At 46.8% G+C, this 144,179-nt stretch overlaps 2 protein-coding genes and 1 non-coding gene across 5 annotated transcripts in view; 1 reads left to right on the top strand and 2 right to left on the bottom strand.

The window, feature by feature from the left end:
* The first annotated feature begins 35,733 nt into the window (after positions 1–35,733).
* hdlbpa (high density lipoprotein binding protein a) lies at positions 35,734–107,395 on the top strand. Of its 2 annotated transcripts, none has more exons than XM_078209196.1 (28): positions 35,734–35,824; positions 53,920–53,995; positions 55,923–56,035; positions 57,292–57,446; positions 57,962–58,177; positions 61,048–61,254; positions 61,955–62,170; positions 63,002–63,208; positions 65,303–65,410; positions 66,052–66,156; positions 71,213–71,291; positions 71,982–72,121; positions 74,272–74,376; positions 74,477–74,590; positions 75,226–75,312; positions 78,103–78,234; positions 79,714–79,932; positions 84,417–84,638; positions 85,339–85,557; positions 86,676–86,814; positions 88,861–89,000; positions 90,482–90,586; positions 95,665–95,799; positions 96,782–96,925; positions 98,027–98,206; positions 101,589–101,705; positions 103,088–103,216; positions 104,107–107,395. In XM_078209196.1, the coding sequence occupies exons 3-28, from the start codon at positions 55,960–55,962 to the stop codon at positions 104,194–104,196; spliced, it is 3,786 nt and encodes a 1,261-aa protein (XP_078065322.1). In that variant the 5' UTR covers positions 35,734–35,824; positions 53,920–53,995; positions 55,923–55,959; the 3' UTR covers positions 104,197–107,395. The 2 variants fall into 2 exon arrangements, with proteins under 2 accessions (XP_078065322.1, XP_078065323.1); XM_078209197.1 differs by lacking the exon at positions 35,734–35,824 and adding an exon at positions 35,888–35,907.
* Positions 95,252–95,324, bottom strand: trnaa-cgc (transfer RNA alanine (anticodon CGC)). Its single transcript has one exon. It is a non-coding gene; the product is annotated as a tRNA-Ala (tRNA).
* Positions 107,396–118,498: 11,103 nt separating the features above from the next.
* The window catches only part of LOC144491410 (anoctamin-7-like), a 138,392-nt gene continuing 112,711 nt past the window's right edge, over positions 118,499–144,179 (bottom strand). Inside the window, exons 22-24 of one of the 2 annotated variants that reach the window (XM_078209198.1) lie at positions 136,805–136,895; positions 125,319–125,438; positions 118,499–119,584 (exon numbers count right to left, since the gene is read on the bottom strand). In XM_078209198.1, coding sequence (XP_078065324.1) covers positions 119,462–119,584; positions 125,319–125,438; positions 136,805–136,895 — 334 coding nt within the window. In that variant the 3' untranslated portion in view covers positions 118,499–119,461. The remainder of the gene's footprint in view (positions 119,585–125,318; positions 125,439–136,804; positions 136,896–144,179) is intronic. The other variant, XM_078209199.1, reaches the window with a different exon arrangement.

Here is a 144,179-nt window from a genome sequence, read left to right on the forward strand (position 1 = left end):
TAGAATTATGTTCTGTTATTCACTAGCTTCCCCCAAGAAAACTGGATCCCATTGTTGCAGTGGACATTCTAACCCTCGAGCCTATCATTTGCGAAGTGTCCATGCCCCATGTGGACTTATATCCATCCCATCTAGAGGCTGTGTGCTCTTTTACCTCCAGAGGTGGACTCCCCATTCCTGGTATTATGTCTTCTCTATTCACAGGATGCAGATAGCCCAGTCACCATCACAATTCCCTCTGCAGCCCAGTAGAGGCTACCAAGCCCACCGACTGTAAACAGCTGTACATACCAAGCTGTGCTTTTATCCGATGAAGTACACAGCCCTTGCTCCTCCCAGCAGCTGGAGTACACCATGCTCCCAATCATTGGTCCTGCTGCATGTCCTCCGCACTGTCTCCTATCTCTGACTTCTGACTATGAGGGCCATGCAGCTCCCAGGCTGCCAACCATCCCTGATTCCTGGTTGCAAACCTCCGAAAAAAAATGGAACCCTTCACATAGTTAACCATTGCTATGAGGACTATGGACAACAGTGATCCCCCCAAGCTTCCCCCCACCCCACCCCCATTCCCCCCTCTTCACCCTCCCCACCCCACTTCGTGCCTCCACACCACCTCCCCACCCCAGTGCCCTGCACCCCCATGCCCCCCTCTCCACCCCACCCCCACCCCACCCCATGCCCTCCTCTCCACCCCCGTGCCCCCCACCCCCGTGCCCCCCTCTCCACACCACCCCCACCCCACCCCCATGCCCTCCTCTCCACATCACCCCCACCCTCATGCCCTCCTCTCCACCCCCGTGCCCCCCTCTCCACCCCACCCCACCCCCACTCCACTGCCCTGCCCCCCTCTCCACCCCACCCCTGTGCCCCCCCTCTCCACCCCACCCCCACTCCACCCCCGTGCCCCCCTCTCCACCCCACCCCACCCCCATGCCCCCCCTCTCCACCCCAACCCCATGCCCCCTCTCCACCCCACCCCCACCCCACCCCCGTTCCCCCCTCCCCAGTCCACACTCCCCACTCCACCCCCATGCCCCCCTCTCCACCCCACCCCATCGCACCCCCGTGCCCCCCTCTCCACACCACCCCCACCCCACCCTCATGCCCTCCTCTCTACCCCTGTGCCCCCCACTCCACCGCACCCCACCCCCGTGCCCCACTCTCCACCCCCAACCCATCCCCATGCCCCCTCTCCACCCCACCCCCACGCCCGTGCCCCCTTGCCCGCTCTCCACCCCAACCCACCCCACACCCACGCCCGTGCCCCCTGTGCCCGCTCTCCACCCCACCCCCGTGCCCCCCTCTCCACCCCACCCCCACCCCGTGCCCCCCTCTCCACCCTACCCCCACCCTTGTGTCCCCCTCCCCACCCCCGTGCCCCCCTCTCCACCTCACCCCCATGCCCCCCTCTCCACCCCACCCCCGTGCCCCCCTCCCCACCCCCGTTCCCCTCTCTCCACCCCACCCCCGTGCCCCCCTCTCCACCTCACCTCCGTGCCCCTCTCTCCACCCCACCCCCGTGCCCCTCCTCTCCACCCCACCCCCGTGCCCCCCCTCTCCACCCCACCTCCGTGCCCCCCCTCTCCACCCCCCCCACCCCCGTGCCCCCCTCTCCACCCCACCCCCGTGTCCCCCTCTCCACTCCGCCCCCGTGCCGCCCACTCCACCCCACCCCACCCCCGTGCCCCCCTCTCCACCCCACCCCCGTGCCCCCCTCTCCACCCCACCCCCGTGCCCCCCTCTCCACCCCACCCCCGTGCCCCCCTCTCCACCCCACCCCCGTGCCCCCCTCTCCACCCCACCCCCCTGCCCCCCCTCTCCACCCCACCCCCCTGCCCCCCCTCTCCACCCCACCCCCCTGCCCCCCCTCTCCACCCCACCCCCCTGCCCCCCCTCTCCACCCCACCCCCCTGCCCCCTCTCCACCCCACCCCCCTTCCCCCCCTCTCCACCCCACCCCCCTGCCCCCTTCTCCACCCCACCCCCCTGCCCCCCCTCTCCACCCCACCCCCCTGCCCCCTCTCTCCACCCCACCCCCCTGCCCCCCCTCTCCACCCCACCCCCCTGCCCCCCCTCTCCACCCCACCCCCCTGCCCGCTTCTCCACCCCACCCCCGTGCCCCCCTCTCCACCCCACCCCCGTGCCCCCCCTCTCCACCCCACCCCCGTGCCCCCCCTCCACCCCACCCCGTGCCCCCCCTCCACCCCACCCCGTGCCCCCCCTCCACCCCACCCCGTGCCCCCCACCCCCCCATCCACCCCACCCCGTGCCCCCCACCCCCCCATCCACCCCACCCCATCCCCATGCCCCCCTCCACCCCACCCCATGCCCCCCACCCCACCCCACCCCAATGCCCCCCACCCCACCCCACCCCATGCCCCCCACCCCACCCCATGCCCCCCACCCCACCACCGTGCCCCCCACCCCACACCAGTGCCCCCCTCTCCACCCCACCCCCGTGCCCCACACCCCCATGCCCCCCACCCCACCCCCCTGCCCCCCACCCCACCCCCGTGCCCCCCTCTCCACCCCACCCCCGTGCCCCCCTCTCCACCCCACCCCCGTGCCCCCCTCTCCTCCCCACCCCCGTGGCCCCCTCTCCACCCCACCTTCGTGCCCCCCTCTCCACCCCACCTTCGTGCCCCCCTCTCCACCCCACCCCCTTGCCCCCCTCTCCACCCCACCCCATGCCCCCCACCCCACACCAGTGCCCCCCTCTCCACCCCACCCCCGTGCCCCCTTCTCCACCCCGCCCCCCTGCCCCCTCTCCACCCTGCCCCCCTCTCCACCCTGCCCCCCTGTCCACCCCACCCCCGTGCCCCCCTCTCCACCCCGCCCCCCTGCCCCCTCTCCACCCCGCCCCCCTGCCCCCCTCTCCACCCCGCCCCCATGCCCCCCACCCCACCAAAGTGCCCCACACCCCCATGCCCCCCACCCCCCTGCCCCCCACCCCACCCCCGTGCCCCCCTCTCCACCCCACCCCCGTGCCCCCCTCTCCACCCCACCCCCGTGCCCCCCTCTCCACCCCACCCCCGTGCCCCCCTCTCCACCCCACCCCATGCCCCCCACCCCACCCCACTCCATGCCCCCCACCTCACCCCATGCCCCCACCTCACCCCACCACCGTGCCCCCCACCCCACACCAGTGCCCCCCTCTCTACCCCACCACCGTGCCCCCCACCCCACACCAGTGCCCCCCTCTCTACCCCACCCCCCTGCCCCCCACCCCACCCCACCCCCCTGCCCCCCTCTCCACCCCACCCCCCTGCCCCCCTCTCCACCCCGCCCCCGTGCCCCCCTCTCCACCCCGCTCCCGTGCCCCCCTCTCCACCCCGCCCCCCCTCTCCACCCCGCCCCGTCCCCCCTCTCCACCCCGCCCCCGTGTCCCCCTCTCCACTCCGCCCCCGTGCCGCCCACTCCACCCCACCCCACCCCCGTGCCCCCCTCTCCACCCCACCCCCGTGCCCCCCTCTCCACCCCACCCCCGTGCCCCCCCTCTCCACCCCACCCCCCTGCCCCCCCTCTCCACCCCACCCCCCTGCCCCCCCTCTCCACCCCACCCCCCTGCCCCCCCTCTCCACCCCACCCCCCTGCCCCCCCTCTCCACCCCACCCCCCTGCCCCCCCTCTCCACCCCACCCCCCTGCCCCCCCTCTCCACCCCACCCCCCTGCCCCCCTCTCCACCCCACCCCCCTGCCCCCCCTCTCCACCCCACCCCCCTGCCCCCCCTCTCCACCCCACCCCCCTGCCCCCTCTCTCCACCCCACCCCCCTGCCCCCTCTCTCCACCCCACCCCCCTGCCCCCTTCTCCACCCCACCCCCCTTCCCCCCTCTCCACCCCCCTGCCCCCTTCTCCACCCCACCCCCCTTCCCCCCTCTCCACCCCACCCCCGTGCCCCCCTCTCCACCCCACCCCCGTTCCCCCCTCTCCACCCCACCCCCGTGCCCCCCCTCTCCACCCCACCCCCGTGCCCCCCCTCCACCCCACCCCGTGCCCCCCCTCCACCCCACCCCACCCCGTGCCCCCCACCCCCCCATCCACCCCACCCCATCCCCATGCCCCCCTCCACCCCACCCCATGCCCCCCACCCCACCCCACCCCCATGCCCCCCACCCCACCCCACCCCATGCCCCCCACCCCACCCCATGCCCCCCACCCCACCACCGTGCCCCCCACCCCACACCAGTGCCCCCCTCTCCACCCCACCCCCGTGCCCCACACCCCCATGCCCCCCACCCCACCCCCCTGCCCCCCACCCCACCCCCGTGCCCCCCTCTCCACCCCACCCCCGTGCCCCCCTCTCCACCCCACCCCCGTGCCCCCCTCTCCACCCCACCCCCGTGTCCCCCTCTCCACCCAACCCCGTGCCCCCCTCTCCACCCCACCCCCGTGCCCCCTCTCCACCCCACCCCGTGCCCCCCTCTCCACCCCACCCCCGTGCCCCCCTCTCCACCCCGCCCCCGTGCCCCCCTCTCCACCCCGCCCCGTGGCCCCCTCTCCACCCCACCTTCGTGCCCCCCTCTCCACCCCACCCCCTTGCCCCCCTCTCCACCCCACCCCATGCCCCCACCCCACACCAGTGCCCCCCTCTCCACCCCACCCCGTGCCCCCCACCCCCATGCCCCCCACCCCACCCCCTTGCCCCCCTCTCCACCCCACCCCCCTGCCCCCCTCTCCACCCCGCCCCCCTGCCCCCCTCTCCACCCTGCCCCCTGCCCCCTTCTCCACCCCGCCCCCCTGCCCCCTCTCCACCCTGCCCCCCTCTCCACCCCACCCCCCTGCCCCCCTCTCCACCCCACCCCCCTGCCCCCTTCTCCACCCCGCCCCCCTGCCCCCTCTCCACCCTGCCCCCCTCTCCACCCCACCCCCCTGCCCCCTCTCCACCCCGCCCCCTGCCCCCCTCTCCACCCCGCCCCCCTCTCCACCCCGCCCCCCTGCCCCCTCTCCACCCTGCCCCCCTCTCCACCCCACCCCCTGCCCCCCTCTCCACCCCACCCCCTGCCCCCTCTCCACCCTGCCCCCCTCTCCACCCCACCCCCTGCCCCCTCTCCACCCCGCCCCCCTGCCCCCCTCTCCACCCCGCCCCCCTGCCCCCCTCTCCACCCCGCCCCCCTGCCCCCCTCTCCCACCCCGCCCCCTGCCCCCCTCTCCACCCCGCCCCCCTGCCCCCCTCTCCACCCCGCCCCCCTGCCCCCCTCTCCACCCCGCCCCCGTGCCCCCCTCTCCACCCCCGCCCCCGTGCCCCCCTCTCCACCCCACCCCCGTGCCCCCCTCTCCACCCCACCCCCGTGCCCCCCTCTCCACCCCACCCCCGTGCCCCCCCTCCACCCCACCCCCGTGCCCCCTCTCCACCCCACCCCCGTGCCCCCCTCTCCACCCCACCCCCGTGCCCCCCTCTCCACCCCACCCCACCCCCGTGCCCCTTCTCCACCCCACCCCCGTGCCCCCTTCTCCACCCCCACCCCCGTGCCCCCTTCTCCACCCCACCCCCGTGCCCCCTTCTCCACCCCACCCCCGTGCCCCCTCTCCACCCCACCCCCGTGCCCCCTCTCCACCCCACCCCCGTGCCCCCCTCTCCACCCCACCCCCGTGCCCCCCTCTCCACCCCACCCCCGTGCCCCCCTCTCCACCCCACCCCCGTGCCCCCCTCTCCACCCCACCCCCGTGCCCCCCTCTCCACCCCACCCCCGTGCCCCCCTCTCCACCCCACCCCCGTGCCCCCCTCTCCACCCCACCCCCGTGCCCCCCTCTCCACCCCACCCCCGTGCCCCCTCTCCACCCCACCCCCGTGCCCCCTACTCCACCCCACCCCCGTGCCCCCTTCTCTCCCCCACCCCCATGCCCCCCTCACCATCCCAAACAATTCCTAATGTGCCACACTAACAATCCCTCTTCCCCCTATTCAGTCTACATGCATCCCCTTCCCGTAAATCACACAATATCCTTTGGGCCCCCTTGTTTGTCAGTGTTTAATGTACCCCGTCAAGGCTTCAGCTTCCCATCCCCTGGTCTTTCTGCCTTTCATTTTTCCCATCGCATCATGTTTCCTGCCCACCCTGCCCTTGCACACCCCTCCTTCCCCATTGCCCCCCTTCTCTTCATTGGTCCCACCCTCATCTTACCCTCAGTCAAACTTTGAATCAGCCATAGTGGAGGCTGCATGAGTCCGCCAGCATATGGGTGTCCAAACAGACAACATTGTCAGGCACTGGGAATAGAAGACCCCTGCAGTCCCCAACCCTGGGTACAGTATTAGGCAGAATCTGAAGTGGAGGGTCCAGCATAGTGTTGTCCTGACAGACATCAACAGTGGTTGGTGCCTCCTGCTCTTTCAGCTCAACATGTTACTCACAATAAAGGGCTACAGAATCAATCCAGTCAGGTCTTTCCAGTTCAAGCAGGATTATTGTATGACACTTTCTCCCTCTTTTTGGGCCAACCAATTAAACCAACTCAAATTAACTCAGAGACAAATTAAAAGGGTCAGCTCCCAAAAGGAGGGGGACATCTTATAGTGTCTAACCTAATAATCGTAGGGACAACTCAAAAGGGGCAGTTCCCAAAAGGAGGGGAACCGCCCAAAACAAAAGACAAAGTAGAAAGGAAACTTAAAACATGAAATCAAAATGTGATTAAGGGGGTCAATAATGCACCCCAGTCCCTGCAGTGCTCAGCGGGCACAGAATAACACTTCCTCAGTGCTACTAACCCACAAGAAGCTCCCCAATTCCAAAGTGTTCCAGCTGTCTCTCTTTTGGGGGAAATCAATGTCACATGCTTAACTAGCAATTCCCTTAACATGGTAAATGCCATACAGGGTAGTACCATTGACACAGCAATGTGATGTGGAATGCAACAAAAACAATGCAGTGCTATGGCAGGCAGGCTATATATGCTGCACTCCCACCTCAAAGTCACAAGTGAACGGAAGTTTAACTTGTACAGGCCACTCATTTTCAAATGGGTTTGAGGCTGACATAATTTCCTGCTGGTAAGACAGAACATTGGCAGGCATGGGGAAACTCTGGTGAGTTACTACTCCAGGCTCTCTGACTCCTGATATAATTATATCATTAATATCACCATGGTCTTATTAACATATCAATTAACCCATTACTCTACATTCACTGTGTCTGGATGGCCAAAAAGCATCTCCCCTGCCAGATTCTGTTTTCTCAACTCTCAAACAGCCAGTCTTCCATGGAAGGACGAAGAAAATGTTTCAAAGACATTCTGAAGCTCTCCCTGAAGCATAGCAACATTGACATTAATGACTGGGGGAAGCTCACTTCCAATCATTCAAAATGGCAACAAATTGTTAAGCTGCATCATGCTTTGAGTCACAATTTCTTAATGATACAGAGATTTGGTGGAAGACCCTGCCCAAAGATCTGTGGGTTGAGAATTGGTCTTTTCAATCAACGATGATCCATGGCAGAAACTTATGACCTGAGCAGATGTCATCCTTGAATCAAGGGATAGCCAACAACCAGAAGGAACTATGTTCAGGGTTTTGATTTTAATTTTAAATCATTACATTTTGACAAGAGTTAAGGTTGTGGTGTCACCAGGGGTTGTGTGCAGGAAGGACAGTCTTTTTCCTCCTAGTGTTCTCCAGTTTCTGGATAACAGCTTTTCCTACCAAGGTGGCCACAGGAAGTCACATGGTAGACTGTTGAGGAAACTGTGCAACTGAAAATCAGTTGTGCAGCCTTATCAGACTATACAAGCAGAGTACTGACAAGGTGGGAAGTTCACTTGTGAATGAGAGGAGGCTGTCTTGGAGAGGGAATGACTTATTGTGTGCATAACTATGTATAGGGTTCGACTCAAGGAAGAGCAAAGTATCTATTTCCATTTTTGGTGAGTGTCTGAAGACCTGTAAATAAACATTCATCTTTATATTGCATCTGGACAACTGTGAGTTATTAATCTGAGAGAACTCCATCTCACCTAGTGCAATCCCTAGTGACATTACAATGTAAATTGAAAATGAGTTATTTACAGAAATGCCACTAATAAACTGTAACAAACAAAAATAATGGAAACTTGACACATTGTATTAAAATTCAGTTCTGGGTGTTGATGAAGCAATTCTGTCCTCCCTGGGTTCAGAGCTTTGGCTTAGTTCTAATGCTGGTGTGGTTTGCTGCAAATGGTTTGTGTCTATGAGAAGGCGGTCTCCTTTCTGTGGAGATTGATTCCAATAAATGTCCATCTACTAGCAATCCTGTTACTGCGAGTTGCGATGTGGAGATGCCGGCGTTGGACTGGGGTAAACACAGTAAGAAGTTTAACAACACCAGGTTAAAGTCCAACAGGTTTATTTGGTAACAAAAGCCACACAAGCTTTCGGAGCCCCAAGCCCCTTCTTCAGGTGAAGAAGGGGCTTGGGGCTCCGAAAGCTTGTGTGGCTTTTGCTACCAAATAAACCTGTTGGACTTTAACCTGGTGTTGTTAAACTTCTTGCTGCTAGTTGCAGCAGGACAAAAGAGGATAAAACACGTTTTTTTTCACTATGATTTAAGTTCTCTCAATTACATTTGGATTTTTTGGTCTAGTTTCAAGTTTGGGGTAACAACTTTGATCAATGAATGAATGACCGGTGAGAAACCTCAATTTAGTAAGGAAGCTAGATAAGCACAGTGTTTAATGATTTTAGCTGGACTATGATCTACAGGGAGAAGCACTAGTGTGTGAAATCACTTGAGGCCAGGAGAAAGAGAATTCTATTTTCTATCAAAATAACACAAGGCAATTGGAGGAGAATAGTTCAAACGATTTGCCACTAAGAGGTTTGTGATCTCTGATATTGAAGTAGCACACTTCTGTTTGGGCATTCTGTGTTACATAAAGACACCCTTCCCAGAGTTCTCCCTCAGTTATATACACATGCAAACACACATCTCTCACATTTGCCTTATCACTTGACTTTGTTCCTTTGGTAGTTTTTACCTTCCTCATAGAATATCTGACACAATGTTGTTAACTGGTTATTAATTTTCCTACTGTTTTGTATCACATTTGCTGTGGTGTCAGAATTAAGTTGTTGTAAGTGAATAAGTGCATTGAACTGTTTCAATGTTATAATGTGTTATTCTATAATGGCATATTAGCTTCTTCACAACTCCTACCTCTTATTTCTGTTTCAAGTACTTTCTGTAATTGCTTCTTTCCCAGAATATCGTTGGCTGTCCATTTATTTCCACCTTGCTTGCTTTTTGGGGTTGTTTAATCCCATGTCTCTTTTCTCTGCCAGTGTTCCTTTTACTGATGCTCACTTTCTATATCTTTTTGTCTTTTCAGGACGAGGGTTCATGTGATATATTTTGACTACCATCTCTCATCTGGTGTTGATTTCTTGGGCTGCTTGGAAGCAGATGCAATATGCACAGGTGATGGAGAAACAGTATGTTGGGTTCTGAAACTGAGTGGAAATAAGGTACTGGGGCCAAGATTGGATAGATGAGTGTGAAGATGTGAGTGGTGTAGGATGCATATGGCATATGCGTGAATTTGGCTGTAATAACAGTTCAGAAGGGTGTGAGATACATAGCGATTGAAATGAGGCTGGATTGTTGAGTATGGCTGTCAGTTGGAAAGAAAGCTATTTTCTCAAATAAATGTTTTTAATTTATGGAATGCAAATGTTGGTGACAAGACCAGCATTTATTACCTATCCCTAATTGTCCTTAACCCGCCATTGAATCTTTACAACATAGAAGGAGGTCATGCTTAGAAACAATGTGTAGGGGTATGGGGTAAAGGCAGAGGAATGACACTAAGCCATAATACTTGTTTGGAGAGCTGGTGCAGACACGACGGACCAAATGGTTTCCTATGTCACGGTTCGAAATCCATGTTGGCTCCCTGTAGAGCAATCAGTTAGTTCCATTGCCTCTATCTTCATTGCCCTGCAAGATTATTTCCCTCATCACCCATCCAATTTCCTTTACAAGTTGTTGATCTTCTCTGCTTCCACCAACCTTGTATGCTGTGGTGAAGTCAGCTTGCAAGAATGTGGTAGATAGAATATGTGAAAATTTCCACTTTGGGAAAAACAATAGAATAGAAATAAAAAGAATGCTTTGTGAAGGTGGGAGATTGGAAAATATTGGTGTACGAGGTGCTTGAGTTGATTGTTCTGTTAACTTGTTAGCAAGTACAAGTAATTACAGAAGCAAATACTATGTTGATTTTTATTACAGGAGGATTGCAGTATGAGTAAAGAAGGCTTATTGCAATTGCCAGGGTCTTTGTGAGATGACACCTGGAGTACAGTGTAATTTTGCACTTACTGAGGGAAGGATATGCTTGCATTCCTGGAAGTTCAATGAAGATTCATTAAACATGTTCCTGGGGTGAACGGTTATCCTCTGAAGACGTGAGTAGACTGGGCCTGTATTACCTGGAGTTAGATGAATACAAGATTATCTGATTGAAGCATTGGTTTCTGAAAGGATAAATGCTGGAGGATATTTCTCCTGACTGAGGAGCCTAGACTACGAGATCATAGTCTCAAAATAAGAGGTCCACCACTTTGGACTGAGATGAGAAATTTATTCACACAAGAGGTTGTCCTATCAAGGTAAAGAAACATAAAATAACAAAAGTCAGCCTCTCAATTGTCACAGTTGATTGAAGTTTGTCTTTCATACCCATTGGGCATGCATGTCTTGTATATAGATGGACGTGGCCCAGTTGGTGCAGATATGGACAAAATGGTTTGGAAGATGATACCAGCAGCTCCATCTTAATGTTTTGTTTGCAACATTAAATGGCTTATTGGCAGAAGGGCTGTGAGAATTTTGAATCAATTCAGACATCAAACTGACACTTAACAGCACAATTCTAAATGGATGCTCATAACAAAAGTAGATCAAGTAATCCTCCTCTTGAATAAAATTCAAGCCACGTTTATTTGGATTGAGAGTCATTCTGGACACTGAAAAACCCTTCCCCTCTCTTCCCTTCTTCCATCAACATCAACCACATCCAAAACTTCTTCACACCACCTGCACAATGCCTGCTTTACCCGACTTTTCTCCACCCAACCAACAAACCTTGACTTTAAACCCCATCTTCCCCCCCCCCCCCCAAACTTTGGCTTTACCCCCCTTTCTCCTACCTTTTTGGTTTTTGTCCCTCTTCTCCACCCTCTTTCCCACCCCCCCATCCCCGCCCCTCCCACAAGCATTGGCTTTATGCCCTTATTTTCTCCAGCTTCTTGCCTTGGCTTTACCCCCCCACCCCTCCCCCTCCACTTAGGCTTTACCACTTCCCATTGCTTTACCCACTGCTCTCTTCTCCCTCCCTGCCTTTGGCTTTACCCTGCTCTCCCATTCCCAACCTTGACTTTACCCCCCTCTTCCCTCCTCCCCATTGGCTTCACCTCACTCTTTTCCCACCCCTTGAATGTACCCCCCTCTTTTGCCCTCCCTACCCCAAACTTGGCTTTATTCTCTTCCTTCCCCCTCCCCATGCCTTGGCTTTACCTCCAACTTTGCCCCCCATGTTGAATTTACTCCCTCACCCCCATCTCGACTTCACCCCTTCCCCCTCCCCTTGGTTTTACCTGCTTTTCTCCACCACACCTTTGGCTTTGGCCCCACTTCCCCTCCCTGGCTTTGCCCCAATTTCCCCTCCCTGGCTTTAGCCCTCTTTATTGCCCTTGACTTTACCCCCTTAGTGTCACACACCCATCCTTCCCCTTTTCCCAACCTTGGCAACACCTCCTCCCCCACTTTTCCCACCCAGGCTGCCCAGGGTATCGCCTGGTCCTGGTCCCCCGGGTGTTGCCCTCAGGCATCACCTGCCCCCCCCCCTCCCTCCCTCCCGGGCTTCGCCTGTCCTCACCTCGACCGTTGCCCAGCCTCCTTTTCCTGCCTGTGGTGTTACTCCCTCCAGCCACCCCTTCTTTCTCCCCTTTGGCTTTTTTTTGGTTTATTCAAGGGATGTTGGTTTTCGCTGAATTGACCAGGATTAAGTGCTCATCCCTAATTGCCCTCAAAAGTGGTGTGAGCTGCCTTCTGAAACTGTTGGGTCCATGTAGTGTAGGTACACACACAGTGCAGTTAGGGAGGGAGTTCCAGGAGTCTGACTCGGCGACAGTGAAGGAACGGCGATATATTTCCAAGTCAAGATGGTGAGTGGCTTAGAGGGAAACTTCCAGTTGATGTTCCCTGGTACCTACTGCCTTTGCCCTTCTAAATAATAATAGTCATGGGTTTGGAAGGTGTTCTCTGAGGAGCCTTGGTGATTCCAGTAGTGCATCTTGTAGATGGTACTGTGCTGCCACTGTGCATCGGTAATGGAGGGTGTGAATGTTTGTGGATAGGGTGCCTATCAAGCAGGTTGAACCATAGAATAGAATCATGACAGTGCAGAAGGAGGCTATTCGGTCCATCAAGCTTGTGCGGACAGCAATCTTACCCAGGCCATATATATCCCCGTAACCCACATATTTACCCTGTTAATCCCCCTGACAGTAATGGGAAATTTACCATGGCAATCAACCTAATCTGCACATCTTTGTGACTGTGGGAGGAAACCAGAGCAGCTGGAGGAAACGCATGCAGGCACAGGGAGAACCTACAAACTCCACACAGACAATCACCCAAGGCCGGAATTGAACCTGGGTCCCTGGAGCTGTGAGGCAGCACTGCTAATCACTGTGCCATTGTGCACCCCAAAAACAGTGCTGAAACTGAGAAGTCTGCAGCTACTGGACCAAAGTAGTTATTGATTAAAATATTTTCAAAACTGAATATGAGAACCATTGCTTTTACCCTGGACGGTGTCAAGGTTCTTGTGTTGTTAGAGCTGCACTCATCCAGGCAAGTGGAGAATATTCCATCACACTCCTGACTGTGTCTTGTAGATGGTGGCTGGGCTTTGGGGAGGCAGGAAGTGAGTTACTTGTCACAGGATTCCTAGCCTCTGACCTGCTCTTGCAGCCACAGTATTTATATGGCTAACTCAGTTCCATTTCTGATCACTGGTAACCCCTAGGATGTTAATGGGGGAATTCAAGATTGGTAATTCCATTAAACATCAAAGGGCAATGGTTAGATTATCTCTTGTTGGAGATAATCATTGCCTGGCACTTGTGTGGCGTGGAAGTTAATTGCTACTTGTCAGCCAAGCCTGGATATTGTTTGGGTCTTGCTGGGTTTGATGTGGACTGTTTCAGAATCCAAGGAGTTGTAAATGAACATTGTGCAATCATCAGCAAACATTCCCATGCCGACCTTATGATTGGGCCTAGAACACTACATTAAGGAACTCCTGCAGTGATGTCCTGGAGCTGAGATGACTGACCACCAACAATCACAGCCAGATAGTCGACCTGGGTTTGATTCCGGCTTTGGGTCACTTTCTGTGTGGAGTTTGCACGTTCTCCCCGTGTCTGCGTGGATTTCCTGCCAGTCGAAAGACGTGCAGATTAGGTGGATTGGCCATGTTAATTTGCCCTTTAGTGTCCAAAGGTGTGTACGTTAGATGGATTTGCCATGGTAAATGCACGGGATTACGGGGAGCGGGCTGGAAAAGATGCTCTTTCGGAGAGTCAGTTCAGACTCGATGGACCGGATGTCCTCCTTCTGCAGTGTAATTCAATGGGTCAATGGTTCCTTTGTGCAATGTAAAACTCCAACCAGTGAAGACTTTCCCTTTGATTCTCACTGACTTAAATTTTGCTGGGGCTCCTTGATGTTGCACTCAATCAAATGCGGCTTTAATATCAATGGCAGTGATTCTCACTTCATCTCTGGAGTTCAGGTCATTTGTCCATGTTTGACCCAAGGTTGTAATGAGGTCAGGAGCTGAGTGACCCTGGCAGAATCCAAGCTGAGCATTAGTGAGCAATCATTGCTAAGTAAGTGTCGCTTGATAGCACTGTCGATATCCCCTTGCATCACTCTACTAATGATCAAGTATAAACCGATGGGGCGGTAATTGGCCTGGTAGGATGTGTCCTGCTTTTGTGTACAGGACACACCGTGGCAATATTCCACATTATTGAACAGATGCTAGTGTGTAGCTGTACTGGAACAGCTTAGCTTGCGACGTAGCAAGTTCTGGAACATAAGTCTCCAGTACTATTATCGGAATATGGTCCGGGCAGATAGTCTTTGCAGTATCCAGTGTCTTCAGCCTTTCTTGATTTCACGTGGACGAAGTTGAATTGGCTGAAGACTGTGATGCTGGAGACTCCAGAGGAGATCAAGATGGATCATCCATTCAGCTATTCTGGCTGATGATTGTAGCAAATGCCTTATCTTTTATTCTAATGTTCTGGGCTCCTGCATCATTGAGAATGTGGGGGGTGGGTTTGTGGAGCCACGTCCTCCAGTGAGTTGTTTAATTGTCCATTACCATTCACGGCTGGATGTGGCAGAGCTTAGATCTGATCCATGAGTTGTGAAATTGCTTAGCTCTGTCTATCACTTGCTGTTTGGCAAGCAAGTAGTCCTGTGTTGTAGCTTCACCAGGTTGACACCTCATTTTTAAGTATGCCTGGTGCTGATCCTGGCATGCCCTCTTGCACTCTTCATTGTAGCAGGTTTGATCCCCTGGTTTGGTAGTAATGGTAGAGTAGGGGATATGCTAGTCCATGAGGTTAGATTTTGTGGTTGAGTACAATTCTGCCCACAGTGCCTCATAGTTGCTCAATCTGTTCAAAATCTATTCTATTTAGCATGATGGTAGCTCCACACAATGGAGGGTACCCTCAATGTGAAGGTGGGATTTTGTCGCCACAAAAACTTTGCAATGGTCACTCCTGCTGATACAGTCATGGATAGATGCATCTGCGGCAGGTAGGTTGGTGAGAATAAGGTTGTATGATTTCCCCCATTTTCTCCCTCTTTTGGCTTTACCCTCCACCCCCCCTCCCCCAACATTTTTACTCCTCTGGCTTTACCCCCTTGCTTCAGCTTTACCCCCTCTTTACCTCCCCTCTGGCTTCCCCCACTCTCTTCTCCTCTTTTGCTTCTTTCTCCGTTCTTCTCTCCCTTTGGCTTTACCACAACCCCCCACCCTCCCCTTTGGCTTTATTCTCTCCCTTCATCTTCATTCTCCCCCTTTGACTTTACCCCCCCTTTCTCTCCCTTTTGCTTTAGCCCCACCTCTTCGCACCCTCCCTTCCTGCCATCTAGAGTTAACATGGGAATGTGTGCAGTACCACCCACACAGTGATAAGAGAACACATGATCTGCACCGAGGTGTTAGTCTAGTGTTGAACAGAGCCATGTGCAGAAGAAAGCATGGAGATAGCTCCTATGTTGAATCCTTTACTATATATATGTACATTGTTCTTATAGTTAATAAATACAAACTATTAACTTACTTAAAATAAAAGACTTTGTTAAAACATACCAAATAGTATCTAATATCCTGACAGCTAATGGAAAAACACACAACCTTGCAAAAAATGATGAGGAAACTAAGATCTAGCAGTACTGAAGAAAAATTTGAATAAGCATTCTGACCTGAAGAAAAGCTCAAGAAGCATACGTGCAGAGGAAAATTGTTAGGGAAAATCTCAAAGAAAAGTTTGGAAGCTGAAGGCAGAAATGTAAAATCCCTCACTGCAGCAGAAGAATCCTTACGAATTCTTGAAAGTGAAAATTCAATTCCCAGAGTACAGTCAGAAGATCTAGCAGGAGTGAGCTAAAACTGTTGTTAAATTCCAGGATACACCGAGTTCTGAAAAACTTTTAAATGGTTCAGGTGTCAGAAATTGGCCTTTTAAAAACTGTCAAAAAAACAGATTTGTGAATCAGTACCTGAACACATGGCTCACTCTGAAAGGGGGAAAATATATTAATTAATTCAGAAGAATTGCGACAAAAGAATTAGCTTTAAAGACCAGCAAAGATCAGGAATCAAAGTTTCTGCGACCCTAAAACATAGTGCTGAAACAGAGGAATCTGCAACTACTGGACCAAAGTAGTCAGTGTGTAAAATATTTTCAAAACTAAATATGAGAACCTTTGCAGTGTGAAACCGACGAGCAAAGAAAACCCTTTGTCTTTGAATAAATGGTAGCACTATTTTGAATTTCAGCAACTTCTTAAAGCTGAACCTACACTTGAAAATGTTTTAACCATGGATCAAACTTACCAGGTCAGTTTGGACTCATCCAAGGGCCAAACCTAATGGAAAATTAGGTGTCCTGGAGAAGAGAATTTTTAAACGACCAGAGTACATTGTGTCGAAGTAGAAAGTCAGCAAAAGTCCCAATTAATACCTTTTCATACAGAGTTAGTGAACTTGCTGATGAAATAATCTTAATGCAGGACACTGAGGCATCATCAACCAGCTTTGAGGATATAGTAAGAGCCTTTGATGGATATTTTAATCTTCCAAGTTGTGGAGTGTACAGAGCTTAACAAAATGCACAGAAAACCCCCAAAGTGAAGCCGAGTATATACTCTTAGAAAAACATAGAACACTAAAGTCATCAATGAACCAAACTGTTCAAATTGGAACAAACAATTTTAGAGATATTAGAGGTGGAAGAAAGACATGACAGAGCTTAAGAAAATGGTTGGCTATTTGGAAGAAAAGTTGGAAAAAGATTGCATTTCCCAGGAGATATATGAAGAATTGAAAATCACGAATCCAGAATGACAAGAGAAAATAGAAATTCTTACAAAAATATATGTTTCTGATACATCCTCAATTGCAGAATGCCATCTTAAATGATAGCATGGAGAAATTATACTCTGTTTAGTATACTCTGAATTATACTCTGAAATGCTGATCAGTATAGAGAATTAACTTGCATGTACAAAACATACGCTTGCCAGTGAAAAACTAGAACTGATGGGAACATGAGTTGTGTTCACAGGAAGTAGAACACTTAGAAGATGACAATTGCTTAATTGATTAACTTGTTGAAACAAATTAAACAAAAATGTATCTTCAATTGAAACTTGATGAACTTCAAAGTATGAGAAGTCTCTAGTGAGCATCGTGCAAAATGCCTCAATCAGAAGGAATTGCTCATGAATCAGAACAATTGCTTGAAAGCACAATTAACAACCAAAACTGATTAACTTCTTGTCCTTCGGTTGAATGAAGGATGAGATGTATAGTGTAGAAGAGCAAATCCAGACTTTAAAAGCAGAGAAGGTGAATTCTGTGGCACAGATTGACAATCTAATGAATGGATTGAGTGAGTTTAATGAGCAGTCAGTGACCATGGAAGAAAGATTCTGAACAGAATGGAATGTCTGAAGTTTAGTTTATATAGAGTTTGGCAGATAATTCTGGAACAAAAACAATGCAACTTAGAGTTATTGCTGAACTGAATGAAAATATCCATAAGCTTGAAAAACAACTGGAAAAGAAGTAATCAAAAAATGGCTAAAATTGGGAAACAAGTCATAGAATCATAGAAACCCTACAGTGCAGAAGGAGGCCATTCGGCCCATCGAGTCTGCACCGACCACAATCCCACCCAGGCCCTACCCCCACATATTTTACCCGCTAATCCCTCTAACCTACGCATCCCAGGACTCTAAGGGGCAATTTTTAACCTGGCCAATCAACCTAACCCGCACATCTTTGGACTGTGGGAGGAAACCGGAGCACCCGGAGGAAACCCACGCAGACACGAGGAGAATGTGCAAACTCCACACAGACAGTGACCCGAGCCAGGAATCGAACCCGGGACCCTGGAGCTGTGAAGCAGCAGTGCTAACCACTGTGCTACCGTGCCGCCCCAAAGTGGCAATGAAGGTTTCATTTTTGAAACGTGAACTTCAATATGTGTTGCAGTGAGCTGCACAACGAAAGAAGGTAAAATGCTATGGAGGTGGGCACAGTGTTTGTACACTCCCAAAAAACTGGATAAATCAACTATCTATCATCACAACTGTCAAATTGACAAGAGCAGTTCAATACCAAGGAATGGAAGAAGAGGATTAAAACATACCCAGATGTCAGAACAAACTCCAAATTAAGTTTACAGCAGCAGCAGAACCTGCCATGTTCCACCAATGGTGTGAACCAGATACCAAAGGTTCAGGTAGTCTGAAGACTTAATAATTCTATGAACTCAGAAAATTGAACTGGGAGGAGATGGGATAGTAATAATGATGTAACTACATGGGGTAAACGAGAATAACTTGAAATACATTGGCTAAAGACTTGAGATATAGTACAAGGGCCTGGCACATAGACAGTTAATGTGGGATTGAATATAATACCACTCGCACAGTGATATAAGAGAACACATGACCTGCACCTAGGCATCTGTTTAGTGTTGAACAGAGCTGTGTGCACAAGCAAATATGGAAATAGCTCTTGGCTTGAATCCTTTAAGAACTATGTCATTTTTTATTTATTAGTGTCACAAATAGGTTTACATTAACACTGCAATTAAGTTACTGTGAAAATCCCCTAGTCGCCACACTCTGGCGCCTGTTTGGGGACACTGAGGGAGAATTTAGCATGGCCAATGCACCTAACCAGCACGTTTTTTGGACTACACATATACAGTATAATCTCCACTATTTATCATGCATGTCATCTGGTGCAGTAGCTTCACCAGTTGGCACCTTATTCTTAGGAGTGCCTGATGTTGCTCTGGACATGCCTTTGTACACTCATTAAATCAAGCTTGATCCCTTGGCTTGATGGAAATGGACAAGTATGGGATATTCTGGTAGTGAGGTTACAGATTCTTTCTGAGTACAATTCTGCTGCTGCTGATGACCCATTGTACCTTATGAATGCCCAATTATGACCTGCAAGATTTATTCTGAATCTATCCTATTTTGCAGAAATGAGGGTGTCCTTCATGTGAAGGTGGAACTTTGCCTCCACAAGACTGTGGTGGCAGCTCCTACCAATACTGTCATGGACAGATGTATCTGCGACAGGTAGATTAGTGAGAAAGAAGTCAATTAGGTTTCTCCTTCATGTTGGTTTTCTTCTCCGATCTGGCAGATGTTGTCCCTCAGGACAGCCTGGTCAGCAGTGGTGTTACTGAGTGACTTTTCATGCTGAACATTGAATACCCTAGCCAGAATGCGTTCTGAGCCATTGTAGCCCTCCAAGTGGTGTTTAATGAGGAGATGCACTGATTCAACAACTGGGGCAGGAGGGCAGTGGATGATATGCTCAAGAAAATGTGAGGGAACTAAGACCTCACCCTGTATATTTTCTGTAAATTAGATAGAGGCCGGGATTCTCCAAGCTCATCATTAGTTGGGATTCTCTGGTCCCACTGCTGTGAATAGAGATTTGGCTGAGTGTGGAGCATAAAATACCAGAGAATGCCGGCCATAGCGTCTCGTCAATAAATGCATACAGTAGGTTATATTTAACATGAGAAAGACTTCTTTAAGACATACTGAACAGTATCCAACTGTTGCAAAGTTGAGTAGAGTAATTGTAGATTGGTTTTTTTAAAATTGTAGAATGCTAGGGAAAAAGCATTTCATGGTCCCTTCAAAAGGTGGTGCTTTTTCTGTGCTTAGAAAGTTTTTTAAAAATGCAAGTACATATAGCATGCCCAAAATGAAACATTTGTATTGAAAGGCCAAGCAGCAGTGTTACCAAGGCACCAGACTTTCAGGTATTGAATTTTTTTGAATACAGCCGATCAATTTGAATTAGGCACTTAGATTTCAGGAACATAATAAATTTGGCAACCGAGCACCAATCCTATTGTGGGGGATATTGGTATGTCATCACGGATATAAAAGGAAGGAGACAGTGAGACAAGGAGGAAGAGCAACTGCCACAGATCTCAGCTCAAAGCCTCGTCTGGACAGCAAGGGTACCAAAGAAGAAGAATCAACAGAGAAAGTCCAGAATATTCTGGAAGAGACAAAACTTGGTTGTAATTTAGAGAGTGACTAAAATTCTATTTTTTTGGGAATGAGTGGGAAGTGTACTTGTTGGGACAGCATTCCATTAGAATCCTTTTTAATTTGGTTTGTTAATAGTTTTGTTAACTTGTTCACTGTTAGATAAATAAATTGTCACTTGTTGATTTTAGAGAGTGTCAGGGAGTTATTTTGACTTAACTGCTAAAAGTTGCTGAAGAGTAGATCATAGCACTTGACCCTCTTTTTACAGATTATAGGGCAAGGTGCTCCTCTTTGAGTGGTTGGGTGTAGTTCTCCGAGGGGGGAACCTACCTCTGCTTTATAACACAGCGCTCTACGACAACCCTTCCCCGACCATCCTGACCACTCTTTCCCCCCCCCATTCGGAACCTCACTCTTGCTCTTTTTGAATTTGAATCCTCACCCTGTTCTATTCAAATCCTCCCCACTGTCCCCATCCTGCCGCCTCCCTCCCCCGCTCCATTCCATTGTCTCCTCTCCCCGCTCCATCCCATTGTCTCCCCTCCCGCTCCATCCCATTGTCTCCCCTCCCCGCTCCATCCCATTGTCTCCCCTCCCCACTCCATCCCATTGTCTCCCCTCCCCGCTCCATCCCATTGTCTCCCCTCCCTGCTCCATTCCATTGTCTCCCCTCCCCCACTCCATTCTATGATTTGATTTATTATTGTCACATGTATCAGTATACAGTGAAAAGTATTGTTTCTTGCATGCGATACAGAGAATACCGTTCATAGAGGAGGAAAGGAGAGAGTGCAGAATGTAGTGTTACAGTCATAGCTAGGCTGTAGAGAAAGACTGAGTGCAATGCAAGGCTGAATGCAAGGTAGGTCCATTCAAAAGTCTGATGGCAGCAGGGAAGAAGCTGTTCTTGAGTCAGTTGGTGTGTGACCTCAGACTTTTGTATCTCTTTCCCGGCGGAAGAAAGAATGTCCAGGGAGTTGGGGTCCTCAATTATGCTGGCTGCTTTGACGAGGCAGTGGGAAGTGTAGACAGAGTCAATGTATAGGAGGCTGGTTTGCATGATGAAGTAGGCTGCATTCACGACCTTTTGTAGCTTCTTGCGGTCTTGGGCGGAGCAGGAGCCATACTGTGGTAAACCACTGTTAGCTTATCACCTGTATATGTGACATGCCTGGACACATCCCTGCTGGCCCTACCCGAGACTCCTCCCCCACCCCCCCCCCCCAACCCCCCCGGTCCAGGTATAAAGGCGACTGCTCCCCACCCCCCTGCCTCAGTCTGGACCAGTTCATCGGCATGGGTGTGCTCCAAGTCTTTTGATAATAAAAGCCTATTTGTTCTTGCATACAAACTAGTCTTTGCTCGATTGATGGTGCATCAATTTTATTAGCAAAAGTTTTGGGATGGAGCAGATACTAAAACCCAAAAAACTCGAACTGGACCCTCCAGCTGTAGGAGCCTCTAACAGCTTCGATCACTGGCTGCGATGTTTCGAAACTTTCCTCACCACCTCCTCCGTCGTCCGGACCGAAACAGACAAGCTACACACGCTCCACACCCGGGTAAGCGATCAAGTATTCTCGATGATTAGAGACGCTGAAACTTACAAGGATGCGATCGAACTTTTAAAAGGCCAGTACAACAAACAGTCTAATGAAATCTACGTCAGACATCTTCTGGCTACTCGCAGACAACAGCCAGGAGAATCGGGTGATCAATTCCTGCGTGCGTTGCGAGCACTTGGCAGGGCCTGCAACTGCAAGACCGTAACAGCCGCTCAAAACACTAAGGACTTAATCAGAGATGCCTGTGTCATGGATATCAGGTCAAACTATATCCAACAACGACTGCTGGATCAGGGTGGGCTGGACCTACAAAAGACTGTGGTGCTTGCCGACTCGTTAGAGGTGGCCTTCCGTAATCTCGAGGCCTACACCCCCGGCCACGGGGGCGCATTGTGGACACCGCGGCTGCCGCCACCTCTGTACTCGGGAGGGCTGCAGGCCTACACCATGCCTCGTCCCACCAATGACCCGACCGCTGCGGCAGTCTCCAGAGGCCCGAAGTGCTACTTCTGCGGCCTGGGGAAGCACCCCCGACAATGCTGGCCGGCGAAGGATGCAATCTGCTCCAGGTGTGGAAAGAAGGGCCATTACGTGAAGGTATGCAGAGTGAAATCGTCCTCCAAGCCCAGTAGCGCCGCATGGGGGCCGCCATCTTGGGGCCGGTAGCCGCGTGCGGGCCGCCATCTTGGGCGCCATCAGCCACGTGCGGGCCGCCATCTTGGACGCCATCAGCCGCGTGCGGGCCGCCATCTTGGACGTCGTCAGCCACGTGCGACGACTCGCAAAATCCAACGGTGGCTTCGATTACGCTGGACCAATCCAGGCCTCGCCAACTCGCCAGGTCCATGATGGACATCGAGGTAAATGGTCGCATTACAAACTGTTTGACTGTGGGAGTACGGAGAGCTTTATTCACCCGAACACAGTGAGTCGCTACACCCTTTCAGTACTGCCAGTGAAGCAAACGATCTCCATGGCTTCAAAGTCCCACTCGGTGGATGTCCTCGGGTACTGCATGGCGACCCTGACTGTACGGGGCACAGTGTACAAAAATTGCAGGCTCCTCGTGCTGCCACAACTCTGCGCTGCCGTACTCCTGGGGCTAGATTTCCTGAGTCAACTTAAGAGCGTCACCATGGAGTATAATGGGCCTTTTCCCCCGCTCTCCGTTTGCAATCAGCAGTTCTTAGATCACTCACCGCGCACCACCTGCAGCCTCTCGGCCCTTAAAGTCGCTCCTCCCTCACTGTTTGAAAATCTCACCCCCGATTGCAAGCCCATCGCCACCAAGAGCAGACGGTACAGTGCTGAAGACACAGCTTTTATCGGGTCTGAAGTTCCACGGCTCCTAGGGGAGGGGATCATCGAGGCCAGTACCAGCCCCGGGAGAGCCCAAGTAGTAGTTGTTAAAACTGGGGAGAAACATGGCATGGTCATTGACTACAGTCAGACCATTAACCGATACACGCAGCTGGACACGTACCCCCTCCCCCGCATATCTGACATGGTTAATCAGATTGCGCAATATCGGGTGTTCTCCACCATCGACTTAAAATCTGCATACCACCAGCTCCCTATCCGCCTGGAGGACCGCCAATATACTGCCTTTGAGGCGGATGGCCGCCTCTATCACTTCCTCAGGGTCCCCTTCAGCGTCACCAACGGGGTCTCGGTTTTCCAGCGTGAGATGGACCGAATGGTAGACCAGAACGGGTCTGACGGATGGTGACGTTATCCTGTACCTGGATAACGTCACCATCTGCGGCCATGATCAGCAGGACCACGACACCAACTTCCACAAATTCCTCCACACTGCCACACTCCTAAATCTGACCTATAATAAGGAGAAGTGCGTATTCTGCACACACCGCCTCGCCATCCTTGGTTGTGTTGTGGAAAACAGGGTCATCGGTCCCAATCCCGACCGCATGTGTCCCCTCCTGAAACTCCTCCTCTCCACCAGCCTCAAAGCACTGAGGAGATGCCTGGGCTTCTTCTCGTATTACACCCAGTGAGTCCCCAATTATGCGGATAAAGCCCGTCCGCTCATAAAATCCACCTCTTTTCCCCTGATGGCAGAGGCCCGCCTAGCCTTCGACCACATCAAAGCAGACATCGCGAAGGCCACGGTGCACGCTGCAGACGAATCCATCCCGTTCCAGGTGGAGAGCGATGCGTCTGACTTCGCCCTAGCCGCCACCCTTAACCAGGCGGGCAGACTCATGGCCTTCTTCTCACGAACCCTCCAAGGCCCTGAAATTCGACACTCCTCTGTTGAAAAGGAGGCCCAAGCCATAGTGGAAGCTGTACGGCACTGGCGCCACTACTTAGCTGATAAACGATTCACCCTACTCACGGACCAACGGTCAGTTGCATTCATGTTGAATAACACGCAGTGGGGCAAGATGAAAAACAATAAAATATTGAGGTGGAGAATTGAGCTCTCCACCTATAATTACGACATCTTATACCGGCCCGGGAAGCTCAATGAGCCCTCAGAAGCCCTATCCCGGGGAATATGTGCGAGCGCATAGACCAATTGCAGACTCTCCACAATGACCTCTGCCACCCAGGGGTCACCAGGTTTTTTCATTTCATTAAAGCCCGTAACCTGCCCTACTCCATTGAGGAAGTCAGGTCTATAACCAGACACTGCCAGGTCTGCGCAGAGTGCAAGCCGCACTTCTTCTATCGGCCAGACAGAGCACACCTCATAAAAGCCACTCGACCTTTCGAACGCCTCAACGTCGACTTCAAAGGCCCCCTCCCTTCTTCTGACCGCAATATATACTTCCTCAACGTCATTGACGAATATTCACGTTTCCCCTTCGCTATTCCCTGCCCAGATATGACCTCGGCCACGGTCGTCAGGGCCCTGCACAGCCTCTTCACCCTGTTCGGTTTCCCTAGCTATATCCATATGGACCATAGATCCTCCTTTATGAGTGATGAGCTGCGACAGTACCTGCTCTCCAAAGGCATAGCCTCGAGTAGGACCACCAGCTACAACCCCAGGGGGAACGGACAGGTAGAGAGGGAGAACGCGACAGTCTGGAAGGCCGTTTTACTAGCTCTGAGATCTAAAGGTCTTCCAGTCACCCACTGGCAAGAGGTCCTCCCTTGCACAGCTACCAATGCTACCCCTCATGAAAGAATGTTTGTTTTCCCCAGAAAGTCGTCCTCGGGGACCTCACTACCGTCGTGGCTGACGTCCCCAGGCCCTGTCCTGCTCCGGAAGCACATGAGGACGCATAAGTCGGACCCCCTGGTCAAAAGGGTCCAACTCCTCTACGCCAACCCCCAATAAGCCTATGTGGCATACCCTGACGGGCGAGAAGACATGGTCTCTATTCGAGACCTGGCACCCGCAGGTGCCCCAGGGACCACTACGACCCACAACCCCACACCCCCAATGTTGTCCATACAGCACCAGGGCCACAGCACGCTCCCCTAACCCCCGTATACAGCACGCCTGAGCCCCAGGAGCCGCCACCACGCACCCGACAATCTGAAGGGACTACAGACGACTCGAGCGACGACGGCCTGGCGCCTGAACCGAAAGACCGTGGCCACCTGAACTGACACCACAACCGGCACTACGGTGGTCGCAACGGCAGATCAAGCCCCCAGACTCAATTTGTAATTCTGTAAATATCGTTCCACCCACCTCACCCCCACCGGACTCTTTTTTAAACAGGGAGTGAATGTGGTAAACCACTGTTAGCTTATCACCTGTATGTGTGACATGCCAGGACACATCCCTGCTGGCCCTGCCCGAGACTCCTCTCCGCCCGCCCCCCAGGTCCAGGTATAAAGGCGACTGCTCCCCACCCCCCTGCCTCAGTCTGGACCAGTTCATCGGCATGGGTGTGCTCCAAGTCTTTTGCTAATAAAAGCCTATTTGTTCTTGCATACAAACTAGTCTCTGCTCGATTGATGGTGCATCACATAACAAGCAGCGATACAGTCAGAAAATGCTTTCGATGGTGCATCTGTAAAAATTGGTGAGAGTTGTAGCTGACACAACATATTTTCTTAGTCTTCGTGTCGGCATGGGGGACCGGGACAGGTTGTTGGGTATTTGGACACAGAAACACCTGAAGCTTTCCACCATTTCTACTTCGTCCCCGTTGATGTAGACGGTCATGTTCCCCTTTACGCTTCCTGAAGTCGATGACAGTTTCCTTCATTTTGTTGACCTTGAAGGAGAGATTATTGTTGCCGTACCTGTCTCGATTCTATATACACCCCGCTCTGTTCTGTGTCTCCCTCCCGCTCTGTTCCACGTTCCCCCACCCCCCCCGACCCCCCTGCGCGGACCCCCTGTCCCGCCCCCGCTCGGTCCCCCCCATCCCGCCCCCGCTCTGTCGTCCCGCCCCCGCTCTGTCGTCCCGCCCCCGCTCTGTCGTCTCGCACCCCCCCCACGGCGTCGCCCGCTCTCCGCCCCCCCCCCCCACGGCGTCGCCCGCTCTCCGCCCCCCCCCCACGGCGTCGCCCGCTCTCCGCCCCCCCCCCCACGGCGTCGCCCGCTCTCCGCCCCCCCCCCCACGGCGTCGCCCGCTCTCCGCCCCCCCCCCCCACGGCGTCGCCCGCTCTCCGCCCCCCCCCCCACGGCGTCGCCCGCTCTCCGCCCCCCCCCCCCACGGCGTCGCCCGCTCTCCGCCCCCCCCCCCACGGCGTCGCCCGCTCTCCGCCCCCCCCCCCACGGCGTCGCCCGCTCTCCGCCCCCCCCCCACGGCGTCGCCCGCTCTCCGCCCCCCCCCCCACGGCGTCGCCCGCTCTCCGCCCCCCCCCCACGGCGTCGCCCGCTCTCCGCCCCCCCCCCACGGCGTCGCCCGCTCTCCGCCCCCCCCCCCACGGCGTCGCCCGCTCTCCGCCCCCCCCCCCACGGCGTCGCCCGCTCTCCGCCCCCCCCCCACGGCGTCGCCCGCTCTCCGCCCCCCCCCCCACGGCGTCGCCCGCTCTCCGCCCCCCCCCCCACGGCGTCGCCCGCTCTCCGCCCACCCCCCCACGGCGTCGCCCGCTCTCCGCCCCCCCCCCCCACGGCGTCGCCCGCTCTCCGCCCCCCCCCCCCACGGCGTCGCCCGCTCTCCGCCCCCCCCCCCACGGCGTCGCCCGCTCTCCGCCCCCCCCCCACGGCGTCGCCCGCTCTCCGCCCCCCCCCCCACGGCGTCGCCCGCTCTCCGCCCCCCCCCCCACGGCGTCGCCCGCTCTCCGCCCCCCCCCCCACGGCGTCGCCCGCTCTCCGCCCCCCCCCACGGCGTCGCCCGCTCTCCGCCCCCCCCCCGACGGCGTCGCCCGCTCTCCGCCCCCCCCCCACGGCGTCGCCCGCTCTCCGCCCCCCCCCCCGTCGCCCGCTCTCCGCCCCCCCCCCGTCGCCCGCTCTCCGCCCCCCCCCCCGTCGCCCGCTCTCTGCCCCCCCCCCGTCGCCCGCTCTCCGCCCCCCCCCCCGTCGCCCGCTCTCCGCCCCCCCCCCGTCGCCCGCTCTCCGCCCGCCCCCCGTCGCCCGCTCTCCGCCCCCCCGTCGCCCGCTCTCCCGCCCCCCCCGTCGCCCGCTCTCCGCCCCCCCCCCGTCGCCCGCTCTCCGCCCCCCCGTCGCCCGCTCTCCGCCCCCCCCGTCGCCCGCTCTCCGCCCCCCCCCGTCGCCCGCTCTCCGCCCCCCCCCGTCGCCCGCTCTCCGCCCCCCCGTCGCCCGCTCTCCGCCCCCCCCCGTCGCCCGCTCTCCGCCCCCCCCGTCGCCCGCTCTCCGCCCCCCCCCGTCGCCCGCTCTCCGCCACCCCCCCGTCGCCCGCTCTCCGCCTCCCCCCCGTCGCCCGCTCTCCGCCTCCCCCCATCGCCCGCTCTCCGCCTCCCCCCGTCGCCCGCTCTCCGCCTCCCCCCGTCGCCCGCTCTCCGCCTCCCCCCGTCGCCCGCTCTCCGCCTCCCCCCGTCGCCCGCTCTCCGCCTCCCCCCGTCGCCCGCTCTCCGCCTCCCCCCGTCGCCCGCTCTCCGCCTCCCCCCGTCGCCCGCTCTCCGCCTCCCCCCGTCGCCCGCTCTCCGCCTCCCCCCGTCGCCCGCTCTCCGCCTCCCCCCGTCGCCCGCTCTCCGCCTCCCCCCGTCGCCCGCTCTCCGCCTCCCCCCGTCGCCCGCTCTCCGCCTCCCCCCGTCGCCCGCTCTCCGCCTCCCCCCGTCGCCCGCTCTCCGCCTCCCCCCGTCGCCCGCTCTCCGCCTCCCCCCGTCGCCCGCTCTCCGCCTCCCCCCGTCGCCCGCTCTCCGCCTCCCCCCGTCGCCCGCTCTCCGCCTCCCCCCGTCGCCCGCTCTCCGCCTCCCCCCGTCGCCCGCTCTCCGCCTCCCCCCGTCGCCCGCTCTCCGCCTCCCCCCGTCGCCCGCTCTCCGCCTCCCCCCGTCGCCCGCTCTCCGCCTCCCCCCGTCGCCCGCTCTCCGCCTCCCCCCGTCGCCCGCTCTCCGCCTCCCCCCGTCGCCCGCTCTCCGCCTCCCCCCGTCGCCCGCTCTCCGCCTCCCCCCGTCGCCCGCTCTCCGCCTCCCCCCGTCGCCCGCTCTCCGCCTCCCCCCGTCGCCCGCTCTCCGCCTCCCCCCGTCGCCCGCTCTCCGCCTCCCCCCGTCGCCCGCTCTCCGCCCCCCCCCCGTCGCCCGCTCTCCGCCCCCCCCCGTCGCCCGCTCTCCGCCCCCCCCCCCCGTCGCCCGCTCTCCGCCCCCCCCGTCGCCCGCTGTCCGCCCCCCCCGTCGCCCGCTCTCCGCCCCCCCCCGTCGCCCGCTCTCCGCCCCCCCCCCTCGCCCGCTCTCCGCCCCCCCGTCGCCCGCTCTCCGCCCCCCCCGTCGCCCGCTCTCCGCCCCCCCCGTCGCCCGCTCTCCGCCCCCCCCCCCGTCGCCCGCTCTCCGCCACCCCCCCCACGGCGTCGCCCGCTCTCCGCCCCCCCCCACGGCGTCGCCCGCTCTCCGCCCCCCCCCCCGTCGCCCGCTCTCCGCCCCCCCCCCCGTCGCCCGCTCTCCGCCCCCCCCCCCCGTCGCCCGCTCTCCGCCCCCCCCCCCGTCGCCCGCTCTCCGCCCCCCCGCGTCGCCCGCTCTCCGCCCCCCCCCGTCGCCCGCTCTCCGCCCCCCCCCGTCGCCCGCTCTCCGCCCCCCCCCGTCGCCCGCTCTCCGCCCCCCCGTCGCCCGCTCTCCGCCCCCCCCGTCGCCCGCTCTCGCCCCCCCCGTCGCCCGCTCTCCGCCCCCCCCCCCTCGCCCGCTCTCCGCCCCCCCCCCTCGCCGCTCTCCGCCCCCCCCCCCTCGCCCGCTCTCCGCCCCCCCCGTCGCCCGCTCTCCGCCCCCCCCGTCGCCCGCTCTCCGCCCCCCCCCCGTCGCCCGCTCTCCGCCACCCCCCGTCGCCCGCTCTCCGCCTCCCCCCGTCGCCCGCTCTCCGCCTCCCCCCGTCGCCCGCTCTCCGCCCCCCCCCGTCGCCCGCTCTCCGCCCCCCCCGTCGCCCGCTGTCCGCCCCCCCCGTCGCCCGCTCTCCGCCCCCCCCCGTCGCCCGCTCTCCGCCCCCCCCCCTCGCCCGCTCTCCGCCCCCCCGTCGCCCGCTCTCCGCCCCCCCCCGTCGCCCGCTCTCCGCCCCCCCCGTCGCCCGCTCTCCGCCCCCCCCCGTCGCCCGCTCTCCGCCCCCCCCGTCGCCCGCTCTCCGCCCCCCCCCCGTCGCCGCCTCTCCGCCACCCCCCCACGGCGTCGCCCGCTCTCGCCCCCCCCCACGGCGTCGCCCGCTCTCCGCCCCCCCCCCCGTCGCCCGCTCTCCGCCCCCCCCCCGTCGCCCGCTCTCCGCCCCCCCCCCCCCGTCGCCCGCTCTCCGCCCCCCCCCCCGTCGCCCGCTCTCCGCCCCCCCCGTCGCCCGCTCTCCGCCCCCCCCCGTCGCCCGCTCTCCGCCCCCCCCCCGTCGCCCGCTCTCCGCCCCCCCCCGTCGCCCGCTCTCCGCCCCCCCCGTCGCCCGCTCTCCGCCCCCCCCGTCGCCCGCTCTCCGCCCCCCCGTCGCCCGCTCTCCGCCCCCCCCGCGCCCGCTCTCCGCCCCCACCCCCTCGCCCGCTCTCCGCCCCCCCCCGTCGCCCGCTCTCCGCCTCCGCCCCCCCGTCGCCCGCTCTCCGCCCCCCCCCCGTCGCCCGCTCTCCGCCACCCCCCGTCGCCCGCTCTCCGCCTCCCCCCGTCGCCCGCTCTCCGCCTCCCCCCGTCGCCCGCTCTCCGCCTCCCCCCGTCGCCCGCTCTCCGCCTCCCCCCGTCGCCCGCTCTCCGCCTCCCCCCGTCGCCCGCTCTCCGCCTCCCCCCGTCGCCCGCTCTCCGCCTCCCCCCGTCGCCCGCTCTCCGCCTCCCCCCGTCGCCCGCTCTCCGCCTCCCCCCGTCGCCCGCTCTCCGCCTCCCCCCGTCGCCCGCTCTCCGCCTCCCCCCGTCGCCCGCTCTCCGCCTTCCCCCGTCGCCCGCTCTCCGCCTCCCCCCGTCGCCCGCTCTCCGCCTCCCCCCGTCGCCCGCTCTCCGCCTCCCCCCGTCGCCCGCTCTCCGCCTCCCCCCGTCGCCCGCTCTCCGCCTCCCCCCGTCGCCCGCTCTCCGCCTCCCCCCGTCGCCCGCTCTCCGCCTCCCCCCGTCGCCCGCTCTCCGCCTCCCCCCGTCGCCCGCTCTCCGCCTCCCCCCGTCGCCCGCTCTCCGCCTCCCCCCGTCGCCCGCTCTCCGCCTCCCCCCGTCGCCCGCTCTCCGCCTCCCCCCGTCGCCCGCTCTCCGCCTCCCCCCGTCGCCCGCTCTCCGCCTCCCCCCGTCGCCCGCTCTCCGCCTCCCCCCGTCGCCCGCTCTCCGCCTCCCCCCGTCGCCCGCTCTCCGCCTCCCCCCGTCGCCCGCTCTCCGCCTCCCCCCGTCGCCCGCTCTCCGCCTCCCCCCGTCGCCCGCTCTCCGCCTCCCCCCGTCGCCCGCTCTCCGCCTCCCCCCGTCGCCCGCTCTCCGCCTCCCCCCGTCGCCCGCTCTCCGCCTCCCCCCGTCGCCCGCTCTCCGCCTCCCCCCGTCGCCCGCTCTCCGCCTCCCCCCGTCGCCCGCTCTCCGCCTCCCCCCGTCGCCCGCTCTCCGCCTCCCCCCGTCGCCCGCTCTCCGCCTCCCCCCGTCGCCCGCTCTCCGCCTCCCCCCGTCGCCCGCTCTCCGCCTCCCCCCGTCGCCCGCTCTCCGCCTCCCCCCGTCGCCCGCTCTCCGCCTCCCCCCGTCGCCCGCTCTCCGCCTCCCCCCGTCGCCCGCTCTCCGCCTCCCCCCGTCGCCCGCTCTCCGCCTCCCCCCGTCGCCCGCTCTCCGCCTCCCCCCGTCGCCCGCTCTCCGCCTCCCCCCGTCGCCCGCTCTCCGCCTCCCCCCGTCGCCCGCTCTCCGCCTCCCCCCGTCGCCCGCTCTCCGCCTCCCCCCGTCGCCCGCTCTCCGCCTCCCCCCGTCGCCCGCTCTCCGCCTCCCCCCGTCGCCCGCTCTCCGCCTCCCCCCGTCGCCCGCTCTCCGCCTCCCCCCGTCGCCCGCTCTCCGCCTCCCCCCGTCGCCCGCTCTCCGCCTCCCCCCGTCGCCCGCTCTCCGCCTCCCCCCGTCGCCCGCTCTCCGCCTCCCCCCGTCGCCCGCTCTCCGCCTCCCCCCGTCGCCCGCTCTCCGCCTCCCCCCGCGCTTCATTCCCTCCCCCCGCGCTTCATTCCCTCCCCCATTACAATCCCTCCCCCATTACATTCCCTCCCCCATTACATTCCCTCCCCCATTACATTCCCTCCCACATTACATTCCCTTTCTTCCCCCCATTCCATTCCCTCCCCCCATTACATTCCCTCCCACATTACATTCCCTTTCTTCCCCCCATTAAATTCCCTCCCCCATTACATTCCCTTCCCCCCATTACATTCCCTTTCTTTCCCCCATTACATTCCCTTTCTCCCTCCCCATTACATTCCCTTTCTCCCTCCCCATTACATGCCCTTTCTCCCTCCCCATTACATGCCCTTTCTCCCTCCCCATTACATGCCCTTTCTCCCTCCCCATTACATGCCCTTTCTCCCTCCCCATTACATGCCCTTTCTCCCTCCCCATTACATGCCCTTTCTCCCTCCCCATTACATGCCCTTTCTCCCTCCCCATTACATTCCCTTTCTCTCTCCCCATTACATTTCCTTTCTCCCTCCCCATTACATTCCCTTTCTCCCTCCCCATTACATTCCCTTTCTCCCTCCCCATTACATTCCCTTTCTCTCTCCCCATTACATTCCCTTTCTCCCCCCATTACATTCCCCTTCTCCCCCATTATATGCCCTTTCTCCCTCCCCATTACATGCCCTTTCTTCCCCCCATTGCATTCCCTTTCTTCCCCCCATTGCATTCCCTTTCTTCCCCCCATTGCATTCCCTTTCTTCCCCCCATTGCATTCCCTTTCTTCCCCCCATTGCATTCCCTTTCTTCCCCCCATTGCATTCCCTTTCTTCCCCCCATTGCATTCCCTTTCTTCCCCCCATTGCATTCCCTTTCTCCCCCCATTGCATTCCCTTTCTCCCCCCATTGCATTCCCTTTCTTCCCCCCATTACATTCCCTTTCTTCCCCCCATTACATTCCCTTTCTTCCCCCCATTACATTCCCTTTCTTCCCCCCCATTACATTCCCTTTCTTCCCCCCATTACATTCCCTTTCTTCCCCCCATTACATTCCCTTTCTTCCCCCCATTACATTCCCTTTCTTCCCCCCCATTACATTCCCTTTCTTCCCCCCCATTACATTCCCTTTCTTCCCCCCATTACATTCCCTTTCTTCCCCCCCCCCAATACAACCCCTTTCTTCCCCATTACATTCCCTTTCTTCCCCCATTGCATTCCCTTTCTTCCCCCATTGCATTCCCTTTCTTCCCCCATTGCATTCCCTTTCTTCCCCCATTGCATTCCCTTTCTTCCCCATTGCATTCCCTTTCTTCCCCCATTGCATTCCCTTTCTTCCCCCATTGCATTCCCTTTCTTCCCCCATTGCATTCCCTTTCTTTCCCCCATTGCATTCCCTTTCTTTCCCCCATTGCATTCCCTTTCTTTCCCCCATTGCATTCCCTTTCTTTCCCCCATTACATTCCCTTTCTTTCCCCCATTGCATTCCCTTTCTTTCCCCCATTACATTCCCTTTCTTTCCCCCATTACATTCCCTTTCTTCCCCCCATTACATTCCCTTTGTCCCTCCCCATTACATTCCCTTTCTTCCCCATTACATTCCCCTTCTCCCTTCCCCTTCTCCCTCCCCATTACATGCCCTTTCTCCCTCCCCATTACATTCCCTTTCTTCCCCCCATTGCATTCCCTTTCTTCCCCCCATTGCATTCCCTTTCTCCCCCCATTGCATTCCCTTTCTCCCCCCATTGCATTCCCTTTCTTCCCCCATTGCATTCCCTTTCTTCCCCCCCATTACATTCCCTTTCTTCCCCCCATTACATTCCCTTTCTTCCCCCCATTACATTCCCTTTCTTCCCCCCATTACATTCCCTTTCTTCCCCCCCATTACATTCCCTTTCTTCCCCCCCCAATACATTCCCTTTCTTCCCCCCCCAATACATTCCCTTTCTTCCCCAATACATTCCCTTTCTTCCCCAATACATTCCCTTTCTTCCCCCATTACATTCCCTTTCTTCCCCCCCATTACATTCCCTTTCTTCCCCCCCATTACATTCCCTTTCTTCCCCCCCATCACATTCCCTTTCTTCCCCCCCATCACATTCCCTTTCTTCCCCCCATTACATTCCCTTTCTTCCCCCATTACATTCCCTTTCTTCCCCCATTACATTCCCTTTCTTCCCCCCATTACATTCCCTTTCTTCCCCCCCATTACATTCCCTTTCTTCCCCCCCATTACATTCCCTTTCTTCCCCCCATTACATTCCCTTTCTTCCCCCCATTACATTCCCTTTCTTCCCCCCCAAATACATTCCCTTTCTTTCCCCCATTACATTCCCTTTCTTCCCCCCATTACATTCCCTTTGTCCCTCCCCATTACATTCCCTTTCTTCCCCATTACATTCCCCTTCTCCCCCCATTACTTTCCCCTTCTCCCCCCATTACATTCCCCTTCTCCCTCCCCATTACATGCCCTTTCTCCCTCCCCATTACATTCCCTTTCTTCCCCCCATTGCATTCCCTTTCTTCCCCCCATTGCATTCCCTTTCTCCCCCCATTGCATTCCCTTTCTCCCCCCATTGCATTCCCTTTCTTCCCCCATTGCATTCCCTTTCTTCCCCCCCATTACATTCCCTTTCTTCCCCCCATTACATTCCCTTTCTTCCCCCCATTACATTCCCTTTCTTCCCCCCATTACATTCCCTTTCTTCCCCCCCATTACATTCCCTTTCTTCCCCCCCCAATACATTCCCTTTCTTCCCCCCCCAATACATTCCCTTTCTTCCCCAATACATTCCCTTTCTTCCCCAATACATTCCCTTTCTTCCCCCATTACATTCCCTTTCTTCCCCCCCATTACATTCCCTTTCTTCCCCCCCATTACATTCCCTTTCTTCCCCCCCATCACATTCCCTTTCTTCCCCCCATCACATTCCCTTTCTTCCCCCCATTACATTCCCTTTCTTCCCCCATTACATTCCCTTTCTTCCCCCATTACATTCCCTTTCTTCCCCCATTACATTCCCTTTCTTCCCCCCCATTACATTCCCTTTCTTCCCCCCATTACATTCCCTTTCTTCCCCCCATTACATTCCCTTTCTTCCCCCCCAAATACATTCCCTTTCTTCCCCAATACATTCCCTTTCTTCCCCATTACATTCCCTTTCTTCCCCCCATTACATTCCCTTTCTTCCCCCCATTACATTCCCTTTCTTCCCCCATTACATTCCTTTTCTTTCCCCCATTACATTCCCTTTCTTTCCCCCATTACATTCCCTTTCTCCCTCCCCATTACATTCCCTTTCTCCCTCCCCATTACATGCCCTTTCTCCCTCCCCATTACATGCCCTTTCTCCCTCCCCATTACATTCCCTTTCTCCCTCCCCATTACATGCCCTTTCTCCCTCCCCATTACATTCCCTTTCTCCCTCCCCATTACATTCCCTTTCTCCCTCCCCATTACATTCCCTTTCTCCCTCCCCATTACATTCCCTTTCTCCCTCCCCATTACATTCCCTTTCTCCCTCCCCATTACATTCCCTTTCTCTCTCCCCATTACATTCCCTTTCTCTCTCCCCATTACATTCCCTTTCTTCCCCCCATTGCATTCCCTTTCTTCCCCCCATTGCATTCCCTTTCTTCCCCCCATTGCATTCCCTTTCTTCCCGCCATTGCATTCCCTTTCTCCCCCCATTGCATTCCCTTTCTCCCCCATTGCATTCCCTTTCCCCCCCATTGCATTCCCTTTCCCCCCATTGCATTCCCTTTCTTCCCCCCATTGCATTCCCTTTCTTCCCCCCATTACATTCCCTTTCTTCCCCCCCATTACATTCCCTTTCTTCCCCCCCATTATATTCCCTTTCTTCCCCCCCAATACATTCACTTTCTTCCCCAATACATTCCCTTTGTTCCCCAATACATTCCCTTTCTTCCCCCATTACATTCCCTTTCTTCCCCCCATTACATTCCCTTTCTTCCCCCCCCATTACATTCCCTTTCTTCCCCCCCATTACCTTCCCTTTCTTCCCCCCATTACATTCCCTTTCTTCCCCCCCCATTACATTCCCTTTCTTCCCCCCATTACATTCCCTTTCTTCCCCCCATTCATTCCCTTTCTTCCCCCCATTACATTCCCTTTCTTCCCCCCATTACATTCCCTTTCTTCCCCCCATTACATTCCCTTTCTCCCCCCCCAATACATTCCCTTTCTTCCCCAATACATTCCCTGTCTTCCCCAATACATTCCCTTTCTTCCCCCATTACATTCCCTTTCTTCCCCCCATTACATTCCCTTTCTTCCCCCATTACATTCCCTTTCTTTCCCCCATTACATTCCCTTTCTTTCCCCCATTACATTCCCTTTCTCCCTCCCCATTACATGCCCTTTCTCCCTCCCCATTACATGCCCTTTCTCCCTCCCCATTACATTCCCTTTCTCCCTCCCCATTACATGCCCTTTCTCCCTCCCCATTACATGCCCTTTCTCCCTCCCCATTACATGCCCTTTCTCCCTCCCCATTACATTCCCTTTCTCCCTCCCCATTACATTCCCTTTCTCCCTCCCCATTACATTCCCTTTCTCTCTCCCCATTACATTCCCTTTCTCTCTCCCCATTACATTCCCTTTCTCTCTCCCCATTACATTCCCTTTCTTCCCACCCCCAACCATTACATGCTCTCCTATTCTCTTTCTCCCTCCCCCGCTCTGACGTGGCGGCGGGTGATTGGGGCAGGTTTGGGTTATAAGCGGCCGCCCCGCTGCTGGGCTCAATCTGGCTTCAGGAGCTTCTCCATCGGAGAGAGCGCCAGCTGCGTGGACACCACCACCCGGTGAGTCCCGGCTGAACTCGGGCCTAGCTCAGGGCCGCACCCAGCGAGCCCCTTTCACCCGCACACGGCCGGCCATGGGGATGGTGAGCGTTTTGGGTGGGGGGGGGCAGAGAGCTCCTTCCCTCAGCCCCGGCCTGCGGAGCTGTGCGGCGGCCTCGGCCGGCCGGTGGATGAGAGTGCCGGGGGGGGGCGGTTGGGTATTTTTTTTTCCTTGTTGAAGGCCTTCATTGCACCCCCGCTAAGTGGGGGAGGGGGGGCGACCTTGATCCCGGGGCCGGTATCGGTTTCCGGGCGGCCCCTGTAATCCGGGGGGGGGGGGGTTGGTAACGGGCTGTTCGCCGGTGTCGTTATGGGGTTGGTTTGTGAGCCGGCCGGTGTCACTGTGGGGTCGGTGTCGCGGCGCCCCGTCCTGTGTGGCGGTGGCGGCGGCCCCGGGGCCGGTGTGGTGTCGGTGTCGAGGCGGCCCCGGGGCCGAGCGGCCGCCTGCTGTCTGTCGGCGCGAGCGCCGCTGGGACAAGCGGCTACGTGTCAATACTGCGCACGCGCACAAAGTTTCCCCTGAAGTTTTTTTTTCTTCCAGCCCGAAGTTTTGTTTTCTGCCCCCAAAAGAACTGGAAATATCCATCAGAGTGTGTGGGGTGCGATGCCCTCCTGTTCCTCCCACCCCTTCCCCGGTGGAAATTTTCCAGCCTGCGTTGCTTTAACAGTAGAAATGCAGGGAGCTGCTTGCCTTTCCTTGCTGGAGAGACAAAGGTGATTATGTAATGGAGTGTGGCTACGTGGAATTACCCAGAGCAGGTCTGGAATATCAGTAGCTGAGCAAACTAATCCAGAGATAAGCAAGCCCCTTGCCCTTCAGTATGCCACTGTTCTCCTTATTGCGTTTTTTTTTTCAGAACCGTCTATACTTTGGGGGCATTTTTTTTTGTTAATCTGTCGCCCTTTCTCAGTTTGTCTGGTGACGTTGTCACTTCTGGAACTGTATGCAGCCCTCTTTTTTTTGGGAGGGTGGTCTCTCTAAAAGAGGATCTCGCCTTTTTTTTTGTTTTGAAAGTGCCTTTCTTTATGTAAACTTCACCTGTCACCCGCTTTTGCAGCGCATAATGTCTGTATGAGAATGTTAATTAAATGAGCCGTGAGTTGCTGAGTTGGCAGTGTTTGCCACAGTCTACCCATTGCTCTCTTTTTAATTGAGTGAAGTGTTATTCTACGGTGATTTAAGTGAACAGGTTTACCAGGCAAGTAAGACTTTTTTGAGGTGGTGATGGTGGAGTTGAGTATGTTGCATTAGCTTCTAACTTCAATTCCTAAGAAGATCTGGATTCACTTAGTCACCAATGTAATGTACACGTGGGACCCACAATGTATTTTTGATGAAGATTTCTACTTGGATAATGTGAATCAGCTGATGTGCCTTTTAGAAAGGATGAGTATACAAAAAAGTTGGCATGAAAATGTTTTTGATTTGTAGAGTTTTAACTCATTCCTCCCCTGAACCACCTACTACAGGAGCTTTATCAGCATGGAATTTGCCCTTCAGCAGTAGTTGTCAATGTAAAAAACGTTCAGAAATTATTTAATTTGAGTAGAACCTAAACCAATTGATCTGTTATGTTGATTGGCGATGCTGTATTTGAGATAACATTGTTTTGGGTTTTACTGTTTCTGTCAGTTTTGCAATTTTGATAGTTATTAGACCTGCTGGAGTGACTGAAGCAAAGATAGTTTTGTACAGTGTGTCATTCACGCTAACCGTTGCTCCATTGCATCCTTTTGCTCTTGATGGTCGAGATGTTATAGTCTCTCCATTGTTTTTGCTAAATCCTCAATTGGCACCACTGGATGTAACTTTCTGAAATGGGAACTTGCAGATACTAATGTTTAATTCCTAACCTATGTCTGACATGTCTCAAAAGGGCCATCTATTGCATCAGCCTGGTACATGTTCATAGTAAACAGCTGATTTTTTTTTGAGTCAACTAGTAACTGAACTGCAGACTCAAATCTTAAGGCTTCTACATGGGAGTGTTTGATAAAGGTTCCTTTTCAGTTTACAGTTGTGATGCCATGGCAGAAGTTGATTCAAAATCTTATTTGTTTCATCAATAGCTACACATTTTTTCCTTTCTCTTGTCTCTGTATTCTGTAAACATAGAAAGGGACAGTGCAGAAATAAGCCTCATTTTATCTAACCGTATGAATGTACCCTATTCTTTTCCTCATCTACTTTTCTATTTTCCCCTTAACTTCACCTCAGCCATTCAATGTGGTCACAGGTTTCACATTGTCACTTTCTGACCTAGATTGAGCCATGAGAAAAAACCTGTTAATGCAGTGACTGTAGGATCTGTAATACATTCATTGCTTGAGAATATGGTTGAGGTTGGTTCTCAATCATTGCTTTTAAAATGGTATTGGTTAATTGCCTTGAGAGAGAACTTGGGGGTAAATGTGTGCGAGTAAGACTAGTTGAATTGTTCTTGCAGAGAGTGGCATGGACACGAAGTCAAATGGCCACCTATTATATCTTTGATCATTTCTGCTCACTGGCTGCTCTGCATAGGATCTTGAGACATTTCCTAACTAAAATGCCCAGTTTGTCTAATGCTGTCTGCTTGCTGCAAATGGGACAGGATTCATTTTCTGGCAGACAATATTGAAAGCAACTGTTTATATTTCATGTAACACTCTTAATTCAGTAAAATCTCAGCAATATGTCTCAAGGCTCATGGGAATTGGACAAAACTGAGCAAAAGACCTAAAGATATGTAACCTTGAAATGAAAGCTTGGAGGGGCTTTCAGAAGCCAATTCCAAAGTTAGGGTCTTGATGGCTGAAGGCATGGCTACCAGGGATCATAGAATCATAGAAACCCTACAGTGCAGAAGGAGGCCATTCGGCCCATCGAGTCTGCACCGACCACAATCCCACCCAGGCCCTACCCCCACATATTTACCCGCTAATCCCTCTAACCTACGCATCTCGGGGGCAATTTTAACCTGGCCAATCAACCTAACCCGCTCATCTTTGGACTGTGGGAGGAAACCGGAGCACCCGGAGGAAACCCACGCAAACACGAGGAGAATGTGCAAACTCCACACAGACAGTGACCCGAGCTGGGAATCGAACCCGGGACCCTGGAGCTGTGAAGCAGCAGTGCTAACCACTGTGCTACCGTGCCGCCCATTGGGATTGGGTGGAGTTAATGAAGAATCTATAAAGGGTTGTAGTTGGATGAATGCAGAATTCTGGGAAGGTTAGAAATGGGAGCTATGGTGCAATTTCAACATGGGAATGAGGATTTTAAAATTGAGGGATTGGTGAACCAGGAGCCATATAGGCAGTACAGGGGTGATGGGTGAATGAGCTGGCTTATGGCAGCAAGATTTTGGATGAACTCAAGTTTACAAGGGGGTGAAAAATTCTAGTCTGGCCAGGAACAAATTGCAGTAATTGAGTCTCAGGTCAGCAAAAGCATAGGTAAGGGTAAGAGCAGTGCATAGGACCTGGGTGGGATTGTTGTTAGTGCAGGCTCGATGGGCCGAATGGCCTCCTTCTGCACTGTTGGGATTCTATGATTCCAAGTTGTATTACTGGGTGGCAGTATGGGTTGGAAGCGCAGCTCATGGTAAAATAGGGACAGCAAGGTTACGAATGATCGGATTCAGTCTGGAACAGTGACTAGGAGGTAGGTCGATTGGTGGTTTGGCTTGTGTAACAATGCCATTCTCCCAGCTTCACCTTCCTCCAGCTGCCATAGGTCAATTTGGTGGGATTTCTGGCAACTGCATGTGCATTGCTCCTCAAAATAAGTTCATCAGATTTTTAAAAGTTGGGATCTCTGCTCTGCATTAACCAGTTTTTTTAACATGTCTGTTGGAAACTAGCCTGCAGATTTATGGACTTGCCACAAAGCTCCATTCTGACTTTTTCATTTCTGAGCAAAGCAGACATCCTTAATGGCAACTATCCTGGAGACCTGAGTCCTGCCATTACACTGCACTTCTCTGATTTTCTTTATAAAGTCATAGAAACATAGACACTAGAATCAGGAGTAGACCATTTGGCCCTTCAAGCCTGCTGCGCCATTCATTTTGATCATGGCTGACCATGTTCAATGTCCTGATTTTCTGCCCCCCCCCACCATATCCCTTGATCCCTTTACCCCCAAGAGCTATATCTAATTTCTTCTTGAAATCGGACGTTTTGATTTCAGCGGTATTCCACACATTCACCACCCTCTGGGTGACAACATTTCTTCTCTCAGTTCAAAAGTTTTACCCCTTTATCCTCAAACTATGACCCTTAGTTCTGGACTCCCATTGGGTACATTCTTTCCGAATCTACCCCGTCTAACCCTGTTACAATTGAGGTCCCCTCTCATTCTTCTAAACTCCAGTGAATATAATCCTAACCGATTTGGTGTCTCCTCATATGATAGACCAGGAATCAACCTGGTAGACCTTTGCTGTACTTCCTCTAAAAGCAAGGACATCGTTCTTCAGACAAGGACATCATGTAATGCAGAAAAGGCCCTTTGGCCCATCAAGTCTGCACTGACGATAATTGCTGCTTAAGGTGTGCTAATCCCATTTTCCTGCACTTGTCCTAGACCCTTGAATGTTATGATATTTGAAGTGTTCATCCAAATTTTTTTTTAAAGATTTCTGGCCTCCTATTTTCCCAGGCAAAGAGCAGTCAGCACAGGAACGTACCCTTCAGTCCACCAAGTCTGTGCAGACACTGGTGTCCCTCGAATCTAATATTTTATTGGGCACACTAAGAAGTCTCTTAACATCAGATTAAAGTTTAAAGGTTTATTTGGAATCACAAGCTTTCGGAGTGCTGCTCCTTCCTCAGGTGAAAGCTCGTGATTCCAAATAAACCTGTTGGACTTTAAGCTGCGTTGGCATCAATTGTTGTGAGACTTCTTATTGTGCCCACCCCAGTCTGACGCTGGCATCTCCACATCATAAAATTTTCTTGCCTCTACGTGGTCCATATCCCTCTATTCCCTGCCTATTCATGTATTTATCTAGATGCCTCTTGAATGTCATTATAGAATCTGCTTCCGGCAGTGCATTCCAGGCATTCACCATCCTCTGTGTGGGGGAACCCCCCACTGCCTTCAACATATGCCCCCGAGTAATTGACCCTTCAACCCTGGGAAAAAGACTCTGACTATCCATTCTATCCAAGTCTGTCATCTTGTAAACCTCTATCAGGTTTTCTTTCCCCCCCCCCCCCCAACACTCATCCTCCGATGCTCCAGTGAAAACAATCCAGATTTGTTCAACCTTTCTTCATAGTCCATATCTTCTAAACCAGGCAACATCCTGGTAAATCTCTTCTGCACCCTTTCCAATGCGTCGACATCCTTCTGGTAATGTGGCAACCAGAATTGTACACAATACTCCAAATGTGGCCTGACCAAAGTGTTATACAGCTGCAACATGGTTTTCCAATTCCTATACTCAACACCCCAAACGATGCATGCCATAAGTCGTCTTGACCACCTTGTCCACCTGAGTTGTCACCTTCAGAGAACTGTGGATCTGTACGCCTAGATCCCTTTGTATGCTAATACTTCCAAGGGCTCTACCATTTACTGTATACTTTCCTTCTGCAGTCGACCTTCCAAATCACATCACCTCACATTTGTCTGGGTTAAATTCAATCTGCCATCTTTTGGCCCAGGCATTCAGCCAATTTATATCCTGCTGTATCCTCAGACAATCGTCCTCGCTATCTGCTATCAGACCACCTACATTTTCCTCCAAATCATTGAGCCCCAGCACTGAACCTTATGGAACACGCTTGTTAGAGACCTCCAGTTAGAACAGGACCCTTCCACTGCTACTCTCTCCTTTCTATGCCCAAGCCAGTTTTGTATCTATCTTACCAGTTCACCTTGGATCTCATATGACTTCACCTTGTACCAGTCTGGCATGAGGAACCTTAACAAAGGCTTTACTAAAGTCCATGTATACAACATCCACTGCCCTGCCCTGGTCAATTTTTCTTGTCACTTCCTTTAAAGAACTCAATCAAGTTGGTGAGACATGACCTCCCCTTCACAAAACCATGCTGCCTATTGCTAATAAGCCTATTCTCTTCCAGATGTGAGTACATCCTGTCCCTAAGAATCTTCTCCAATAATTTCCCCACATCTGATGTAAGGCTCATGGGTTTGTAACTTCCTGGGTTGTCACTCTGTTCCTCTGTTTAAGAAGGGCAATGTTAGTTACTCTCCAATCCTCTGGTACCTCGCTCGTGACTAAAGAGGATACAAAGATTTTGGCCAAGGCCTCAACAATTTCTTCCCTTGCCCCTCAGTATTCTGGGATAGACCCAATCTGGCTCTGGGGACTTGTCCACCTCAATGTTTTTCAAAACCTCCAATACCTCCTCCCTTAATATCTTAACATGTCTTACAATGTCAACAACCTCCTTTCTACACTCACCATCCACCACATCCTTCTCCTTTGTGAATACAAAGTACTCGTTGAGGACCTCACCCACCACATCTGGCTCCACACTCAAATTCCCTCCAATGTCCTTGAGTGGACCTGTACACAGCACTCCATCTGTGGCCTAACCAACGTTCTGTACAGCTCCAACATTACCTCCTTGCTCTTGTACTCTATGCCATGGCTGATGAAAGGAAGTGTCCCATAGGTGGCCTTAACTATCCTATTCACATGTTCAATTCAAGCTTGGCCCCTTTTTGTGCAGTGCAAGTTTTATATGGTGGTGGGGGTGTATCTGGATTTGTTGATTGATGGCTTTGTTTGCATAATCAGATTTGAGTCTTGTCTATTGTCAGCCAGAGCTGGTTTTTCCCTTTGCCTTGGAGATGAAAAAGCGAACGATCTCCTTGGGTCTCGCTTCTGACTGCTGTCCATTGCTCTAGTTGAATGTTGGGTGGGGTTAACATTTGGGTTTTGCCTCTAAATGATGAAATGGCTTGCTTACGGTTTTTACTGAATTCAGATATTTAGCCCCTGAGGGTTGGGTGCCAGAGCATAGCTGGCCTACTCTGAAAAGAGAACTTTTCTTTCTTCAGTGCCTTCCACATTCTCAGGACATCCCAAAACACTTTACAACTAATGAAATACTTCTAAATTGTAGGAAAAGCAGCTGCGAAGAGATAATAACCAAATGTTTGTGATGTTTAAGGGACTGAATGCTTGCCAGGTCAATGAAGAAAACGCTCTTGCTCTTCATTGCAATTGTGTTAGTGGATTATTTGCATCTACTGAATAGATGGTGTCTTGGTTGAATGGCTCATTGACAAATAGCACTGCTGACAGTGCTGCATTTCCTCAATACTGCACTGGAGTATCAGAGAGGGTACTCAAAATAAGTAGGTCTAGAAATTCTATTACTGCGAGCACTGTGGTGGAAGTTAATCCTAATCTTCTGTATTGAGCAGGAATATAGAAGGTATTTCCTCAGTACTGAGGGTCATCTCAGATTTTACGTACACACATCAGGCAATAAGACTTCATAGAATCCCTACAGTACAGAAAGAGGCCATTCGGCCCATCGAGTCTGCACCGACCACAATCCCACCCAGGCCCTACCCCCATATCCCTACGTATTTTACCCACTAATCCCTCTAACCTACGCATCTCGGGACACTAAGGGGCAATTTTAGCATGGCCAATCAACCTAACCCACACATCTTTGGACTGTGGGAGGAAACCGGAGCACCCGGAGGAAACCCACGCAGACACAAGGAGAATGTGCAAACTCCACACAGACAGTGACCCAAGCCGGGAATCGAACCCAGGTCCCTGGAGCTGTGAAACAGCAGTGCTAACCACTGTGCTACCATGCCGCCCGTAACCACTGTGCTACCATGCCGCCCTTGAACTGGCACTTGAACTGCCAATCTTCAGACTGGGGTGAGATTGCTAACAGCTGAGCCAAGGTTGGACACAACCACATCAAAAACTGTAGCAGTGTCTGAAATTAATAGTAAGACTGCCTCTGATTTGGGAGTTATAAGTTGGCAGTTAGACCCTTCAGGAACAGGAAACCTCCAATATGGTGTAGAATCATGTTTATACTATGATAGCTGCTGCTGTCTTAAGTGTGCAGTTACTTCTCTGCTTTTTAGTGGAGGCACGGTGGTTAACACTGCTGCCTCATAGCGCCAGGGACTCGGGTTCGATTCCTGGCTTGGGTCACTGTCTGTGCGGAGTCTGCATGGGTTTCCTCCGGGTGCTCCAGTTTCCTCCTACAGTCTGAAAAATGTGCTGGTTAGGTGCATTTGCCATGGTAAATTATCCTTCAGTGTACCTGAACAGGCGCAGGAGTGTGGCGACTGGAGGATTTTCACAGTAACTTAATTGCAGTGTTAATGTAAGCCTAATGTGACACTAATAAATAAACTTAAAACATAGTTGAGGCTACACTGGGCTGATATGGCCTTTCTAACTGAGAACATTCCCAAAGCCCATTTGAAGCCTTGAGTATGGCATAGGGTAAGCCTATCCTGCACCTTTTAGCCTTTAATAGCTTTAATTTGATTAGCTGAGACTGTTGAGATGATTTTTTTCCAAAGATAACTTTAGAAAAAAGGATGAGGTTTTAAAAAGTGGCACAATTATAAAGGAAGTGCAGGAAGAGAGAAATGAGAAGTGGCAGGGGACAGGCTGTTTGTATTAAAGGAAAAGTATATGGCACCCTTGGCTTGGCATAGAGAAAGCATGCAAGCAAGACCTTTTATCAAAACACTTAGTCCTCTGCTAGAATGTGTTCCATTCTGGGCCCTGCACTTTAGGATGAATGATGAGGGTATGGAGATTGACTAGAATGGCAACAAAAGATTTGAATTCCTTGAACTGCCAGTTAGGAATGAGCTTGCCAGCATCTGAGGATGAATTTTTAAAAATATTGACTGAAGAAACCGGCATCCCCCCACCCACTCTCGGAGCAGAGGAGGTTAAAGGGATTTTAAATTGAGGGGTTTATTAGAGATATGGGGGAAATCTCCCATTACAGAAGAGTCAGTAACCAGGGGAGATGGATCTAAAATAATTGACACAAAATTCAGAGGAATTTGAGAATTTTAAAAATGTAGTTACCTGGAATGTACTGCTTGAAGCGATGCTGCAGACAGATTTGATCATAACTTTCAAGAAGTTGGAAAAATACTTAAGGGAAATTAATTGCAGAGGTGTGGGAAGTAATTGAACATCTTTTCCAAAGAGCTGCCATTGGCATGACCTGACAGAATGACCTCCTCCCTAGTGCTATATGATTCCAAGAACATTTAACTTGCAGGACAGTGCCTTTTTGTGTGGCTAAGTTACTGAATACAAGGTGTAACCGAATTATAATGGTTGTTTGAGTTCCAGTCTGAGTTGGATGGCCTCAACCATTGTAACATTTAGGGTGCTTCAATTAATCTCACTGGTACTGGATCAGAGATGGCAAAGATTAGCGATTGCTCCTGTAGTGGATTTATTACTCCAGAGTACCTGATGGGCAGTGCATGTATAAATAATGAATTTAGTCTTGCTCAACAGCTTAGTGGCTTGCATTTGGGACAAATGGATGAAAGGCTGTTTGCTTAGATGAGGTTCTTGTGGCTGATAAACTGTGCTGTCCTTCCCTAATAAATAGGAAGAAGCTGGATTAAAACTTGGCATCTGCTTTTAAGTCTGGTCTGTTTGTTGCACTGTTGAAAAAGTTAAATTTTGATTCTATGGTGATGTTTATTTCTCTTTTCTCCTACTCCAGCCCCAATGTTTGTTTCATAGGCGAATATGTCCCATGTGTGGGCTGCCATTGGTAGTTATTGAAACAGTACGTGGCTGCCACATTTAAAGTTAACTCAAAGCAGGCTGGTTAAGGAATGTGAAAACAGTTCTTATCCTTGCAGACTGTTGTGTAATCCTGTTCTCAGCAGTAGTGCTGTGTTGCCAACCATTCCTGTCCAAGCCTTTCATGTGTGATTTGTGCAGCTTTTCATGCTCCTGCTTAAGCTTTGCTCTCCCAGTCCTGGCCTAGCCCCACGGATCTTCCACCTCCATTTTCCTCAAGACTGAAACTTGTCTAGTGCATTCTTATCATAAGTTGAACGTTTTACAGTGCCCACCCCTGTGGAGTTCCTATTCTTATAAATTAACCTGACACTACTTTGACTTAGATTCTAAAAGTCCTGCCCCCGCCCCCCCCCGCCCCCCAATTCGGTATAATTAAGATTGATTTTTTAATTGTAAATGTCTGTCAAAGTAGGTGCAGACTCAATGGGCCAAATGGCTGCCTTCTGCACTTGAGATTCAATACCTCCTTCTGGAATGAAATTCCATGAGTACTTGCTGCCTTCCCAAACTCTAAACCTCACACCATGAATGGAGGTAATGTCGAAACAATATTGGGCTTTAATTATCAGGGCTTGGACATTCAGTAGGGAGGTGGCACTTTTGTTGGTCTGGCTCAGTTGACTGTGTAGCGACTGCTGAGGTCGGAACAATTGTGGATGCAGGCTCCACTCCCTCCATAGACATGTGCTGAACTGACACTGCAATGCATCAATGAACCTGTTTGTCTCTTCAGGTTGATGTAATAGATTGTATGGCAAGGATTTCTGTTCTGGGTAACATTTCACTTCCTTTTTATGTGATGGGGTGCCCGAGAACTCTTATTTAAAAAATGTTTAGTCATAAATTTAAGGATGAACTTTCTCCAAAATATTTTCTCTCTTTCTCCATATCTGTCCTTTTGATTACTGTATTATACAGTCTTATTTTCTCTTCTACAGATTTAGTTAGCTCCTCAGCACAGATACATACGTGTCACTCCTTTTTGTGACCGTAGACTGCCAGCTGCTGCTTTCGCTGCTATTTCAATGAAAATTTACATAACGAAATAAGCACCCTTCATTTGTTTGACAGTAATGACAGGCTTGCATTAAAATCAGTCTTTTGCTTTGCGTTCCATCAACTGAGCTGAATTTTTAAATCTGTTCTTTCTTGAAATTTGGTGCTTTTTTAGGCTCTGATTTCTGGAGCCAACATCGAGTGACAGCTACTGAGTTCACAGACGACCCAGCTTCCCTATTCTCGACTGTAGAATAGTTCTTTTATGGATGTAAAATTCTGCTGGGAATAAGGTGTCTGGACCCATCATCCATGTGCTCTCTGACCTACATTGGCTGCCAATCAGGCAACACAACTTCAGTTTTAAAAATTCTTATTATTTTCAAATCTCTGTGGCCCTGCTTCCTTCATCTCTATAATCTCCTCCAGCCTTACAACTGTTTGAAATCTCTGTGGTCTTCCGATATTGGTCTCTTTCATATGTTTGGATTTCTTCATTCAATGATTGGCAGTATTGTCTTCAGCTGTCTTGGCCCTAAGCTCAGCAATTCCCTCCTTGAACTGATCTGTCTCTTTGGCTTTCCTCATTCTAAGATGTTGCTTTAAATCTACCTTTTTGACCAGTCATTTGATCACCTGTACTTATATTCCCAAATGTAGCTCAGTATGATTCTACTTTGGTTGTACTTCTATAAAGTGCTGTGGGATGTTTTACTGTGTTCAAAGGTGCTATATACATGTTGGTTGTAGAAATCTAGGCAGTCAGTGCATGCATCTGACCTAAATGAGTGGCTTTGATCGATGTCATGTAGGCTGTTAATGGGTCCTTTTTATTCCAGACAAGCACACCAGCAAATTTAACTTCTGACTAGTGTAGTTGGTAGTTGATCCCACATTGTGTGTGTGTGTGTGTATACGTACATCTTGCATAATTGTAGATCTGTGCATGGACTGAAAGCTCTGTTCATCCATGTTGTATAAAACTCCAATAGACTGGACCATTGCCAGCAGTCCAGGACTCCGGTCATGTTCGTACTCTCATTATCTTCACTGGATCAAGTACTCCACTATGCCGCTGATGAAAGATCAACCTGAAATGTTAACCCCCTCCCCTCGCATGCTGCCAGATCTGCTGATTATTTTCTGTTTCTGTTTCAGCACCCACAGTATTTTGCTGTACTCCACTCACGGTGTTTCATAGAATCCCTGTAGTGCTGAAGGGGGCCATTCAGCCCATCATGTCTGCAATGACCCACTCAGGTCCTATCCCCATGTATTTATCCTACTAATCCCCCTAATGTACACATCTTTGGACTGGGGAAGGAAACCCATGCAGACATGGGGAGAACGTGCAAACTCCACACAGACAGTCCCCCAAGGCTGGAATTGAACCTGGGTCCCTGGTGCAGTGAGGCAGCAGTGCCAACCATTGTACTGCCCCATGTGTTACAAAGAAATGAGAGGTACGTTCTGTTCACCATATTTTGGGGCAACTTTGTGTATCACCCTTCCCATTTGTTGGTAATGCAATTCCTAATTTTTTTTTCATTCGAGGGGTGTGGGCTTCACTGGCTAGACCAGCGTTTAATGCCATCTCTAATTGCCCTTGAGATGATGAGCTGCCTGGTACACCCACTGTGGTGTTAAGGAGGGAGTTCCAGGATTTTGACCCAGCAACCGTAACGGAATGGTGATATATTTCCAAGTCAGGATGGTGATTGGTTTGTAGGGAACTTCCAGGTGGTGGTGTTTCCATACATCTACTGATCTTGTCCTTCCAGATGGTAGTAGCCATGTTGGTATATTAAAATGAATGGGACTATTAAAATAGTGTGAAGTGCACTTCACTTGCCCCTTCCCTGAATTTCCTTGGTGTTACAGGACAGAACTGCTCATTTCCACTAATTGAGCTAGTCCCAGATAAAGTCCACTGATTCTCCATTTGGTCTGATCCATTTATCCTCATTACCAAAAATGTACCCATTCTGTATTACCTCTGGGTAAGTTCAAGTATAATCACTTTCCTCGCTCCATGTTTCCGTCCGTATGTTTGATTTAGAGCTTGTGTTCATTTTGATTATCTATTGCTTGCATGTTAAGTTCACCTCTCAACTGCTTTGTTTCTTCTTTCCCTCCCCTCCCACCATTTAAATAATCATAAAACTGCAGATTTGATGCCCAATCCCATTTATCCATTTGCCAGTTTTGTTCTAGACCAGGGTGCTCAGGATTACATACTTGTCTTTCTGTACGGGGAGCCCCAGAAGTCAAGCTTGGCCATTTTAAATGCAGTAGATCTTCAATCAAACAGTGGCATTTGTATGCAAAATCTTTTGTCCTATGTCTGGATGATTTTGGATCTGTAAAGCAGATATTTTTAACATTGCATTTCTGGTGGTTTTGCATATTGGTCTAAATATAGTATTCATCTTTTTTCTCTGTTTCTTGGTGTGGCTTGATCTCTGCAGTCAAGTTACTGAAGTTTTAAGTGAGTCGTGATCGTCTGTTTTTCTAAAGGCATATTGAGACAGTATTTCAGAAACAGTCTATACAGTTCAACGAGTGTGTGCCAATGCTGATGCGCCACATGAACCTTCTCCCACCCTACATCTCACTGGATCACATTCCTCTATTCCTTTCCTCTGAAAAGATGGAGAGATGAAAAAAGGAACATAAATTATAATGAAATCTTTATGCCCCTTGAACTTCAGGGAACAGATTTCTTTTATAGTTTAATCTTGTTTTATATGCAAATTTGGCAGCCAGTTTATGCAGAGTATGATCCCACTAACATCAGTCCAATAAATTAACAGTTGATGTATTTTTGATTTGATTGAAGAGTGAGTGTTGATTAGGGCATCAGAAGAACACAATGCTTTTTCACACGGTAATGAGATGCTGCATAAATGCATAAACCTAGATTACAAACACTTGAGTGGGGATTGAACCCATGACCTCTGACTGAGCCATAAAATTTGCCACCAATCAAAGCTGACATTTAGATCATTTTAATGTTAAAACGCTGCTGTAATAACACATTAGCCAAGATTACAGAAAATGGAGGGAGAAGTGGGTATTCCATCTTGGTGCACCGAGTGCAAAATTGCACACCCCAGCCTATGTTCTCCTGTTGCATTTTTTCCAAACTGTGGCCCTGACAGATGCTGGGTGACACCAACTCAAAGCATTCCTCGCAAGCTCTTGATTGCTCCTCCTCTACCCCATTGAGGCAATGCTATGTCTCTGCTGGTGCAGTCTGAGTCTGCGGTAAGCAAGCCCTTGATCTGCCTTTGAATAAGGTTTGGGTAATTTGCTGAGTTGGCAGCTGGGCTGTAGAGTCGGTCTCTGTATTGATCTGCCATGACCTTGCAGCTCTGCCTCATCCAGCCAGAACACGATAGATTCCAGGAGTCGAAAGGAGCTGGGGCTACAACTGACATGAGCAGCAGATTCCAGCTGGCACCAGAAGGGTGTAACAGTATTGGATCATGAACATTTGCAACCTACTGGGAGTGAACAAGAAGACTGGTATTGTAGGACAATGGGAAGTGAGATATTAGCCTGCTTCTTGTGTAAGATGCCTGCAAAATAACATTACTGACATTTTTTGTGAAAATTAACATTGCTTGTGTGTGCGTCAATGAATTTTGAAGCAAAGTGAAGAGTTTTGAGTTTTTAGTGAAATCTGCCTTGAGGATTTTACTTTGGAAAGTTGCACATGAAATGTTTATTTTCTTTCCTCTTCTCCTGACAAAGCTGACTCTCAGTTCTGATAGCACCACCACCTATTCAAAGTGCCCATTTGTGAGTTTTGTAACCAGATAAGTCTGCAGACTTTTCACGTTAAGAGGTGATGTTCCCTAACTGGATCCTTGACTAACCTAACGTGGTTATGTCAACATGGCTACTAGGTAGTGACCAAATGTAAATAAAAATAATTTCATTTCAGTGGTGCCCTTTACAACCACCTTTGATGGTCAATGGTGTTTTAAAGTGCGGCAGTCAATTTCAGCAAAGCAAAGGCCCTGAAACAAGATAATTGTGATTATCTGTTATGGTGGTGCTAAGGGCTGAATATTGGCCAAGACACTGGGAGAATTGCCCTACCCTGTCAAATAGTGCCATGGAATCTTTTATGTCTGCCTAAAAGGACCGAGGATTTGGGTTAAGTGGCACCTCTGACAATGCAGCACTCCCTCAGTACTGAAGTGGCAGCCTGAATGGGCGGCACGGTAGCACAGTGGTTAGTACTGCTGCTTCACAGCTCCAGGGACCTGGGTTCGATTCCCGGCTTGGGTCACTGTCTGTGTGGAGTTTGCACATTCTCCTCGTGTCTGTGTGGGTTTCCTCCGGGTGCTCCGGTTTCCTCCCACAGTCCAAAGATGTGCGGGTTAGGTTGATTGGCCATGCTAAAATTGCCCCTTAGTGTCCTGAGATGCGTAGATTAGCGGGTAAAATATGTAGGGATAAGAGGGTAGGGCCTGGGTGGGATTGCGGTCGGTGCAGACTGATGGGCCGAATGGCCTCTTTCTGTACTGTAGGGTTTCTATGATTTCTAGTTTCTGGATGGAGTTTTGAACCCATGATGTTCTGTCTGAAACAAGTATATTATCACTGAGCTTGTTTCTGGCCAACTTAATTTCCTGTTCCTTCCTCCTGTTGCCCCATCAAGTTAATTCTTCTGATTAATGTAAAGGTTACCATTCTAATCTGTTTTAATTTGAAACTCATCCGATTATCCCTACACCTAAATTCAATGAGGCCAGTGCGATGTAACCTTGGGTTGTTTACCTTCAATCCATATCTGTACACTCTGCATTAATTGCCACTTCTACAACATTCTCCAATGACCAGTGAGTGGCCTGATGGAGTCTTGCTGCTGCTGGCCTGCTTTAGATTATAGTTTACATGTGACATCACCTGTCACCACTGGGTCTCACCCCAGGTTTCCTGCTTCCGTTTCTTGTATGTTGCAAGAATATATCAGGAAATTAGGATATGTTCTCTGCTGCAAGATAGTGAAAGTCACTTAACTGGGAAAAACACTCTGATGCAGCAAACCAGCATGGACTTGTTCTTGGTTTTGGCAAGAAGGCTTTGAGTAATTCTCCATATATTGCCTGAGAAGCTGCTTATGAGCTGTCTTCTGTCACTAGTTTTATTAACTACACTGTTGGGCTTCTAGTAAATGCTCAGAGTAAACCTTGTAACCTGGGACCAGAATTGGTATGTAGAATCTGGTGGATCCTGTGAAAGTCATTGCTTAAAAAAATTACTGCAGATGTTTGGGGTGGGAGAAACTGGAAAAAGAGCTGCAGTTACTTCAGCATTTGTCAAGAAAATGTTGACTCTTTGGTCATAAAATCTTGCCTCAGAACTAAGAGATTTATTGATGAATAGCATTTGAGGAACAGGGAGGGAAGAACAAACTGGAAAAAGTGAGTTGTAAAGTGCTGCAGTGAGAATCAGGAAATGATTAAAAGAGTAGGAGTGATATGCACAGATTTCTGCCTGTTAATGTTTGGTCTTCGCTTTAGCACTTAACAGGTCATTCCATGTTCCGTTTCCTAAATGTTGTTCACCACCAACATCCTTCAGTTCTGAGGAAGAGTTTTGCACATAAAACGTCAACTGTCTTGTATTCTGTTCAGACATGGCTGCCTAACTGGCTAGTATTCTCCAATATACTGTTACAGACGGGCGGGGGGCTAATTTCACCTCTTCATCTGTCCATAAACGGAAAGGTGTTTTTGATTTGTTTCTCTAAGCAATCGCATATTTCCCAATCTCTTTGCTTTGGTTTAATCCAATTTTCTATTATTAACCTTGCAACAAACTTTAGATATAATAAACTTAAAGGGTTAGTTTATTTGCACATACCTGGGGCATAGAGATCACTGAATAGATATTGATTCCTGTGGGTCCAAAGTCCAGTGAGGCTTTTCTTCAAGATTGGCAGGCTCAAAACTGATGCTGTATATTTCACTTTTCTGGTGATGTTGATTATAGTAAGAAGTCTCAACACCAGGTTAAAGTCCAACAGATTTATTTGGTAAATAAACCTGTTGGACTTTAGCCTGGTGTTGAGATTTCTTACTGTGTTTGCCCCAGTCCAACGCTGGCATCTCCACATCGATGTTGATTATGCACAGAGTTTCCAATCAAAGCAGTGTAGATGGGGCTATGTGTTCAACGTGGGCCAAGCTCCTTGTTTGTGAGGCTGCTGGTCAGATGATAGAAAAGCAGACTGAAACTCTGCAGTTCAGCAAGCTAGAGGCCCCTGTCACATGACTCCCACCATTCCACACTCTCTCAGACCCTGAGATTGTTAAATGTCTCGACCATTAAGAATTGAAAGAAAGGTTGCAGGGCCCTCCGTCTTGTCAAACTCTTGTTGATCAGCCTGTGTTATGAAATACAGATGATTTTTTGGAATCAGCTAGGTATGCATATTGGTGAATAGCTCTGACCATGGTGTTATTATCCTTGCTTGACCTCTGCAGCTGTTGATAGACCACCGTGGTATGATTGTCAATACCTTGCCCATTATGTCGGACTGTTTGATTTATTGATTGCGTTGTTATTTATTTAACAGTAACCAGAGCGCTCATCATTGTGTCACTTCCTGTAGTGATGCCTGCAGTCTGTCAAGGATCCACACCCATCATCCTTTATCATTGTTTTACATCCTCCCTTTGGCAATGTTTTCCAGTGATGTGATCCATGAATGTTGAGGACACTCCACATTCTCTACTACCTCCTGTGACACTTGTTAAAATACTTGTCTGACATCCAACAAATTGAGTCTTCTCTCAGTCCCCAAAGCCTGATTGTTGTGCATTTGTAGGTCTAGAAAGATCAGTGGTTAGATGAAATAACTTTTTTGTCTTTTTTGTTAGTCATCATATAAATGTGTGGGTCAGCTGTTGCATCATTGGGTTAGTGAACTGTTTATTATTACATATTGTAACTGCTTTCAGTTAAGCAACGGAACAGGGAGTACTTTGGGCCTGGCTAATTAGTGGATTTGCATGGATGGGGCAGTTGGAATAGAGAGAGCCTGTGATAAAGGCAGGATTGCACAAGTTATTGTAGCTCAGTTCCTTCTGAACAGTGGGCTCCTTGAGCAATTGTTTTTTTTCCCCACTTAGTGTATTGGCCACTGGTTCAAGTAGCCTGTCAGCAGACATGTGGATGTGCTTCTGAATTACTGTATTTACTGAGTCTTTTCATCGCCATCTGATGTCTACTCTCTTTCAGATCAAAAAGCTGGCAGGCTGACGTGGGTAGGAATCCACTTACAGGACGGACTTTCTGGCAACTGACCATTTAGCTGGTGAGTCTATTTTGTCCATTTGAGTTACTTTTTGCCCTGTCCATTGATAGGTTTTCTGCATCACAACACTGACTACTACACGTCAAAAAGTGCTTCTGTGGCTGTGCATCCCTTTGGAATGTCCTGAGTTTGTGCAAGGTGCTATAGAAATGCATGTCTGTCCGTCCTTTTTCTGAATGCATTCTCCTGAATCAAGTAAAGCTGTTCTTCTTCCCCATCACTGGGTTGAATTTGAGACACTAATTTTCTTTCTGAGGCCTCCAACAGCCTAACTTTCCTCCCTCTGACTTTACTGTTTTCTGTAATCTGCAGGCTTTTGATATAAAAAAATCATCCCCTTGATTAGCCCCAATTTCTCTCTCTTTGTGGGCCTTCACCAGTGTTTCCTATCTTGTATGATGGCAGTGCATCTTTCTTTAAATATCCTTGGTCAGAATCACTTGTTCCCACATTCTTTCATGCACACAAACCTTTGCCTTCATAATCAGACAAGCCATCCTGTGTGATTAGTATTGCCTTGCTCTGTCAATCCTATTAGCTTGTATATACTAGAAGAATTCATGTTGTTAAGTGCAGTTGGGTGGCAGTGGTTAGCACTACTGCCTCATAGTGTCAGAGACTGGGATTCAATTCCCGACTCGGGCCACTGTCTGTGTGGAGTCTGCACATTCTCCCCCGTCTGTGTGGGTTTCCTCCGGATGCTTTGGTTTCTTCCCACAGTCTGAAAGACATGCTGGTTAGGTGCAATGATCTGAACAGGCGCCGGAGAGTGGCGACTAGGAGTTTCGCAGTAACTTCATTTCATTGTTAATGTAAGCCTTGTGACTAAAAAATAAACTTTACTTTAACTTTACTTTTGAATGGAGACTGGACCACAGAAAGCAATGATAGCTCACTGTTCCCTAACATCTGTTGTAGCCCAGAATGGTTCTGTAAATTTTCTAAAGAATAGACTTGCAAATAATCCATTGCTTTGTATGCATGGGATATTATGTTATTATTAAAACTCTTGGACACAAAAATGGTTTTTGATAAATAAGGAATGATATAACAATCACATGTAGAAGGGGCTATTTAAGTTGGCATCTGAATGGAATAGGAACCTACCTGGAAATGTGGTTATATGGCCAGCTGGAATAACCATTGTATATTTTGTTACCCCGACAAGCGGCTTAGGTTGGGCTTTGAGATGGGGGAGCAAGAATTGATGATTCTAGGATTTGTGTTTTTAGTCCTATACTTTTTATAGTATGTTGCTTGCTGTAGTGTTAATCTTAGTCTTTGCCACAGAGCCATTTCTGTGATTCGAGGGCAGCAGTAATCTTGATTTCTTTCTTCCCTTGTTTCTTTTTACCTGCAACTCGGAGGCTTGGCTGTTGGACCTCCTCTAACCCACCTATCCCTTAGCTACTTGTCTTGTTTTGCCTTAACTGTGTTTGGTTATTTTACTCACTGTGACTTATGGTACTGAGTCTCACTCTCTGGATTCCCAATCGGATTTATTATATTTATTGCCCTTAGATTTAGGCTTCCCTATAAGTGGAAATATTTTCTCTACTTTCTAGCCTCTTGAACTCCTTTTTAGAATTTAAAGACCCCTTTATCAGGTTACCTCTCAGCTTTCTTCTTTACGGAGATGAGTCTTTCCCTGACGGTTGAATCTTTTCAAGTCCCCTGTTTTTTTGTGTGTAATATAAAGACCAGAACTCTGTACAGTGCACCTTGTGCGATCTAACCAAGGTTTCATGGGTTTTACATAACTTCTCTAGTTTTTCACTTCTATTCTAGAAATTAAGCTTAGTGCTATGCTCACATCTGTATGGCCTTATTAACCTGCAATTTAATGTGAATAAAGCTTGTAAGTTAAGTGGCTGGTAGGTATGAAAAAATATCTGCCTGTATATAAAGCCACATTTTTCTGTTACAGTGGCATACCCGGACCTCGTGTACGTGGGATATCGACAATGAGCTCCGTAGCCGTACTGACGCCTGAAAGCTTTGCCGAACACAGGAGTGGCCTCAATGAACAACAGGCCAAAGGTTGGTGAACAGTTTGCAATTCTTTAACATTCTTAAACCAGTAAGAGTTACTCCAAGCTCACTTGTTCTGTTATTGATCATGAAGCTGCAGCATTGTCTTCGTCCATTGGCCGGCAGTTGCTTTCCCGAATGAGTGTTCCAGTCCTGTGGTAACCTGTCACTCGAGTTTCCTGTCCAGGCTTTTGGAACATTCAGACTTGACCTGTCTCAATTTTTTGAGCAGAATGCATTGAACAAAGGCAATACATATAGACCAGCTCGCCAATCCTGACTTGGAGTCGAAGGGTGTTACCCCTCAAGCAGAGCATGCAGATTATGTGGTCTTGACTGTACCAGATTATGTCATCCTCCTTTTCTTTAAAATGATATGGGATGGTGAGAACCAGAGATCTGTGCCCTCCTAGCATACAGACGATCCAATTTCTAATTTTCTTGTACTGATAGTAAACAATAACCCATATTGCATTTCACCTGTAGACTGCCACAGACCTTTTCTTGCTGTAACACATTACCTGTTTTAGATTGTCTAGTTTTCAGAGATATTCTTCCCCACTTCACTGCTTGTGAAAGAGTTTTTGGTGACGTGCTGTCCACTTCTGAGCTAGCTTCCATTCATGTTTTGTTCTCAGAAACTCTTGTCTGGTGCAGTACTTTGGAGAGCAAAGAATGATTCTTGTGTTTGTTATACAATGGTCCTATTTAGTGCTCGGGCACACCTAGGAAGCAATTGACGGAAAGGGCAAGATGAGCTGGCCCCAGGATGCACTCTTTTTCAGTGGCATCTGCAACTCCTTCCTGACTCAGGTGGTGCATAGACTCGCAATTGGAAGAAAAGATTAGGAAAACATGGACGGTGGATACAATTGGTGGCATACCAATTGTCTCACGGTTCCTGGACTAGGAATGGGCTGACATGCTGCCACCAGATTTGACTGGATTCTCAAATAACTTTTTACCCCCACCCCTCATTCCTTCACAATTCTTGATCATCTTGAACTACACTAAAGATGCTGGAACCGTCAATCACCCAAAGCACCCAAGCTCGGGTCACTTGCAGAAACAAAACCACCACAATTTTTTGACTTAAATGTGCCCTCTTATGCCGTTATTGTTTTCGACAAATAACCACAACTGCATGTATTGAAATGTGTTTGCGATTCTCTTGCTTGCTGATTCTAGCTACTACTCATCATTCACCTGATGTTGACAGCTTTGCTTGTGACTTTGACCAAAATAACACCATCTTCATCCTACAGCAAGTGTTGGTTCTGAAGATGAGACTGACCTGGTACCAACTTACAAGGAAGCATTTCCTCCTCTTCCTGAGAAAGCTACTCCTGGAGAGACAACAACCGAACCATCTGGAGCATGGACCAAAATCCGACCACTCAAATCTTCTCTCATCACTCAAGTATGTCTTGTTGAATAAGGGTCTTGTATAGGATGAAGAGTAAGACTGCACTGAGTGGAGGCAAAAATCTTCACCAATTGTAGGGGCAAGCATGAACTCATTCTAATTGGGAGCAGTCGTTTGGGCGCAGCTCTTGCCTGAGAACTGACTTCAAATCCAGCTCACGATTGAGGGATTGAATGTATAATTTCTTTTGAAGTAGTTTTAACCCTAACTTTTCAGCTCTATGACGATGTTTCCCAAGTACCAGGAATACTATAATAAATGAGCATGCTGGGGAAACACAGCAGGCCAGGCAATATCTGCAGGAGGGATAATGATAGGAATGGAATTCACGTTTTAAGTACAGAACCTTCCAAGTAGTTGTATCAATCAGAAAAGGGGGAGTATATAGATTGAAAACAAATGCAGAGAGGAATCTTTAATGGAATGAGTAACCTCAGTTAAATAATAGACATAAAGATAAATGGTGCATTAATAGATGATGCCACTACTTATCTGTTCTTTTTGTCAAGGTTTTTCATGTACCATTAGAAGAGCGCAAGTTCAAGGAAATGACCCAATTTGGAGAAGGAGATCAGGCCAAGATCTGTCTGGATATCATGCAGAAGACTGGTGCACACATTGAACTATCATTGGCCAAGGACCAAGGTCTTTCCATTATGGTTTCTGGAAAGCTGGAGGCTGTCATGAAAGCAAGGAAGGAGATTGTTGCTAAGCTGCAGACTCAGGTGAGCAATGGGCAAGGTCTGGGAATTGCAAAAAGTTACAAACTTAATGTAGGACCGATGGGAAGGGGAAGAGACTTTCCATTATATACAGAAAAATCATAACCTTTTTCTGCACTATAGGGATTCTATCTGGCCTATCAAGTCGACACCAACTCTGTGAAAGAGCATCCCACCCGGGCCCCCCCGCTATCCCCATAACCCTGCACGTTTACCATGGCTAATCCCCCAATCTATACATCTTGGGATACTTGAGCAATTTAGCATAGCCAATCCACTTAACCTGCACAATTTTGGACAGTGGGAGGAAACCCATCCAGACACAAGAGAAAATACTGGGAAATCTTAGCAGGTCGAGCAGCATCTGTAAGGAGAGAAAAGAGCTGATGTTTCGAATCCAGATGACCCTTTGTCAAAGCTAAAAGGCATAGAAAATGGGAGATATTTATCCTGCAGGGCGAGGGAATGAAAGATGAGTCATAGCCACAAAAACAAGGGGAAAGGCTGCTAATGGTAGTCCATAGAGAGAATAGAAGGTGTGAATGGCCAAACGGCAGAGAAACTGAAATCAAAGGGTAAGCTGTGACAGATGAAGATGTGGGAGAGGTAAAATTGAGAAAATAGTTTGGGGGGGGGGGGAAAGAAAAATTAAGACAACGAAATAAAAGGTGGAGAACAGTTTAAAAATTAAATAGAATGAAAATAAAGGGGTCAAGATAGGGTAGAGCTAATCATCCGAAGTTGTTGAACCCTATGTTGAGACTGGAAGGCTGCAATGTGCCTAGCCAGAAGATGAGACGCTGTTCCTCCAGTTTGCGTTGAGCTTCATTGGAACATTGCAGCAGGCCAAGACAGATGTGGGCATGGAAGCAGGATCGTGTGTTAAAATGGCAAGAAACCGGAAGGTCAGGGTCCTGATTGCGCACAGATCGAAGGTGCTCAGCTAAGCAATCAACCAGTCTACGTTTGGTCTCTCCGACGTTGGGAGCAGTGAATGCAATACACCAAGTGAAACGCTGCTTAACCTGGAATGAATGTTTTGGACCTTGGTTGGTAAACATGGAAGAGGTAAAGGGGCAGGTGTTATACCTTCTGCGATTGCATGGGAAGGTGCCATGAGTGATGGGAGATGTGTTGGGTATATTGGAGGGTTGGATTAGTTATCCTGGAGGGAACGGTCTCTGCGGCATGCTGACAGAGGGAGTGCAGGGAAGATGTGTTTGGTGGCATCACGCTGGAGTTGGCAAAAATGGTTTGCATGCGGAGGCTGGTGAGGTAAAATGTGAGAACAAGGGGGACTCTATCCTTGTTCTGGGGGAAGGGGTGAGGGTCATGGCGCATGAGATGGACCGCTTGCCGTTGAGGGCCCTGTCAGCAACTGTAGGTGGGAAACCATGGTTGAAGAAGAAGGAGCACATATTAGAAGCATCACTTTGGAAAATGGCATCATACGAAACAGACACAGGAGAATGCAAACTCCACACAGACAGTCACCCAAGGCTGGAATCAAACTCAGGTCCCTGGCGCTGTGAGGCAGCAGTGCTAACCACTGTGCCACCATGCCACCCCTATGGTATGCGTTTATCAGGAAAAAAATGCAAAAGAAACAATTGGTCACCAAGAATTCAGTGCAAGCTTCAAGGCCTGGACTTGAATAATGCAGTAAGAAGTCTCACAACACCAGGTTAAAGTCCAACAGGTTTATTTGGTAGCAAAATCCACTAGCTTTCGGAGCGCTGCTCCTTCGTCAGGTAAGTGGGAGTTCTGTTCACAAACAGGGCATAGAAAGACACAAACTCAAATTTACAAAATAATGCTAGATTACAAATAAACCTGTTGGACTTTAACCTGGTGTTGTGAGACTTCTTACTGTGTTTACCCCAGTCCAACGCTGGCATCTCTACATCTTGAATAATGCACACAGATAACATCAAATGGACTTGCTTGCTAGTGCTCTGGGAGGAAATGCAAGTTTTGAAGGCATCATGCCCAGTAAAAGTATGTCATATTAAATTCCAGTCAGCACAGGAGTTTCCAGACTACCTGTGTGTTTCACCCTGGACAAAAGGGAAGATTGAAACTCCACTTTCCATTGTATTACAATGGCCTCTTTTCCCCCATCCAAGCTTGGGGCCCCCCTCAGAATTGTTAACCTAATGGCCATGTGACTGAAACTGGATTCAGGAAACTGGATCCCATGACCCAGAAGGTATCCTAACCACAGCTAGTTTTAGAACCAGACTCTGAAACTAAGTTATCAAGCAGCCAATGTACTCAACCTGTTCCAGTTTCAAAGTTCACCTGAGAACCAACTCCGAGATGCTCTGACTTACTCTGACTGAAAAGAAAGGTGCACTATCCTTATCTGTATCTAATCTTCATATGTGAGGTTGTTAATTTGGGATTAATGTGTGAGAATAAATAACATTTTAAACTCGAAGCTTGCTGCTGAATTTAATTGAAGTACACACAAGTAAGATGAGGCCCATATCGTTCCATACAAAATATGCCAATCATGGGCAGTAAGAGGGCCGATGCCAAAGTTTCATTATTTTTGGTACACTTCGTACAGATGGCATCTCAACCATCCAAATGTTGCTTTTTTTATATTAAAATACCTATAGAATCTGATCTTTAATCCAGCTATTGGCTGTATGTTTGAGTGACATTTTCAGGTACTTGTCATTGTTGTTGGCTTGCTTAGTTCCTGAGGAGTGGCCAGTATAGCTGGATCTGGGTAGTTACCTGGGGTTTGCCAGTGTTCTGAGTTGCTTAGTAAATGACTGCTTGCGTTTGGGTCACGGAGCCTGGTGTCAGTCTGCTTATGTCTTGAGTGTTTACCTGGTATCTGTCTGCTTGAATTTTGGCCCTAGGCTTCAGCAACAGTAGCCATCCCCAAGGAGCATCATCGTTTTGTGATTGGAAAGAGCGGCGAGAAACTGCAGGAGTTGGAATTGAAAACGGCTACTAAGATCCAGATTCCTCGGCCTGAAGATCCCAGCAACCAGATCAAAATTACTGGTACGAAAGAAGGGATTGAGAAAGCCCGGCATGAAATCTTGCTGATCTCTGCTGAACAGGTATGCACAACGAACACAACTTAGTAATGATTTGAAATTTTTGACCCAAGAACTGGAATGTCCAATTTGAGATGCTTCATGAATGTAGCTTTAGTATAGTTTTGCTGACTCGTGCTTTGACAATATAGTTCTGTATTAATTACAGCTCTGCAACACACCAAACTGTTAAACAGAAGTCTTTTTTTTTTGCCAGTATGTACTGTGTTGCACTTGCTGTCTGCAGTAATTATGTCTACCTATAAACATTGCTTAGGGTTTTATTTAACCTCTGTTTCAACTTTCCCTGCTGTTGTTATTTTCTCTCCTCCTTCCCACATCTCCAGATTGTTATCTTCTTGAATTTGGCCTGCCCCCATTTACCCAATGTGTTTGGGCCATGTAGAATAGGACCTATAAGAATCCTAGCACTGATCCTTGCACTCCATTCAGTTAATCTCCTCAGCTTGACACACTGTTCTTGTACCAACCTCATTGTTCATGTTTCAGCCAAAGTCCTATGTGCTGCACATGTTTTTTTTTTAAGGCTTTCTGGCTGCCTCAAGTCCCTTCCTCAAAAACTGTGTCCAGCGCAGGATGACTGACGCAGGAAAAGATTAGGTTCACAAGATGCAGTAAAAAGCTGCATCCTTGAGCTTCGTGATCATGCTTTAAAGGAAAAAAAATTCATTTTGAAATTAAAATGGACTCTCATTGCCCACAGGACAAGCGTGCAGTCGAGAGGATCAACATCGAGAAAGTATATCACCCATTCATTGCTGGACCCTTCAACAAGACCGCTGGGGAGATGATGCAGGAGACGGGAACTCGAATCAATATCCCGCCACCAAGTGTCTTGAAGAACGAGATTGTTATCACTGGTGAGAAAGAACAGGTTGCACAGGCTGTCTCCCGCATCAAGAGGATCTATGAGGATAAGGTAAGGGGTGCAATCAAATTGAGGGTCAATCTTTCACAGAATGCCTCTGGCTGACAAAAGGCCAGTCTTTGTATGAGACTGGATTCATTGCCATGTGAAATCTGTTTTTTTGGGCTTAGTTGGTATTTGCTTCTGACCTCTTGAGTAATTTGTGTAAAAAATTACTTGCTGCAATGCATTAACACCACCACGGCACAGCATTGAGATACAGAATTATACCTGTGATTCCATGTTCTCCTGCACTGATCAGTAACTGGACATGAAAGAAAGTTGGTGTAATTAGTAATTGCTTGCTTGCCAATTTTTTTGGCAGAGAGCCTAAAGAGGAAGAAATTGGAGTTGGATGTTTGGTAAACCCATACAGTGTTGATTTTGGACCATCAGCCACTGGCTGATCCCACAAACAAGCAGCTATTCTTCATGTGTTGGTGTGGCCATCACAGTTAAACCCAAAATAACAGCAAATGTTGGAAACAGATTGGGCAACTTCTGTTCCAGCTCAGTTACATACCTTTTACTTACTTAAAATATTGATTCTCTTTTTCTCTATAGATGCTGACTGTTTCCAGAATCTGCAGTATTTGTTTAGGTTTTATAATTGATTCTAATTATATCCTTGCCAAATGTCAAAACAGACCCACTGCAGGTTACTGCCTAATAGTCCTTCTCCTTTTCCTGTAGAATTTCAATGTCATCTCAGTTGAAATTGGCTAACTTGGCATAATCCAAAGATGGCACCTGGAACTACCCAGTGACTTGTGGCATGGTACCACACTGGGTGTTAGAAACAAACTTTAAATGAATTACTAGTTTTAACTTTGTACATTTTAGAAAAAGAAAACCACAACGATCGCAGTGGAAGTGAAGAAATCTCAACACAAGTATGTTATTGGACCCAAAGGCAACTCTCTGCAGGAAATTTTGGAACGGACTGGAGTCTCAGTCGAAATCCCACCCTCGGACAGCAATTCTGAAACAGTCATCCTTCGTGGTGAACCTGACAAACTGGGCCAGGCTCTGACTGAAGTCTATGCTAAAGTGGGTGAAGCATGGTATTGTCTGATAATTGTAGTTGTGGCTTGTTAAATTAATGCTCAGATTATGTATTTTGCCTGCCATAGATAACTTCACAGGACCAATGCCATCCTGTGAGCAGCCTGGTGGTCTTGCTTTTATGAAAGTTGTCTCTCATTGCCCTGCATCTACTTATATGATAGCGTAACCCAGAGATCTAACAATCGCACCCTTTTTTTAAAATCTGAATCAAATGCTTGTCTTTTTTTTCTGCAGACTCGTTTGAGGCAGGGCAAGTTAACACTTTGCCAAGTTGAGACTTGACTTAAATATTATGCTGCCTTATGTTGCAGAAGGTGAACATGAAGAACAGCATTGAGCAGATACACTTATTTTCATCAACACAACTTGTTGTTTTAAACAATATAGAGATAATGAACAGTCTGCACTATCCCACATAATTGAATAGTTTTGTTTGACTTGGAGCTGATATTTTTTTTTCCCCAGCAGCTTGCTTATGTTCCATTCTTGAAGCTGTCTGACTGCGTCTAGCTCCAGAAGCAAATAGCTTTCAGCATTAGCTTTTAGCCATGGACTACCTCCCTACCCCAGCATCCATCCGTCTTAATAGCCATGATTCTCACCTGTACTGTGAATAACTCCTTAAGAACTAAGATGAGTTTTAATTTTGAACATGTAATACATCCAAGGCACCCCAACCCATGGGATCATAGTCTGAAATCCCAAAACAACACTTGCATCCAGCATTGATGCTCAGCTGTCTTTTTTCTTGAGGGAGTTGGTCTCATGGGAAAGGTGCATGATTTGGTACAACATTTGCTGATGCAAAGAAATTTGATTCCTTTTTTTCTCCAATGCTGGTTGTGGATTGAGAGATGAAGGCTTGGCCAGGGACATTGTGTACATTTTGTTAGATTATGAGAACTTGTGAAGTATTTTCATTCCTTAGGTTTCAAACTCTGCTCCAGTCCATGATTATTGCTCCTGCAAGGTTGTTACTTTTACAAGGTTAATTTGCCCTTCCCTTTGGTTATTTGTGTTAGTTTACATCATTTCTGCCACCCAAGTGATCCTGGATTTGGTATTTGTTGCAGCTTTACTTTCTGCAGTAGCTCCACAGTTATTAACTCTTTCACTAGATCTGAAATAAAACCTAAAATGCATAGCAAATGGGGGGGGTGGGAGGAGAGGAGAGGGGGGGTGGGGGTGGGAGGAGGGGTGGGGGTGGGAGGAGAGGGGGGGTGGGAGTGGGAGGAGGGGGAGGGGGGGTGGGGGTGGGAGGAGAGGGGGGGTGGGAGGAGAGGGGGGGTGGGAGTGGGAGGAGGGGGGGGGGTGGGAGGAGAGACAAGTAGTAATAACTCACCATCCTGACATGCATCATCAAGGGAAGACACACAAACACACCCCTTATGCCATTCTCCAAAAGGGTCAGAAAGCAGCAGGAAATTCCTCCCCGGCTCCCAGAGGTGCTCCTGGAAATTCCAGAAGACTCTGGTAACTGACCATCTGTACTTAGCTGTTTACCTCTGTTAAAGCTGCACCCCCTCTAAGGTCTGTAGTGAATCCATACTGACCATACCTGCAGGTAATCTCTGTTTCAGAGGATATTGATCCTCTGTTTAACAACCATTTTCTTTCTTTGTACTGGGTGCCCCATAGCCTTCCCCTTTCTGTTCAACTCCAATAACAACATCCACTCAACCCCAATGTATTTCCTTCACTAGTTAAGAAATCTTAATATCTTGAAGTGTATTCAAAGGTACCGTGTTCTACATGTGTGATGGACTTCTATACACTCTAGTTTTAAAGAGGAATGAAACGGGTTCATATTTTAGATAGAGCACAGCAAAGACTTGATAAAGGTTTATTCACCCATTTAACCTGGTTCCACTTTGATTTTTCACCCTTCCCCTATCCAGAACTTCAGATATTTTATTAAACTGTTGATCCTTGACTGAATTTTTCATTTGTGCTTTTTAAAAAAAATTGTGTATTTTTATACACCCAGTGAGATAGCAGCAAATGATGCAATACTTGAATAACTGTCTGCAACTGGCATTCTTGCTCAGATTTTTTTTTCTTTCTCCTGTTTTCAAGGCAAATAGTTTTACAGCAGCAAGTGTCAATGCCCCAGCCTGGCTCCATCGCTTCATCATTGGAAAGAAAGGGCAGAACCTGAGCCGCATCACACAACAGATGCCAAAGGTACAAGAAGCACTGACTTTCCATTGTTTTGTAGATTTTGCAAGAATCTGGCCATATTCCACTTGTTTCAATTATATATTAGGGCTTTGATCTATTGGTCTTTTTTAAAAATTTATTTATTAGTCACAAGTAAGGCTTACATTAACACTGCAATGAAGTTACTGTGAAATTCCCATAGTTGCCACAGTCCAGCGCCTGTTTGGGTCAAGGCACCTAACCAGCACGTCTTTCTGAATGTGGGAGAAAACCGGAGTACCCAGAGGAAACCCACGCAGACACGAGGAGAACGTGCAAACTCCACAGGCAGTGACCTAAACCAGGATTTGAACCTGGGTCCCTGGCACAGTGAAGCAGCAATGCTAACCATTGTGCTATCATGCCACCTCCTCTGGCTCCCTCTCTTGTTCTACCCCGTCTTTTGCCCTGCAATCCACTGAGGGGTGGTTATTGTCCTGTGCAGCAGAGGGTATTATTGTATTGCCCTAGTCTACCAGGTGTGTCCGGCAGCGCTTTCCTTTTTGCATGAGGTTTGTTCAGATGTCCCGTTACTGGTTTTTCCTACCTGATGTGTAATACAGATCCTGCTTTTGAGCAATTTAGAATTTAAATGTAATTTGTATTTCATTTCACTCTTGTTATAGGTATACATTGAATTCACTGATGGTGAAGATAAGATTTGTCTGGAAGGCCCAACCAAGGAGGTGAAACAAGTTCAAGAGCAAATTGAAAATGTTGTGCAGGATTTGGTGAGTGTCACTGGACTTATAGAACATAGAACATAGAACAGTACAGCACAGAACAGGCCCTTCGGCCCACGATGTTGTGCCGAGCTTTATCTGAAACCAAGATCAAGCTATCCCACTCCCTATCATCCTGGTGTGCTCCATGTGCCTATCCAATAACCGCTTAAATGTTTCTAAAGTGTCTGACTCCACTATCACTGCAGGCAGTCCATTCCACACCCCAACCACTCTCTGTGTAAAGAACCTACCTCTGATATCCGTCCTGTATCTCCCACCACGAACCCTATAGTTATGCCCCCTTGTAATAGCTCCATCCACCCGAGGAAATAGTCTTTGAACGTTCACTCTATCTATCCCCTTCATCATTTTATACACCTCTGTTAAGTCTCCCCTCAGCCTCCTCCGCTCCAGAGAGAATAGCCCTAGCTCCCTCAACCTTTCCTCATATGACCTACCCTCCAAACCAGGCAGCATCCTGGTAAATCTCCTCTGCACTCCTTCCAGCGCTTCCACATCCTTCCTATAGTGAGGTGACCAGAACTGCACACAATATTCCAAATGTGGTCTCACCAAGGTCCTGTACAGTTGCAGCATAACCCCACGGCTCTTAAACTCCAACCCCCTGTTAATAAAAGCTAACACACTACAGGCCTTCTTCACAGCTCTATCCACTTGAGTGGCAACCTTTAGAGATCTGTGGATATGGACCCCAAGATCTCTCTGTTCCTCCACAGTCTTCAGAACCGTACCTTTGACCCTGTAATCCACATTTAAATTTGTCCTACCAAAATGAATCACCTCACATTTATCAGGGTTAAACTCCATTTGCCATTTTTCAGCCCAGCTTTGCATCCTATCTATGTCTCTTTGCAGCCTACAACAGCCCTCCACCTCATCCACTACTCCACCAATCTTGGTGTCATCAGCAAATTTACTGATCCACCCTTCAGCCCCCTCCTCTAAGTCATTAATAAAAATCACAAAGAGCAGAGGACCAAGCACTGATCCCTGCGGCACACCGCTAGCAACCTGCCTCCAATCCGAAAATTTTCCATCGACCACCACCCTCTGTCTTCGGTCAGACAGCCAGTTGCCTATCCAATCGGCCAACTTTCCCTCTATCCCACACCTCCTCACTTTCATCATAAGCCGACCATGGGGGACCTTATCAAACGCCTTACTAAAATCCATGTATATGACATCAACTGCCCTACCTTCATCAACACACTTAGTTACCTCCTCAAAAAATTCTATCAAATTTGTGAGGCACGACTTGCCCTTCACGAATCCGTGCTGACTATCTCGGATTAATCCGCATCTTTCTAAATGGTCGTAAATCCCATCCCTAAGGACCCTTTCCATCAATTTACCAACCACCGAAGTAAGACTAACCGGTCTATAATTACCAGGGTCATTTCTATTCCCTTTCTTAAACAGAGGAACAACATTCGCCATTCTCCAGTCCTCTGGCACCATCCCCGTGGACAGCGAGGACCCAAAGATCAACGCCAAAGGCTCTGCAATCTCATCCCTTGCCTCCCAAAGAATCCTAGGATACATTTCATCAGGCCCAGGGGATTTATCGACCTTCAGTTTATTCAAAACTGCCAAGACATCCTCCCTCCGAACATCTATTTCCTCCAGCCTATTAGCCTGTAACACCTTCTCTTCCTCAAAAACATGGCCCCTCTCCTTGGTGAACACTGAAGAAAAGTATTCATTCATCACCTCGCCTATCTCTACTGACTCCATACACAAGTTCCCACTACTGTCCTTGACCGGCCCTAACCTCACCCTGGTCATTCTTTTATTCCTCACATAAGAGTAAAAAGCCTTGGGGTTTTCCTTGATCCGACCCGCCAAGGACTTCTCATGTCCCCTCCTAGCTCTCCTAAGCCCCTTTTTCAGCTCATTCCTTGCTAACTTGTAACCCTCAATCGAGCCATCTGAACCTTGTTTCCTCATCCCTACATAAGCTTCCCTCTTCCTTTTCACAAGACATTCCACCTCTTTTGTGAACCATGGTTCCCTCACTCGGCCATTTCCTCCCTGCCTGACAGGAACATACCTATCAAGGACATCCAGTATTTGTTCCTTGAAAAAATTCCACTTTTCATTAGTTCCTTTCTCTGACAGTTTCTGTTCCCAACTTATGCCCCCTAATTCTTGCCTAATCGCATCATAATTACCCCTCCCCCAATTGTAAACCTTGCCCTGCCGTACGGCCCTATCCCTCTCCATTGCAATAACAAAAGACACCGAATTGTGGTCACTATCTCCAAATTGCTCTCCCACAACCAAATCTAACACTTGGCCCGGTTCATTTCCCAGTACCAAATCCAATGTGGCCTCACCTCTAGTCGGCCCATCCACATATTGTGTCAGGAAACCCTCCCGCACACACTGCACAAAAACTGCCCCATCCAAACTATTTGACCTACAAAGGTTCCAATCAATATTTGGAAAGTTAAAGTCCCCCATGACAACTACCCTGTGACCCCCACACATATCCATAATCTGCTTAGCAATTTCTTCCTCCACATCTCTATTACTATTTGGGGGCCTATAGTAAACTCCTAGCAACGTGACCGCTCCTTTCCTATTTCTAACTTCAGCCCATATTACCTCAGTGTGCAGATCCCCCACGAAGTGCCTTTCCGCAGCCGTTAAACTATCCTTGATTAACAATGCCACTCCTCCACCTCTTTTACCAGCTTCCCTACACTTAGTGAAACATCTATACCCCGGAACGTCCAACAACCATTCCTGTCCTTGTTCTACCCACGTCTCCGTAATGGCCACAACATCGTAGTCCCAAGTACCAATCCACGCCCCAAGTTCATCTACCTTGTTCCGGATGCTCCTTGCATTGAAGTAGACACACTTCAACCCACCTTCCTGTCTACCAGTACCCACCCTTGACCCTGATACCTTCCCCAATACCTCACCACCCTCACTGACTTCTGGACTACAACTCCCTTTCCCACTCCCCTGACAAATTAGTTTAAACCCCCCTGAAGAGCCGTAACAAATTTCCCTCCGAGGATATTGGTGCCCCTCTGGTTCAGGTGCACCCCATCCTGTTTGTACAGGTCCCACCTTCCCCAGAACGTGTTCCAATTATCCACGTATCTGAAACCCTCCCTCCTACACCATCCCTGCAACCACATATTTAACTGCACTCTCTCCCTGTTCCTCAACTCGCTATCACGTGGTACCGGCAACGTACCAGAGATGACCACATGTTTCGTCTTGGCTCTCAGCTTCCAGCCCAGCTCCAGAAATTCCTGCTTTAAATCCCCGTCCCTTCTCTTACCTATGTCATTGGTACCAATGTGCACCACGACTTGTGACTGTTTCCCCTCCCCCTTCAGAATCTGGAAAACACGGTCTGAGACATCACGGACCTTGGCATCCGGTAGGCAACATACCATCCGTGAGTCTCTTTTGCTGCCACAGAACCTCCTATCTATCCCTCTAACTAACGAGTCCCCAATAACTATCGCCCTCCCGCTCTCCCCCTTTCCCTCCCGAGCCACAGAGACGGACACAGTGCTGGAGATCCTCTCACTGCGGCTCCCCACTGGTATGTCATCCCCCTCCACCGTTTCCAAAGCGGAATACTTGTTGCTAAGGGGAACGACCACCGGGGATCCCTGCACGGACTGCTTCCTCCCAGCCCCTCTCACCGTCACCCATCTGTTTTCAATCCTCGGAGTAACTGTATTCCTAAAGCTTGTGTCTATGGCCATCTCTGCGTCCCTGATGATCCTAAGTTCATCCAACTCCAGCTCCAGTTCCCTAACACGGTTTTGGAGGAGCTGCAGATGGGTGCACTTCCCACAGGTGTAATCAGCAGGGACACTGTCGTCGTCCCTCACCTCAAACATAGTGCAAGAGGAACATTGCACTGCCTGCACACCCATCCCCTCGAGATACCTTGCCAGTACCAGGTAGAAAGTGCAAAAATGAATTCAACTCACCCCTGCTCGGAGCAGTAAAATTTACTCGTATATCTTGGAAGCAGGGTTTTGGTATAAATTGATAACTGGGTGTTTTGATCATTGGTATTTCTATATTTAGGCAGTTTATAAAATTAACCTACTCTTGGGCAGGGAGCAATATTTCAAGGAGTAATGTCAAACTATGAATAGGAGAGATACAAGACATTGCAGATTATCTTTGTCATAAAGTTTTACTGCATGTTATTCCATATGGAAAGTTCAGGGTAGACGAAGTGGATTTTAATGGAAAGTAAATTCTGTGCTTTTCTTAAAAAAAATAATTTATGGGGTGTGGGTGTTGTTGCCTCGGCCAGCATTTATTGCCCAACCCTTGCCCTTGAGAAAGTAATGGTGAGGTGCCGCCTTGAACTGCTGCAGTTCCTGAGGTGTAGGCACACTTGCAATGCTGTTAGGGAGGGAGTTCCAGGATTTTGCCCATGACAATAAAGGAATGGCGATTATATTTCTAAGTCAGGGTGGTTAGTGACTGGTGGTGTTCCCATGTGTCTGTTGCCCTTCTCCTTTGGTTGTGGTCGTGGGTTTGGAAAGTGCTACCTGAGGAACCTTGGTGAGTTCAAGTTCAGTGCATCTTGTAGATGGTACCTGTGACTGCCACTGCTCAGTCAGCGGTGGAGGGATTGAATATTTTGTAGGAAGGGGTAGCAATCAAGCGGGCTACTTTGTTCGAGATAGTGTCAAGCTTCTTCAGTGTTGTTGGAACTCATCCAAGCAAGTGAAGAGCATTCCATTACACTCCTGACTTGTGCCTTGTAGATGCTGGCCAGGCTTTGGGGAGTCAGGAGATGAGTTGCTCACTGCAAGATTCCTAACCTTTGATATGCTCTGGTAGCCGCAGTATTTATATGTAGCTTGTCCAGTTCAATTCTGGTCAATAGTAACCCCCAGGATGTTGATGTTGGGGGATTCTGTGATGGTAATGCCCTCTTTGGTGCAGCACAGGGTAGCTTGTCTGAATGGCTGGTTGTTGAGGAGAGTAGATGGTTGGTAGGTTTATGTTGAGACATAACTGGCCCGTGTTAATGTTTTAATTGCAGGTAAATCGCATGGACTACACTGAATTAACAGTTGATCCTAAGTTTCACCGCCACCTTATCGGGAAGAATGGAACAAACAGTAAGTGAATGCAAAGATGGATCGTCATTGCTGAAATTTTATGTAGCTAAAAGTGATGGTCATTCTGTCCCAGGAGACGGGTAGCTGACCTGTGGTATTACTTTCAATAGTCCGCCATTCACTTCCACAGTGTCTGATTGTGATGCACTAGGATGTCACTGCTCCTACATTTTGGAATAGAGCTCATCTTTGATTTCCCTCTGATCTTTGGTTGCGAAGGGGTATAGGGTGAAGAGAGCCAGAGGAGCCTAGTGTTCTGGAAATATGCAAAAGTAGGCAACTCAGAAATTTGATGGTGTGAAATCAAATTGGGGAGGGTGGTGGGGCTCTGTTATTGGGGAATGTACACTAAAGTGTTTGCCAAGCTGCTTCCTGTTCATCTCCATTTATAGAGAAAAAGAAAATACAGACTTGACATACTGGATAAATATGAACTTGACATGGCAGTGGTTTTAAGAATTTGCATTGAACATAGAAGAATCTGATTTCAAATCCCAGTAGCTCCCCCTCATACGGCTAAAAGCTGAGTCCAATTAAACAGGAGAAAATTTCTACAAACCAATTCAGTTTCTTTGTCACTCATTGTAGTATTAAAATTTAGTATAATCTGAGTCCAAAAGCTTCGATTTTAACATTACCTGGACCAATGTTGTATGAAGTACTGACTTTCTTTTGTTCTTTCCTTCTAAGTAAACCGTATCAAGGATCAGTACAAAGTCTTAGTGCGAATCCCCCCTGATAATGAGAAGAGTAATCTAATCCGGATTGAAGGAGACCCTCAGGGAGTTCAAGATGCCAAGAAGGAGCTGTTGGAACTTGCATCCAGAATGGTGAGCAGAAGACTGTTGCTGTTTAATGGGAGCAAATTGTTACAATCTATTGAGACTGCAAATTCTAATCCCAGTATAATGCCCTTTATCTGACAGCAGTGCTGCTGAGATTTAGAATTCAAGCACAATGTGTTGAGTTGTGGAATGTCTTCTGCCTTGGCTTGGTGTCAGATTATTTTTTTTAAAATTGTTCATGGCGTCTGGGTGTCACTGGCTAGACCAGTGTGATCGCCATCCCTAATTGCCCTCCCAAAGGTGGTAATGAGCTGCTTTCATACACCGCTACAGTCCATTTGTAGGAGTACTCTGTGCTGTCAGGGAGGGAGTTACTAGATTTTGACCTCTTGATCGTTATGGCGTGATAGTATCAAGACAGGATGAGTGTGATTTTAGAGGGAAACTTGCAGGTCCCGTGTTCCCGTGCATCCCTCCCCTCGTTCTTCTAGGTCGTGGGTTTGGAAGGGGTTTGACAATGCTCTTGTGAAGTATCTCGTTTGTCTTAGTTACTGTAAATGTAAGTTGCCACTGAGTCTAAACATTTGTTCTGGACAGGAGGGGGTTAATTTAAACAGCCCTGATTTCTCCTCTTGCTACCTGTCCATAAACAAAGGTATTTTTGATTTCCCCCTTGAATGTTGGCGTATTTTCCCCAACCCTCAGTTGGGAGTGATCAGATCCTCTCTCAATAACAAAAGATAAGATAAAATGAGAAGTTTGATTTATTATGCGCACGCAATTCATGAAGGAGTTTCACAATGTAAATCCCTTTTTGATTGTATACAAAAAAAAGAGAAACAAAGGAAAGAAATGGCTACAGAGCCACACCATGATTTGAGAGTCCTGAATGAAATGTCCAATGCTGTATTCCTTCAGAGGTTAGCAAGCTGGAACTGTTAGTGATTTGTCTTTCCAGAAGCGAGGGCCTTCGCAATGGGAGCAGGTACGCAGAAATGAATTAGTCTTCTAGGCACTGATGTAAGAGTTAGGCAGTTTACCTGGACAGAGCTTTTTCACTGCTACCTGTTAGGTGGTAAAATGATTGCCTGGGTTCAGTTCCACATAGCAATATTAGAGGTTCTCACAGCTTGGGAGGTTATGTGACATCCACCCACTTTTTCCAGGTCTGGATCTTGAGTTGTTTAATAGAAGAGCCAGCGTCCCCTTTGTCTATCTCTGTGGCCGTATATTTCTTTGGAATTTGATTCTCTTCAGTCACAGGGTTAGCGTCGGAAGTCCCTCCTAGTTTCTGATGGTTAAAAATTCCTCTGCTATGAGTCATGGCTAGTCGGGCATGTTGGGGTAAAAATAAAATAATTTTATATAGGAGCCAGGTTGACTTGGATATATATAATATTTCCTTCCAGAATTCTGGACAAGACACCGAACATTAGCAACCTGTCTGACTCTAAAAGACTTCACACCTAAACCCAATCCCACTCAATAGCTGCTTGCACATAAGGGTTTTTTTGATGGTAATTGGGGCTGGAAGCCTTGGATGGTTTCTCGGTCACTCATCCCGTTTGACTGAGGCTAGTTAACAGTCCCAATTACTGATTTGACTCAACACAGACTATGGATCAAATCTTTTGACTTTTTGGGCTGTTTGGTTAAAATGTTACATTCCATGCTGCATTGACCCAATAGAGGAATTTTGTAATCTTTCTAATTAAATTTCACTACTGCCTGTAAGCCTGCTTTGAACTGAGTGAGCATGAGAGCTGCTACTGTGAAAGTAGTTTGGCCTTTGTTTAGAGTTAGGGGTTCCATGGGGGAAGGGAACTTTTTTTTTTACTTGGCATGCCATGTTATGCCATGCCATTCTGTGCTCCCATATCAATGCAGGTTAGATTATTAAATTGGTTCTGCTTGGACCAGTTTAGATAATGCAGTGTAGGGCCATGTCTGCTATGCTGTGCTTCCATTCGGAGTTAATAGAATTGTCAGGACTAGAATGCCTTTTTTTTCTCCAAGTGGGACACCTGGGACCAATTGCATCATCTATACTACCATTTCGGCACAAACCAGACATCTGATATAGTGTTCCAGTACCGAGTCATTGAATGAACCCGATGCATTTCAGTATTAGAAGTCAATTAAGACAATGATTTCAGTCTGTCCTTAATGACTGAGAACATCTTTATGATTCACAGGAAAATGAACGTTCCAAAGATTTGATCATCGAGCATCGTTTTCATCGTACAATCATTGGCCAGAAGGGAGAGAAGGTCAAGGAGATCCGTGACAAGTTCCCTGAGGTAACCATACAAGGAGCTGTGCTTTTATCAACTTTTGTTTCCTGTTCTAACTTGTATGTTTGGATTCCTGCTGAATTGACTGTATCTCATCCCAATTTAGGTCATTATTAATTTCCCAGATCCAAGTCAAAAGAGTGACATTGTGCAGCTCCGTGGCCCCAAAAATGAGGTAGAAAAATGTGCCAAGTTCCTGAGCAAAGTTGTGGCTGAACTGGTAAGTGGCTATGTGGTGCCATGCAGTGAAGGGCCGGTTTGGGAAGATAGTTCAGTGGAACAAGAGGGGGCGGGGGAATGGATAGTCTTTTCCTTGCACATAACAAGGCCTGTGCAGAGATGAATATTGAAAGTATGTCCTGTGCCATGGGCCATAAGTGGAGTGAAGTAAGGGAGCTTTGTGCTGCAGAGTAAATAAGCCTGGCAGAAAAGGTAGTGGGCAGCTTTGCATTTTTCTTAAATCTTAGAATGGACAGCAATGCGCACATCCCGAGATAGGTACAACCATAAAGTTCCAGCATTTTATCCCAGTGACAGTGAAGGAGAAGACATGAAAACTATAATGACAGTATGTAAAATGCTGGGAATCAGTAGATTTTGCTGGGAAAACAGGTGCATGCTCCTGAGCAATTAGTGCTGAGATTGGTTAAATGACTGTTGCAATCTAACAGGAAACCTGTAATGAGAAACTTGCTACATGTTAAAACATGGGGTTCTCGTGCTACCTGGGGCTTCTGAGGATTTTGGAAGAAGGGGGAAAAGCCTGAGTTGGAATCATGCTGACACCAGGACCCTGTGTATGGGCATTTGACTGGTCTTGCTATTGATCATCTTCCTCTTTCCCTTTAAACTTAGGTGGAGAACAGCTATTCAGTCTCTGTGCCCATTTTTAAACAGTTTCACAAGAATATCATTGGAAAAGGAGGAGCAAATATCAAGAAGGTATGTGTGTTGTGACCCTTTCTACAAGAAAAGTAGGTAGAGGGGAAATCCAGTCAGAAAGCAAGATAATTGAAAAAGATCTTGTGACATTTGATTTTGTAGTAAGGAAGTGCATTCGCTGGTCTGGGAGCAGCAATGCACATTTTTTTTCTTCTAGAATTCTAGCTTTTGATGTCTCTTTGTGAAAAGACTGGGTAAATTAGCCTAATAGAGTTCTGTTTAAGCACCTTGTGAAACCACACAATAGATGCATGGTATTATTTAGAATCTGACCTTTGCGTCACAACTGCTAATGTGAGCTTGCTTAAAAAAATTTGCTTGTAACCCAACTGCTGTATTGAATTGCTACCCAATGTGGTTAAGGTTAATGCCCCTATTTGCTATTAGAAGCTGTTTGGGTACAGGTGAGAAGTAGCATTGCAGAAACAGCAAGCAACTTTTCTTTTATTGCCCAATCTTCTCGCCTTCATTTATGTTGGTAACTTTTGAAATGGTTGCAAATACACAATGCCATACACAATTGTCTTGTTTCTAGAAACTATCAGATGGGCTTTTCTGTTATTCAGTAAGGTCCTTGTTGAGTTGTACTGTTGCTAGTTGCCAGATCAGGCTATATAATGTAACAAAACAAAGGTATATAACACTAGTAAAAATTAGTTGAGAAGATATTTTTAAAAGTACGTAGCAGAAAAGCATGCAACCATTGCCTGAAATTAGAATATTACCTGTGCAATGTCATTCCTTCACTTTGATGAAACTATATGGTAATTCAATTAGTGGATGAGATTGTAGTTTACATTTTCTTTTGGTTTGATTTCCTTGGGAAATCTAAGGATCAAGTTCAGAGGTAATCATTACAACTTTGGATTTATTGGCAAATCATAGAATTCCTACAGTGCAGAAGGAGACCGTTCAGCCCACTGAGTCTTCAACTCTGCATTTTACTCAGGCCCACACACCTCACCCACCCGATCCCCGTAACCCCTAATTAATCTTGCCTACACAACTTGGGACACTAAGGGGCAATGTGGCAAGGCCAATCGACGTAACCTGCACATCTTTGGAAGGAGACCCATGTATGGAGAGAACATGCAAACTCCACATATAGTTACCCAAGACCGGAATTTAACCTGGATTCCTGGTGCTGTGAGGCAGCAGTGCTAACCACTGTGCCACCATGTCTCCTTGTAGGAGGATTTTTGGATGCGGTTTGAATCATTGGCATTGCACCTCATTTATGTCTAATTCCACTTCATGAGGGTAACCCAACTCTTTCCAAAGATGAGAAGGCACTGGATTACATTGCCAATTCTGCATAACGCATTAGATAATTACTGGACAAATGATGCATATTACTAGCAATTCCAGCTATTTTTAGTTGGCATTCAATCTGTACATACACTGCTCTGAGGCTAAGGTCCACTTTGTATATTCTATATGTGGAGTGAAATTCATGAGCCTGCCCAGTTTTACATCTTTAAATTGATTGATAAATTGGGCAGAGATGTATCCACTCCTCCCTCATCTTGTATTAGTTGTGCCAAGGCCAATAATGGTAATAGCTCATCCTCCTGTTGAAATTGCTCCACGGCCTGCAACCATCTGAGATATCTGCATTCCTGCAGTTTAGTGTCTCTATATCCCTAATTTTAATTGCTCCACCACCAGCCCTGAGCTTTGAATTCCCTCCCTAAACTTTTCTGTCTCTCAATATTTTTCTGCCTTTAAGATGCTGCTTAAAACCTGATGCCTTTGAGTTTTTGGCCTCCTGTTGAAATATTTCCTGCATGGCTTGCTGTCAAATTGTGGTTGATAATTCCACAATGTGACATCATCTTTAAGTGGACTGCTGCTTTTGCCTGTTTATTCTTTACATCTAAATATCTATTAATCCGGTGTTCCTCGGTGTTCTACTTGCTACAACAGGTTTATAATCAATGAAATGCAATAGGACAAGTGTCGCATGCAATGAACTATTTAATATCTATGGCAGTATTTAAAAACCAATGTTGCCTGAAATATTCTCAAGTCTTGCATTTAGTGTTTCTACTAGGGATATGAAGAGTACCAATTTAATGTCGTTTATTTCTTGCCTGTCTGTCTTTGGGTTTTTTCCTGCTTACTAAAACCCATAGTGCAAAAAATGCTAGAAATTCTTTGTCTTGAGGTTAATGTTGGATAATCTGGTTAAAGAATGATCAAATCTTCCTGCTTAATAGGATCCACTGCCAAACTATATAGTGCTTTTATGCATTGACCCAGAAGGATGAACAATTCTTGCCTTCGTTCCAGCCTTGTATTGTTGAGAACATAATTTTTAAAGATCCTTTTTTGTATTCTAATGTAGAGAAGTGTGTATTCTCTTTGGCAGTAAAGATTTGTGCCTCAGCCTATCTGTTCACTCTCCTAGCTCTGACTTGGGGGGAAAAAGTGGTCAAGACCTGTTGACTTTTCACACTTTTTAGCATCTCTTGAGATCTGAGTACAAATGGAGAAGACTCCGTTTCAAATAAGAAACCTAGCTGCAAATAATTTTAGCCTTCAGTCCAGTTTACAAGTATTTAATTTAATGGCCAATGAGTCATTGACTAGGCATTTACTATTTGGATGTCATAATTCAACCCTTTCTTGAGGAGCATCGCCAACCCTGTTGTGTCTAGTGAGAAATGTTTATTATGTTCCCATGACAACTGCTGTCAATTTTTGGCTTCCGCTAATCAGTGGGCAAGACTAGAAAGAGTTCTCTTGAACTTCCAAGAGATTTGCTGATTGTTTTTCAATTCTTTCCAGATCCGTGAAGAAACTAATACAAAGATTGATTTGCCAGCAGAAAACAGCAACTCTGAGATGATCGTTATTACAGGAAAGAAATCCAACTGTGAAGTGGCTCGCAGCAGGATCCTGGCTATCCAGAAGGAATTGGTATGAACTGCATTCAGCTTTTTTCACAAACAAATCCTACTGTTTGTCTGTAAAGAAGATTCGAGTGATATTCCCCCCCCCTCCTCTATCCAGTACAGCCAGGTGTTTTAAACTGTATAAACTCTTGAAGAGACATTTCAAGACGAGCCCAAGAGCAACATTCCTGTTGCTCATAATCTTCAGTCATCCTGGGAGATGTATATAGGTGGCAATGTTTGAAAAGTTTGAGGACACTGTCATGTTTCATAGAATTCCTACAGTACAGAAAGAGGCCATTCAGCCCATCAAGTTTGTACCAACCATAATTCCACCCAGACCCTATTCCTGTAACTCCACACATTCACCCTGCTAATCCCCCTGACACTAGGATCAATTTAGCATGGCCAATCAACCTAACCTGCATATCTTTGGACTGTGGGAGGAAACCGGAGCACCCGGAAGAAACCCACGCAGACATGGGGAGAAAGTGCCAACTCCACACGCAGAGAGACTGGAATTGAACCTGGGTCCCTGGCGCTGTGAGGCAGCAGTGCTAACTACTGTGCCGCCCCCTTTTGTTTAATAAATATTTTATTATTTTGTTATAAGTTCATCAGCAGTCCTGTAATTCTGTTATCCATTTATTTAAACAAGCTCCAACATTTTGAGAACAGGATTTAACTTTAGTGCAAGAGACCTGATTAGTAGATTGAAGCAAAGGGCAAGTGTACATTTGCCACATGATTCGGAAAGATTGCATTAATTTGTCTGGGAATTTGGTAGGTAAGAGCTGACTTGAGACCAGGCTTTTGAAAGACTTGTGCTATTTCACTATGGAGGAAAAGAATTGAAAGGAAGCTGCATGGGAGCTGCTCCTTAGTCTTATGGTAGACAACCACTGAGCAGGATTGACTGTTTGGGTGCAGTTGAGAACCAGAGAACACTGATTTAAGGTGATTTGTCAAAAGATCAAAAGGCAGCATGAAGAAATAATTCTGTGCAGCAAGTGACCACAATCAAGAATGGACTGTGTGAGGGTGTGGTGGAGGCAGATCCACCTTTGCTTTCGAAAGGAAATTAGATAAGCACCTGAAAAGGGGAAAAATAAGGCTACAGTGAAAGAACTGAGATTTCGGACTAGCTGAATTGCAGTTGCAGGGAGCTGGCTGGCAGTGACTCGCTGGCAAATTAAATTGCCTCTTGTGCTGCAATTGTTCTCTGATTCTGAGGTAGGCTATTTTGCCTTCTCAGTGGCTGAACCATTCTTCTGAGACTGATCCTAAATGCCCCCCAGTCGGGGAAAACGTCAATTGTTCCATTACTTAGGGGAGGATGGACAGCACTTGAGTTTTTAACCTGTGGGACCAGGTTTAAACTCCGCCAGGATTGATGATAAGTTCCGAATCCACTCGCCAACATTTTATTTCCTTGGTTTGTTAATGAAAATAAGAATTTGCTCCAAATGGAATTTTTCAAGACTATTAACTTTTATCATTCCAGGCAAACATCACAGAAGTTGAGGTTTGCATCCCTGCCAAACTCCACAATTCTCTGATTGGTGCAAAGGGTCGCTTTGTCCGTTCCATCATGGAGGAGTGTGGAGGGGTGCACATCCACTTCCCTACTGAAGGGTCGGGCAGCGATACCGTCACCATCAGGGGATCTACTGAAGAGGTTGACAAGGCCAAGAAACAGCTTCTTCACTTGGCTGAGGAAAAGGTACTTTTATGCTATTAAAAACAAAGTGCTGGAAATACTCAGCAGGTCATGGAGAGCTGGCAGCATCTGAAGAGAAAGAAAACAAGTTAATGTTTCAAGTGAAAAGGCTTTCATTAGAACATTTTTGGAGTTCAGTTTCCAGCATTTTTATTTTTTTTTAGATTTCCAGCATCCACAGTAATTTGCTTTGTACTTTTATGCTATTCGGAGTGGGAATATTACTGTACCACATTTGTACATAGCTCTTTTTTAGAACGCGCTTGGAGTTGCCAGTCTCAGGTATTTTGGAGGAGAAATAGTGAAGAAATATGGGTGGAATACTGTGGAATGTTGCTCCTACCTGTAGGCATGAACTGCCAGTCATGACTCGGTGGGTACCACTCTGAGGTTGTGGATTCAAGTGGGGTTGCAATACTGTCGGAGATGCCATCTCTCAGATAAGATGTTAAGCAAAAGCCCATGTCGTGGTACTGGTTCTGCCCAGTAGTCTGATCAGTATTGTTCTTATCCATTCACCGGACATGGGTGTCACTGGCTAGGCCAGCATTTATTGCCCATCCGTAATTGCCCTTCGGAGAAGTGGTGAGCTGGTGTCCTGCAAGTACATCCATGGTACTATTAGCAAGTGAATGAATAGTGATATACTTCCACACTACAAAGGTGTGTGGCTTGGAGGGGAACTTGTGGATGGTATTCTCGTGCATCTGCTGCCCTTGACCTTTCTAGGTGTGGAGGTCACCAGTTTTGAAGGAGTGTTGGTGAGCTGCTGAAGTACATCTTGTAGGTGGTGCACACCGCTGCCACTCTGTCGGTTGTTCTTTGTGGTGGATAATAAACAAGTTACTTAAATCATGCTCCAGTGTCACTGATAACAAAGTAAATAAATTGAGCTGGACTGAATGGAGAATGTTGAGGTCATAAAGATAATGGATTCAGCTGGGTGTACAGATATGTGCTCATTAATAAAATGATTGGTAAATTACAAATTTGTTCATTTTTCTAAAACTCATGCAGGATTGTTAAAGGAACGTATTAAGTCTCCTGAAGAAATTGCAGCCAGTCTGCTAACCATATGCTTTCGCAACTGGAATGAGATGAGCAAGTTTCAAGTTCTGTACAAAATTGGGTATTGAAAGTACAGATTGTCATGTGATATAGCTTAGTTTCTGTAAACTTAACACAACCATCTTTACAATGTATGAACATAGCAAAGGTGCTGACATACTGATGAATGTTGCAATATGTATGCAAAGCGAAACACTGACAAGACTTCACAAAGAAACAGTTGCATTTTATATGGCCCCTTTCGTATCTTAACGCACTTTATAGCCAATGAAGCACGTGTGGTCACTCACTGTTGTAATGCAGGAAACTTTTTTTCATTCTTGGGTGTGTGTTACTGGTCAGGCCAGCATTTATTGCCCTTCCCAATTGTCCTTGAGACGGTGGTGAGCTGCTGCCTTGAACTGCTGCAGTCCAAGCGTTGTAGGTGCATCCACCATGCCGTTGGAGAGGGAGTTCCATTTCACCGAGCAGCAGTGAAGGATACAGTTCAAAGTCAGGATTTTATGTGACTTGGATGGGAACTTGCAGGTGGTGCTGTTCCCATGCATCTGTTGCCCTTTGGTACAGGTTGCAGGGTTGGAAGGTGCTTTCAAAAGAGCCTTGGTGAGTTCCTGCAGTTAATCTTGTTAATAGTACACACTGCTGGACCAGTGTCGGTGATGGAGAGTGTAGGGGTGCCAATCAAGCGGCTTGCTTTATCCTGGATGATATCTAGCTGCTTGTGATGTTGGAGTTGTACTCATCCAGGCAAGTGAAGAGTATTCCACCAACACTCCTGACTTGTGTCTTCTAGATGGTGGACAGGAGTTGGGAGATGAGCTACTCTGCACAGAATTCCCAGCCTCTGACTCACTACAACCAGCACTTAAACAGATGATCTGCTCAATCTTTCATTGCTGTTTTTGGAACCTTAGTAAATCGTCTGACCATGTTTCCTGTATTACAACTGTGAGCACACTTCAAATTAACTTTAATTAGATGTCTGGAGCTTTGTGATGCCCAAAGGCTGTGAAAGGTGCTATATAATTACAGGCTTGTCTTTTTCTTGATAATCCAAGACCAGATTCCTATCACTTGCCTACTTTGACCTAGGAAGGACAGAGGCCAATCAATAAATAATCCAAATTGCATTAATATAGAACATCTAAAATAACTGCTGACTTTATCCAGAAAAGCAAACACAAGATTTGTGAAACATCATTGGAGTGTCTCTATGTAGAGAAACACAAATTGCTTGATATCTTGCACTGGCTGGACAGTTACTATTCCTAACCTCACCACCTCCATTTGAGTTGCAGCGTTTCAATGAGTACAATACCTCCAATATATATATAGTATTTCTTTTCCTTCCTCTTGTGGAGTAACAACCCTTGGGATTCTATTTAGTGCCCGATTTTAAAATTAAAACATTGACCTTCATGTAAACTGTTGAATGACTGAAAACAGAACAACTTTCAGTGGAAATGGGTTTTTAAAATATTTTTCACCTGACAACATTGACTTCAGCAACTCTGTCTTCAGTACAGTTATCGTGGTTCACAAGGTCAAAATGTAGAGTCAGTCTGGGTGGTGATAACAAATAGCTAGAGAAAGGACTCACAGGTTGGAGTGATTTTATCGGCTCCCTACCTCAGCTACACTAGGTCAAGAGTAAACTCAGCAGAGGTTTGTAAGAAAAGTGCTGTAATAATCATGCCAAGTTTTAATCATGTAGATGGACAAAGAGCCTTGAGAATGAGTTCCTATTTGGGATATTGTTTTAGAACAATTTGTCTGGAACCAAGCAGCAAACAGGTTATTTTATATTTAACGTGCAATGAGACAGATTGATTTTTTTTTCTTCTCTGTAATTGCTTTACGTTCCTCCCTGCTATTTGTTCCTTGATTTTTTTTTAATTCTTGGATTGCTTTTGGTGTTCTCTGCTTAAAAGGCTGATACAAAAATACCTGTTCAAAGTCTTTGCATTAGAATTTCATATTCAGTTCAACAGTGAGAAATTATCAAAGGAACTGGGCCTAAACAGTGTCTGAAATAGAGAGAATCAGTGGCCAAAGTGGACTGGGGTAAATAAGTCGGTAGGTAATAGACATATTTCATAATTGTCAACAAGGGTATATTGCATTGAGGAAGAGAGGATTCTGTGAGAAGCTTGAGCCAACCGTGGTTAACTAAGGGGAAATACAAGATCTACAATGCTGCAAAGATTAGTGGTGGGCCAGAAGTGGGTGGAGGGACAAAGAAAAGAGAGAAATTAGAATGAGAAATGAATAGAAAATATACAAACTGACAGCACGAGCTTTAAAAAGGAAGAGTAGCTTAAATAAATGTTGGTCCCTTAGAGGATGAGAATGGGGAATTGATATTGCTAAACAAAACAAAAGCAGAGCTTTTAAACATGTATTTTCTTTTATGTCTTCAAAATGGGCAACCTGAAAAACAGCCTTCGAATATTAGAAAATCAATGGAGAAAAGAACTTTGATCACCAGAGGAAAAAGTGCTAGGAAAACTAATGTCCTACATCCTAGCATCATAAAAGTTGTGGCCCAAGAGATGGACGCTTTGGTTATAATTCAAAATTCCCTAGCTTCTGCAAAGATCCCAGCAGTTTGGGGAAACTAAATGCAGTGCCCTCTTTTAAACAAAAGAGGGAGGTGAACCTGTAGGTCTGTTAGCCATATATCTGATTTAGATTGTCGGAATCCGTTATTAACAAATAATAGCAGGACATTTTGAAAAATCACAATAGAATCTGGGTCAATATGTTTTGACAAAAAGAGTAATTAGTTTAGGCCTATCTTCACCTTCATTTAGGAAATAAAAGGTGATATTGAAATGAGATTCTGAGGGGGCTTGACTGAGCAAGTCAGAGAAGATGTTTCCTCTTGAGGAAATCTAGAACTGGGGGGGGGGGGCATAGTTTCAGAGTAAAGGACCTCGAAGATGAGGAGCAATTGTTTCTCTTGGAGGGTTGTTTGGAATTCTCTCAGGTAAATCAGAACATTGTGAATGGAATGCCAAGCTTGGCTCTTAAAAGCTAGTGGATTCCAGGGAGTAGGAAGGATTGGAACGGGTATGAAATTATAGTTTTGAAGTGCTGAGAGAGGAGACTGAGTGCATTGAATCTTGATGTCAACACAAATGAGGTTGCAGGGTATATAAGGCCCAACAATTGAGCTTCCATGGGATAGAAAAGGATGTATGCGGAATAGTAAGGCTGCAAAATTCTGAAGTTGAAGGTAGCTAGCTACTCTGTGGCCAGTGAATTATCTCTCCTGCTCTGGATCTGAATCATTTTTGTCGTCTTTGGATCTGACATTGTGAGGTTTAACAAGTCTTGGATCTGCTCCCTGTCACCCAATACCACCACCCAAAAACAAAACCGTTCCATCACTAAATAATGTTCATTTCTTTGTACAGCAAATCAAGAACCATACCAGTGAGCTGCGCGCCAAACCAGAGTACCACAAGTTCCTGATTGGACGCGGTGGTGCCAACATCCGTAAAGTGCGGGATAACACAGGAGCTAGGATAATTTTCCCTACAGCAGATGACAAAGATCAAGAACTGATCACCATCGTAGGTACGGAGGAAGCTGTCAAAGAGGCTCAGAAAGAACTGGAAATCCTCATAAAGAACCTGGTACGGCTTGCTATGCTTTAAACTGCATCCTAAGTTCCTGTGATTATCTCCCCTTGTTATCCTCCCACAGGTACAATTTGTGCTCGGGTACAGTTATTTTGGTGCAGTCTGCCTTGTCCAGAGATGCTGAGACCAATTATGCTCTAAGTGAACTGCTTAACATTGGCTGGGGAGCAAGCATGGTCTGTGTGATCCAGTAATATACCATAGTAAATTTACTCACTACTCTACACATGACTGTTCTCATAGAGCTGGATGTAACCAGAAAACTCTCCACTGGGAGGCTGAAGTAAGGGGAGACATGAAACCAGCATCCTCTACAAAGGGAGTTGTGGTACATGGAAGCTGAATATTAAATAGAGTGGTGATGCGAGATGGTCAACACAGACCATCCACTAAGCTCAAATGCTGACCAATTCAGAGGGTGAAAAGAGAACTTTGTCCAGTTTGGTTTGAAAATGTGAATCCAAATGTGAGCAGAGCTCGCCTATGGACATTGTTGGCTGTTTTAGCAGCATTTTAAACTATACAACTAATATAAAATGGAATATAGTATAAATGATTCTTGGTGTAAAATGAATTTGACTATTCATCTAACACCGGCAGCTTGTTGCCCAGAACAAGACACAGTCAAAATGTGTGGGTTGTGAGGGCAGATGATTCTTTACTTTCCTTTCACTTAATTTCTTTCTCTTTGTAGGACAATGTTATAGAGGATGCAATGACCGTTGACCCTAAGCACCATCGATTCTTTGTGATACGCCGTGGGCAGGTTTTGCGGGAAATTGCTGATGAGTATGGCGGTGTGATGGTCAGCTTCCCTCGTACTGGAACACAGAGTGACAAGGTGACACTGAAAGGTGCCAAAGATTGCGTGGAGGCTGCCAAGAAACGTATGCAGGAGATAATCGAAGATCTGGTATGGGAGAGCTCAATATTATTGTTTATTCATATGTTGAATGTCTCATCCTGGCTATAATTATAAAATCCCATTAAGACGGTATGAATAGCAAGTATTAAGTTTGAGACTGATTATTCCATGACCAATCCATTGTTACATAATATTTGGAGTCCTTTTTGAAAAATTGCCAAAAAAACAAGTCAGATTGCAAAGTACTGCAGTATTTTTGAGGCTCATTAGTTTCTGGAACTCCCTTCCTCAAAAGGCAGTTGAAGCAGAGTCTTTGAATATTTTTAAGGCCAAGCGAGAGAGATTCTTGATTGAAAAGGGGTGAAGGTTTATCAGCAGTAGGCTGGAATGTTAAATTGAGGTTACAACCTGAATGGCAAAGCAGGCTCAAGGGACCGAGTGGCCTACTCCTGCTCCTGATTCATATGTTGTTTGTATGACCTCCCAGCTCTATCTTGGCAGGCAATACCCATACCATAAGGCACATTTCATAAAACTGCTGACAAAATTAAGGTTGATGTCTTTGGCTCACAACAGTACCTGTTTTCTGCAGTGCCCTTCTTGGCATTCCTGTATCAAACCTACCCAAGCTTCAGCCTGTTTACAAGTACCGTAGTCACATCCTGTACCATACACTATCCACTCAGAGTTTCACCAGCTCTCCCTTCTTGGTTACATCCTTGTTTCCATTTCCAAGGTCTTCCACCTTGCCTTCATTCTGTGTACACTCTCTCTTTAACACCACTCTTGCCTCTTGCTGCCTCTGCCACACTTTCAACGCCACACTTCTCCCTTCTGGTTTTCTCCATTCCGTCCCATCTACCTGGAAGGTTTGTTTTTGCTATGGGGTATAAAGTAGCTGGACAGGAACTGTTTGCTATCGCTGATTTTATGCCCAGCACTATAAAGGTTAAACTTCACCCTTTTCTTTCAAAAAAGTATCTTGAAAAGTCCTAGTGTTTTAATGCTGACTTTGGTGTCATAACCCAGCTTCTCTTTTACATTCCTCCTTATCTATGCACTAATCCTTTTCCATCTCGTAAATCACCGAGACATCATTTTGTGTGTAGATGTAAAGATTGAAGTGCATTTTGTTGAAACTAATTAGTATTTCTGCTTCAATACAGGAAGCTCAGGTAACCATCGAGTGTGTAATTCTGCAGAAGTTCCACAGGATGGTGATGGGTGCCAAAGGTTTGAATGTGCAGCAGATCACCAAGGATCACACTGTGCAGATCAAATTCCCTGAGCGCGAGGAGAATCCAGGTTTTGTTACAACTTTCCTACCTCTGGGCTATGAGCACTGATATTGCCGCATTTCTCACTTAACCTTAGCAAGCAGTCTTATTTTAGAATTAGCTAACTGTTTATATTTAAATTGCATACAGTTTTACAGAACCGATTTGGGCTAATAGGCTCAACTAGTCCATGCTGATCATGTGCTACACAAACCACCACACTTCATCTCTCCCTTTCAATTATCCTCCTATTCCTTTTTCACTTCTCTAGATTCCCCGTAGGTTGCCCTGTTACGCAGTTAAAAAGGAAAACCATACACTGCTGCAAAATGCCACTCAAAATAAAATTGTGGAGAAGAATTAATGCACTGTCACAAATAGGTGCTGCATATGGTTAAAAAGGAGAAACATACATTCCTACAAAATGGCACTCATAGAAACTTTGTGGAGAAGAAGTAATACATTCTGCATACTGTCAAAATCAATTAAATTTTGATAGCTTATGTTCCTGTTGTATCTTCAGCTCTAACCAAACACTAGTCTAGGGATTTTGTTGCAAGGTAATAATATTATCCCTTTAACTCTGGATTGAATTTCTGTTACTTATACCTGACTGCAATTTTGAAATTCATGCGAGCTTGCTCCTCAACAGCAAGAGGCACCAATGGTGACACAGTAGTTAGTACTGCTGTCTCACAGCACCAAGGTCCCAGGTTCAATTCCAGCCTCGGGTAACTGTGTGGAGTTTGCACATTCACCCCCATGTCTGTGTGGGTTTTCTCCAGGTGCTCCAGTTTCAAAGAACAATACAGCACAGGAACAGGCCCTTCGGCCCTCCAAGCCCGCGCCGCTCCCCGGTCCAGGATTGAATCCTGAATCCAGGATCCCCGCCCAATTTTCCAGCCTATCTACATACCAATATCCTATCCACCGAGCTGTCCTCCCACAGTCCAGGTGGATTGGCCATGGTAAATGCACAGGGATTGGTGGGGGGGGGGGGGGGGGGGGGGCTCTTTGGGGAGTTGGTGCAGACCAGGTGGGCTGAATGGCCTCCTGCACAATAGGGGCTCTGTGGAAGATGCTATTAAGTGCTTAAAATGCATTGTTTATAATCTAAACAAATGAGCTAAGATGAACTAATGTACAGAAATTAGAAGTGTATGTATTGTGCACGGTGCATGTAAAATGATGCTTGAAAAGTTAGTTGGCTGTGATTCTCAGAGCCTCTTGTGAGCCATTTTGGCTGTGTGGAAGCTTGAATCTGATATTGCTTGATTGAATAAGCATCAGCCTGTCATGATTTGAGGGTATCGTTCCTTTTACAATACTTTCTCCACCTCTACTCTTTTCTGTCTCAGCTCTTCTTCTGCTGAAACCCTCATCTATGCTTTTGATAACTGCCCTCCATCCCAGCCATGGCTATTCCAATGCTCTCTTCACCTCCCATCTTTTGCCCTCTAAACTCAAGCTCATCCTAAATTCTGCTGCCAGCATCTCAACTCCACAGCAAGACCTATCAGCCTTGTATTCATTGACCTACATTGTCTCAATCTACTGATGTTTCCATTGTATAAAGCTCTTCCTTAAACTCCAATCCACTTATGCACCCCCTCACCTTTCTCCAACTTCTAGCACTTGTAACCCTCAGAACTTTGTTCCTTCTACTCTGACCTCTTGTGTGTTCCCCACATCACCATTGGCAGCCATGCCTTCAACTGTCTAGGCTCTAAGCTAAGGCGTTCTTTCCATAAGCACCTTCCCCTTTAAGAAGTTAGTTAAAACCTTCCTCCATGCGCAAGTTTTAATGCTTCTTCCTTTGGCTCCTTGTAATGTTTATCCAATAAAGTGCTGTAAGATGCAATTTACTTTGAAGAAAAGTCTCTTTAAGGGGAGCCAAAAAATGCAGACCTGTTGTCTGTATTTTTGATCCGCGCTAGTATTGTGAAGATTGCTTTCCCAATTGCCATCTTTGCTCTTCTGACCTGGAACAAGATGCAGTTAACCGTATACTTGAGTGGCATCTAAGAAGTGCACCCAGGATGAGGCGGGAATAAAACACTTGTGTTTTTCACAGCACCTGAGCAGCAAGTCCATGAGAATGGAGAGACCAACGGAGAAGTTAAAGAGGTTGATTCCTCTGTACCTCGGAAAAATGACATCATTATCATTTCTGGCCGGAAAGAGCGATGCGAGGCAGCCAGAGATGCTTTGCTGGTATGTTCTAAATTGTGTAGTGCTTTAATTGGGGAGAAAGGCTTAGAATACATGATTAGAAGCCTAATAGTCAAAATGATTTTTTTATTCATTCATGGGGTGTGGTTGTCACTAGCTAGGTCAGCATTTATTATTATCCCTAATTGCCCTTGAGAAGCTGCTGGTGAGCTGCCGCCTTAAACTTCTGTAGCCCCTGTGGTGCAGGTACACCCATCACGCTATTTGGGATGGAGTTCTAGGATTTTGACCCAGTGACCATGAAATAACATCAATCTATTTCCAAGTCAGGATGGTGATTGAATTTGGGGGGAAACTTGCAGGTGGTGCTGTTTCCATGTATCTGCTTTCCAGTGGTAGTGGTTATGGGTTTGGAAGGTGCTGTCGAAGGAGCCTTGAATTCCTACAGTGCATCTTGTAGATGGCACACACTGCTGCCACTGTGCATCAGTGGTGGAAGCAGTGAATGTTGAAGGTGGTGGAAGGGGTGCCAGTCAAGCAGGCTACTTTGTCCTGAATGGTGTTGAGCTTCTTCAGTATTGCCGGAGCTGCATTCAGCCTGGCAAATGGACAGTATTCAATCACACTCCTGACTTGTGCTTTGTAGCTGGTGGATAGGCTTTTGAGAGTCAGGAGGTGAGTTGCTTTCCACAGGATTTCTAGCATCTGAGCTGCTCTTGTAGCCATTGTATTCATATGGCTGTCCAGTTGTTTCTGGTCAATGGTAACTCCCAAGGAAGTGGGAAATTTAGTGATTGATGCCATTGAATGTCAAGGGCAATGATTAGATTCATTCTTTCTTGGAGATGGTCATTGCGTGCCACTTGCATGAGACAAATGTTACTTTCTACTTATCAGCTCAAGTCTGAATATTGTCCAGGTCTTGCAGATATTGTAATGATGTAACCAACTGCAGGAGAGATTGTAATAAAATGGGGGAGGTGGTGGCATAGTGGTAATGTCACTGGGCTAGTAATCCAGAGGCCCAGGCTAATGCTCTGGGGACATAGGTTCCAATATGGAGGAATAAAAGTTATTGTCAGTTGTCATAAAATCCATCTAGTTTACTAATGTCCTTTTAGGGGAGCACATCTGATGTCCTTACCTGGTCTGGTCTACCTGTTACTGCAGATCCACGTCAACTGCCTTCTGAAATGGTCTAACAATCCACTCCATTCAAGGGGGCAGTTGGGGATGGGTAACAAATGCTGGCCTTGCTCATGATGCCCACATCCAATGAAAGAATAAAGAAAACCATATGCCAATCTTTTCTTTTCCAGCTTGAAAGTAAATTGAGTTTGTAAGAATCGGTCCAAAATTTGATTTTTATTTATTAGCGCACTTTCCTAGAGGGATTAACCAATTTATAACAGTTTATGGCTACAGGAATTTCAAGATTCTTCCACTGTCATCACCAATATTTAACTTCGAGCTCTGGCCACATTGGGGCAAAGGTCCTTTCTCATTTTGATGCTTTCTTATAGGCACTGGTTCCTCTTACAATTGAAGTAGCAGTGCCCTTTGACCTGCATCGTTACATCATTGGCCAGAAAGGAAGTGGTATACGCAAGATGATGGAGGAATACGAGGTAAAAAACTGTTGTACTTGTCTGTAGCTAGCAGAGTGAAGGCAAGACAGGAAGAATCCATAGCATTGGTGTTTATTGTGGAGTCATTCCTGTTAAACCTGCACTGCCCAAGAATTGTACAATTTTATACTGGGGGAACCAGCTAACTGGACCCATTGGTTTACTCTGTGCCCACCCTCTCTTCCCCCCCCCCCCCCCCCCCCCAAAAAAGTATTTATCCACTTTCCATCTAAAATGTTGGATTCTGTATCCATCACACTCTCTGGCAGGGCAATTCAAACCTTCTGTTTTATATTTTTTAATATATCATCAACTAACCTCTCACTTCAATTTTCTGGCTATGAATTTTTATCCTCTGGTTACATATTTCCCCAACCACTGGAAATAACTCCCAAATCCTTCACTAATTCTGCTAACTCGTGTCGGGACTCCTGACCCCTTCTAATAAAGAGAACTTCTGTTTCTCTGGTCACTCCTCGCATCTCATCCCCCGAATGCATGTTTTACTGAAAAAGTCACTGAATAGTAATGTGGAACTGGAATGTTAGTGACTTTTCCTTACTTCCACAACCTGTGACCACTGAAATAATTTGTGATACCTCTTTACTGCCAATGGCTACTGTATTTTAAAAATGGTATATTTACTTTTCGATGTTCTGAAATCTTGATCAAAGTGAGCCCAAATCTCCTCCAGGAGAAGTAATGGATTTTATTATAATATTTCACCTGTTGCTACAACCTCATGTTTTCTTTAAAAATGAACTTGAATATGGGCATGTAACATTATAGCTTCAGGATTGTCCAACATGTGATACCCGTGTCAGAGTAACGAGCAGAGCCCTACCATAAGACATAGGAGCAGAATTAGGCCACTCGGCCCATCGAGTCTGCTCTGCCATTCAATCATGGCTGATACTTTTCTCATCCCCAGTCTCCTGCCTTTTCCCCATAACCCCTGATCCCCTTATTTAATCAAGAACCTATCTATCTCTGTCTTAAGGCAAAGAGTTCCACAGATTCGCCACTCTGGCTGAAGAAATTCCTCCTCCTCTCTGTTTTAAAGGATCATCCCTTTAGCCTGAGGTTGTGCCCTCTTGTTCTAGTTTTTCCTACTAGTGGAAACATTCTCTCCACGTCCATTCTATCCAGGCCTCGCAGTATCCTGTAAGTTTCAATAAGATCCCCCTCACCCTTCTAAAATCCAACGATTACAGACCCAGAGTCCTCAATCGTCCTCATATGACAAACTCTTCATTCCAGGGATCATTCTTGTGAACCTCCTCTGGACCCTTTCCAAGGCCAGCATGTCCTTCCTTAGATACGGAGCCCAAAACTGCGCTCAATGCTCCAAATGGGGTCTGACCAGAGCCTTATACAGCCTCAGAAGTACACCCCTGCTCTTGTATTGTAGCTTCCCGACTGCTACACATTGCATTTGCCTTCCTAACTTTTGACTGAACCAGCACGTTAACCTTAAGAGAATCTTGAACAAGGACTCCCAAGTCCCTTTGTGTTTCTGATTTCCTAAGCATTTCCCCATTTAGAAAATAGTCTATGCCTCCATTCCTCCTTCCAAAGTGCATAACATAGAAATCATCATAGAAACCCTACAGTACAGAAAGAGGCCATTTGGCCCATCGAGTCTGCACCGACCACAATCCCACCCAGGCCCTACCCCCATATCCCTACACATTTACCCACTAATCCCTCTAACCTACACATCTCAAGACACTAAGGGCAATTTTAGCATAGCCAATCAACCTAACCCGCACATCTTTGGACTGTGGAAGGAAACCGGGAGCACCCGGAGGAAACCCACGCAGACACGAGGAGAATGGTGCAAACTCCACACAGACAGTGACCCAAGCCAGGAATCAAGCCCAGGTCCCTGGAGCTGTGAAGCAGCAGTGCTAACCACTGTGCTACCGTGCCGCCCCTCACACTTTTCCACATTGCATTCCATCTGCCACTTTGCCCACTCTCCTAGCCTATCCAAGTCCTTCTGCAGCCCCCCTGCTTCCTCAATACTACCTGTCCCTCTACATATCTTTGTATCATCTGCAAACTTAGCAGCATTGCCTTCAGGTTCCTTGTCCCAAATCGTTAATATATATTGTGAAAAGTTGTGGTCCCAGCATCAACCCCTGAGGGCGCACGGTAGCACAGTGGTTAGCACTGCTGCCTCACAGCTCCAGGGACCTGGGTTCGATTCCCGGCTTGGGTCACTGTCTGTGTGGAGTTTGCACATTCTCCTCGTGTCTGCGTGGGTTTCCTCCAGGTGCTCCGGTTTCCTCCCACAGTCCAAAGATGTGAGGGTTAGGTTCATTGGCCATGCTAAAATTGCCCCTTAGAGTCCTGGGATGCGTAGATCAGAGGAATTAGCGGTAAAATATGTAGGGATATGGGGGAAGGGCCTGGGTGGGATTGTGGTCGGTGCAGACTCGATGGGCCGAATGGCCTCTTCTGTACTGTAGGATTTCTATGAGGCACACCATTAGTTCACAAAGCTGCCATCCTGAAAAAGACCCCTTTGTCCCTATGTCTGCTTTCTGCCAGTCAGCCAATCCTCTATCCATGCCAGGATCTTGCCCTTAACACCATGGGCTCTTATTTAACAGTCTCCTATGCGGCACCTTGTCAAAGGCCTTCTGGAAATCTAAATAAATCACATCCACCGGTCTTCCTTTATCTAACTTCTTTGTTACCTCCTCGAAGAATTCTAACAGATTTGTTAGGACATGACCTCCCCTTGATGAAGCCATGCTGACTCAGTCCTATTTTATCATGCACTTCCAAAGTACTCTGCAATCTCCTCTTTAATAATGGACTCTCAAATCTTGCGAATGACCGAAGTCAGGCTAACCTGCCCATAATTTCCCGTCTACTGTCTTCCACCCTTCTTAAACAGCGGTGTTACATTAGCTACTTTCCAGTCCTCTGGTACCCTCCCTGCTTCCAGTGATTCCTGAAAGATCACCACCAATGCCTCCGCAATTTCCTCAGCTATCTCTTTTAGAACTCTGGGGTGTAGTCCATCCGATCCTGGTGATTTATTCACCTTCCGACCTTTCAGTTTCCCCAGAATCTTCTCCTTCGTGATGGCCACTACACTCACCTGTGCCCCCCATTCTCCTGGAACTCTGGCATCCCACTGGTGTCTTCCACCATGAAGACTGATGCAAAGTAACTATTCAGTTCCTCTGCCATTTCTTTATTTCCTATTATTACTTCTCCAGCCTCATTTTTCAGTGGTCCAATGTCTATTTTTGCTCCTCTTACCTTTTTATATATTGAAAAAAAAAGCTCTTCCTATCTATATTACTAGTTAGCTTGCACTCATTTCATCTTCTCCACCCTCATTGCTGTTTTTAGTTGTCCTCTGCTCACTTTTAAAGGCTTCCCAACCCTCTGGGTTCTCACTAATCCTTGCCACTTTGTATGGTTTTTCTTTTGCATTTGTGCTGTCCTTGACTTCCCTTGTCAGCCATGGATGCCTTGCCCTCCCTTTAGCATGTTTCCTTCTCCTTGGGATGAATTTCTGTTGTGCCTCCTGAATAACCCCCAAAAAACACCTGCCATTGCTGTTCCACTGTCTTCCCTGGTAGGCTCCCTTTCCAATCAACTGTGGCCAGCTCCTCCCTCAAGTCTTTGTAGTTACCTTTATGTATTTGTAATATTGTTACATCTGATTCTCAAACTGCAGGGTAAATTCTATTACATTGTGGTCACTGCTCCCTAAGGGTTCCTTCACCTGAAGTTCAGTAATCAAGTCTGCCTCATTACATATCACCAAATCCAAAATTGCCTGTTCCCTAGAGGGCTCTGTCACAAGCTGCTCCAAAAAACCATCTCTGAGACATTCCACAAATTCCTTTTCTTGGGATCCACTACCTACCTAGTTTTCCCAATCCACCTGCATATTAAAGGCTCCCATGGTTATTGTAATATTGTCGCCTTTATATGCCTTTTCTATCTCCTGATTTATTTTTCTGCTCCACATCCTGACTACTGCTAGGGGGCCTGTACATAACTCCCATCAGAGTCCCACCTTTGCGATTCCTCAACTCCACCTGGGATCCATACCTCAATGGATAAAATATTTCATTAAAAATGATCAAACTGATGGTGTTTGTCTTCCTGGGTTTGAGCAACTCTTGATCAGCTCCCTGGCCCAAAGTTCCTGGTCTGACCATGGAGCCTTTGGTGGTGAAGATGGGCTGTTTACTTTTGAGACATGCCAGATAATTGAGGCAATTCTTTTTTTTTAAACTGTACTGTGTTGGGTTCTTTGAATTGTGTAGGGATGGTAACACTAGAAGGTTTAGGCAAAGGATAGCAGGAATTTGTCTGCCTCCAGCCCACAGGAGATGTGCTGCAATTGTCCTTATGAAAGCAAAGAGGAAGGTATTTCTGTTTGTGTTTGTGTATTCTGTTTGTGTTAATTAGCTGTGATAGAGGCATTAACAGCCTCAGGTGGTCTCCTGCTGCCTTGCTTGATTGTCCTGGGGAATCAGGAATTGATTTGCAGATTTCTCTTAGTTGATTGTTTGGTTAGGGGATGTGATTACCCAAGCAGTGATGCAGGTTGGGTTTGATGAGCCTGATGACCTTTGCTCATCTTTAATTTCACATGTTAATATTCACATAAGGAGCCATTTCAGGAAATGTTTCTGGCCGGTCTCGAACCGGGGATCTTTCACGTGCGAGGCGAACGTGATAACCACTACACTACAGAAACATAGCAGTAAAGCAAGCTTCCACCGAGACCTGCGAGCCTTTCTGATGACCTGTTACCAGAACAGCTTAAGCTTTCAGAGCTGCCTACTGGTGCCATCAATTTTAAAATGTATGTTTTACATTTCCTATTCCTATTGGGTGTGGGAAATATTAATTATAATCACCCTTATTAGGCAAAATTTCACCTTGGCCCATGTCCCATGTTTTAAGATGTAAAATACACCAAGTAAATAGATTTCTTTACATTGAAAGCTCTTTATAGTCTGTAATTTGAGTGTCCATCATTTCAGAAAGCCATGCAGTATTGATAAGTTTTCCTTTGTGGAATTTTTAAAATACAGGTAAACATTGCTGTCCCCCCTCCTGAGGAGCAATCTGACACCATTAAAATCACCGGGTTGGCTTCTCACCTGGACCGCGCTCGGGAGGGACTGAATGAGCGAGTCAAGGAACTGCAAATGGAGCAGGAGGACCGGGTAAGCCTGTTGATAACATCTGAATTAATGTGTATGGACACCGCAAGTTACCATTGTTCATGCTAAGCCAGCATGTTCAATGTAACCTAGCATAGCTTGTACTGTCGTGCTTTGTATATGGTAAGGCAGTTAGTCGGAATGACAGGTCGAAAAAGTTACGAGAACAGTTTGCATAGACAAGGCTTGTATGGTGAGTATAGAAAATTTAAGGTGAGCTAATTGATATGTTTAAGATTGATGCAACCAGGTGATAGGGTAGAAAGAAAGAAAAACTATTTTCTCTAATGCAACAGTCCTGATCAAGGGAGCATAACCTTAAAATTGAATCTAGACCACTCGGGTGTGATATCAGAAAGCATTTCTTCTCAGGGTGGTGGAATCTCTCGAAGCTATTGAGGTTGGGTGAGCCAGTTGAAAATTTCAAAACTGGGGTTGATAGATTTTTGTGAGCTAAGTTATTAAGGGACAGAAAACTACAGCTTAAACGTAGTTCTGTGATATTGGTTTGAAGTATTTTCTTCCCTGTTTGGAATGTTTTCTGGAAGGACTGATTCAGTGAGCGGGTATGGGGGAGAGGGGATCCAAGGTTCTGAGCTACCCACTACTAATCATTGTCATGCCATTGCCACCCATGTGTATGCCATGTGATCAGATTGAAATGGGTTAATTTTCAAACTATTTCCGGTTAAATAAAGTCTGAAGCCATTTTGGTAATGCTGAGTGTTTGATTATAGTGATTTGATGACTACCTCTGAGTGCAATGTTGTGTGTATTTTCTCAAGCAAAAATGTTGAGCACCTTTTTTGTTTTGCACATCATGAATTTGGATTGGTAAAAGGCTGGGTCCGATCTGATTGGGTTGAGTTTAATATGTTGGAGTGGGTTTGAAGCAATTCTCTTATTGAGAGTAGTGAACAATTTTTTAAAAATTATGCGATCACTTCTGCCAAGTAAGGAACAATCTGTTTTCACCATCTCTCAGGCTCTGAGAAGCTTCAAGTTGACAATCACTGTGGATCCTCGCTATCACCCGAAGATCATTGGCAGGAAAGGTGCAGTTATTACTCAGATTCGTATGGATCATGACGTCAATGTTCAATTCCCTGACAAGAATGATGAAAATCAGGTATGGACCCCTTCTCTCTGACTCCACCCAGGCTTTGGCACAGACCACCTCTAACTCGACACAGTTTGGGTGCAGGGCTGGGGCCATGTGCCTGACCCTTGGTCTATTTTCTCATCCTCTATAGTTAAATGATAACACCAATTACAAGGATGACATCTCATGTCCCTCTGAGAAATTCCAGCACTGGGATCTGGTCACTCTCATTACGTAACCTTATAAATCATCAGCAATGACCAACGAATATCCCTAGGCAACCTGATGGGATCTACTCCCTGATCTGATACTGTGGGAGATCTTACCATCTTGGGTAAGAACAAGTATAAAGAGATGAAGACCTGAGGGGCTGTGAATATTAGTATTTTTAAGGGAAAGCTAAATGAGAGTAGGGCAAGAGGAGGATTGTGTGATGGGTAAAGACCTATTGAGAACATAAATAGGAGCAGGCAGGCTATTTGGTCCTTTTGAGCTTGCTTTGCGATTCATAGTGATCCACCCCAACTACTTCAAGCAGTGGCTGATATCTTTTGATTCCCTTCCTATCCAAAAAGAACCTACCATCTCGGGCTTAAATATACTCGTCGACTGAGCATTTACAACCTTCTGCGGTCGGCAACTCAACTTCACAACCCTTTTGGTGATAATTTCTACTTGTCTCGGCCTTGAATGGTTGGCCCCTTAGCCCTAGTTATGGACACCATAACTCAGGGAAACGGCTTCCCATTTGGGCTGAATGGCCTTTGTGCTGTTGCTGTTAATTCTTTGTAATGCAGAAGGTCCATATTGGAGAGGACATGGCACCAACTCTAATTACATTATCAGGATGGTGGACTCTACAGCTTAGAGCTGCCTGATCTGGGAACACAGGTTAACAATTATGTTGCCAAGTGAAGGGAAAAGCAATGACTGCAATTAGTGACCATGCTAGGCAAGGCAGACATTGTGTCATATTATGGTGATGATGTGGAGATGCCGGCATTGGACTGGGGTAAACACAGTAAGAAGTGATATGATCACTTCTCATGAAATGATCACTTCTCATATTATGGTGCCATGAACACCTTTTGATCTATTGCCCTTGACCTCATCCTGCTTATGTTTTAGGATCAGATAACTATCACTGGGTACGAGAAAAATACAGAAACTGCCAAGGAAGCCATCATGAAAATAGTGTCTGAGCTCGAGGAGATGGTGTCTGAGGATATTACACTCAACCACAGAGTCCATGCCCGTATTATTGGTGCCCGTGGGAAAGCCATCCGAAAGATTATGGAGGACTTCAAGGTGAGCTGGTCTGCTACAATGTTCTACGCATGAGGCCAAAACCAAACACATGCAACTCCCCTGGACGTGTGGAACAATGTGACCATTCAGTAGCTGGTACTGGAGTGTGCACTCGTAAGACAGGATCTGACCCTGTAATGCTCCCTTTTCATTGTCACGATTAGATACTGATCCAACACTTGCTATCACGATTCACAAACGGTGAAAAATTACAACATGCTACTGTGCAGAGGGACCTGAGGGTCCTTGTGCATGAATCACAAAAACTCAGTTTGCAGGTGCAGCAGGTAATCAAGAAGGCAAATGGAATGTTGGCCTTTATCGCAAGAGGGATGGAGTATAAAAGCAGGGAGGTCATGCTGCAACTGTACAGGGTACTGGTGAGGCCGCACCTAGAGTACTGTGTACAATTTTGGTCCCCTTATTTAAGAAAGGATATATTAGCTTTGGAGGGGGTACAGAGAAGGTTCACTGGGTTGATTCCGGAGATGAGGAGGTTAGCCTATGAGGAGAGATTGAGTAGACTGGACCTGTACTCATTGGAATTTAGAAGGTTGAGGGGAGATCTTATAGAGACATATAAGATAATGAAGGGGCTAGACAGGGTAGAAGCAGCAAGGTTATTTCCACTTACAATGGAAATGAACTAGGGGGCATAGCCTCAAAATATGGGGGAGTCAATTTAGAACCGAGTTGAGGAGGAACTTCTTCTCCCAGAGGGTAGTGAATCTTTGGAATTCTCTGCCTAATGAAGCAGTAGAGGCTACCTCGTTAAATGTGTTTAAGTCACAGATAGATAGATTTTTAACCATTAAGGGAATTAAGGGTTATGGGGGGCGGGCGGGTAAGTGGAATTGAACCCACTATCAGATCAGCCATGATATTGAATGGCGGAACAGACTTGAGGGGCTAGATGGCCTACTCCTGCTCCTATTTCTTATGTTCTTGTCCAGCATCAAAGCTTCGCATCTGAAATGTGTGACTGGAGCCTGAGCAATGGCAGCATATGTTTGACTGTGGGCTGTGTGTGTGGGGGGGGGGGGGGGGGGGGGGGATCCTTACATGGTCTGGTCTACATTTGACTCCAGACCAACAATAATGTGGTTGACTCAATTGCCCTATGAAATGGCATAGCAAGCCATTCAGTTCAAGGGCAACTAGGGATGGGCAACCCATGTCCCACAAATGAATAAAAAAGATGATCTAGTGTCAGTTTTGGATAAGTGAGAACTGTTTTTGTAGTTCACACAATATGATTATGTCAACTGTAGTGAAAAGAGCCAGGAACGTGACCTTTGTTCTTTCCAGAGTATGATTAAAGGCGCAGTGATGTGATGATGCAGTTAGTCGTCATTATAAACACTTGAATGATGGCTTCTTGGCCTTTTGGCTAACATTTAAGCCCAAAATGGGGTGCAATGCCCATTGGATCTTGTTTGTCTCTTATGGAGACTATGAATTGGATTCAGTTAGATTTTGAATTTGGTTTTTGGAGCAAGCAAAGAATGGAATTGGGTTTGCCCGATTTGGCTTCGTAACTTTAAGGATGGAGTGAGAATTTTCTTTTAAAAAACACACTTGAATATGCTAACTAGAGCTCATCTGGAAATTCAATTCCAGTTTCCAATCCTGGACCATTCAGATTGGCAGATCAGTTGCTGATTTGCTCTGCTTGTCTTTGCTTTAGTGCACCACCTCTTACCTGATCCAGATTTGCCGTTAGGATGGGTGTGGTTATCATACACCAAATCAGAGCTCTTCCTGTTAAGGAGTGAAGGTTACCTGGCAAGCGATGTTACTGTGCCTTAATCTGTTTGCTTTTCTGAAAGGCTTATCTTTCACCTTCCATATTGAATAAATGATTCTCCAACATGACTGCCTCCAGTGTGATGCTACCACCAAACACATCTTCCCCTCCCATCCACTTTCTGTATTCTGAAGGGACGTTTCTCTTCCCAACACCATGGCCCTTTCTCATCATCCCCTTCTGATGGCATCTTTCTGTAGAAAAATAAGGGAAGTGCCACATGCCCTTTTACCTCCATCTTTAGGCCCCAAATATTCCTTCAAGCTCACAATGCCGTCTGCTCCACACTGGGAGACCAAATGCAAATTAGGTGACCCTTTTACAGCACACCTCCACTTGACGCACAAGAATGACCAGAGCTTCCAGTCAGCTGTAATTTTGATTCATCACCTTGCCCCCACTCTGACCTCTGTCCTGGGTCTCCAATACTATTCCAATGCAGCTCAACATGAGCTTGAGGAGCATCTTTCAACTCAGAACTTTGCAGCCTACCAGACTGAGTTCAACAATTTCAGATCATTAGCACTGCTCCCATTTTTACTTTGTTTTTGAGAAGGTGGTGGTGATTCTACTTTGCAAACATACACTATCTCCAAACACACCTTTATTTATTGCCCCATTACTAGGTGGCACAGTGGTTAGCACTGCTGCCTCACTGTGCCAGGGATCCAGGTTTGATGCTGGCCCTGGGTGACTGTGGAGTTTACATGTTTACGTGGGTTTCCTCCCACAGCTCAAAGATGTGTGGGTTAGGTTGATTGGCCATGCTAAATTGTCCCTTGGTGTCAGGGGGATTAGCAGGGTTAATAATGGGGTTATGGGATAGGACCTGGATGGGATTGTTGTCGGTGCAGGCTTGGTGGGTTGAATGCCCTACTTCTGCACTGTAGGGATTCTACCAGCTGCTTTCACCTTGTGCCATCATTCCTTTTGTCATTTAATCTCTCCTGCCTTCAATTCTATCGCAGACATTTCCATTGATTTGTTCCTCCCTCCCTGGCACAGTGGTTAGTACTGCTGCCTCACTTTGCCAAGGATCCGGGTTTGATTCCAGCCTTAGAGTTTGCACATTCTCCCTGTGGCTGCATGGGTTTCATCCCACAGTCCAACGATGTGCGAGTTAGGTGGATTGGACATGCTAAATTGCCCCTTAGTGTCCCAAGATGTGTAGGTTAGGGGGATTAGCTGGGTAAAGGGTCACAGGGATAGAGTCTAAGTAAGTTGCTTTGTTGGAAATGTGGTGCAGACTCGATGGGCCAAATGGCCGCCTCCTGCACTGTAGGGTTCTATGATTTTCCCTGATTTCGGTACTTAGTATAGACCTTGTTACAACTAACATTTCCAGTTCTGACAAAGGGTCATTAACCTGAAGCATTAATTCTGTTTGTCTCCACTGACCCTGCCAGACCTGCTGAGTCGATCCAACATTTTCTGTTTTTATATTAAATGATTGCTCTTTCTGTGTTCTGTCTTTATAACTTGTGATGCACCTCACTGGGATCTTACCTGGTATTCTCGCAGGCACTTTCCAAGTACAGGTAATTCGCACGTTTTGCCTTTTTTGTTGTGCTTCAGGTTGATATCCGTTTCCCTCCAACTGGGGCAGAAGATTTGGACCGTGTCACTGTGACTGGTCTACCTGAGAATGTGGATGAGGCTATCGACCATCTCCTGAATCTGGAGGAGGAATATGTAAGTATCAGTTGAATGTCGCTCAGCCAGCCATGTATAAATGGTGCACCCAATCAAGCAGCAGCCCTTCCAACTAGTTTACTGCGTTATTGAAATTGGGCTTCATCGAGGCAGTTCTGCACGCCATCACTGCTGATTTGTTTGGTATCTGATTGCCATTGAAGGCAGTGCCTTCAACCATCAAAATCCCAAGCTTTGAAATTCCCTCCTCAAACCTCACCACCTGTATCTCCTTAAAAGATGTTCATTAAAACCTGCATCTTTGTCCATGTTTTTGGCGATTGTGTTTGTTTATCATTTTACTTTATTTTGGTGTTTTAGGATGTTTTGCTATATTAAATGCAGATTGTTGCCAGATGTGTAGACTGGAGGTGTATGATTCCAGTGTATAAAACAAGTAACACAAATAACCTCAATGTGGTATCGATCACCTACAGTTGAGAGATTCAGCTGGATTACTTGTAAGCCTCTTTTATAAAGAATGTAAATTAACATTACAGACTATATAAACATGTTGGATTGATAGACCTGCATTGTTATAGCACCTTTCACAACCACCACCTCAAGCACTTTTTACAGCCAGTGAAGTACATTTACCCACTATTGTAACATTCAACACTTGAACAGAGCAAGATTTTATCCACAAGTTGGCTTTTGCTGTTTGATTGGAAGTTAGTGTATGTGTGATTTCCCTGTTTTTTTTCTGGTAGCTTTCTGCTAATTTGCAAATTGCTTTCTATTATTTGCCTTTACTGTAAGGGGGTTGGAGTATAAAAGTATGGAAGTCTAGCTACAACTGTACAGGGCATTGGTTAGACTGTGACTGAAATACTGTGTACAGTTCTGGTCTCCTTACTTAAGGAAGGGTATACTTGCATTGGAAGCAGTTCCAAGAAGGTTCACTGATCGGCTGATTCCTGGAATGAAGGGGCTAAGGTTGTCTTATGAGGAAAAGTTAGACCTATGCTCATTGAAACTTAGAATGAAAGGTATTCTTATTGAAACATAAGATCCTGAAAGGACTTGACCAGATGGATGCTGAGATGCTGTTCCCTCTTGTAGGGGCATCTAGAACTAGGAGGCACAGTTTTAAAAATAAAAGATATCCCATTTAAGACAAGGATCAGGAGGGACTTCATCTGAGTTGTTGCTGTTTGGAATTCTCTTTCACAAAGAGCAGTGAAGGCAGCATCATTGAATGTATTCAAGGCTGAGTTGGACAAATATTTGGTTGACAAGGGTGTCAAGGTTATGGAGAACTGGCAGGAAAGAATAGTTTAAGGCCACAGTCAGATAAGCCATGATCTTGTTAAATGGGCTAAACAGCCTACTGCTTGCTCCTATTTCTTAGGATCTCTCTCTCTCTTTCTCTCTCCCTTCAGATGTCTGATGTGGTGGAAAGTGAGGCCATGCAGGCTTACATGAAGCCAGCATCACGCATGGATGAACCAAAAACCACCTCCAAGGGTTTTGTGGTGAGAGATGCTCCATGGACTAGTGGCTCAGAAAAGGTAAGGAACCTTCACTCTTCTTTGTTAAACAGAATATGTGGGATACAAGGGACTGAACCTCTTGAGGCTAAGTCCTGGCAGCCCCTTTTAGGGTCACTGGAATGCACAAAAAATTCCATTCCAGAATATATCATGGTACGCTTGATCCCAAGGCAGCTCTTCCATGTATCCTGATAAGTTCACCATGCAGCCTGTCTCTATTAACCTGGAAATGGGGCCTTAGATTGTGGGGAAATATAAACATTTTGTATATATTTTTTAAGGCTAGTTTTCAACCATTGAGATTTTTAAAATCTTTTTTGAAGCAACAGCAGGGTTATTGGGTGGTTGTTCAGCCCAGTTGCAATGCTTCACTTTTTTTCCCACACTCTTGCAATTTTCTTTCTCCCCTTCCTGAATTCTTGACCAGATCTGTTGGGGTTCATGACTAGGTTTCCATCTGGCCATTCTTCATCTGGTATCTTAGTCATGCTACAGGTGATTGGCATGCTATCTCAAACTTGATATCCACATGCTCACTGGGAGCAGATGTGATCGAGTACAAACCTGGATGATTCTTTCTCTCAGCCCACCTAAAATTCTGTGGCCCTGTGTATTCCACATCGTACAATAACTGCAGAAGATTTTTGAGGGGGTATCTCCTATCTCCAACTGGGCCCAGTTTGAAACCAGGGGCTGGAGTTTAGGTTTCTGATTTGGAAATGTCGACGATTGAGCCACAATGTGCCTGCCCAATAGAGGAAACCTTCTAGTCTGGATTTGAACCAGTGTTGGATTTTAAAGATCTTAATTTTCTAATTATCATGCATTTCGTGTTTTAGTCTACTTTGGGAAATTTTCTGTAATTTCTTTGTGAATTGCTAAATGACTTGAACTCTTTATCTCCTCAGGCTCCAGATATGAGTAGCTCTGAAGATTTCCCAAGTTTTGGTGCTCCAGTTGCTCCAAAGACTTCACCATGGGGACCGAAAAGATTCTGAGCTAGAAGAGGCTCTTATTTTCTGTGCCCCCCTACTCGCTCCCCCAAAGCCCCACACATACCTCCCCCCCCCCCCCCCCCCCCATACTGCTGGGTTGTCAAGATGTGCTTCCTGTTTGATTCCAATTCAGCAGCCTAGCAAGTAATTAGCATAGCAAAATTACTTCCTGTGTCACAAACGTTTCCAAAAACACAACTGCCGTGATTGAAGGCCATACTTGTGAGCCTCGTTCTATAACCACGCAATTGCGTGTGCTAAACCCCACGGCATTCCACATACCCTGATAAACACACAACTCTGTTTGAAAAGAGCTTGGCTTTGAATCGATTGCTGACCTGTTCAATGCAATGGCCAAATTGCGACGTTTATCCAAACTCCTCGCTGGGCACACAACTTGGTCCACGGTTTATTTCAGTTGAGTCAACATTTGCAGGATTTTGAAGCAAAGACCGAATGAGATTGTGGCTCCTGATTTCCCCACCCCCTCCCCGGAGCCAGCATTCCTTTTACCTGCCTTTGCCGTTTCCCTGGTTGAGTGCAATTGTTTTTACCCCTCCAGCTGCCACTTGCCATAGAGCTCTTGAGCCCATTTTAACACCCACACATGGAACTTGGCCGTGAGTCCAATTGGCAATCCCAGTCAAGTTATAATACCACAGAGCTAATGTAGACTTGACCTCATTTTAAATTAAAACGTGAATCATATGCTCCTCCCAATCGAGCAGACTAGTAGGCCTTTGTTCCAGGGGTCACTCAACATTCGCAGCCTCTGTTGCTTTGTCCTATCCTTTGGGATAGGCCCTTGTGCATACACTGATATTGCTTTGTCCAAAAATGAGGCAGTGAACAAACCCTTGAGTATAGAGTACAAGTGGAGCTCTACTTAACAGGGTCAACAACAAATGAGCACTGAGGGGAATTTTTTTTAAATGCTAAAACAAGGCCAAATGGATTCTCTTAAAACTGTCCCACAGCCAAAGACTTATTGGCTGACTTGCTGTTTGCAAACGGCACAAAGCCAGGGCAGTGACTGATGAACTATCATGAAGGGTGAGGCCTCAAAACATGCAGCCTGCTCCTATTGCAAAGATCCCTGAAGTGGTGAGTTGATTCCTTCCCGAATTTCTTTCATAATGCAGATTTTCTTCGATTTGGGAAATTTTGTTCCATTTGAGGAAACCACCCCTCCCCCATCCCCAAGACAAATTAGAATGACATTATTGTTTTACCCTGGACTTTACATAGTGTTTCTGTCCACAGAAAAGGCACTAAATTATCAGTTTTGTGCATGTGGTGTGTGTATATATTATATATATCTCACGTGCATGATAATGACTTTCAGTTTTTCAGTGCATCAATTCCAAAGAGCTTGGGAGAAGCTAACTTGTAGAATGTGTGCATTCTAATGTTAGAATGTACAGCACACACCACTTGTACTTTGATGTAAACAGTACCTTGAAGACGAAAAAATAATTTTCCTGTTTTAAATTGGAATTTATTTTCTCATGAAAGTGAGAATGTCCATGTTGAACAGCAAGAAGAGGAGGGGGGGGGGGGGGGGGGGGCATTTCTCTCTCCAACACTACAGCTTCCTGAGCCAATTCACTCAAGGCTGGTAAAATCTAATAGCCCACATTTTTGCCTCAAAATAAAATCATTGTCCACACTCCATTTGGCTAACTCTCTTGCACAGAATACCCAAAGGCTTGGGGAAGGGGAGAGGAGAATGTGAAGTGCATCTCCTCCTTTATAGCTTGCATCACCACCCACTCTTTTCTCCCCCCGCCCCTCCCCCCAATCAGTAATGCTGCTTGCAGTGACCGGGTCCTCACTACCTTCATGGATTTGGGTGGAGGGTGTTGGTGGGCACAGTTCATCATCCTTCTGTGTTGGGTAGATTTGAAAAACGACTTACTGAAAACTTAACTAAAACACTAATCTATTGAAAATTGAGATGATCTGTTTTAATTTTCACTTTTGTCACTGGCTCCCCATAATCTCACTTCACTGTGAAAGCAACTTTTGCCTCAGGACCTGCAGTCCAGTGAGTTGAAGCCATTTTAGTTTCAGACTTCTGCTTCCCAAGTTATTTTCAAGTGTATTTTCTGTCGAGCTAATGGCAAGCCCAGCCACTTCGCTGTGAACTTTTCTTGGTTCCCTCTAAAATCAGAACTAGCTATCTTTTCTAATTTTGCTGAATACTGGAACTGAATTGATTTTCTAATCAATTGAAAGTTGCCTAGTTTGTTGAGCATTCCCGTCACATGTGTAAACCAGAAGGAAAAAAAAAACTGGGCCTTTTTTATTCCCTCCCCCGCATTAAAAAAACTTGTTTGATTTGACTCGAACCTGGTTGACGGCCAGTATCAGGCTGTGTTCCTACAATTCACCTGGAGGTGTTCCAGTAATTATGTGGTTTCTGAACGAGTAACTGTGCTAGATTAGTGGCCCCCTCATGTGTAGGGACGTACTGCCTCTCAGAACCTGGCTATCTCTTAGTTATGGTAGTTTCTTGCTGGCACTTTAAACTGAGGTGTGGCTACACTTGTGTACTTGCATGTGCACAGCTGTGAGTTTGCACCTTGCAGATTTAAACAAAATTTGTAGATCTCAGTTTAATAATACTTCGATTTACCCGGGGTAAAAATTGGCTTTTCTTTTGAAACAACTTGCTAATCTTCTCAGGGCGTCAGTGTGCAATTCCCTTCTCTGGTGCAGGCTGAGAATGCTAGCTGAAGGCTGACTCTCCCCTAAAAGTTGGGAGCAAAGTAGCAATAATGTACCAAGATCACCGGGGTGCATGTTTGGTACTAAGTTCTCCAGCAGAACACAGCCCGGCCAGTGTTGCTGGTCTGATGGCACACTTTAGGTTCAGCTTACTTTCAAAGTGGATGTTCATGCATTAGGTACCATGGCCGCCTTGTGTCCTTTTGTTCAAACCATCAATGTTCCAATGCCATTTTCCTTGTCTGCTATTGACCCCTGCCCTGTTGACATAATAATGAAGGATTTGAGAAACAGGCCTATTTTCACTGCTCACACCTGTTCAAGTCTTCCATGTTGATGCAATACAAAGAACAAGCAGTTTCCATGTAAGACCCATTGGCCTTAATTCTGAATGGAGATATGCAAATGTATAGGAGATATGGATGACACTGGAATTTTATAAATCCAAAATAAAAAAATTGAATAACTAGTATTTCGAGACTGTGTGCACCTGTGTTTTGTAACGGCTAGCTACGACAATGTGTGAAATTATCATTTGCTGGTGCGATCTTGGAGTTCACATGGATAAAACAAAGGGTATCCACCTGTGTCGACTTTGGTAACCAGATAGCATATGTCTGAACAGGTAATGTTGTCTTTCAAGCTGGTAATAGTTTAATTGGAATTATGGAACGAGAAGGCCACTGGCCTGTTGTCATGCCACCTCTCTAGGTGCTCTGTCCCCTGTCTTTTCCTTGTGACCCTGAAATTTCTTTCTCTTCAGGTAATTATCTGTTTGCCTTATGATTGCATTTGCTTTCACCATGCGCTTGGTTAGTGCATTCCAGATCCTAACTATTCGCTGTGTTTTAAAAGAAAAATTTTAAGTCACCTCTGGTTCTTTTCCCAATTGCTTTAAATCTGTCTCTTGTTCTTGACCAGTCAATCAATGGAAACAGTTTCTCTCTTTACCCTGTCCAGCACCCTCATGCTTTTGAGTACCTTGATCCAATCTCTTTTCAACCTTTCAAAGAACAGTCCCAGCTTTTCCAATTTGTGTAACTGGAGTCCCTGTTTACTGAAAGTGTTTCAGTAAATCACTAAATCGGTGTTTTATGAAAGATCAATGCTTTTGTACTCTGCTTCCATTTGTAAAGTCCAGGATCCCACATTTTTTTGCTTTCTCAACCTTCCAGCGATGTGTTCATATACCCCAGTCCCTCTTCCCTATACCACTTTAGAATTATATCCTTTATTTTATATTGCCTTTTTTTTCTTCCAAAATTTACCACTTCACACTTTTCTGCATTGTTTCATTTGTCACATTGTGGCTGTAGCAGCATTAGAATTACAAAACCAGGGAATATAGGCCATTCAGCCCTTGAACCTGTTTCTGTTGTTCAATTAGATCATGGTTGACATGTATTTCAACTTGTTCCCATGTTCCTTTGTGCCACAAAATCTTTGGTCAGCAGGTATGTGATTTCCTTCCATGTTATCAGCCAAATGCATGTTCCCTTGATAGATAGCTTAGGCGTACTGTTTTCATCTCTAGCTGTGTGGAACATCTGAGATTTGTTGGCTATTTTTCACACCATCTGTCATAAGATCAAAGAAACAGTGGCAGGAATAGGCCATCTGACTCGAGTCTGCTCTGCCATTCAATAAGATTTTGGCATTTCTGATTATGGCCTTAAACTGCACTTTCTACCCCCCCCCCCCCAATAAATTGGCTTCCTTGTAGATCAAAAAATTAATTCCATCTTGAATATAGTCAATGATCTAGTCTCCACTGCTTTTTGTAGAAGACAATTCTAATGACTGAGAGGAGGAAGGATTTTTTTCTCTCAGATGGTGTTAAAAATGGGAGACCCCTTATTTTGAAACTCGCTCCCCTGTCCCCAACAAAGAGAAACATCCTCCTGATGAGTATTTATACTCCATTCCTTCCTAATTACTTGCTGTACCTGCATGTTAACTTTGATCCATATACAAGTATCTGAGCTTTCTGTAACGCCTCTGTTTAAATAATCTGCTTTTCTGATCTTCTGCCAAAACACTTTCCCATGTTATACATTTGCCCACAGTATTGACCAATCTAAAGTTCTTTGCGGACTCTTTGTATCCTCCTCACAACCTGCTTCCTATCTTTTTTTGTATCATCAGCAAATTTGGCTGCTGTAGAGTCGGTCAGGCCTTTCCTGGTCATGAAAATAGATAGTAAATAGTTGAACCCCAGATTCCTGTAGCACTCCACTGGTTACACTTGCCAATTTGAAGGACTAATTTTTCCAACTCTTTGCTGTTATCCAATACTTTATTCATTGTAACATAACACCAACACCATGAGCTCTTGTGCAGTAACCTTTCTTTATGTGGCACCTTATTAAATGTCTTTTGGAGACTTAATGGTTGCATCGTAAAATAATTGTCAAGCACAACTCTGCCTAATTTTATTATGATTTTCTAAATGACCTGCTACTGCCTCAATATTGGATTCGAGCATTTTGCCAATGGCAGATGTTAGACTAATTTGCTTATGGATTCCCGTTTTATCTGCCTCCTTTCTAAAGTAGGTATTACATTTTCAGTTTTCCAATCTGCTGAGACCTTTCCAAGAGTAAGAAGTGGCTACCGCCTTTCCAAGATCCAGAGAATTCTGGAAGGTTACAACAAATGTATCCGATGTCTCTAAGCACTACTTTTAAGACACTAGGCCATCTGGTCCATGTGCCTTCTCAGCCTTTAGTGCCACTAGTTTTCCTGTACTACTACTACTCCAGTGACTGTTGTAAGTTTCTCCACCCCCTCCCCCTCCTTTTTGCCCTGTTTTTTTACTATGCTTGGGACACGTTGTCTTCTACTGAGAAGACAGATAGAAAATACTTGTTCAAAAGTCTTTGCCATTTCTTTGTTTCCCATTAATTCCCCAGTCCAATGCTCACTTTGCTACTTTTTCTTGTATATTTGCAGCTTTTACTGTCTTTTCATATTTTTATACTCCACTTTCTCCCTCTATTTTTAGTTATTCTTTGTGGGTTTCTAAAATTTTGCCAATCTTCTGGCCAATCATTCATCTTTGCAGCATTGTATGTCTTTTAATTTGATACCATTCTTAGCTTCTTTAGTTAGCCATAGATGTTGCATCCTTCTCATTGTTTTTTCTCAATGGAATATATTATGAAATATCTTTGCTTCTCTTCATCTTGCCTTTTAACCTATTTTTCCATTCCACTTTAGTTAACTCCATCTTCATATCCCTTGTAATTGTAAGTTCAAGAAGGCAGCCCACAACCACCATCTTGAGGGCAATTAGGAATGCACAATAAATGCTGGTCTGTAGTACCCCCGTAAAGACTTTATTTAAATTCCATAAACTCACTTTAGACCCAAATTTCTCAAACCTCAAACATGTGTTCATTCTCACGTAGAGGATCCTTTTACTATTGCGAGTTCTAAAATAGCCTTTTCCTTAGCTGGTTCTTTTGTACGTGTGTATTAAGAAATTAAATTTAGTAGATTAAATAATGAAGAACTAAAGTAATGTGATTCACCTTCTATGTGCAAACCTCCCAGGCTTTCATGGTTACTGTCTAATGGCAAAATCTTAAACGCATCATGCCAGCTGTTTCCTCTCCCCCCGCACCCCCCCCCCCCCCCCCCCCGGGGCGTACACACACACACACACTCTCTTTATCCCTTCCTCTACCCCTCCCATCATTGCACCTTTTCCCTGGGTGTTTGGATGAAATCTACTAACGTGTTGTGAATGGAGGTAGCAGTGGGTGCCAATTCCCAACCAAGTCTGCAGAATGCTCAAAAAACTGATTGGGCAAGGTAATTCAGGAGGGCACTAACTCAAGACCATGCAACAATTATTCAAATGTGAAACTTAAATAAGAAGATATCACCATAACTATGCTGTTTGATACAGGCTCCTCCACTAATTTACTCAATTGTGGTGCAGAAGAAAATGGTGCACAAGACTTGAGAAAAGGCCAGGGGTGGGGCTATTCCTGACTTGCATACACTTTGCCTCTGGTTGCTCCCATAAAGTAGTTCAGAGCTCTGTCTGGGGCGATCAGTGAGGGTGTGGCACTAACTGTTCCACAGACAATTTGAATCCATGTGTGCTATCTTCAGAGGATGAGAAAAGAAGCTTCACTGTGGCTTAGTCGTCCTAGCAATGTTATCATTCCCTGAGGCATATCATACCTTATGTACAGGCTCTTGAGGTCAAACTTCCGATAAGTTACAACAACTGAGGTGTGATTCAAACATACAGCTCACAATCAAAAGCTCAGAACATTTGCCTTGAATCAGAAGGGTATGGGTTCACTCCAGAGACCTCTGCACAAAATCCAGACTGACACTGTTGGAGGTGCTATTCTTCAGTTGAGAGGTTAAACCAAGGCCCTATCTGCTCCATGCTATTTGAAGAAGTGCAGATAAGTTCTGTGGTATCCTGGCTGATATCCCTCAACCAGTCAGTTAAAAAAACATATAGTCTGGTCATTATCTTATTGCTGTTGTAGCATCTTCATATGTGCCGAATAGCTACTCTGACTGTAAAATGTACTCATTGGGGGAAAAAGGTATTTAACTTTCTAACAAAGTGTATTCTGAGTTTGTAAGCCTGCCTTGTGTTGATTTGTAACATCAAGGAAGGTTTCCAATCTGTAGAAGACTTTCTTGCCAGTAGCTCCCTTGCCGATAATTCTTGTACAGCTGTGACTTACAATACTGTTGCTGTTTGGACTACTCGCCATTCATAGGACCTCAGCCGCCATCTGTTGTAACACTTTCCATTGGCTGAAGAGGTTGGCTGGGCGGAAATATGAATGAATCATGATAACTGCCAGCATTTCTCCCTCATGTTTTGCGTTCCGTTGCATTTTGACACTGTTTTTGGAAAGTGACATCCTTTCTTGGCAAAGGTTTGTTTTGCAGTAACTCATGAAATAATCTAGATATTATTTATTGCGCCTTGGACTTTGAAGTACAAAGAAAATTACAGCACCGGAATATGCCCTTCAGCCCTCCTGCACTGACCATATCCCCATTTCCCATCCTATTCATGTATTTGTCCAGGTGCCCCTTAAAAGCCACTATCGTATCTGCTTCTACTACCTCCCCTGGAAGCAAGTTCTAGGCACCCACCACCCTGTGTTTTAAAAAAAAAACTTGCCTCATACATCTCCTTTAAACCTTACCCCTCGCACCTTAAACTTATGCCCCCTAATAATTGACTCTTCCATCCTGGGAAAAAGCTTCAGACTATCCTCTCTGTCCGTGCCTTTCATAATCTTGTAGACTTCTATCAGGTCTCCCCTCAACCTCCATCATTCCAGTGAGAACAAACCAAGTTTCTCCAACCTCCTAACTAATATGCCCTCCATACCAGGCAACATCCTGGTAAATCTTTTCTGTACCCTCTCAAGTCTCCATATCCTTTTGGTAGTGTGGTGACCATAATTGAACACTATATTCCAAGTGCGGCCTAACTAAGGTTCTATAAAGCTGCAACATGACTTGCCAATTTTTAAACTCGATGCACCGGCCAATGAAGGCAAGCATGCCATATGTCTTGACTACCTTCTCCACCTGCGTTGCTACTTTCAGTGACCTGTGTATCTGTACACCCAGATCTCTGCATATCAATACTCTTAAGGGTTCTGCCATTTAATGTATATTTCCCTTCTGTATTAGACCTTCCAAAAGTAAAACAAAGAAAATTACAGCACAGGAACAGGCCCTTCGGCCCTCCAAACCTGCATCGACTATGCTGTCCAACTGAAGTAAAACCCCCTACCCTTCTGGGGACCATATCCCTCTATTCCCATCCTATTCATGTATTTGTCCAGATGCCTCTTAAAACTCACTATTGTACCTGCTTCCACTACTTCCCCTGGCAGCGAGTTCCAGGCACCCATCACCCTCTGTAAAAAAAAAACTTGCCTCGTACATCTCCTTTAAACCTTGCACCCTAGTAATTGACTCTTTCATCCTGGGAAAAAGCTTCTGACTATCCACTCTGTCCATGCCCCTCATAATCTTGTAGACTTCTATCAGGCCGCCCCTCAACCTCCGTCGTTCCAGTGAGTGTCTCCAACCTCTCCTCATAGCTGATGCCCTCTGAACCAGGCAACATTCTGGTAAATCTTTTCTGTACCCTCTCCAAAGCCTCCACATCCTTCTCGTAGTGTGGCAACCAGAATTGAACAAGTGCGACCTAACTAAGGTTTTATAAAGCTGCAACATGACTTGCTAATTTTTAAACTCAATGCCCCGACTGATGAAGGCAAGCATGCCGTATGCCTTCTTGACTACCTTCTCCACCTGCGTTGCCACTTTCAGTGACCTGTACACCCAGATTTCTCTGCCTATCAATACTCAAGGGTTCTGCCATTTACTGTATATTTCCTATCTGTATCAGCCTTCCAAAATGCATTGCCTCACATTTGTCCGGATTAAACGCCATCTGACATCTCTGCCCAAGTCTCCAACCGATCTATGTCCTGCTGTATCCTCTGATGGTCCTCATCGCTATCCGCAAATCCACCAACCTTTGTGTCTTCGCAAACTTACTAATCAAACCAGTTACGTTTTCCTCCAAATCATTTATATATATATATATATATATATAATATATATTATTATTATATACTCTTACAGCAAAGGTCCCAGCACTGATCCCTGAGGAACACCACTTGTCACAGCCTCCATTCAGAAATGCACCCTTCCACTACTACTCTGTCTTCTATGACAGAGAGTAGCCGCCCCTCGAAACTGGATGTCTTGTTATGATGTCAAAGGTAGTAAATTTGCCATTGATCCTCTGCAGTATGTTCAGCGTACACTTGCACACTGGCTGCATTGATTCTTCCATGGCTGTCTGAAGTCAGGGAAAAAATCGGACCTCTCGGGGACAAAAGTGGGGAATTATGCTTAGAGCCCAAAGAAGTAGGGGAGATCCTAAATGAATACTTTGCGTCGGTATTCACAAAGGGGAGGGATGTGTTGACTGGGAGTGTCTTGGAGGGGAGTGTTGACCCGTTAGAGAAAATCTCCATTACAAGGGAGGAAGTGTTAGGTTTTTTAGGGAATATAAAGACTGACAAATCCCCAGGGCCTGATGGAATCTATCCAAGGCTGCTCAGGGAGACGAGAGATGAAATCGCTGGGCCTCTGACGCAAATCTTTGTCTCGTCACTGGACACAGGTGAGGTCCCAGAGGATTGGAGGATAGCTAATGTGGTCCCGTTATTTAAGAAGGGTAGGAAGGATAACCCGGGTGATTATAGGCCGGTGAGCTTGACATCCGTGGTCGGGAAGTTGTTGGAGAGGATTCTTAGAGATAGGATATATGCGCATTTAGGAAGGAATAAACTCATTAACAATAGTCAGCATAGTTTTGTGAGGGGGAGGTCATGCCTCACTAACCTGGTGGAGTTTTTTGAAGTGACTAGAATGGTTGATGAGGGAAGGGCCGTGAATGTCGTCTATATGGACTTTAGTAAAGCGTTTGACAAAGTCCCTCATGGTAGGCTGGTGAAAAAGGTTGGATCTCATGGGATAAAGTGGGAGGTGGCTAGATGGGTGGAGAACTGGCTTGGTCACAGAAGACAGAGGGTGGTCGTGGAAGGGTCTTTTTCCGGCTGGATGCCTGTGACTAGTGGTGTTCCGCAGGGCTCTGTATTGGGACCTCTGCTGTTTGTGATGTTTATAAACGATCTGGAAGAAGGTGTAACTGGAGTGATCAGTAAGTTTGCGGACGACACAAAAATGGCTGGACTTGCAGATAGTGAGGAGCATTGTCAGAGGCTACAGAAGGATATAGATAGGCTGGAAATTTGGGCAAAGAAATGGCAGATGGAGTTCAATCCAGATAAATGCGAAGTGATGCATTTTGGTAGAACTAACGTAGGGGGGAGCTATACGATAAATGGCAGAACCATAAAGGGTGTAGATACGCAGAGGGACCTGGGTGTGCAAGTCCACAGATCCTTGAAGGTGACATCTCGGGTGGAGAAGGTAGTGAAGAAGGCATATGGCATGCTTGCCTTTATAGGACGGGGCATAAAGTATAAAAGTTGGGGTCTGATGTTGCAGTTGTATAGAACGTTGGTTCGGCCGCATTTGGAATACTGCGCCCAGTTCTGGTCGCCACACTACCAGAAGGACGTGGAGGCTTTAGAGAGAGTGCAGAGGAGGTTTACCAGGATGTTGCCTGGTATGGAAGGGCTTAGTTATGAGGAGAGATTGAGTAAACTGGGGTTGTTCTCACTGGAAAGACGGAGGATGAGGGGTGACTTAATAGAGGTGTATAAAATTATGAAAGGCATAGATAGGGTGAACGGTGGGAAGCTTTTTCCCAGGTCAGTGGTGACGTTCACGAGGGGTCATAGGTTCAAGGTGAGGGGGGGAGGTTTAACACGGATATCAGAAGGACGTATTTTACACAGAGTGTGGTGGGGGCCTGGAATGCGCTGCTGGGCAAGGTGGTGGAGGCGGACACGCTGGGAACGTTTTTAAGACTTATCTAGATAGCCACATGAATGGAGGGATACAAAAGAATGGTCTAGTTTGGACCAGGGAGCGGCGCGGGCTTGGAGGGCCGAAGGGCCTGTTCCTGTGCTGTATTGTTCTTTGTTCTTCTTTGTTCTTTGAAGTCACCTTGTGGTACAACAGTTGAATGCGCTTGGGAACTGGGGGAAGAACCATAAAGCGCAACTGTAGTGAAATTGGACCAATTGATTTTAGAATGGAAAATAAGCTTTCACCCCATTTTTGACCAAAAGAGTTGTATTTCCTGATGTACATTTTACCATGTGAAAATGTGAAAATTAATTGGGTAAACCGGTAGGTTTTTGGATGCTGATAATTTGTTGCCACCCCCCCCCAAAAGGTGGGTCACTAGTTTAAACCAGCATTTGGAAGGTACCATTGTATTAAATTTATAGTGTAACCAGTTAAACATCATAATATAATTACAGATAATCAGTGATTTTGTTTTAAAATTGAAAAATAAACAAAGGTAAAGATGGTAAGACAAGTGATGTGTTGCAGTTGGGTAGCACGTGGGTGCTGATGAAGGCCAGTGTGATCCACATCTACACTAAGTATCTGCAGCTTGAGGAACTTTGTTCTGAGTGAATTGGAGTCCATGTTTCAGACACTGCAATCAGGGTGATCACCTTTTTGGAGGGTTGGGGGGTGGAAATGTTAAAGGGATACTTTGCCAAAAGAGTGACGAAGGGGGTATTGGTGAGGCTGGAGAGTTGGGTGGATGGAAAGCATGCTAGTGAGACCAAGGGGTCGGCTGCAGCGCTCTCTGCACCCACCCCTGCTCTCCCCTTCCCCCCCCTGATATTTGGCTCTCAAGGTTGTCCAAGCCTCCCATACAGGTACACCACAGGTCTATCTGGACTTTCCACCCCTATCAACTCTGTACCCCACTTCTGAAATCTCCCAGGATTGCTGTGAATTGCCCCCCAAATTGAAAAATCCTTCTGCATCTGTTTCATCAAATTTTGGAAGAGTCTATGAATTTAAACATTGTTGCACCAGGCTCTGATCTGGAAGTAAGCCTTTCCTCTAGTGTCTCTTTTTTAACTGCCAGCAATTTAAGCCAGAATTCTGTCTCTCTCCTCTCTTCCGTTATCCGTTAGTTATCCGTTTCCACTTCCTTCCTTTTCTCCCTTTCTGCTTGTTCTATTTGAAACACTTTCACTTTTTCCTTTTCCTTTTCCTCTTTCACTTCCTTTCCATTTCACAAATCTATTTCTTTGAAGCATTCTCGCTCTTTTCCATTTCATATTTTCTCATTTGCAGTTTGATTCAGTTCAGTTGTCTCACGTTTTGGAGAACTTGAATCCCCCCTCTCTGGTATCCCTTGCAATTCCTAATGGTTAACTATACTTCAATTATGTCAGCTTTCTTCACATCTACAGGTAATTTTGACTTCAATTTGACTGCCAGTTTCACTAATTTTGCTTAAGCCACATTTTTCAAACCCTTCACGGTTATATCATCTTCTCCCAAACAGTCTGAACAATTGCCAAAGCCATTTTGCAGTCAGCCACTCTAATACTCCACCTGGTTCAATGCACTCCTCACTCTTATGTTTCAAATCATGAATTCCAATACAAACCAGGATAATGCTTTTAATATCCTGCAAAGAGCCCCTGCGTTTAAGAGCATAGTTGATGTTAAGTGCTAGGATATTCCAAAACCCAGAACAGAACTTCAGAATGCCTGCTGCTCAACTGTATTTCTGCAATTTGTTATAATGTGAGAAAGGATGAGAGGATCTGTGAAGGATGTCCCACGTGCTTTTGGGATGACTTTAAACAAAATAAATGTTTAATTTACTTTGTTTTATTGTTTAATAACAATACAGTTAACTACATTAATTACAGTCCACAATTTCTCTCTCTTTTCCTAACCTCAGTTCAACCTCCCCAAACAACATGCCACAGGCTTTAAAAAATATAAACAAAATCCAGCAGTAGTCACCACACTAGGCACCTATATCTTTCTGGGTTGCTTCTGAGTTGGAACAGAGACCACTGGTTTCTCAAAACAGGCTTTCTCCAGACATCATGTGGTTGGGAGTGAATACAGCATCCTGCTGTGTGGGCTGGAATCTCAAAGCATCTCTCTCCGTAGGATGAATTTGCCTCTGATATACTGTCTTCCCTTATCTGAATAACCTTCTCAAATATTATCCACAATTACTTTTATTATATATTTACATTCTAAAAGATGAGTTCATGTGAAATCCACCTATCTTCCATTATTACCAAACTTGTCTTAGGTAAGCATATTTTCCTAGTGGTACTTTGCTCACCAGTATATCAAAGGCCTAATTCTATCAGCTCAGACAATATGTTTATTTTCCATCTTAGCAATAATAGTTATTTTCTCCCTTAAACCTATAACCACCAGAACACGTTCCCATTTATTGGATTTCTTATTTTTCCATTTTATCACAAAGTCTTAACACTTCACATTATCAGTTACACTGGAGCATGATTAGGGTAACTTGTTTATTAACCTGATCTGGTGTTTAGCTGATAAATGACCCAAATGTTGAATTAGATTCTTTTCTGTCAAGTGTGTGAATAAACCGTGCCTTTATTGTGACCTCAAGCCTTTGTGACTTTGTCCATTAACCAGGCACTATAGCCCAGTGACTTTGCAGCATCACTCCATTGGTATCCACTGAGGTAAAGTAACCTCTATCATTGGCATAATATATCATTACAGCACATAACCTGGAAGATCCTAGGCTCAAGCTCCATTTTGATCTCAGTCAAGATGGATGGGTAGAGATTGAAACATGCTTGAGCTCGAAAGATAACAATCAGCCGAACATTCCTGATCAGCATCAAGAGTTAGTCCGATCACTGGGAGAATCATGTAGGAACTACAAGGATAGGATTGTGCTTGCATGTGTGCCATCTGCAGTTGAATAGTTGGGCTCACTCATGATGCGTAGCCACTGGGGTGAGACAGCTTGAATTGTATTCCAGCAAGTATTCGCTTCTTCGAGAGAGAAGGGAAGATCAAAGAGACACAACAGCTACGATGTACCCATTGGTCACCAACAGACCCTGTTTTATTTAAATAGACTACTCCCAGGGAAGCAGTAGAGGAGCATATGTGAGTGAGAATAGCCCTGAAATCCTGGAAAAATTAAGATTGGTAGAACCTCTATCATATTTGCATTGTTTCCTTCCGGACAGTTGGATCGCTTGAAAAGCTGGACGGGAATGTCAGTGGTAAAAGACAAGAGAGGGAGCTTGGAGAAATTCAGCAACACACTGCCATCCTGAAAATCGTGGGGTTGATAGGGGAATTGGACTGGCAAAAAGGGGGAAGGGGACCAGGTGGGATCACAGCAGAAGCTTTGTGCTTGAGCTGACAGATGAGCACTGCCACTCCTTTTGACCCATAAGTAGCACTAGAAAAAGCACATAAATGGCCTGCACCTGTCTCCCTTTAGTTGTCAGGTTTTCTGGGAAACCTTAACACAAGGTGTTAAAATCAAATCACTGCCAAAATATCTGGAAAGGAGCCTCATGCAAATATTGTAATTACAGACCCACTGAACAGACCTGTGTTTAAAACAATGTAGCAGGCAGATAGAGGCCAGGTTTTGGATAGACGATTTGACACTCATTTCTCCAGCCTCCCCCCAACTAACCACGTGTGGGGGTTTGGGAGGGTTTAACATTTTCCCCTTCAAATTTTTGGCTGGAGTTGCTCAGCCACGCCCCCGGGGTGGCTTTTCCCACAGCAGAGGCAGCTCGCCATTGGGGGGAACTTGCGGTCCCACCAAAGTCTACGGCACTGGCTCGCTCATCCCATCACCCGCAGAGCGGATAGACTTCGGTGGGACTGGAAGATCCTGTCAGCAGGCAGAGCTGGAAAATTTCACCCATTGTGTCTCTTTAGTGTGAAGTGAATAAATATTTCTAGCTAGACTCAGATCTGATTTGTAATATTGTTGTACAACTGTAGGCTGGTGAGCGATGAACATGAGCAGGAGATGTCAGGGTTCAAGTGGTGTATCTTCTGGAATGGGAGGCAGATTTTGCTGATCTATAGCAGTTCTAGTTTCTGACAGCGTTGGACTGGGAAATCCATTTGAGCTTTCAGCTTGTTCCAGAAGAACCTGAAAAGCAACATTGGAAAAGAAACAGTCAGAGTTTCCTACAGGCAGAGGTACTTGTGTCTACAGTGTGTGTGGGGGAGGGGGCGGGGGTGAGGGGGTGTGGTTGCAGCGTATGTGTTATGCATATTCTCTGTGTGCTATCTTTGTCGATACTGTATGAATTCAAAGATGCTCACAAATCCTATGGATTCTCCTGGATGGATTGCTCCTTTCTCTTGTTCCTGAACTCCAATTGTAGCCAATGCTAAGCTCAGATTGATGTGGAGATGCCGGCGTTGGACTTGGGTAAACATAGTAAGAAGTCTCACAACACCAGGTTAAAGTCCAACAGGTTTATTTGGTAGCAAAAGCCACTAGCTTTTGGAGCGCTGCCCCTTCATCAGGTGAGTGGGAGTTCTGTTCACAAACAGGGCATATAAAGACACAAACTCAATTTACAAAATAATGGTTGGAATGCGAGTCTTTACAGGTAATCAAGTCTTAATGTGAGTGGAGAGAGGGTTAAGCACAGGTTAAAGGGATGTGTATTGTCCCCAGCCAGGACAGTTAGTGAGATTTTGCAAACCCAGGCAAGTCATGGGGGTTACAGATAGTGTGACATGAACCCAAGATCCCGGTTGAGGCCGTCCTCGTGTGTGGAACTTGGCTATCAGTCTCTGCTCAGCGACTCTGCGTTGTCGTGTGTCGTGAAGGCTGCCTTGGAGAATGCTTACCCGAAGATCAGAGGCCGAATGCCCGTGACCGCTGAAGTGTTCCCCAACAGGAAGAGAACACTCTTGCCTGGCGATTGTTGAGCGGTGTTCATTCATCCGTTGTCATAGCATCTGCATGGTCTCCCCAATGTACCATGCCTCGGGACATCCTTTCCTGCAGCGTATCAGGTAGACAATGTTGGCCGAGTTGCAAGTGTATGTACTGTGTACCTGGTGGATGGTGTTCTCACGTGAGATGATGGCATCCATGTCGATGATCCGGCACGTCTTGCAGAGGTTGCTGTGGCAGGGTTGTGTGGTGTCGTGGTCACTGTTCTCCTGAAGGCTGGGTAGTTAACTGCGGACAATGGTCTGTTTGAGGTTGTGCGGTTGTTTGAAGGCAAGAAGTGGGGGTGTGGGGATGGCCTTGGCGAGATGTTCGTCTTTATCAATGACATGTTGAAGGCTCCAGAGAAGATGTCGTAGCTTCTCCGCTCCGGGGAGGTATTGGACGATGAAGGATACTCTGTCTGCCGTGTGCCATGTTTGTCTTCTGAGAGGTTGGTGTGGTTTTTCGCTGTGGCGGGTGAAACTGTCAATCGATGAGTCGAGCGCCATATCCTGTTCTTATGAGGGCATCTTTCAGCATCTGGAGGTGTCTGTTGCGATCCTCCTCATCTGAGCAGATCCTGTGTATACGGAGGGCTTGTCCATAGGGGATGGCTTCTTTAACGTGTTTAGGGTGGAAGCTGGAGAAATGGAGCATCGTGAGGTTATCCGTGGGCTTGTGGTACAGTGAGGTGCTGAGGTGACCGTCCTTGATGGAGATGCGTGTGTCCAAGAATGCAACCGATTCTGGAGAGTAGTCCATGGTGAGTCTGATGGTGGGATGGAACTTGTTGATGTCATCATATAGTTGCTGAGTCGCTGAGCAGAGACTGATAGCCAAGTTCCGCACACATGAAGACGGCCTCGACTGGGATCTTGGGTTCATGTCACACTATCTGTAACCCCCATGACTTGCCTGGGCTTGCAAAATCTCACTAACTGTCCTGGCTGGAGACAATACCTGTGCTTAACCCTCTCTCCACTCACTTTGTCTGTACCTTTAAGACTTGATTACCTGTAAAGACTCGCATTCCAACCATTATTTTGTGAATTGAGTTTGTGTCTTTATATGCCCTGTTTGTGAACAGAACTCCCACTCACCTGATGAAGGGGCAGCTACCAAATAAACCTGTTGGACTTTAACCTGGTGTTGTGAGACTTCTTACTATGCTCAGATTACCAGCTCTGCTTAGATGCATTGATGGAGGGAATCATAAACCTGTTAAGCCTGTCATCAGTATTGGGGAAAATGCCGGAAACGACGTGATTAAGCAGAGCCAACAAGATTTCTAGGAAAAGGAAAAAGTGTTTGCAATATTTTTTACAGTTTTTGTTAATTGTGTATTGAGTAGCGTAGATATAAGGGAAGGAGTGGATATAGTGTATTTGAATTTTCAGATGGCATTTAAGAAGGTGACACACAAGAGTATGTTAGACCGGAAAAGGGCTCATGGAATTGGAGGTAATATATTAACATGGATTGAAGATTGGTTAATAGACAGACATAGAGAGTCAGAATAAATGGATCACTTTCAGGGTGGCATGCTGTACCTAGTGGGGTGCCTCAGGGATCAATGCTGGAAGCACAGTTAATTCCAATTAATATTGATGATTTAGATGAGGGATCAAGTATAATGTATCCAAGGTTGTTGATAATACAAAACTAGTTGGGGAAGCAAGTTATGAGGAGGATAGCTGCCAAGGCAAATAGGGTTAAAGGAGTGGGCAAGAAAATACGAGATTATAATTTTGAGAAATGTTACATTATCCACTTTGGTAGGAAGAGAAAAGTAGGATATTTTTTAAAAGGTGATTAACTGGTAAATGTTGGGTTCAGAGGGATTTATGTGCCCCTGTACACAAATTGCAGAAGGTCAACATTCAGGCATGGAAAGCAATGAGGAAGGTAAATAGAATGTTATCCTTTTATTGTAAAGGAGTTGCAGTACAAGGGTAATGAAGTCTGGCTGCAATTGCATAGGATTTTGGTGAGATCACACACATTATTATGTACAGTTTTGGTCTCCATATCTAAAGAAGGATATACTTGCCTCAGAGGGGATTTAACATAGGTTCACAAGATTGCTGGGATAAGAGGTCGGTTTGATGTGGAGCGATCAAGTGGAATGGGTTTATATTCTCTGGACTTTAGGCGAATGAAAGGTGATCTCATTGAAATGTATAAAATGTATTTGGGGGCTTGATGGTATAGGTGCTGAGAGGCTGTTTAATATAGCATTGAGAGGCTGTTTTCCCCGAGAGTTTAAAATTAGAGATCATGGTTTCAGAATAAGGGGTTGGTCATTTGGGACTGAGATGAGGAGAAATCTCTTCACTTGGAGCATTGTGAATCTTTGGAATTCTCCACCTACAGAGAGCTGCAGCTGCTCAGTCATTGAGTAGATTCAAGATTAAGATCAATAGACTTTTGGGCTTGAAGGAAATCAAGGGATGTCGTGGTAGGGTGTGAAAGATCAGCCATGACCTTATTAATGGTGAGCAGGTCCAAGGGGCCTCACTTCTATATCTTGCCTTCTCTTCCGCTCGGAATTTTATGCAGCGTGTCAAGATTCAATTTATACAGCCTCGGAGGGATTTCAAATCTATTTATATTGGGATGATACATGGATTTCTCATGGTTTATATTTAATTTAATTGTAAGTTTTTGGGAATGTCAAGAAGAACTTGGCGCACCAAAGATTAGATCGAAAATAAATGCTGGAAAGACTCAGCAGGTCTGGCAGCATCTGTAGAGAGAGAAACAGAGTTAATGTTTCGAGTCTGTTTCTGTTCTGGCTCCGAAGAATCATCATACAATGTGCAAAGTTACAGGGGAAAGGCACTAAGTCATAATGGTCATTTGGAGAACCAGTGCAGACACGGCGGGCTGAATGGCCATCTTCTACACCATAACAATTCTGTGATTCTCTCCAGAGAGACTGCCAGATCTGCTGAGTCAGTCCAGCATTTTGTGTTTTTAGTTCAGATTTTCAGCACCTACAGATTTTTGCTTTTATTTCAGGATTAGGTCCAGTCCAGCCCACTTCTAGAAACAGTGCTTTTCATTAACTATGTTGGTTTAGAACAATGGAGGTTCATTCTGCTGCTACCACCTTCCACAGCTCAGCACTTGCACTCTAATACTCAAGTCGCAGAATACTGTGGTACACCACGCAACACACTAGCGCATATGCATGCAAGCACACACACAAACTCCACCCCCCCCCCCCCCCATTCCCTTCCATCAAGAAGATCTGTAACAACATTCCCACACATGACTTCAACGCAAATTACACCCGGACAAATGAATGGGAATCGTTAGACATGACAAACAAGTACCTGGTCTCAAACCCAACCCAATAGCTGCCTGGTTTCAACTTTCCAAGGAAAGAGTGGACCACCCTCAACAGGACTGAAAGAAACTGCTTGGCTCAGGGCCTATGTATTCGCTAAATAAATAAATAAATGGATATTCGTTTTGGACATTCACACATGAGTTGGAACGGCGAACTTCATTCAGGTTCAGTGAAAGTTAGGAACCATTGCTAAGAAAGGGTTGCTAAATCCATCTGCAGGAATTTAAGATTAATCTCCAGGACACTAATGTGAGAAACCCAGGCAAAAAATATCAGTTATTGATTTTTCAATTTTTTCTATTTCTCTGAACACCTTTTTTTACTGGGGGAGGAAAGCCTGTTTCAACTGGAAAGGCCAGATCATGCGATGAAACCTCCAGGAATACATCCAACCAGAGTTGGCAACTAAGACGGTTGCAGCTATTTTTTTAAAAATAGCTTAACTGTTCAATTACTTTGCACAAGGGTCAGGGTCAAGTTTTGTGCTAACCCTATCCAGAAAAGAAGGAAAAAAGATGATCTGTCCAGATCTGATGAGAGAGACTAGTACGGAGTGTGAGGCAGCCCCACACCCACTCCCATCTTAAGTTTACGGGTTTTAGAGAAATTATTCACTCCTAAAGAGTATTTACAAGTGCGGCATGCTTAGTTATTTTTTAGTTATGAGGGTTGGTGCAAAACAGCTTCAAATTCAAATGTAAACATTATTCTGCCAGTTCATATCTCTGTAAAGTCTGCTATAATGTCTCATAAGAGGGTTCAGCAGTCCAATTTACAGAAGATGGAGGACAGTGTGTGAGTGGGATGTCGGATTCCCTTAATGCGAGATTCCATTTTAACAACTCCCATGATCAAGCTGAATATTGACCAATAAACCAGAACTGCCCAATCAGGTGGACTACATGCTATGGGAAAGTTTGATGTTTCTGGACTCGAAAGAATGTCGAAGGTAAATTGGAAATGTGAACAGTGAGTGAATGGCGGTCTATTTAATTCTGTAGTATCCTAATGGACCCCTATCGATTCTCATTGTGCAGAATCATTAGAGGTCGTTTTAATCCATGGGATCAGGTGGAATTTTACTCTGAGTGGAATTTAAAATTGGCAATCCACCCAATGGTCCATTACGATGCGACAGAATTGAAGTCTGGCATTCATTGGCTACTCTCCAACTTTCTCTACTGGCATTAACTAGGCCATTAACTAGGAATCCATTGGGTCAAAGAGGTTATAGAGAGTAGGGTCATTTGATTCATGAGTTTTTCATCAACTGGAATTTTTAAGTTTATTTATTAGTGTCAAAAGTAAGCTTACATTAACACTGCAATGAAGTTACTGTGAAAATATAATGGAGGTGTACGGTGGAGGTATAGTCAGGATATTCTGTACAAAGGGTGTGAATGTGGATCCAATGAATATATGTCTGATTCCAGGGTTAGATGATGTGTTCATCTATATAAATAAATAAAATTTAAAAATCAAATCAAATGTAGTTACTGATGCTGAGGGCAATGATATTCCTGAACAAACCAACAGAATAATCTCCTGTAAATCACATCAATTTCTTAGTAGTATTACCTGGTTCTCGGCCAGAGCCTGCCTTGCCATGTAGCGCACTCTCTTCACCTTAATTTCTACAGCTTCAGGTATGTCGGGTACCAGCAAGTCAATCATTCGGGCTATAAAGAACACCACGTGCTGTTGAACAGACAGGAGATGAGGGAGTTAAAATGGTGAGCAGTGTTTCTAAATGATCACACGCCAAAGAACACACAATAACACAGGAAAAAGGAGGAGGAGTAGGTCACAAGGCCCTTCAAGCTTGCCCCACCATTCAGTACGATCATGGCTGATCTATGCCGGCCTCAACTCCTTTACTGTGCCATTTCCCCTTTGTCCTCTATTTTTTGATCTATTAAATATTTATCCAGCTCCACTTGCAGCACTGTGGCACAATGGTTAGCACAATGGCTGCCTCACAATGCCAGAGACCCAGGTGCGATTCCCGGTTTGGGTCACTGTCTCTGTGGAGTTTGTATGTTCTCCCTGTGTCTGCCTGGGTTTCCTCCCACAGTCCAAAGATGTGCAGCTTAGGTGAATTGGCCGTGCTAAATTCTCTCTCAGTGTACCCGAACAGGTGCCGGAGTGTGGCAACTAGGGGATTTTCACAGTAACTTCATTGCAGTGTGAATACTACTTGTGACTAATAAATAAACTTTAAGTACTTCTAATGATCCAGCCTCCAATACCCTTTGGAGCAGAGAATTTCAGAGATTCACCATCCTCTGCTAGAAGAAATTTCTATGTACCCCAGTTTTAAATGGCCAGCCCTTTATCTTGTAGCTGTGGCCCCTTGTTCAAGACTCTCCCACTAGTGAAAATATCTCACCATCTACCCTGTCAAGCCCTCTGAGGATCTAAAAGCAAAATACTGCAGATGCTGAAATCTGAAACAAAAACAGAAAATGCTGGAAAATCTCAGCAGGTCTGACAGGGTCTGTGGAGAGAGAATAGAGTAAGAAGTCTCACAACACCAGGTTAAAGTCCAACAGGTTTATTTGGTAGCAAATACTATAAGCTTTCGGAGCAATGCTCCTTCGTCAGATGGAGTGGTCTCTGTTCTCAAAAAAAAAAGAATAGAGCCAACGTTTCGAGTCTGGGTGACCCTTCATCTGAGCTAAGACCAAAGAAAATCAGACAAGATTTATACTATGAAGGTTGGAGTTGGGGGGGAAAGGAGGAAGAGGCTGTAATTGGACAAAGGAAAAGTAAATGATGATGAAGAAGGCTGAGAAAGGTGCTAAAAGTGTCCATTAAGTGATCAGAATGTGTGAATGGGTGGAGGTATAGTCAGGATATTCTATACAAAGGGAGTGAATGCAGATCCCTTGAATATGTATCTGATTCCCTGAGGAATGTGGCAGTTGCCCTGAAGGGGGAGGTTCTTGATTACAGCTCTTCACCCCCCACATCCTGTAAGGACTCCATTCCATTCTCTCAGTTGCTTCGCCCTCTGTATCTGTTTTGATGATGCCACTTTCCAAAATAGTGCTGCCGATAGGCCTTCCTTCTTACTGCACCCACTGTGGTTGACAGGCCTCTCAACTGCGTCCGACCCATTTCCCGGGCCACTGCTCTCACCCCCTCCCCTCCATCCCAGAACCAGGATAGGGTCCCCCTTGTCCTCACTTTTCACCCCACCAGCCTCCGCAATCAAAGGATCATCCTCCGCCATTTCCAACAGCTCCAGCATGATGCCACTACTCAACACATCTTCCCCTTACTCCCTGTCAGCATTCCGCAGGGACTATTCCCTCTGGGACGCCCTCGTCCACTCCTCCATCACACCCAACACTTTATCCTATGCCCACGGCACCTTCCCATACAATCGTAGAAGGTGCAACACCTGCTCCTTTTCCTCCTCCCTGTTTAGGCCTTTGGGTAGAGAATTCCAGAGATTCACCACCCTCAGAGAAGAAATTATAACGCACCTCAGTTTTAAATGACTGGCCCTTTATCTTGTAGCTGTGTCCCCTTGTCCGAGACTCTCCCACTACTGACCACATCTCACCATCTACCCTGTTTCAGGATCTTACATATTTGAATAAGGTCACCCCTCATTCTTTGAAACTCCAACGAATACAGACCCAGACTATTTAGTTTCTCATGACTGGACACCCTCTCATCCCAGGAATTAGCCTGTTAAATTTCCTTTGAACTGACTCCAATGTTACTATATCCTTTTTTAAGGAAAGGGGACCAAAACTGTATGTATATTCCAGGTGAGGCCTCACCAACACACTGTACAATTGCAGCAAAACCTCCCTATTGTTAAACTCCAGCCCCTTTGCAATAAAGGCCAAAATGCTGTTTGGCTTCTTAGCTACTTGTTGGACCTGCTTGTTAGCTTTTGGTGATTCATGCACTAAAGACCCAAGTCCCTCTGTATTTCATTCACCTGCAGATGCTCTCCATTTAGATAATAATCTTCATTTTGATTCCTCCTACCAAAGTACCATGACCTCACACTTCCCCACATTAAGGTCCATCAGCCTAACAGTTTAAGGGTAAGATGTTATTGAAAGGTTGAATTTAATCTCTCAATATTATGTACACATAAAAACTTAATAGAATTAGAGGTATTGGAGGGACTGGCATCTTTGAAGGTGGATAAGTAACCAGGGCCAGATGGATTGTATCCCAAGCCATTGAGAGAAGCCAGGAAGGAAATCGTGGATGCGCTGAGGATCATTTTCCAATCCTCACTATATACACGTAAAATCCCAGAGTATTGGAGGTCTGCAAACATTGTACCATTATTTAAAAAGGGTGTGAGGGATAGGTCAGAAAACTTTATTCATTCATAAGACATGGGTGGTGCTGGCTGGGCAGCATTTATTGCCTAGTTGCCTGGAGAGAGTCAACCACATTGCTGTACGCCACATGTTGACCACACCAAGTAAGGATGACAGATTTCCTTCCCTAAAGGACATTCGTGAACCAGATGGGGTTTTCTGAAAATCGACAATGGTTTCATGGTCATCAGTAGATTCTTAATTCCAGATTTTAAAAAAATAATAAATTCCACCAGCTGCCTTGGTGGGATTCAAACCCAGGTCCCCAGAACATTAACTGAGTTTCTGTATTAATAGCCTAGCGATAATACCACTGGGCCATCGCCTCCCCCAACTATAAGGGCAAATTATTGGAAACAATTCTGAGAGACAGGATAAACTGTCACTTAGAAAGGCCCGCATTGATCAGGGATAGCATGGTTTTGTTAGGGGAAGATCACATCTTACTAAGTAGAATCTTTTGAGGAAATAACAAGGAAGATTGATGAGGGTAGTGCAGTGGATGTTGTCTACATTGATTTCAGTAAGGCATTTGACAAGGCCCCACATGGCAGACTGGTCAGAAAAGTGAGATCTCATGGGATACGAGAGAAGGTGGCGAGTTGGATCCAGTGGCTCAGTGACAGGAAACAAAAGGTAACGGTTGATGGATGTTTTTGTGAATGGAAGATTGTTTCCATGGTGGGCTCCACAGGGCTTTGTGTCAGGGCCCTTGTTGTTTGTTGTTTTTATGAATGGAATATTTGCAGATGACAAAAATTGGCCATGTAGTTGATAATGAAGAGGACAGCTGTCGATTCCAGAATGATATCAGTGGTTTGGTTGAGCGGGCAGAGAAGCGGCAAACCATATTCAATCTGGAAAAGTGTGAGGTAATACATTTGGAGAGGACAAACAAAGCAAGGGAATATTCAATAAACGGGAAGATATGGAGAGGGATTGAGCAAGTGAGAGACTTTGAAGTGAATGTCCACAGGCCCCTGAAGGTGGCAGGACAGGTGGACAAAGCGGTCAAGAAAGCCTATGGAATGCTTTCCTTTATTGGGCGAGGTATTGAATACAAAAGCAGGGATGTAATGTTGGAACTGTATAAAATGCTGGTTAGGCCGCAATTAGAATTTTCTATATAGTTCTGGTCACCACATTGTACAAAGGCTCTGGAGAGAGTGCAGAGGAAATTTACTGGAATGTTGCCAGGGCTTAAAAATTGCCGTTATGAGGAGAGATTGGATCCACTAGGGTTGTTTTCCTTAGTCATGATGTGGAGATGCCGGCGTTGGACTGGGGTAAACACAGTAAGAAGTTTAACAACACCAGGTTAAAGTCCAACAGGTTTATTTGGTAGCAAAAGCCACACAAGCTTTCGAGGCTCTGAGCCCCTTCTTCAGGTGAGTGGGAATTCTGTTCACAAACAGAACTTATAAGACACAGACTCAATTTACATGAATAATGGTTGGAATGCGAATACTTACAACTAATCCAGTCTTTAAGAAACAAAACAATGGGAGTGGAGAGAGCATCAAGACAGGCTAAAAAGATGTGTATTGTCTCCAGACAAGACAGCCAGTGAAACTCTGCAGGTCCACGCAACTGTGGGAGTTACAAATAGTGTGACATAAATTCTGATTCTAGGATCGCATGATAAAGACTCAGGAGGAAAAAAGCAGAAATATTTATGTGAAATAGTGTGACATAAACCCAATATCCCGGTTGAGGCCGTCCTTGTGTGTGCGGAACCTGGCTATCAGTTTCTGCTCCGCGACTCTGCGCTGTCGTGTGTCGCGAAGGCCGCCTTGGAGAACGCTTACCCGAATATCAGAGGCCGAATGCCCGTGACCGCTGTTAATACACGTTAAAGAAGCCATCCCCTACGGACACGTTAAAGAAGCCATCCCCTACGCTGAATACACGTTAAAGAAGCCATCCCCTACGGACAAGCCCTCCGTATACACAGGATCTGCTCGGATGAGGAGGATCGCAACAGACACCTCCAGACGCTGAAAGATGCCCTCATAAGAACAGGATATGGCGCTAGACTCATTGATCAACAGTTCCAACGCGCCACAGCGAAAAACCGCACCGACCTCCTCAGAAGACAAACACGGGACACAGTGGACAGAGTACCCTTCGTTGTCCAGTACTTCCCCGGAGCGGAGAAGCTACGGCATCTCCTCCGGAGCCTTCAACATGTCATTGATGAAGACGAACATCTCGCCAAGGCCATCCCCACACCCCCACTTCTTGCCTTCAAACAACCGCACAACCTCAAACAGACCATTGTCCGCAGCAAACTACCCAGCCTTCAGGAGAACAGTGACCAAGACACCACACAACCCTGCCACAGCAACCTCTGCAAGACGTGCCGGATCATCGACACAGATGCCATCATCTCACGTGAGAACACCATCCACCAGGTACACGGTACATACTCTTGCAACTCGGCCAACGTTGTCTACCTGATACGCTGCAAGAAAGGATGTCCCGAGGCATGGTACATTGGGGAAACTATGCAGACGCTGCGACAACGGATGAATGAACACCGCTCGACAATCACCAGGCAAGACTGTTCTCTTCCTGTTGGGGAGCACTTCAGCGGTCACGGGCATTCGGCCTCTGATATTCGGGTAAGCGTTCTCCAAGGCGGCCTTCGCGACACACGACAGCGCAGAGTCGCGGAGCAGAAACTGATAGCCAGGTTCCGCACACACAAGGACGGCCTCAACCGGGATATTGGGTTTATGTCACACTATTTCACATAAATATTTCTGCTTTTTTCCTCCTGAGTCTTTATCATGCGATCCTAGAATCAGAATTTATGTCACACTATTTGTAACTCCCACAGTTGCGTGGACCTGCAGAGTTTCACTGGCTGTCTTGTCTGGAGACAATACACATCTTTTTAGCCTGTCTTGATGCTCTCTCCACTCCCATTGTTTTGTTTCTTAAAGACTGGATTAGTTGTAAGTATTCGCATTCCAACCATTATTCATGTAAATTGAGTCTGTGTCTTATAAGTTCTGTTTGTGAACAGAATTCCCACTCACCTGAAGAAGGGGCTCAGAGCCTCGAAAGCTTGTGTGGCTTTTGCTACCAAATAAACCTGTTGGACTTTAACCTGGTGTTGTTAAACTTCTTACTGTGTTTTCCTTAGAACAGAGGAGGCTGAGGGGTGACCTAAGGTGTACAAAATTATAAAGGGGCCTAGGCAGGGTAGACAGGAAGGTCTTGTTTTCCCTAGCTGAGGGGTCAATTGCCAGGGAGCACAGATTTAAGGTGAGTGGTAGAAGGATTAGAGGGGACATGAGGAAATGTTTTTTCAGAGGGTGGTGGCTGTCTGGAATTTGCTGCCTGAATTAGTGATTGAGGCTGAAACACTCAACTCATTTAAAAGGTACCTGGATCCGCATCTGAAGTGCTGAAACCTGCAAGGTTACTGATCAGGTACTGAAAGTGGGATCAAAATGAGCGGCTAGTTTCTTTATTCTCCTATTTGGCTGGTGCTACCACGATGGGCTGAATGGCCTCCTTCTGCACCATAACTTTTCTATGGTTCTAGGTCAGTTATAACAGCAGATAGTTGCATACTTGATACTCGAACAAAATGTTTATGTGTTAAATTCATCTTAAACTTCTGTTCAAGAGAATTAACACTGAATTGGCGGCATGTTTCACTCAGTCTGATCCTCTTTCCCTCCGCATCCAATCCCCTTTCATTCCCAAAAGGCTGAGAATACTGGGGGAGGTTGGCTAACACTTTGAAGCCTGAAATTAATAGATTTTGTCATTGTGTGTCAATGGACCTGGCACGGTGGCACAGTGGTTAGCTCTGCTGCCTCACAGCGCCAGGGACCCAGTTCAATTCCCGGCTTGGGTCACTGTCTGTGCGGAGTTTGCACATTCTCCCCGTGTCTGCGTGGGTTTCCTCCGGGTGCTCCGGTTTCCTCCCACAGTCCAAAGATATGCGGGTTAGGTGGATTGGTCATGCAAAATTGCCCCTTAGTGTCCCAGAATGCTTAGGTTAGAGGGAGTAGCAGGGCAAATATGTGGGGTTGCGGGAATTGGGCCTGGGTGGGATTGTTGTCGGTGCAGACTCTATGGGCTGAATGGCCTCCTTCTACATTGTAGGGTTTCCATGATTTCTATGGACATGAAGCAGACAACCTGTACACAGATCAGCCACACCCTAACTGAATGGTGGAGTAGACTCACAGGGCTGAATGGCCTCCTTCTGTTTCTTGTGTGTGACTGTCCCAGTTATGCTAAGACATATCACCAAAAGATGTTATCCAAAGAAAAAGGTTGCTGAGATGTTCCTACTCCATTGATATAGCTCTGACAATACTGTGTGATATCAATAGGGGGCAGTGTTATTCAGTGTAAAACTAGCTGCAGCTAAAATGTAAAGAAAATTGAACTGACTGCTCACTACAATGATATTGCACCCATAGACCAAAACCCAGTCCCCAATTTCACAGATAGCTGAAGGAAAACAGGAGATTTACTTGGAAAGTAATTGAAAGTGGGTTTCAATCTGACTGGAACACTGGTGCCGGATAGGAAGTTAGCAAAATGAACACTGCTACTCAAGAAAGGAGGGAGAGATAAAACAGGGAACTAGAGGGCAGGTAGTCTGACATTATTCACTGGGAAAGTGCTGGAATCTATTATGAAGATAGTCTTAACAATGCACTGAGAAAAACATAGTACGATTAGAACAAGTCAGCATGGTTTTACAAAAGCTTGGAGTTTGCACGTTCTCCCTGTGACTGCATGGGTTTCCTCCGGGTGCTCCGGTTTCCTCCCACAGTCTGAAAGACGTGCTGGTTGGGTGCATTGACCCAAACAGGCGCTGGAGTGTAGCGACTAGAGGAATTTCACAGTAACTTCATTGCTAATGTAAGCCTTACTTGTGACTAATAAATAAACTTTAAAAAGGAAATCCTGTTTGGCAAATTTACCAATGATATAACTCGCAAGGTCGACAAAAGACAAAGGGGAATCAGTGGATTTAGTATACTTGGATTTCTAAAAGATACTCGATAAGGGGCCACACAAAAGGCTAATACACAAAATAAGGGTTCATAGAGTTGGGGCAATATATTAGCACAGATAGATAGGTAATTGTTCAGTAAGCAGGAAACTGAGAGTAGGGATAAATGGGTATTTTCAAGTTGGCAGACTGATGAGTGGAATGCTGCAACGATCAATGCTGAGGACTCAGCTATTTACAATCTATATTATTGACTTAAATGAAGACTAATGTATCTAAGCTTCTTGACAATACAAAGCTAAGTGGGAATGCAAGCTGTGAGGAGAACACAGAGATATGGGCCAGAATCTTATCACCCCACCATGGGAATTGGAGCGGGCGAAGGGCGGACAATGGGAAGGACCGTTGACCTTGGATGGGATGTAATGGTTTCGGTATTAGTGCGGCTGTAAAACCCTACCCATAGACAGGTTAAGTGAAAGGGCAACAAAAGGGCAGATGGAGTATAATGTGGGAAACTACAAAAGTTATTCACTTTGGTCATGAGAATAGAAAAGCAAAATATTTTTAAAAGGCCTGAAACTGAATGTTGATGTTCTGAGAGACCGGGGTGGACTCGTCCAAGGAACACAAAAAGATGCAGGTACAGCAAGTAATTAGGAATGCAAATGGCATGTTGGCCCTTCTAGCAAGGGGAGAGTCCAAGAATAAAGAAGTATTGCTACAATTGTACAGGGTTTTGATGAGACCACATCTGGAATACTGTGTGGAGTTTTGGTCTCCATATTTAAGAAGCGATATACTTGCATAGGAGGCGGTACAGCGAAGGTTCACTAAATTGATCCCTGGGATAAGAAGATTGTTCTATGATTGTAGGTGGAGTAAATTGGGTCCAATTCTCCGTAGTTTAGAGTAATGAGTGAACATTCTCATTGAAACATTCAAACATTCAAGATTATGAAGGGGTTTGACAGGATACACATTGAGAGGTTGTCCCTTCTGGCTGGGAATCTAGGACAAGGGGGAACAGTTTCAAGATAAGGGACTGATCATTTTGGGCTGAAGTGAGAACGTTTTGTGACTCAAAGAGTTGTGAATCTTTGAAATTCTTTTCCCCAGAGTGTTGTGGATGCTCCACTGTTGAATATATGGGGAATGTTGGTGGCATAGTGGTAATGTCACTGGAATAATAGTCCAGTGACCCAAGCTAATGCTCTGGGGACATGGGTTCAAATCCCACCATAGTAACTGGTGGAATTTAAATTCAACTCATAAAATCTGGAAATGAAAGCTAGTATCAGTAATGAAATACTGATTGTTGTAAAAACACATCTGGTTCAACAATGCCCATAAAGAAGGAAATCTGCCATCTTTACCTGGCCTGACCTACATGTGACTCCAGACCTGCAGTAATGCAGTTGACTCTTAACTGCCCTCTGAAATGACCCCATTCCGTCCAGGGCAATTAGGAATGGGTAACAATGTTGACCTTGCCAGCGATATCCACATCCCCTCAAAGAATTCAACAAATAAATTTACAAACATATTAATTAGAAGCAGAAGGCGGCCATTCAGCCCCCCGAGTCTGCTACGCCATTTGATAATACTTATGTCCGAGATAGGACAGATTTTTGGTCTCTCGTGGAATTAAGGGATATGAGGAGTCGGTGGGTAACTGGAGTTCAGCCATGATTGTATTGAAAGGTGTGGAACAGGTTCGACGGGCAGAAAGGTCTTACTCTGCCCCTGTTTCTTATCTTCATGCACAGAGCTTTGCAGGTGGAAGGTCATATTGAAAAAGTGGTTAGCAAGGCACATGGGATCCTGGGCTTCATAAATAGAGATACTTGAGTACAAAAGCAGGAAAGTTATGCTGAACCTTTATAATGATCTTATTAGGCAGCAGAGTATTGCATCCAATTCCAGTCACCACACTTTAGGAAAAATATCAGGGTCCTTGAGAAGATGCAGGGGGAGATTTACCGGAATGGTTCCAGGGATGGAGGATTTTAATGACAAGGTTTAGTTGTGGTTGTTCTCCTGGGAACAAAGGAGATTATGGGAAGATTTGATGGAGGTGTACGAGATGAGGAGAAATTTCTTCACCCAGTGATGCATCTGTGGAATTCACTGCCACAGAAAACAGTTGAGGCCAAAGCATTGTGTGATTTCAAGAAGAAATTAGGCATAGCTCTTGGGGCTAAAGGGATCAAAGGGTATGGGGGGTGGGGAGGGGTGGGAGGGGTGGGATTTGATGATCAGCCATGATTGAAATGAATGGTGGAGCAGGCCCGAATGGCATACTATGTTTCTATGTTATGACATTTGTTGATACAAAAGCTGTTTCCATTAGCTGATGGTACAAGAACTAAGAAGGTGTAACTGGTGTAATCAGCAAGTTTGCGGATGACACGAAGATGGCTGGACTTGCGGATAGCGAAGTGCATTGTCGGGCAATACAGCAGGATATAGATAGGCTGGAAAATTGGGCGGAGAGGTGGCAGATGGAGTTTAATCCGGATAAATGCGAAGTGATGCATTTTGGAAGAAATAATGTAGGGAGGAGTTATACAATAAATGGCAGAGTCATCAGGAGTATAGAAACACAGAGGGACCTAGGTGTGCAAGTCCACAAATCCTTGAAGGTGGCAACACAGGTGGAGAAGGTGGTGAAGAAGGCATATGGTATGCTTGCCTTTATAGGACGGGGTATAGAGTACAAAAGCTGGAGTCTGATGATGCAGCTGTATAGAACGCTGGTTAGGCCACATTTGGAGTACTGCGTCCAGTTCTGGTCGCCGCACTACCAGAAGGACGTGGAGGCGTTAGAGAGAGTGCAGAGAAGGTTTACCAGGATGTTGCCTGGTATGGAAGGTCTTAGCTATGAGGAGAGATTGGGTAGACTGGGGTTGTTCTCCTTGGAAAGACGGAGAATGAGGGGAGATCTAATAGAGGTGTACAAGATTATGAAGGGTATAGATAGGGTGAACAGTGGGAAGCTTTTTCCCAGGTCGGAGGTGACGATCACGAGGGGTCACGGGCTCAAGGTGAGAGGGGCGAAGTATAACTCAGATATCAGAGGGATGTTTTTTACACAGAGGGTGGTGGGGGCCTGGAATGTGCTGCCAAGTAGGGTGGTGGAGGCAGGCACGCTGACATCGTTTAAGACTTATCTGGATAGTCACATGAGCAGCCTGGGAATGGAGGGATACAAACGATTGGTCTAGTTGGACCAAGGAGCGGCACAGGCTTGGAGGGCCGAAGGGCCTGTTTCCTGTGCTGTACTGTTCTTTGTTCTTTGTTCTAAGGGGACACAGACTCGGTGGGGGTGGGTGCATGATTGTGTGAGAAAGGTGGAAAACGAGACAATGATTTCAATCTTAAATTGGATGGGTGATTAAAGGATATAAACTCGCAGGGCTACGAGGATAAATGGAGGACTGAAACTTAACTGGCTCAACAGAGAGCTCTGTGATGTAATGACTCTATGAATGACTCTTCTGTTTACCCTCCTCTTTCTGTGGGAGATTGAACCTTCCCTGGTAAAATGAATTATCTGGCTTCAGGTGCTGTGCTGATTGAAGCACGTAAATTGTCATTTTCCAAAGGTACATCTTCCCACAGGACACCCAGCATGGGCAATACCTCAGACTGATTACCTGTACTTTTACTGGGCACTGATAACATTCCCCATGTGAGACTCAATCCCACCAACTCACCTCAAACACAATGATAAATGCCAAACGAATAGCCAGTAAATTCCAATATGTCAAACTCAAGTTCCCATTGGGATTCCTGAAATCTCTGTACCTGCAAATTAACAAACACATGCAAATTATGGATTGTTAACCACTTCAGGCAATGAATCAATCATATTTTACTGTGTTTCACATGTTCCAGGACTCCCCAAAGCCTGTCCACCTTCTACAAGGCACAAGTCAGGAATCTCCACTTGCCTGCATGAGTGCAGCTCCAACATCACTCAAGAAGCTCAACACTATTCAGGACAAAATAGCCTGCTTGATTGGCACCAAATCCACCACCACAATAAACATCTACTCCCTCCGCCATTAACACACAGTGACAGCAGTGTGTACTATCTACAAGATGCAACGCAGCAAATCCTTTGACAGCACCTTCCAAGCCTGTGACCTCTACCACCTAGAAGGACAAGGGGGTTACAAATGCATGGGTACACCACCACCTGCAGTTTCCCTTCCAAACCACACATCACCATGACTTGGAAATATATTGCCGTTCCTTCACTGTTGATGGGTCAAAATCCTGGAACTCCCTCCCTAAGAGCACTGTGGGTGTGCCTACACCACATGGACTGCAGGGTTCAAGAAGGCGATTCACCACCACCTCCTCAAGTGCAATTAGGGATGGGCAATAAATGCTTTTTCCAGCACTTTCAGTTATTATTCCAGTAAGTCCTGGTTCTGCTAAATCCACATCCTGTGAATGAATAATTCATGGATAGAGGGTTTCTATTAGTTTATAGCCAATAAATAATTGGATTTTATTTGCGTGAAGAATCAATAAAAAGTGATTGTTTCCCAAATCTGAAAAAAAATCCTGGATTTCTCATCCTTTTTAAAACCAAAAATCAGATCTGGAATTTATAATATTCCTGGTATTGTTGGATTAACACAGAATCCGCTGAGGTGTGCAAAGCTTTATTGGAACAGGTCTTGCTGCTGGCTATGTCTTACTGCGAGGTTGTACAAGAGAGCAAGATCATGTGATATTGCATCACTTCCTGGATACAGTAACTGATTAGCATATTACACAATTATAATTAACCTCTTGTATTAAATCTCCCCAAGTCTCTGACTTCTATATTACAAAGATCAAACAAACCATAACTTTAACTCTGATGTGTTACAATCCTTCATCTTGTTTACTTCTCCTGAGTCCACTTATTTTCGCCATTTCTTTCATAGGGACAACCACTGTGGTAGTTTCAGGAGTCTACCAGATCAGGTCCCTCTTCTCCTCTGGGGGGGACTGAGGTATTGAGTCCAGTAGATGGTCTCTCAGACTCCGCTGGGCAGGAAGGGAATTAATAGATGACTCGGGTTCACCAGTCAGGTTGCCCTCTGGATTATTGGATGAATGCATCATCACTGGCCGGTTCAGTTAGGTAGATGACTGCATCCACAGGGTAGGAGGCTGCTTCTATATGTCAACCAGTGCTCATCTGTTCCACCTCCCCATATTATTATCTGCTTCAATAACGTCCGTAACGAGCTTGGTCTCGGATCCAAACTGGCTGTCCTGATTGGAGGTCTAGCAGGTTACGTGTCTTGTGATGTTTATCATAGTTCCGCATCTGGCTGGAACGATATTTATCCTCTTTCATAGAATCATAGATTCATAGAAACCCTACAGTGCAGAAAGAGGCCATTTGGCCCATCGAGTCTGCACCGACCACAATCCCACCCAGGCCCTACCCCCATATCCCTACACAATTACCTGCTAATCCTTCTAACCTACGCATCTCAGGACACTAAGGGGCAATTTTAGCATGGCCAATCAACCTAACCCGCACATCTTTGGACAGTGGGAGGAAACCGGAGCACCCGGAGGAAACCCACGCAGACACGAGGAGAATGTGCAAACTCCACACAGACAGTGACCCAAGCCGGGAATCGAACCCAGGTCCCTGGAGCTGTGAAGCAGCAGTGCTAACCACTTTCTCCAAGTCATCAGCTTGTACACATGGTATGAATGTGTGTGGGAGAGTAGGGAGTTCAGGTCTCAGACTATTTCCCATAAGGAGTTCACACGGTGCTAAAGCATTCTGGAGCAGAGCTGAACCATGGCTCAGAAGTACACATTAGATGTCATCATCCTTCTTCAGCAATGCTTTCACTGTACGCATTTCTCTTTCAGTTTCACTGCTGGTTTGAGGGTATCTTAGTGAGCTGATAGTCTGGACAAATCCATACAATGCCATGAACTCTTTAGTACTCACTGGTATATTGTCTGACATTACAAGGTCTGGGATTCCCTGTGTTGTAAATGTTTCCTGCAGCGACGTAAACACTGCTTCAGAAGTGTGACCCTGCAGCTGTTTGACTTCTATCCATCTGGAGTAATAGTCTATCATGATCAAGAACACTTCTTATGTTCAAAGAGGTCATATCAAGGTGTTCCAATGGTCTTGATGGAAAGGAAAATGACATCAATGGTTTTCTTCTTCCTGGATGATGCTTTTTGCAAGCAATACAGTTTGATATCATCCTGCCCAATGATTTTGAGAGACCTGGCCATCAAACAAGATCTTGCTCTGGCTCAAAGTTTTGTGTTGCCCAAAAGTCACAGATGCAATCGCTGCAATATATTGAGCCTCAGGACTCTTGGAATTGACTGCTCTTGTCATTGACAAGTCAAACTTCAACTACACTGAGGTGTCCCCTCTGTTCATAGTCCTGTCTGAGAATGGGATTGGGTGGCATGTATACTGGCCATCATTTGGTACAGAACTCTCTGACCTGAGCACATTCTTCATCAGAGTCATGTACATCTCCAATTTCATTCCATTGCTGAGTTGTTGCTGGTGTAGTTGTGGTTGTTGATACAAACGTTTTCCACCACTTCAACCAGGGATTCATCACCTTGTTTGGGTCTTGCCGCTGGAAGAAGGGACAAATTATCCGCTGCATATTGTTGTTTTCCTGGAACTCAGTCTTTGCCTCAAACCTAATCATCCTCGGTTTGAATTATTATACTCATGGAAAAATTTTTGCTAACTCCTTAGAAGTTAAGGGTTTATGATCTTCTTTATCTTGAAGTGGAGACCAAGAACATCATGATCTGTGAACTTTATGCAAATGCATGTAGCAGCTAATGCTTCTTTCTCTATCACTGCAAATCTCTATTCAGTTTGTCAGTGAATGGGAAGCATAGTAATCTGCTCTACACTTTCCCTCTTCAACTGTATCTAAAAGAGTACAGCTCCTAGTCCTGTAGAAGATGCATCTGCAGCTATGATAGTGGGAGCTCCGAGTCATAGTGAGCTAAAATATCTGGTGATATCAGCATCTCAAAAGACCTCTGTTGTCCTTCCTCCCAGTCCCATGCATTGTTCTCTCGTAACAGATGGTATAGTTCTTCATTGACAACACCTAGGTTGGTTAGAACCTTTCTCACTTGGTTTACCAGACTCATGAATCTCTGAAGCTAAGTCACGTTCCAAGGAGCTAGACACTCATTGGGGTGACTTTGCTCGTGAGCCGGTGATGTAACAAATGCTTTTAAATAAATGTTTTCTCCAGGTAAGGAACCTCCTCCCCACCATCTTGTCAACATGACATCATGTAATGTCAGCGAGGTTTACAACAGCTATTGGAAAACAGGAAGCAGTTGAGAGGAACCTGCTGGGGGTGCAAAGGTAAGCATAGCCCCCGGCAGGAGAGAGAGCCATGACCGGGCAGGGCACTCGCAGTGCCAACCTGGCAGTGTCAACCCCAGTATCCATGTTAGGGGTGCGTTCTTTTTAACACAGATCACTGATCTCTGTGCAGCCGGCGTTTCCAGCTCTATCAGGGCTCGTCCCACCAGTGTGACGGCAGAAACTACACTCCAGATTTTCAGTGCACAGAAGAGAAAGCTCAGCTGTGCAGCTGAAGAGCTACACACCGGTTCTCCTGCCTCAGCCAGCACTCAGAGTGCAAAGTTCCACCCACTGATTACTCTTGTCTTCTGTGGATCAGCTCTGACACCAGATGCGTCCTCAATATGCCCCAGGGGTTTGACAGTTGGCTGTGATAATTTGCATTTATTGTTGAGTGCAAGTCTTGCTTCCTGCAGGGCATTGCAGCACAACTCACATTCTGGTGTCATGTTCTGTCTGAGTGGATCCATGGATCAGGTCATCATGTGACATACGACTCCACCCAATCCTTCCAGGATACTTGACATTGTCCTCTGGAGGATTTCTGGCACTGATGTGATGCTGAAGGGTAATCCGTTGAAACAAAATCTCCCAGAGTAATGAAGTAAAGTAAAGTAAAGTTTATTTATTAGTCACAAGTAGTGCTTACATTAACACTGCAATGAAGTTACTGTGAAATTCCCCTAGTCGCCACACTCTGGTACCTGTTCGGGTCAATGCACCTAACCAGCATGTCTTTCAGAATGTGGGAGGAAACCCACGCAGATACGAGGAGAATGTGCAAACTCCACACAGACAGTGACCCAAGCCAGGAATCGAACCCGGGTCCCTGGCGCTGTGAGGCAGCAGTGCTAACCACTGTGCTGCCCTGCAGTTGTGAGCAATCTTCTAGACTCTTCAACGCGGGGCAGTTGCTAAAAGCCCGATTTGAATTTAGCTTTGTGGAGATTGAATTCTTTTCCAATTTTACTAAGTTATCATTTACAGATGACATGCAACGAACTTTGTGTTCAACTGCTTTGTTCAACTGTGTAAGATCTAAACAAATTTTGGGCTTTGAAACTGGGACCATCCCTGACCATCAGTCTGCTTGTTCTGTCACTTCAATATAGTGTCAATTTCCTTCTTTACTTTTGACAAGGAACGTTTCTAGGTGTGAACACTGGCTTGATTTCTGGATGTGAATGCTATCTTCAGCTTTCCTAGTCCTGTGACATTCTTACACTTCTCGGTTTTCCAGCTCCTTCACTCTGCAAATCAGCACAAGCTTTCCTCCTTCAGGGTGAACTCTTGTTCTGTGTCACATATATTGTTCCTGCAATTTTTCTCGCTCAATGTTTTAGGGTCGTGTTCAGTCCTCCTGTGACTATCTCCTAGCCTGAACATTTTTTTTCTAGGTGGTTGAAGAGAACTTTTCTCCAACCATAGTTCAGCATCAATAAGAATAGAAACTGCTGCACCTGTGTCTAACTTAAAGCGTGTCTTGTTTCCTTCTGCTAGGATATAATCATATTAAGAAGTCTCACAACACCAGGTTAAAGTCCAAGTTTATTTGGTAGTAAAAGCCACTAGCTTTCGGAGCGCTCGCTGCTCCTTCGTCAGGTGAGTGGGATTTCAGTTCACAAACAGGGCATATAAAGACACAAACTCAATTTACAAAATAATGGTTGGAATACCAGTCTTTACAGGTAAACAAGTTGTCGTAGTGTCTGCATGGTCCCCCCAATGTACCATGCCTCGGGACATCCTTTGCTGCAGAAAAGGATGTCCCGAGGCATGGTACATTGGGGAGACCATGTAGACGCTACGACAACGGATGAATGAACACCGCTCGACAATCACCAGGCAACAGTGTTCTCTTCCTGTTGGGGAACACTTCAGCGGTCACGGGCATTCGGCCTCTGATCTTCGGGTAAGCGTTCTCCAAGGCGGCTTCACGACACACGACAACGCAGAGTCGCTGAGCAGATACTGATAGCCAAATTCCGCACACATGAGGACGGCCTCAACCGGGATCTTGGGTTCATGTCACACTATCTGTAACCCCCATGACTTGCCTGGGCTTGCAAAATCTCACTAACTGTCCTGTCTGGAGACAATACACATCTCTTTGACCTGTGCTTAACCCTCTCTCCACTCACATTGTCTGTACCTTTAAGACTTGATTACCTGTAAAGACTCGCATTCCAACCATTATTTTGTAAATTGAGTTTGTGTCTTTATATGCCCTGTTTGTGAACAGAACTCCCGCTTACTGCGAGGTTGTACAAGAGAGCTGACGAAGGAGCAGCGAGCGCTCCGAAAGCTAGTGGCTTTTGCTACCAAATAAACCTGTTGGACTTTAACCTGGTGTTGTGAGATTGTGTTTACTCCAGTCCAACGCCGGCATCTCCACATCAGGATATAATCATGCCAGGAGCTTCTGCTTGGTTTCTGTATCTCTCCAAGGAAAGGGGCTCCTTAATATTGGTTTATTTATTAGTTTCACGAGTAGGCTTACATTAACACTGCAATGAAGTTACGGTGAAAATCAAAATACTTCATGGATCTTGTCACCTTTCGAAAGCTTCCAATTATGTATACTCTACAAGTTTCTTGCTACAATATACAGCCTGGAAGTGGCCCTTCTTTCTGTACAAATGGCTTCGGCTTCTCTGGAAGGGCAATTTTCCTACCTATATTTTTTCACGCCACATCGATTACAGTTAGCTGGGGTTGTTGATGGATGCCCTTCCTGTCTCCCCTGCTCTTGCACAACCACTTCTCTGTTTTCACTTTTAAACTACTCTACTGACTCTGTTGCTTTTGAGGTGGAGTTCCACTGTCACCTCGAATTGCCAAGCAATTTTGCCTTCTCACCTCAGCTTGTCTGCTTAGTTGGATTACTTTTGCTAAGTTAGGTCATCTCTTGACTGCAAATGGTCAGACAATGTTTCATCCAAGATTCTGACAACAATTCTATCCCTGATTAGTTCATATTTCAAACTGCTGTATTTACAGTTCTCAACAAGCCTATTCAGGTGGTTTATAAATGTATCAACATTTACCCCATGTCATTGGGTGCATCTTTTTGATTTGATTTATTATTGTCACATGTATTAGCATACAGTGAAAAGTATTGTTTCTTGTGCACTATACAGACAGAGCATAACGTACACCGAGAAGGAAAGGAAAGAGTGCAGAATGTAGTGTTACAGTCATAGCTAGGATGTAGAGAAAGATCAACTTAATGCAAGATAGGTCCATTCAAAACTCTGACGGCAGCAGGGAAGAAGCTGTTCTCGAGTCGGTTGGTACGTGACCTCAGACTTTTTCATCTTTTTCCCGACGGAAGATGGTGGAAGAGAGAATGTCGGGGGTTCGTGGGGTTCTTAATTATGCTGGCTGCTTCGCTGAGGCAGCGGGAAGTGTAGACAGAGTCAATGGATGGGAGGCTGGTTTGCATGTTGGGATTGGGCTACATTCATGACCTTTTGTAGTTCCTTGCAGTCTTGGACAGAGCAGGAGCTATACCAAGCCTTGGTACAACCAGAAAGAATGCTTTGTATGGTGTATCTGTAAAAGTTGGTGTGGGTCGTAGCTGACATACCAAATTTCCTTAGCCTTCTGAGAAAGTAGAGGCGTTGGTGCGCTTTCTTAACTATAGTGTTGGCATGCGGGGACCAGGGCAGGTTGTTGGCAATCTGGACACC

The sequence above is a fragment of the Mustelus asterias genome, chromosome 3 (genome assembly GCF_964213995.1).
Source record: "Mustelus asterias chromosome 3, sMusAst1.hap1.1, whole genome shotgun sequence".
Classification (NCBI taxonomy): domain Eukaryota; kingdom Metazoa; phylum Chordata; class Chondrichthyes; order Carcharhiniformes; family Triakidae; genus Mustelus; species Mustelus asterias.

What these genes read in the sequence shown, in the direction of transcription:
- hdlbpa (XM_078209196.1), top strand. Translation starts at nt 55,960, where the DNA reads ATGAGCTCCGTAGCCGTACTGACGCCTGAAAGCTTTGCCGAACACAGG. An exon ending in CAGCCAGAGATGCTTTGCTG is followed by an intron (nt 89,001 to 90,481) that starts GTATGTTCTAAA and finishes GCTTTCTTATAG; the next exon opens with GCACTGGTTCCTCTTACAAT. An exon ending in AAATGGAGCAGGAGGACCGG is followed by an intron (nt 95,800 to 96,781) that starts GTAAGCCTGTTG and finishes ACCATCTCTCAG; the next exon opens with GCTCTGAGAAGCTTCAAGTT.